This window comes from Python bivittatus, unplaced genomic scaffold, assembly GCF_059951505.1.
Source record: "Python bivittatus isolate LINGU-HERP-01145 unplaced genomic scaffold, Pbiv_v1 ctg000820_np1212, whole genome shotgun sequence".
Taxonomy (NCBI): Eukaryota; Metazoa; Chordata; class Lepidosauria; order Squamata; family Pythonidae; genus Python; species Python bivittatus.
The window spans coordinates 442,364-585,493 of record NW_028277107.1 but is presented as its reverse complement, the minus strand read 5'-3'; the positions used below and the strand labels follow the sequence as shown (position 1 = coordinate 585,493).

The 143,130-nt window shown below is 44.3% G+C and overlaps 5 protein-coding genes across 8 annotated transcripts; all 5 read right to left on the bottom strand.

Annotated features, from left to right (window-relative positions):
* Nucleotides 1-12,908: 12,908 nt before the first annotated feature.
* On the bottom strand, nucleotides 12,909-34,807 carry LOC103056588 (uncharacterized). Its single transcript, XM_088128897.1, has 7 exons — nucleotides 34,570-34,807; nucleotides 28,889-29,203; nucleotides 18,173-18,364; nucleotides 17,631-17,745; nucleotides 17,436-17,503; nucleotides 16,748-16,877; nucleotides 12,909-15,803 (listed from the first exon to the last, which is right to left on the bottom strand). The coding sequence occupies exons 2-7, from the start codon at nucleotides 28,907-28,909 to the stop codon at nucleotides 13,051-13,053; spliced, it is 3,279 nt and encodes a 1,092-aa protein (XP_087985023.1). The 5' UTR covers nucleotides 28,910-29,203; nucleotides 34,570-34,807; the 3' UTR covers nucleotides 12,909-13,050.
* Nucleotides 34,808-61,167: 26,360 nt separating this feature from the next.
* Nucleotides 61,168-102,856, bottom strand: LOC148214025 (zinc finger protein 287-like). Its single transcript, XM_088128866.1, is given in 6 exon segments — nucleotides 61,168-61,481; nucleotides 61,645-62,415; nucleotides 100,328-100,448; nucleotides 101,757-101,770; nucleotides 102,034-102,130; nucleotides 102,440-102,856. Coding segments are annotated over 6 exon segments (1,599 nt in total). The 3' UTR covers nucleotides 61,168-61,302.
* On the bottom strand, nucleotides 62,279-65,703 carry LOC112543240 (zinc finger and SCAN domain-containing protein 23-like). 4 transcript variants are annotated; one of them, XR_015793533.1, is made up of 5 exons: nucleotides 65,486-65,703; nucleotides 64,221-64,825; nucleotides 63,803-63,914; nucleotides 63,264-63,675; nucleotides 62,279-62,417 (listed from the first exon to the last, which is right to left on the bottom strand). XR_015793533.1 is itself a non-coding variant. In XM_088128925.1 (4 exons), the coding sequence occupies exons 2-4, from the start codon at nucleotides 64,710-64,712 to the stop codon at nucleotides 63,626-63,628; spliced, it is 654 nt and encodes a 217-aa protein (XP_087985051.1). In that variant the 5' UTR covers nucleotides 64,713-64,825; nucleotides 65,486-65,703; the 3' UTR covers nucleotides 62,412-63,625. The 4 variants fall into 4 exon arrangements, 3 of the variants coding, with proteins under 3 accessions (XP_087985051.1, XP_087985052.1, XP_087985053.1); XM_088128925.1 differs by having other exon boundaries at nucleotides 62,412-63,675; XM_088128926.1 differs by having other exon boundaries at nucleotides 62,412-63,675; nucleotides 63,821-63,914.
* On the bottom strand, nucleotides 73,344-81,583 carry LOC148214026 (vomeronasal type-2 receptor 26-like). Its single transcript, XM_088128851.1, has 4 exons — nucleotides 81,332-81,583; nucleotides 79,573-80,391; nucleotides 74,565-74,691; nucleotides 73,344-74,242 (listed from the first exon to the last, which is right to left on the bottom strand). Exons 1-4 carry the CDS (start codon nucleotides 81,491-81,493, stop codon nucleotides 73,344-73,346), a joined length of 2,007 nt encoding a protein of 668 aa, XP_087984977.1. The 5' UTR covers nucleotides 81,494-81,583.
* Nucleotides 102,857-111,278: 8,422 nt separating the features above from the next.
* Nucleotides 111,279-125,027, bottom strand: LOC148214024 (vomeronasal type-2 receptor 26-like). The gene is made up of 8 exons (XM_088128865.1): nucleotides 124,983-125,027; nucleotides 122,421-122,596; nucleotides 119,975-120,266; nucleotides 117,937-118,168; nucleotides 117,038-117,045; nucleotides 113,939-114,166; nucleotides 112,521-112,647; nucleotides 111,279-112,177 (listed from the first exon to the last, which is right to left on the bottom strand). The coding sequence occupies exons 1-8, from the start codon at nucleotides 125,025-125,027 to the stop codon at nucleotides 111,279-111,281; spliced, it is 2,007 nt and encodes a 668-aa protein (XP_087984991.1).
* Between the last annotated feature and the right edge of the window lie 18,103 nt (nucleotides 125,028-143,130).

Genomic DNA, 143,130 nt, shown 5'->3' with positions numbered 1-143,130 from the left:
GAGACCTTCATTTTGGGAGCCCAGAAGGGGTCTGAAAGGAATAAACAATGCTTTTGGATTCTTAACCCCTCCCGACGACAGTTTTCTGTCATTCCTAATATGTGGAGATGTTTCATTAATTCTTGAGGAACATTCTTCAGTAATCCATTCTAGAAGATAGATTTGGGACAGCCATTCCTTTCTCATTTTCCAGCCTCACTGATGGACACTGGAGGCTTTAAATGTGTGTTCAGAGAACTACAATACACTTCATGTTGTGGGATGTCTGTTAATTCTTCTTCTTTTCTCCTGCCTACTATTTCAAGTCCTTTGCTGTGGACATCAGAGATCCTGAGGGAAGGAGGAATCCATCCAGTCCCCCTCAGGAGCTGTTTTTCAGAAGCATCTCTCAGGAAGATCCAAGTGAGGACACTTCAGGAGGTAATTGAAGGCCCTCCCATTCCCCAGAGAGATCCCAGCTGTCTCATCTTCTCTATGTCTTCTCTTCTCTAAAATGCCTCCTCCTATTTTATTAATTCTGCACTTTAAAATTCTCTCTCCCTCACAGGGAAGATTTGAACAAAGTTGTATGCTCTTTTTGTCAGGCAGAGTGATAATCACAAACACTCCTGTTTGTGCAGAGCGCAGCAAAAACTCCAGGAAAATATTAGCCATGACAGCAAACACAATGCAATGTCCATTTCTTGTTTCCCAAAGAAATCCAGTCAGAAAATATATACTAACTGGTGTTTATTGATAAAAATGCAAAATTCCATAAAATGCACATATCATACAAAATATAAAGAAAAACACATCTTCTCATTTAATGTAGCATCCAAGACTTATTAGCAACACAAGCTTAACAAAATCTCTAGCTACAAACTCTTAGAGAAGAGGTACGCTACTTGGTAGTTTGTTACAACTACGTAGCCCATAAAACCTACATAGTGGCTAACACTAAAACAACTAATAACTACTCAGAGAAGCTGAACATTTTCCTCCCCTTGTATTATAGCTCTATGCCACCCCCACTGGGTAACTGGCATACACACGCCAATAGGTGGCAGTAAATAACACAATACACAACACACAATAACAGGTGTTTTTCACATGATCTCTGTAGTCAAAATATTATTTGTTATTGTTGTAAAGATAACGAGATGAATCCTTTCCCATGAGAAAGAAAATCCTGACACCCCTCTCAGCCCGTTTTCGACACAACAATTACATGTTACAAAAATAATACAGACAATTGATTACAACAATATAGAATCAATTACATTTGTTCAAACCCAAGTCTGGTTAACATTGTCTCATGTTGTACAATAGGCAATGATTTGGTAAATACATCTGCAAGATTTGCTTCAGATACACAATACACAAGATCAATGAAATTTTCTAACATAGCTTGTCTTACATTTTTGTACTTTACATCCACATACTTAGTACGAGCTTTTAAGTTTTCTGTTTTAGCTAACCCTATACAGGCCTGGGAATCTTCATGCACTGTATAAGGCAATGACACTTTGATGCCTAAATCAGTGAATAATTGATGAAACCATCTTAATTCACAAATTGTTTCTGACAAAGCTGCGAATTCTGCTTCTGCAGTAGACAAGGCAATTGATGTTTGTTTCTTTGCTTTCCACGCAATTGTGGATTCACCAAATTTACAAACAAACCCAGTTATTGACTTTCTGTCACCTTCTTCTGCAAATGAACTATCAACAAAAATTATAGGCTTTTCAGACCCTTTGGATGGCATTTTGAGACAAAAATCTACTGTACCTTTTAAATATCTCATTATTCTTTTTAATTCTTGCCAATCATGCTCAGTTGGTTTAGCTACTTTACGGCTCGAAGCTCCAACAGCATAGGATAAATCAGGACGTGTCCATTGGGCTAGGTGAAGGATTGAACCTATCACAGAATGGTACACTTCAGGTTTTTCACACAACTTTTCACATGTCTCATGTTTTAAGAAATCACATGTCATTGGGGTCTTTACAGGTTTTGCATCTGACATCCCCATCTGTGCTAACAACTGTTCTATCTTTTTCTTCTGACTCAGATAGATTTCTCCATTTTCAGTTCTATGCACTTCAATATCAAGGTAGTATCTTAACATACCCAAATCCTTCATTTTAAAATATTTCTCCATTTGCTTTGCAAATTCTTTTACCAAGTTTAAAGAACCAGTGACAAGACAAAAATCATCAACATAAGCGATAAGGACTGTATAATTTTCTCCAGTTCCTCTGGTGTACACACATGAATCAGCTAATGATTTCTTGAAACCAATTTCTAACAAAGCTTTATCTAAACATTGATGCCAACATCTCCCAGCTTGTTTCAATCCATACAGTGCTTTTTTTGTTGTACGCAACCTGTAAACTTTCTGGGAATCTCCACATGAATATCCTGGTGCTTGTTTCATGTAAACAACTTCAGGAAGATCAGCATTTAAATAAGCTGTATCCACATCAAAATGATGAGCAACCATGTTTCTCTGTGCAGCTAAGGCCAACATTACACGCAATGATTCAGGCCTAACTGTGGGTGCATATGTCAGGTTGTAATTCACAAACTGCTCTTGTGAATAACCTTGTGCCACCAACCTAGCTTTATACTGCACAGTATCATCAGGCAAAAGGTTCTTTCTAAACACCCATCTGGAACCTATGGCTTTTTGTGATGGAGGTAAATCAACAATTTCAAAAACATTTTGTTTTACCAATGAATTAAATTCTGTGTCCATAGCAATGTTCCATTTATCTTGCTCATCAACAGGTAAAGCTAACATTTCTTTGAAGTCTTTTGGTTCGCAAGTGATGTGACATACTCTCACTTGTTGAACAACAAACCTTTCAGGTGGAACCCCTTTTGTTATACGGGTTGACCTATGTGGAATCTCAAAAACGCTTTGTTCCTGTTTTTCACTTTTCTCCTGTGCCTGTGCCTTTAACTGCTCAGCTTCAGCTACAGCCGGCAACTCCTCCGCTGCCGCTTCTTGTTTTATCTGCGGAGAGGGGGGTGCATGAGCTGCTTGCTCTCTAGCTAAGTCTGTGTATGAAGGCAAAATGACTTCTGAATTTGCGTGCAGCCTTTGCCAATTAGAAGGCTCTTCAAAATTACAACTTCTGGAAATCACTACTCTTCCACCTCCCACTGAAAATCTATATCCTTTAGATTCTCCTGCATATCCAACAAATCTAAGATACTGTGTTTTTGGTTGGTTTTTCCTCCTTTGAGCCTGAGGAATCTGTACGTAGGCAAACGTTCCAAACGTACGCAAGTGCTTTAAGGAAGGATGTCTCCCATACAGCAAAAAATAAGGAACTTCATTTACAGCTGAATTCCAGTGTCTATTCGTGAGAAACACTGCTGTTAACATTGCTTCACCCCAAAAATGGGATGGCACATCAGTATCCTTCAGTAGGCTATCTTTTAAAACCTTCAGAATGCCAACCTTGCGCTCAGCTACACCATTTTCTGCAGACACACCAACATTTGTTAATCTGTGGAAAATGCCTTTTCTACGTAGCCAGTTTTGAAACTCATTGCTTACAAACTCACCCCCTCTGTCCGTTTGCAAACTTCCTACTTTGTGCCCATGTTTTCTCTCAACAAAAGCCACAAACTCTTTGAAACAAGAGAAAGCTTCAGATTTCTGTTTAAGCAAATAACAAAACGTGAAACGTGTTTTATCATCCACTAACACAAACATAAATCTTGCTCCACCTTCACTTAAAGGAAACGGACCAGCCAGATCTGCATGCACAAGATCAAATGGTTTTTTAACAATTCTGCTACTTTTCCTAGCAATAGGTACAGATTTTATCTTAGATTGCTTACATACAGTACAATCAAGGAATTTTTCACACTTCTTGAATCTCAAATCTGGATATACTTTTGCCATTTTTGACAAACATTTCCATCCTGGATGTCCAAGCACTCTGTGATAATAATGTATACAATTATCATGCAAAGACGCATTGCCAGTGCAACTTCCAATTAACACATCTTGTTTAGGAAGCATTTCATACAATTGATTAACCAATTCCCCTCTAGCACATTCAATTCCCTCTTTACTGACATAGCACTCAGAACCTTGGAATACAACAATATATCCAAGTTTCGTTAATACAGGGACACTGAGAAGAGAATAATCAAGTGTAGGCACACAAAATACATCAGAAACCACTTCCCCCAAACAAGGGATAAACACGTTACCTTGCATAGTGACCTTAGCTATAGAACCATCAGCCAAGTTAACTTGTTGAATTTTAGGCTTGCATTTGGTCAGTAACAACTGCTCATTGTTTACAATGATTTCACTACAAGCAGAGTCCAACAACCACTTATCAGTACAATGTTTGTTTCTGTTAGACATCAAGGCAGACACCATTCTAGTGCTTGCTTGCTTTTTAACAAATTGTCCTTTTCCACGACGAGGAGCCTTTCTGGAACTCTCAGTAGGCTGATTTTTCATAGGACAGTCTTTTAGAAGATGTTTGGTAGACTGACAATGAAAGCATTTCCTCACCATGCACGCAGTCTCTGTGCCAATAGAAGAGCGCTGCTTTACGTTATCAAGCCTCTTCTTTGATGGTAATTGTAAATCCCTTGAACTCTGAATTTGTTGCAATCTGTTTGTCAGGTAATCAACAGTAAGATCTGCGGGCGGTAAAACATTCACAGTTTCTACAAGCATATCAAACAAATCATCCAGACTCGAAAGTATTATACATGCTTTTTGATTCTCGGGAAGCTGCATATTCCGATCTGCCAATTCAGCAAACAAAGTTTTCATCTTGTTCAGATGCTCAATCACATTAGCACCTTGCTCCAATTTAAGGTTATACAACTGCTTTGACAAACTTACGATGGCAGTTGAAGTCTGTCTTGCATAGACTTCACGCAAAGCCACCCAGCATCCATTAGCAGTCTCCAAATTATGAACATGCACTAGTTCTGAAGACTCAAGTCCCAATATAAGATTACCATATGCACGGTCAAGCAAAACTCTCTCAGCATCTGTAGGAGCTGCTAGCGCAGGATGGTTTACAAATTGCCAGAGCCCTTCTTTCATGAAGAAAGATTTCATCTTTATACTCCATGTCTGGTAGTTCTTTGAATTCAATCTTTCAAACGGAAAACTCACCATTGTCGTTGCCATGTTTTATTCTTTATAACAGGCACTTGACACAGAAAGAATCCAAACTTCAAACGAAACGTTGACCAGATGCTCACAAGCAGGGTGATAAATCTATAAATCTCCCGGCACTTAGGAATTTCAGTCCTGGCTTCCAGCACCGGCATCCACGGCAAAACAAGCCTGGAATTTCACGCCTGGGCTAGCACACGCCTGGGACCACAGTCCTGGGACTAGCACTCCTGGAACCATAATGCTGGGACAACACTCCATACCTGGGCTGGCACAGCACCACTGGCCATAACCTGGGCCCATAACCTGTTGGGCAGAGTGATAATCACAAACACTCCTGTTTGTGCAGAGCGCAGCAAAAACTCCAGGAAAATATTAGCCATGACAGCAAACACAATGCAATGTCCATTTCTTGTTTCCCAAAGAAATCCAGTCAGAAAATATATACTAACTGGTGTTTATTGATAAAAATGCAAAATTCCATAAAATGCAAATATCATACAAAATATAAAGAAAAACACATCTTCTCATTTAATGTAGCATCCAAGACTTATTAGCAACACAAGCTTAACAAAATCTCTAGCTACAAACTCTTAGAGAAGAGGTACGCTACTTGGTAGTTTGTTACAACTACGTAGCCCATAAAACCTACATAGTGGCTAACACTAAAACAACTAATAACTACTCAGAGAAGCTGAACATTTTCCTCCCCTTGTATTATAGCTCTATGCCACCCCCACTGGGTAACTGGCATACACACGCCAATAGGTGGCAGTAAATAGCACAATACACAACACACAATAACAAGTGTTTTTCACATGATCTCTGTAGTCAAAATATTATTTGTTATTGTTGTAAAGATAACGGGATGAATCCTTTCCCATGAGAAAGAAAATCCTGACATATCCTGTACGGTCTGCCAGATGGTCATAGTTCAAGAAAAGAAGGTCCCGGGTGGGATGGGTCCTTAAAAATCTCTTGAGCTTTCTTAAGGCAGCGGGAGCTGTAAAGTTCTTCCAAAGAGGGGAGAGGGCAACCAATGATCCTCTGGGCAGTGGCGGTAATGCTCTGGAGCACTTTCCTATCTGCCACTGTGCAGTTAGCAAACCATACACAGGTGCAGTAGGTTAAAATGCTCTCAGTGGTACAGCGGTAGAAGGTCACCAGCAGTTTTTCATTCAGTTGTTGCTTCCTGAGAAGTCTCAGGTAGTATAATCTCTGCCGGGCCTTCTTAACCAAGGCGGCAATATGAGCGCCCCAGGTCAAGTCCTCCTTTATAGTAACACCCAGAAACTTAAAACTGGCCACCCGCTCCACTCGGTCTCCATTGATAACCAGGGGCTGGAAATCTAATCTATTCCTTCTATAGTCCACTATACTGTAAGCTCCTTGGTCTTATTGATATTAAGAGCCAAATTATTGTCTCCGCACCACGAAAGCAGCCGGTCCACTTCATCCTGGTAGGCAGACTCATGGACACCCTGAGGAGGCATTTTATTTGTCCAGGAGTTTATCAGGTTGCAGCCATGATTACTCGACACTGTGAAACTTGTGCAAGAAACAGTCCAAAAGGGGGACAACAACCCCCTCTCCCCCGGGAGTCCAGAGAGTGGGCACAAATCCAGGAAGTCATTGGGAGGTTGACTTTACTGAGTTGCCCCGACGAAATGGCTATCAATATATTTTGGTTTGCATGGATACATTTACTGTATGCGTAGAAGCCTTTCCCTGCTGGACCAAAAGAGATAATCCTCAGGTTTGGGGTTTCAGCACAGGGACTAGGGAGTGACAATGGGCCACATCTTGTTCAAAAATAGTGCAGGAAGTTGTGCGGCAATTAGGAATTAAACGCAAGTTTCATACAGCTTATCGCCTTGAGAGTAGCGCCAGAGTGGAGAGGGCAAATGGCCGTTTAAAACGGTCTATGGCCAAGATAGCACAAGAAGCCACCTTGCGATGGCCAGAAGCCTTGCCCCCAGCCCTGCTTCGGATGAGAATATCCCCACGAAGGGACACCAAGCTATCCCCATTTGAGATCCTGTATGGAAGACCTTATTTCCTGCTACGTTCGGAGACTGAGAGTGTGGTGGGAGATATAACAGTTCGCAGTTAGCTGCTGTAAATTCTTCCTTCTCTGATTTTCTGCAGCAGTGGCATCCATCTGGACTGGATCAAGCCGTGCATAGTTTTGCTCCTGGAGACTGTGTCTTGGTGAAATTGTGGCCAGGGAAGCCGCTGGCACCACAGTGGAAGGGTCCTTACCAGGTGTTGCTAACAACACACACAGCAGTAAAGGTGGACAAGCTAAAGCCGTGGATACATAATTCTCGCCTTAAAATCGCTCCACGGGCCCCTGAGGAAGAAGAACCCAACCGAACCTTGTCATGGGTGGCAGAGCCAGTGGAAGATTTAAAGTTTCTTTTCAGAAAGGCAGCAGAGGTGAATGGGAGGAGCACCAACAGGGAATCTACAGGCGAGGGCATGTCGGGAGGTCCCTGAGTAGTGTTACGTGGTTGAAAACACCAACTACATACACTTAGGACAGCGTTGGTGTTGGACTCAGGTTGTAACATTGCAGGTGGACAATCGTTGCCCTTCTGTACACCTCCTAGCAGTTGTAATTTCTCAAAATATACCCAACGTTTTTGGGCCCCCTTATTATCAAGCATGGGAGCATCCGCGGGAACCTTTGCCATTATCCTAGCAGAACTAAGCTTTGGATTAAGGTAAGACCTTTGGTAAGGTAAGATTAAGGAAATACTTACCTGGCCTATGTCTGGGCTTATAAGACGGTATATGATATATCTAACTGTTATGTATGTACCTATCTCCCCACCAGCGCTCAGGCGGGGATTCCTCTCTAACTACGGAAGGGGAAATTTTGCAAAAATTTAAACACACTTGGGGGGGGGGGTTGTAAGTCCCAGTAATTTTCTGTGGACCATGCCATCTCAAGGGTTGGGGATATGTAAAGAAGAAAAGGCCTGCACCTGGGACCCTAACCCAAAAGAATGCTTTGTGGCTGAGAAGGGAGACAAAGGAGATTTGGGAGTGTGGGACTTGAATTACCAGAGCAAGTCTGCCTACACCTGGAAGGCGAGTGAGAACACCAGACCTCCCCAGAGTGAAAAGCAGTGGAATGATTATATCTCCCTCTGGAGGAGTGGGGTGCAATTGGGGGAAATACAGAAAAATCTGTGGGCTAGACAAGGGGAATTCTGGATTTGCAGACCAGGGGGAAAAGACGGCCACTGAGCTTATCCAGTGTGGACAAAGGGCTTCCGAGGTCTTTGTTACTTAGGTGTGTTACATCCTGGCATGTGGCATTTGAAAGAAGAAGTTGTTTTTAAGGAAAGGCAAGATCCTTTTACAACCCATCATTATAGGGTAAAGAGAAACTGGTTTTCACTGTAAGGTTTGCCCTGTTCGTCCAGAGAAACTCTCGTGACACATGTGTGCAACAAAGAAGTTTACTCAAGCGTAACGCGCATAGATACAAACAAAGCCAGAACTGGCTTGGCACATCTTCCCACATAATTTATAGTTACCCCAATCCCCGCTAGTCCCGTTGCTAGGTTACAGATTGCATATTAGATATTGCAGATTGCCCACTGTAATCCCCCCTTTTGCTCTAATGGCAGGTTCAGTCCAGTCCTTACTGTTCTTGATTGCTGTTAGCCGATGGCGTGGTCGTTGCCTTCGTTGGGGCTTTCAGTTCCGCGCAAAGCCGGGAGTTCCCAATCGCGCTCTGATTGCTATTCCTCAAATCCGCGGTTCTCCCCTTTGTCTGTAGTGCCCGTGGCCCTCTGGCGTTAACCCAACGCATCCACTTCCAGATAAGCAAAGCGGCGCCAGGTGGCGCCAGGTGGTGCCAGGTGGCCCATTCATTAGTTTGCGGTACTGCATTTCCTCTTTCTTCGCTAGCGCTCGAGCGGTGAAACTGACTACAGTGCGGCTGGGCAAGTTCCTAGCCATGCCGCGCCAGCTGAACCTGACATTCACGAGGGTATGATGGAAGCGGGGCAGACATCTTCGGAGGAATATTTCCCTTCTTTGGGACTGCAGCAGCACATACAAAATGTTATTATTTGGGAAAGGCTCTGGAAGAGCTGGCAAACCAAACCGCTCTGGGATTCACAAAGCTCAATGAGGAGGTTACAAGGATGAGGCAGGTGGTAATTCAGAATCAAATGGCCTTGGATTTGCTCCTGGCCCAGCAAGGGGGGGTCTGTGGCATTTTGAATGACTCCCAATGTTGCACGTATGTCCCCGACAATGCAAAAGACATCCAGCAGGTGGTGGGAAAGATAAAGGGAATAATGCGATGACATGGGCCTGAAGACATGGCGGAGCTTGAATGGGGCTGGTCATGGGAATGGCTCACGTCCTGGCTGCCCAACTTTGGGTGGTTGAAGACTCTATTTGTAGGTATAGCATTTATATCTTGGCGAGTATCCTGGTATGCTGTTTTATGCAATGCTTCCCGCTGTGCCTTTCAGCCTTCCAAAGTTTGATACCGAAACCTGTACAGACCTTTTATCAAAATATTTGAATAGATTCTGGTTCTATCGAAAATAAATTTTCTCAGAACCAAAGGGGGGAATATGAGAGCAGCAATAAGACCTCGTGGTCAGAAGATGAGATTTGTAAGTGTGAATCATGTAAAAACTGCAGGTGGCTTGGAGTAAAAGAGGAATGTCAGAGATAAGGGAAGTGTTAGAGATGTAGGAAACTGGAGGCTTGACCAAGAGGCGACCGTCGCCTAATTAGAATAGCAAAACACACACACCCAAGGTGGGAATTTTAGAAAACATAGACCATGCTAAGCTTATTATGGGATGTTCATATGTAACATGGGATCAGGTGCATCTGTGCAACATTGCAACCAATTATACCTATTTTTTAATCTCAATGTAACCAATTATGTTTATTCACCCTTTTTTTTCAAAAGTATAAAAATAGATGTAAAAGTTTGCTTGGGGCTCCTCTCCCTTTAGCGAGACGGAGTCCTTTTTCTTGAAGTGCTTCAATAAAAAAAGGGACAGCCAATTCCCGTCTTTGGGGTCTTATTGGGCAGAACCTGGGGGAAAGGGGTCCCGCACTTTGCGGCAAACAAAAGGAAAGGGGGAAAGACAGTTTGAGGCCACAGGAGCAAAAGTGTGGGTGAAGGGAGGCACCAGGAGTTTGAAAGCAAGTAAAGTATTCTGCCCTCCAGAAAAGAATGCTTTGCATCTCGAAATAGAAGATTCCCCAACAAGAGTGGCGAAGGATTGTCTTTTTGTTCAGTGGACTTCAGTAGGAACTCACAAGGAAGATTGCGGTCACCTCAGGAGGAGTCTTCCAAGCTCCTGACTTGGGGCGTGAATCAGCTTAAAGCAAAGGTGCCTGTGCTGGCTGAAAACGCCTGCCTCTTACCCTGACCGCTGCATTCACTGACATTTCAACTGCCAAACTGCCATCGCTGAACAGCAGTATAAATATTGGGTCTCCACGTCTGTGCCTCATGACTGGCAAGGGACATTCCCTGTCGACACAGAGCTACTGAATGACTCAAAAATTGGTGACTATTTTGACTTTGTGAGAGAGCAGATGCGAACTCAGCACTCTCTAATAATCGACCAAAACTCTAAATAGGCTTTTATTGTTGTCTACAATACATATGATGGGCAGGTAAAGCCCCTCAAGTGAAACTCAGGGCATCTTGCGGAAGGCTGGGCGCGCTGATCGTAAGAGAGAGCTCACAGGGGTGGACTGATCAATAGAAGAGAATATATGCGGCTCATGGTTCAACTGTGGAGTCCTTGGGGTCCTCTGAGCTTGGTTGTCTTCTTGCAAATGTTTCATTACCTGGCTAGGTGACATGTTCAGTGCTAGCAAGAAATGTTTGCAAGAAAACAACCAAGCTCAGAGAGCCCCAAGGACTCCCCGGGGGTGAACTGCCCTGTATTCAACCGCCTGAGCCATTTTCCTTCTTCCTTCTGAAGGCATGTGCTGTTTTAATTTGGTTGATAATTCTAAATTTATAGAGGGAAGTACAGTGGAACCTCGAGTTATGAATTTAATCTGTTCCATGACTCTGGTTGCAACTCGAATTGGTTGCAACACGAGGCAAATTTTCCCATAAGGTTCAATGTAATTACCGTTAATCGGTTCCGGCGTCCGCGGACCACGCATCAGGGGCAGAAAAATGGCCGCGGACCACGCGGCAGGGTGGACAAATGGCCGTGGACCATGTGGAACGGGCGGAAAATGGCCACGGACTACGTGACACGGGTGGAAAAATGGCTGTGGACCACGTGGAATGCGCAGAAAATGGCCGCGGACGTGGCACAGGCAGAAAAATGGGCGTGGACCATGTAGAATGGGCGGAAAATGGCCGCGGATCCAGTTCGTAAGTCGAGGCGAGTTCGCAAGTCGAGGTAAATTTTTGGGGCCGGAGCTGGTTGTATCTCGAAAAATTCGTAAGGAGGGGCGTTCGTAACTAGAGGTACCACTGTATACAGGATTTAAAAACTTTGGTTCACAACATTGGCTACAGTCAGGGCTGCTTTGGTTTCTCATGGCTTACCTCCTGGTTACCAAACTTTGCCTGGCTGAAGACAACAATTCTGGGGATGATGGGCTTGGTGGTAATAGGAATATTTGTTTGCTGTTTTGCTCAGGGTTTACCCTCCTGCTTGGGGTGTTGTAGGGGATGCTCTTCTGTTCTCAGAGCAAGATCAGCACCTTTCCCCAAGGCAGGGATCCCTAATCTTGATGCAGAATGGCCAAAAATACGAATCTGAGTCACAGGATGATGCATAGCTACAAGATTCCCTAACTGATTGTGCATAAAATATTCTGTTTTTGCACAAAAATAAAAAGGCGGGATTGTGAGAAGGAAATCAAATTCTCCCCCACCCCCATCATGTCAGCAGGAAGTCAAACCTTCCCATTTGTCTCACCCTTCCTTTCTTTATCTGAACAGCAATCAAGGCATATGATCAAATTATAGTAAGAACGGGCTCACCTAAAAAGATTAAAAACACAGCAGGAAGAATCTGGAGTCCTCCACCCCAGCCCAAAATTAAATAACAAAGACCTGGCAGGAAGGGCCAACATTCCTTGAAGCCTTAATCAGATCATATGAAGATTTCTTCTCTGAAGTGATCTAGATGCGAATTAGACCATACCAGGTAAGGGAACCATAGGAAACCCCAGCACAGGAGGGCGCCTGACCTCAAAACGCTCCCTTCTAAAGATCCAACCAATTTCACTGGACAGCCTCTCCCTGGGACTCCCAGCTAATCACCTTTTCCAAGAATTCCTCGAGGGCCGGCATTCCTTCGCACATTTCCAAGAACAATAGGATCTGCCCGATAAAAGGAACTCCTGGGGAAACTGAGCATGGCTGCCCCACAGCTGATCCTGTGGGGATCTGGCTCTCAGAAAATCAATGCTTCTCTCTCTGCCTGCGTGTTTATTCCTGGATAGGAGATGAACCTTGTAAGGTATCCTTCTGGCACTGGGATAAACGTAAACTTAATAAAAAATACATTTCTCTTATTGGTATGCAATAGCATTGGCCACCTAAAATAACAGTACGTTCAAAAATCCAATTTATAATTAAAACGGCCTTTTTATTTTCATTGGTACATTAATTTCCCTTGGGCTGCCGGTTGTGAGGGTCAGACTCAAAGAAATCTTCCTTTCCCAGTTCAGTGTACACAAATAGAAAATGTATAGATTTATATATCTAAATCTAGAATTTACATGGATTCTCACCCAAACAGATCAGCATTTGGGAAATTAGATCATTCCTCCTCCTGAAGCTCTTTCCATGCTCAACACATTTATATGGTTTCTCCCGTGTGGATCCTTTTATGGGAAGTAAGTTCACTCCTAGCATGAAAGCTCTTTCCACACTACATGCAGTTATATGGCTTCTCCTCTGTGTGGATCTTTTTATGGTAAGTAAGATTACTGTTTTGAGTAAAAGTCTTTCCACACTCCATGCACTTATATGGCCTCTCCCCTGTGTGGATCATTTTATGGGAAGTAAGATGACTGCTTCTTCTGAAGCTCTTTCCACACTCCATGCATTCATGTGGTTTCTCCCCTGTGTGGATCCTGTTATGGGAAGTAAGACTACTGCTCATAGTAAAGCTCTTTCCACACTCCATGCACTTATATGGCTTCTCCATTGTGTGGATCCTGGTATGGGAATTTAGATCTTCCTTCTGAGCAAAGGTCCTTCCACACTCCACGCAGTTATATGGCTTCTCCCCTGTATGGATCCTGTTATGGGAATTCAGATTTCCCTTCCGAGCAAAGCTCTTTCCACACTCCGTGCAGTTATATGGCTTCTCCCCTGTGTGGATCCTTTTATGGGAAATAAGCTGACTGGTTGTTCTGAAGGTCTTTCCACACTCCATGCATCCATGTGGTTTCTCCCCTGTGTGGATCCTGTTATGTGTCATAAGGGATGTATTTTCACGGAAGCTCTTTCCACACTCCAAGCATTTATATGGCTTCTCCCCTGTGTGGATCCTGTTATGAGAAGTAAGTTCACTCCTAGCACGAAAGCTCTTTCCACACTCCATGCAGTTATATGGCTTCTCCCCTGTGTGGATCCTTTTATGGGAAGTAAGTGTACTGTCTTGAGTAAAAGTCTTTCCACACTCCATGCACTTATATGGCTTCTCCCCTGTGTGGATCCTTTTATGGGACGTAAGATGACTGCTTCTTCTGAAGCTCTTTCCACACTCCATGCATTCATGGGGTTTCTCCCTTGTGTGGATCCTGTTATGGGAAGTAAGTCCACTCCTAGCACGAAAGCTCTTTCCACACTCCATGCAGTTATATGGCTTCTCCCCTGTGTGGATCCTTTTATGGGAAATAAGACAACTGTTTTCAGTAAACGTCTTTCCACACTCCAAGCATTTATATGGCTTCTCCCCTGTGTGGATCTTTTTATGGGAAGTAAGATGACTGCTTCTTCTGAAGCTCTTTCCACACTCCATGCATTCATGTGGTTTCTCCCCTGTGTGGATCCTGTTATGAGAAATAAGATAACTGCTCATAGTAAAGCTCTTTCCACACTCCATGCACTTATATGGCTTCTTTACTGTGTGGACCCTGTTATGGGAATTCAGATTTTCCTTCCGAGCAAAGCTCTTTCCACACTCCATGCAGTTATATGGCTTCTCCCCTGTATGGATCCTGTTATGGGAATTCAGATTTTCCTTCCAAGCAAAGCTCTTTCCACACTCCATGCAGTTATATGGCTTCTCCCCTGTGTGGATCCTTTTATGGGAAATAAGATGACTGCTTCTTCTGAAGCTCTTTCCACACTCCATGCATTCATGTAGTTTCTCCCCTGTGTGGATCCTGTTATGGGAAATAAGATCACTGCTCATAGTAAAGCTCTTTCCACACTCCATGGACTTATATGGCTTCTCCACTGTGTGGATCCTATTATGGGAAGTAAGATTTTGCTTCCGAGCAAAGCTCTTTCCACACTCTGTGCAGTTATATGGCTTCTCCCCTGTGTGGATCCTTTTATGGGAAATAAGTTGACTGCTTCTTCTGAAGCTCTTTCCACACTCCATGCATTCATGTGGTTTCTCCCCTGTGTGTATCCTGTTATGGGAAGTAAGATCACTGCTCATAGTAAAGCTCTTTCCACACTCCATGCACGTATATGGCTTCTCCATTGTGTGGATCCTGTTATGGGAATTCAGATTTGCCTTCTGAGCAAAGCTCTTTCCACACTCCATGCACGTATATGGCTTCTCCCCTGTGTGGATCCTTTTATGGGAAATAAGATGACTGCTTCTTCTGAAGCTCTTTCCACACTCCATGCATCCATGTGGTTTCTCCCCTGTGTGGATCCTATTATGTGTCATAAGGGATGTATTTTTACAGAAGCTCTTTCCACACTCCAAGCATTTATATGGCTTCTCCCCTGTGTGGATTCTTTTATGGGAAGTAAGATTATTGTTTTGAGTAAAAGTCTTTCTACACTCCATGCATTTATATGGTTTCTCCCCTGTGTGGATCCTGTTATGGAAAGTAAGGGAATTACTATGACTGAAGCTCTCTCCACACTCCATGCATTTATATAGCTTCTCCCCTGTGTGGATTCTGTTATGAGAAATAAGTTGACTGCTCGTCCTGAAGTTCTTGCCACACTCCATGCATTCACGTGGTTCCTCCCCCGTCTGGATTCTTTCATGTGGGGTAACTTGTCGGCTTGTTCTGAAAATCTTTCTAGATTGCGAACATTTATATAGCTTTCCCCTTATATGGATCGTTTTATCAGATGTAAGGGACCCATTTTCACAGGAAAGAGTGAAAGTCCAATTGTGATTTTTTCCATTGTCTCTGGAGATATAATCTTCTCCTTTGGTTTGGGTTGGAGAGTGTTCATTTACAACTAATTGGTCTTTTAATAGTCTTACACTTTTTCCCATGTACCTTTCCTTTATTTTTCCTTGTTGGGCAAGAAAGCCTTGTGTCTCAGCATCCATGGAAGATGAGCTTTCCTGATTCCAATGTTTTGAGTTGTTTCTCTCATTTCTTCCTAGCTGTAACTCTAGTTCCTTGTCCGTTCCACCTCCATCCCCGATCATTTGGAATTTTTCACTGGAATCTTGATTCTCATAGCCATGATCACCTTCAAATGAAAAGAGAAATGAAAATGATAGCAAGGTTAGGGGAAAAGATCAAACTGTAGGAAGTCATACAATTTTCCTTCTGAATTAGGAAGTCATACAATTTTCCTTCTGAATTTTTGCCAAATTCCAAAATACTGCACCTTTCTATACTTACAATGACATGGTATAGAAATGATCATTTCTGTAATTATGAGCCATAAAAGCTTTGAAAATAACTTCAGCATCCAGTTTCTTTAGAATTATCATTCTACAGTCAAACCTTACCCAGAGTCAGTGTTGAGTTCAGGAAGAATCAGGGGAAACATCCAAGGAGGCATTAGGAGAAAACCTAACATTTATTGGAGGGGGGTCAATAACAGGAATGACCAGTGAGAACTAAATCAATTTTGAAATTTGTACTTTTCTTCCTACCCAAACAGCCTTCCATTTGCTATTCATTCTTCTCTTGCCAAAATAACATGGTTGCAGGGAAAAAGTTCTAGAGCTCTTCTATTAACCCTAAACAGCACGTTTGCAATAGAAAAACAGCACCATTTTGCCCTTAACCCGAAGGCTCAGGATAGAAATAAAAGGAAGAGAAGTCATTAACCCAACAGTCTGAATAAATGAGAATCCTTCATAGGACAGACAGGGAAGCATCTGGGCGCAAAAAGCTGAAATCAGTGTGATGGAGTTGAGCATCTCCTCAAGCCAAGGAACAAGTTTCCCATTGATACGTTTAAATAGAAATGGAAAAATCCACCAGATTAGAAATGGCAGGGGATGCATCTAAGCAGAGAGCCGTTGACCTTCCTTCTTTGGAACAGGAGAAGGCCCGAACTTTTCCTTCTCCCTCCCAAGAGTTGACATCTGGTTGGCAATTTTTTAAATAAGATATAGCTGATGGCATCTAACTATAAAATGTCTTTCAAAACTCTCTGATGGGAGAGAAGCAAACCCTTACCCAGAGAGACCACGTTGCGATAATTTTCCAGCATGACTTCCCAATGCAGCGCTTTTTGGCGAGGATCCAGCTGAGACCACTCCTCCTCGGAGAAATACACAGCCACCTCCTCGAAGGACACAAAACCCTCCTGAACAAGGAAAAAAAAGAAAAGAACAGGCCCAGGAGGATTTGCAAGATCTGTCCTGTTCCTCACAAATTCCCAAAGCAAAGATATGCACTAAGTTAAATGGCAAAGCTTGGTGGGATTCCAAGGTTTAGGTGAGAAAATGGAAAGACCGAAAAGCTTTTGACTGAAGAAATATTTAGCAGTTGCTATGGCTGAAATAATATTATTCCTATCTCTTCAGGAACTTTTTAAAAAATTAGTTATTGTAAACCAATAGTAGGAAGAGTAACTAGTAGAAGGAGAGTTAAGTGCTAGTGTTTAAAGAAAAGATTTCCTCATAAGAATCTCAGGGAGAAATTACAAACCAAGTTGTATCCCAACCAAAGATTTCAGGGGAGGCTAAGCTGACTGAGAGCAACTTTAATATGCTATTCCCCATTCCATGTTGCTCAAAGACAAGAAAACAACCAAGGCCAAAAAAGGGGGAAAAATGGAAGGAGAGAGTCCTCCGTACACCAGCTTGACTGCCTGAAGGAAAGGGAGAATAGAAATCTAATAGATAATTTTTTTTTCTCTTACTTGAGCTGGAGGTTCAGCCACTGTTTCAGCTGCACCAGAAAGAGCAGACAACTTCATTCGAGTCTTCCCTGTGAGGGAGAGAGAATTTTAAAGTGCAGAATTAATAAAATAGGAGGAGGAATTCTAGAGAAGCGAAGACACAGAGAAGATGAGACAGCTGGGATCTCTCTGGGGAATGGGAGGGCCTTCAATTACCTCCTGAAGTGACCTGACTTGGATCTTCCTGAGAGATCCTCCTGAAAAACAGCTCCTGATGGGGACTCGATGGATTCCTCCTTCCCTCAGGATCTCTGATATCCACAGTGAAGGACTTGAAATAGTAGGCAGAAGAAAAGAAGAAGAATTAACAGACATCACACATGAGGTGGATTCTTCTCTGAACACACATTTAAAGCCTCCAGTGTCCATCAGTGAGGCTGCAAAGTAAGAAAGGAACGGCTGGCCCAAATCTTTCTTCTAGAATGGATAACGGAACAATGTTCTACAAGAATTAATGAAATATCTCCACATATTATGAATGCCAGAGAACTCTGTTAAAGAGGGGTTAACAATTCAATCAGATTGTGGGGATGGCTGCTAAGTCCTCGGGGTCCTTCAGCCTCCTGGTATTGGACGCTCCTGAAGTTCTGGAGCTGGATGTCTGAACGGATGGTTTCCTACTCCAATTTCTGCCCAGTTCTTGCCCAGATCTCCCCGCAGTTCCCAGGCTGAACAGGAGGAGGGCCTTCTCCACTTACCTCACTTGCTAAGGGTTGTGTCTCCATTTTTTCTCTGTGCTGTAACACAACTCCACAGTGGTCCGAGGAATCCAAATGCCTTTTCGTTCTTAGGACTGTTCCTGTAGCTGCAGGAATGATCCCAGCAGGCCATTCAGCCCTCTTTGCCCAAGGGAGAATTCGTCTGTATGCAATGGTTTCCAGTTTGTGTGTCTGAGATGGAAAAGAAATTCCAAGAATTAGAAAGTGATGGATTTCACCATTGAACAACACTCATCCCCATGGAAGGCACATTTTTTTTTGAGCTGATATAGGATGGCAGTGGCACTGAGCAGATGAGTCCTGTGTTTATTTGTGTGTTTCTGTGTGTGAGAAACAATGCTGCACAAATAATCCTTCTTGGGTTTGAAAGGGCAAAGTTTATTTCCAAGCGTTTGCAAAGGCTTGTGAGAGATGGATAAGATATCTGTTATTATTGACAAAGAAATAGTAACTTAAGCATGCTAAGAGTGCAGCTGCAATACTAAATACCTAGCTGCCCATGCCTTTGTTTTTGAAAGGACCTCAAACTAGGAGACATCGCCATGGTTACCCAGGGGCCTCCAAGCAGCCCCCAGGGGCACAGGAAATAGGGAGGGGGAAATCTCTCGGGTGAGATAAGCTAAGACAGAGCCAGTTTGGGGTGGCTTGACCTGTCCAAAGTGATATTTAGCAGAGATCTTTTAGGAATGAGTGAACTCTTGCCATCCCAACCTTCATTACCATAACAAAAACCACACCCGGCATAGCTAATCACCTATTTACCATGAACATGTAATGCATGTAGTATGTAGTATGTAGGGGTCTGTAGAAGGGAGTTAATACAAAAGTAGGCGGTCATGTAGAGTGTAACTTGGAGTACTTCAGCCAATGAGGAAACAAGAAGGGATTTATGGCCGGAGGTAGAGATGTTTAAAAATTGCTGAGATCTGTGTTTCGGTGCGGACTCCAGCTTGCAGCTTGAGTTCCACCAGCCTTTGCAAATGCTTCAATAAACTTTACTTCTGACTAACCCAGAGAAAGACTAGTGAGTGCGTTTCTCAGAATTGGTGGCTCGTCGGGGATCCCAACGGTCTCCAGGTAGCCTGGGAGGCGACCCAGAAGAGGAAGGCGCGCCCCGCTGATTTCAGCGGTCCTCTGAAGGGCAACGCTCCCTGGTCCAGGACCCATGAAGAATCCCAAGATGCTAAATAGAGGTTGGTGAAGAAGTAAAGGGACCCCTGGAAAAGAGAGCCTCGGAGAAATCAACCGGGCAACTTTGTGCACAAACCCAGGTGAGAAATTGCCTATGGGGGTTAAAATTAGTAGTCAAACTGTTAAGGTCTCTGGAGTAAAAGGAGAGACCTTTACTGTGAGACAATTGGAAGAGACTGATATAGGGTTTGAAGAAGGAAATGGAATAAAGTTAAAACTGTTATATATTCCAGAGTCAGGAATCAACCTTCTAGGCAGAGATGCTTTAGGCGCTTTAAATTTAAGCCTGAAGTTTGATAATAAGAGCTCAGACCCTCAATTATATGCACTGAGGGGAGAGGATGAGAAACAAATTAACCCTGAGGTTTGGGTTTGAGAGGGCAACAGGGGAGGGTTGCAAATACCGCCCCCCCCCCTTTGAGTTCAGCTGAAACAACCAACCGAAATAGAGAAAAACAATATAACACATCTCTGGAGGGCAGGAAAGGGCTGCAGCCAATTATAGAGGGTCTCCTGAGGGATGGCCTGATTGAGCCCTCCATGTCTCCCTATAATACATCCATCTTGCCTGTTCAAAAGCCTGATGGAACTTACCGCATGGTGCAGGACCTCAGGTTGTTGAACTCAGTAGTGTTAATCAGACACCCTGTAGTACCAAGCCCCTATACATTGTTAGGGAAAATACCTCCTGAACATAGGTGGCTCAGTGTAGTTGACTTAAAGGATGCATTTTGGGCGGGTCCTCTGCATGGGAATTCACGCCCATTGTTTGCTTTCCAATGGGAGAATCCTTACACAGGGAGAGAGCAACAGAACCAATGGACAGTCCTACCCCAGGGGTTTACAGAATCCCCATATCTGTTCGGGCAAGTCCTTGAGCAAATATTGGAGGAGCTGCAGTTTCCAAAGACTGTAAGCCTGGTCCAGTATGTGGATGATCTATTGGTGTCAGGGAAAAAGCAAGAAGAGGTGAGACAAGCCACAAACCAGTTGCTAGATTTTCTGGGGAAGAAAGGACTAAGGATCTTTAAAAGTAAGCTGCACTATGTAGAAAGAGAAGTAAAGTACCTGGGACACCTGATCAGTGAAGGGAGGAGAAGAATTTCTCCAGACAGAGTTGAGGGAATTGTAACACAACCCCTTCCAAAAACTAAGAGAGAGCTAAGAAAATTTTGGGGGCTGGTAGGATACTGCAGGCTGGGGGTAGACGGCTATGCAGACCTAACTAAACCCCTTTATGCTAAATTATTAGAGGAAGAACCTGACTGCTTAGAGTGGCAGGAAAGCGAAAAATAAAATTTTGAAAATTTGAAGGAGGCCCTCCAGCGGTCACCAGTCTTAAGTCTGCCCAACTCAGACAAGCTGTTTCATCTGTATGTAAATACTGAGAATGGAATAGCAAAGGGGGTATTGACTCAGAAGTGGGCTGGATAGAGAAAGCCAGTGGTTTTCTTATCCAAAATTATGGACCCAGTAATTAGGGGATGGCCAGTTTGTGTTCAGGCAGTTGCAGCCACTGCTATTTTGATGCAGAAGAGCAGAAAGCCAACATTTGGGGGAGCTTTAATTGTAAGCACCCCTCACCAGGTCAGGGCTATTCTGCATCAGAAGGCAGGGAGATGGGTGACTGACTCGAGGGTCCTAAAGTATGAAGCCATTTTGATAGAAAAACCAGACTTGATTCTTGACTACAGATCCAAATGTGAACCCAGCCCAGTTCTTAGCCAATGAACATGAAAATGAAAGGGAACTAGAACACTGTATAGATGTAATTGAATTACAAACTAAAGTTCATTCGGATCTGTTGGAAGTCTCCTTAGAAGGTGGGAGGCACCTGTTCATAGATGGATCATCTAGGATGGTGAATGGGAAGAGACATAATGGTATGCTATAGTGGATGGCAAAGAAAAGGTGACTCTGGAAGCAGGAAGGTTACCAACTCACTGGTCTGCACAGATCTGTGAGTTATATGCCCTTAAGCAAGCCCTCCTGCTTCTAGAAGGACAACAGGGAACTGTATATACTGACTCTAAATATGCTTATGGTGTAGTGCACACTTTTGGGAAAATCTGGACAGAAAGAGGGTTAATGACAAGCAAAGGAAAAGGGTTAGCACATGATGAGCTGGTAAAAGAGGTGATCCAGATATTAATACTACTGGGGGAGGTGGCTGTTGTGCACATGGAAGGGCATCACAAAAGGGGAAGCTTCAAAGCACTGGGAAATAACCTAGTGGACATAGAAGCCAAAGAAGCCGGAATCGGGGAGATAGAAGAACTAAGGTATTTGGTACTGGTACTAGAAAAGCCTAAAGATCCTGTACCAGAATTTGAGGAGAAAGAGAAAGAAGATCTTAATAGAATAGGGGCAGTAGAAAATGAGCAAGGACAATGGGTGTTGCCGGATGGCAGGCAAATGCTTCATAGAGCTTTGACTAGGGAAATCTTAAACACCCTGCACGAAGGAAGCCACTGGGGGGCACAAGTTTTAGCAGAAGTATTCTTGGAACAGTATGGGTGTATGGGAATTTATACTGTAGCTAAACAGGTAACTGAGAAATGTTTGATATGTAAAAAGGTAAACAGACAAGCTTTGCGACAAAAGGAAAAAGGGGGAAGGCCTCCCTCTTTGAGACCATTCCAGTCCATTCAAGTAGATTATACCGAGCTGCCCTCTAGTGGCCACATTTATTTTTTATTGGTAATAGTGGATCATCTGACAGGTTGGATTGAAGCCTTCCCCACAACAGCAGCCACCGCAGGGGTGGTAATAAAAATCATTTTGGAACAAATAATACCTAGATATGGGATAATCTCTAGAGTGGATAGTGATTCCGGGAGCCATTTCATAGCAAAGGTGCTAAAGGGGGTAATGCAAGCTTTAAATATCCAGTGGGACCACCACACACCCTGGCACCCATCGTCATCAGGGAAGGTGGAGCGAGCCAACGGCCTGTTAAAGGAAGCTCTGAGAAAATTAACTTTGGAACTCCAGTTACCCTGGACTAAATGTTTGCCTTTAGCCTTGTTGAGGCTAAGAACCAAACCCAGAAGAGACATTGGGTTGTCTCCTTATGAAATGTTGTTTGGAGTTCCATATGTTGGAACTGAATTGGGAAAAGACACTGTGGAATTGAAGGATAAAATAATCAGGAAGTATGTGCTTAATCTGTCCAGATCCATTTCTGTCCTCAGGAAGAAAGGTCTGTTAGCCCAGACTCCTCCACTCGAGTTTGCAGTTCATCGGTTCCAGCCTGGAGACTGGGTCCTGACAAAAAGTTGGAAAGAAGAAAAACTCCAACCACAGTGGGAAGGACCGTACCAAGTTCTCCTCACTACCGAGGCTGCGGTAAGGACAAAAGAAAAAGGGTGGACCCACTACACCAGAGTAAAGGGGCCGGTGGATGAACCAAAGGAGTGGAGAGTGGAGCAAGGAACTGGACCTTTGAAAATAAAGATTTCGAAAAACTGAATGTACCACACTGGGAACTTGTGGGTATGGATCATAACTGGCATACTACTCTGCATTAGCGTTGCTAGCTCTTTTCTGTTTCAAGGAGGAGTGGATGCCTATGCTATCTCCCAAAGAGCAGGAGGACTTGGAACTTCAAACTCTACTAGTCACTCAACTTCCGGATGTGTTGGTTTTGTGACTGTTGTTGTTGTGCACATTGTGTAGATTGCTGCTGTATACATATAAGTTGTTCTGAAGGGTGGGACATAATAATTATAGAAGATGTATTGGGACATGCGAATTTACCTGACACTTTGAACTTGTTGATAGGGCAAGCTTGGGGTAAGGAAGAGAAGGGAAAGATCAAATTTACAGCATGATTACATGACACCAGTAATCCCCAGATTATCCAATTTGATGCTTATAAAATATTAGAGTGTGAGGATCTTGCTTTCCAAAGCCGTATTAGAACATATAAGATTCTATGTTTTGCAGATGAGATATTGGGTTGTCCATGGGAAACTAATTCCACATATGCCCCAGAAAGGGGAGACCTAACTGCCAAACTCTATAGAAAGCCAGCTAGCCCCGAGTGTGGGAAATATGAATGCAATCCTGTGATAATATCCATCATGCTGGACCAAGGGCAGATTAATAGGTCTAATGGTACGAGTTTTGGAATGGAAATCCAGGGAGTTCAAAGTTTCTTTCAAGTATGACGTAAGCCAACAAAAATTCCACAGGGCTGCTGTTTCCAAATAATCATAGAGCCAAAACAGGCAGCCAAAGAAACAAATACAAAGTCAAACACAAAGTAATATTGAGTAATGAGCCTGGAGAAGTAGAGATAACTAAGATAACTGATTTGCAGCAAACTACTGAAATAGAAACTGGATATAGAGAAACCAATGTGTGGCCAGAGTGGGTAAAATTTACTACTAAGAGCTTGAATAAAAGTAATTGTTATGCCTGTGCATAACAATTACTAGAATTGTAATGTCTAGAAAACCGGTGCCCCAAGTAGTCCCCTTTCCCTTGGGATGGAAAAAGAATTTGAAAGGAATGAAGTGTATCATAGCCCTGTATCAGGAAAGGACTGCCTGGGGAAATACAGACTGTATTTCTCTCTCTCTCGTTTGTTTCCACCATTAAAAGATCAAGACCTAAAAGTACCACCTACATTCTCTACAGCCTATAGGAACCACACTGCATGCCTTACCAGGCAAGGTGTAGGATTCATCACAGCTGTAGGAGACTTAACATGCACTGATGTGCTGAATGTAAGTCAAATAATTGGTGGACATGGGAATTACTCTAACCTGAAAGTTCCCAGGGCTGATTTATGGTGGTATTGTGGGGGGGGGGGAGGCCTTGAGATCCACACTTCCTCCCTTCTGGACAGGCACTTGTGCAATTGTACAATTGGCTATTCCATTTACCCTGGCATTTGAAAAGGAAACAGTATCTAGAAAGGAACTTAGAGTAAGAAGAGACACCCTAGCAACATCTTTTGATTACTGAATTTATAGTGACACTATAGAGGTACCCAGGGGAGTTCCTGATGAGTTCAAGGCTAGGAATCAAATAGCTGCAGGATTTGAATCATTCTTGTTTTGATGGGTAACCATAAATAAGAATGTGGACTGAATAAACTACATTTACTACAACCAGCAAAGATTTATAAATTATACCAGGGATGCCATAAGAGGAATAGCAGAACATGCCACTAGCCGGATAGCCTGGGAGAACAGGTTGGTTCTGGATATGATATGGCAGAAAAAGAGGGAGTTTGTGTAACGTTGGGAGGTAAGTGCTGTACATTTATACCCAATAACACCGCTCCTGATGGGACAATAACTAAAGCCTTGCAGGGGCTAACCACTTTGGCAGAGGAACTAGCTGAGAATTCAGGAATAGATCCTTCCCTGACAGGATGGCTAGAATCTTGGTTTGGGAAGTGGAAGGACATGGTGGTATCAATACTAGCTTCCCCGATAGTAGTGATAGGGATTTTAACTGCATTGGGACGCTGTATAATTGTTGTGTTGGGGGCCTAACCCAGAGGCTGATGGAAACAGCTGTATCCAAACAAATGCCTCTGAAACCACCGCCTTACAGTGAGAGTGTGTTCCTCTTAGAGGGTTTAGCAGAGAACTCCAGAGAAAGGGAATGTGAAAATACGCTTTCCCAATTGGAGGGGGGTTTGAAGTGGTAGCTCATCACCCACTCAGAGGTGTTAGGAGCCAAAGGCAACAAGGAGCTGTAATAATGCTACAAGAGCTTGACAGAAAGTAATAAGTGTCAATAATAAAAGAATGAAAAGAAAAAGGGTGGATTGTGAGAGATGGATAAGATATCTGTTATTATTGACAAAGAAATAGTAACTTGAGCATGCTAAGAGTGCAGCTGCAATACTAAATACCTAGCTGCCCATGCCTTTGTTTTTGAAAGGACCTCAAACTAGGAGACATCGCCATGGTTACCCAGGGGCCTCCAAGCAGCCCCCAGGGGCACAGGAAATAGGGAGGGGGAAATCTCTCGGGTGAGATAAGCTAAGACAGAGCCAGTTTGGGGTGGCTTGACCTGTCCAAAGTGATATTTAGCAGAGATCTTTTAGGAATGAGTGAACTCTTGCCATCCCAACCTTCATTACCATAACAAAAACCACACCCGGCATAGCTAATCACCTATTTACCATGAACATGTAATGCATGTAGTATGTAGTATGTAGGGGTCTGTAGAAGGGAGTTAATACAAAAGTAGGCGGTTGTGTAGAGTATAACTTGGAGTACTTGGACCAATGAGGAAACAAGAAGGGATTTACGGCCGGGGGTAGAGATGTTTAAAAATTGCTGAGATCTGTGTTTTGGTGCGGACTCCAGCTTGCAGCTTTTGAGTTCCACCAGCCTTTGCAAACGCTTCAATAAACTTTACTTCTGACTAACCCAGAGAAAGACTAGTGAGTGCGTTTCTCATAGGCTGACGCTCCTCAGCTCGCAGGCTGCAAGAAGTGCACCATTAGAGATTTCAACAAGGTTTTTATGCATCCCTTCACACGTCAAGCAGGTTCTGCCTCATTTTCATCCCTGGGGGGTTAAATCTGAGTTCACAATCTACCTGAGATGCCTAAGACAAAGACATTACACAATGATTCCCAAACCCCCTCCCCGTTTCTCTTTTTCTTAACTTCCTTCCCCGATTCGCACTTCCTTACCCACAAAAGGCAATACTTGTTTCCCATTTCTCACCTTGGTTTGTGTGACCTCTTTCTTCCTGTAAACACATCAAAATTCCAAGCCTAATCACTTTAACCATTTAGTTTCAAAGAAATCTTGTTACTAAGTAGTTAGTCACTAAGGAGTTTAGTTAGTTACTAAGGAGTTTGTTAAAAAGTAATTTCTATTCCCTACAACCCCCCTCTAAAACTTTATACCTTTTTACCTTTTAACAATTTTTTTGGAATCGCTGTAGCATTAGTCCTTCCATTTCTTTTTCCTTTTCTTTAAAGATTGTATCATTAGGTTAATTCTCTTACCTTTTGGCTTTTTCTTTCTTAATAGCATTCTTTTCTGAACTCCTTGCTGTTGCCCTTTAAGGGCTTTCTGGGTTGTTAATTGCATTCCCTCCACTACATTACCAATTAATCGTATAAAGCAAGGAGTCAAAGAGGGTAAAAATAACAATCCAGTTACTGCACATAAAAGAAAAAATCCGGCCTTTTTCCACCAGCCCCCCCTCCTTTTCTGAGAGCTTTCACATGCACAAACGCCATCTCCCCACCAGCATTAATGCCTGCATCACCTCTTTTACCAGCTCATCATGTGCTAACCCTTTTCCTTTGCTTGTCATTAACCCTCTTTCTGTCCAGATTTTCCCAAAAGTGTGCACTATACCATAGGCATATTCAGAGTCAATATACTGTAGACAGTTCCCTGTTGTCCTTCTAGAAGCAGGAGGACTTGCTTAAGGGCATATAACTCACAGGTCTGTGCGGACCAGTGAGTCAGTAACCTCCCTGCTTCCAGAATCACCTTTTCTCCCATCTTCTAAGAGGACCTCCAACAGGTCTGGACGAACTTTAGTTTGTAATTCAATTACATCTACACAGTAGTGTTCTAGTTCCCTTTCATTTTCATGTTCATTGGCTAAGAACTGGGCTGGGTTCACATTTGGATCTGTAGTCAAGATCTATTATTTCCTTATAAGGGGAAGAGGTCCAGCCTCGTAATAATTTCCCTAAAGGGCCCTCTGGATCAATCTTAAATTCAGGGTTTTTCCGGATCCTCTTAACACATTTTCTTTACTCCAGCCTCCTTCCACAGTGCTTTACCACAAACCACTAGGCACTTCCCTGGACCTGAAATCGCACCCTCTGTAGACCTTCCTTGTATTGCCCTCCCATTTGAGCACCTCCAACAGACGTTGGATTCACCATTAGTGAGTTTAAGGGGCCCACTTTTACGGTTGCCTTTCACTGTTAGTCTCCCAGCACACGCTGGCTACTTTTAAAGACCAACCATTCCACTTCTACAGATTGTTCCATCAGGAGCGGTTGCTGGTTGTAATAAATGTAGTTTATCCAGTCCACATTCTTATTTATGGTTACCCACCAAAACAAGAATGATTCAAATCCTGCAGCTATTTGATTCTTAGCCTCTAACTCATCAGGAACTCCCCTGGGTACCCCTATAGCATCAGTATAAATTCTGTCATCAAAAGATGTTGCTATAACATCCCTTTTTACTCTAAGTTCCTTTCTAGCTACTGTTTCCTTTTCAAATGCCAGGGTAAGTGGAATGCCCAATTGTACAATTGCACAGGTGCCTGTCCATAAGGGAGGAAGTGTGGATCTCAAATGTCTTCCCCCACAATACCATAGATCAGCCCTGGGAATTTTCAGGTTAGAGTAATTCCCATGTCCACCAATTATTTTACTTACATTCAGAATATCAGTGCATGTTGCTAATTCTCCTACAGCTGTGGTGAATCCTATACCCTGCCCAGTAAGGCATGCCGTGTGGTTTCCATACGCTGCAGAGAATGAGGGTGGCATTTTCCTCTTAAATTCTTTTTCCATCCCAAGGGAAAGGGGACCACTTGGGCTACAGGTTTACCAGAGACACATGCATAGCAATTGCTCTTCTTTAAGCTTTTTACTGTATATTTGATCCATTCTACCCAGACATTTGCATCTCCCTGCCCTGTCTCTCTTTCAGGTTTTTTGCAGATCAGTTACCTCAATTATTTTTACTCCTACTGGATCACTAGCTAATCTTACCTTAGATCTTGGGTCTGGTTGTCCGACTGTCTGCCTCTGTTCTATGATTAGCTGGAAACAACAACCTTGTACTAGTGTTCTCCTGTGTAACCTTGAGGGCATCCATACTTCCATCCCAAAAAGTGTGCCATTAGATTTAGTAGACCTTTCAGGATCTAACATGATAGATATTATCACAGGGTTACACTCATATTTCTCACACCGGGGACTGGCAGGTTTTCTATAAAGCTTTGCAGTTAGTCCCCCCTTTCCCGGGGCATATGTGGACTTGGTTTCCCATGGACAACCCAATTTATCTTCCACAACACATAGAATCTTATCTAAGGTTCTGAGCCCTCTGTGAGTAATAAGACCCCCTTCAAGACCAGTACACTCCAGTACTTTGCAAGCATCAAATTGAATTACCTGGGGGTTACTGGTTTCCTATATCCGCACCATAAACTTTATCCCTTCTTACCCTGAGTTTGACTCAACATCAGGCTCAGAGGAAGTATCAAATAATTCCACATTTTCCCAATTCTCATTTTTCTCCCCAATGATGGTTCTTAAATCTATATTATCACACTTCCCTTTGTACACTCAACATATACCACACAACAATCCACACAATGAGCACAACAATTCGTTATACACTTACAATCACAAAACATATACATTCTTACACATGGGTCATTTCCACATGATCTGTTTCCTCTTTCACTTCTTCCCCACAAAAGAACTGACGTTCCACACAGCAAGCCACGATCAACCCAATAATGACTAATAGTACAAACCCCCCATCCCCAGGACACCATACTCCAGCATGACTTTATTTTCTCTGGAACTTAAGGTCCATCAGGTCCTCTTAAGGTTTGGATCGTCCACTCAGGTTCTGGCTCTTCCACTGGGCCCTTGACTCTGGTGTAGTGAGTCCACCCTTTTTCTTTTGTCCTCACTGCAGCCTCAGTGGTTAGGAGCACTTGGAACGGGTCTTCCCACTCTGGTTGCAGCTTAGACTCTTTCCAGGACTTGATCAGGACCCACTCTCCTGGTTGGATATTTGGACTGCAAATTCTAAGGGTGGTGTTTGTGCTAGAAGTCCTTTATTTCTGAGAAAAGATAAAGAAGAGGACAACCCCAGTATATATTCCTCAGCATCACATCTTTTGTTTCAATTGAAGGGAACCCCGGTGTTCTTCCCAAATATGGGAGCCTGAACATCATTTCATACTTGAATACTTTGAAATGGGCGGAGAGCTAATGGTCACCCCCCCCCCGTTCTCTTTTTCTTAACACTTGTTTATTAATATTTTTTTGCAGATTAAATACCTGTCATACACTTCCTTGGCTATGGTATATAATCCTACACATCCATATTGGTTCAAAAATCCATCAGCCAGGGCTTGAGTTCCCCAATGACTACCTTGGTGTAAAATATCCAGCAAATTTCTGGTTAAGGCTGAATTCAGCATTTGTCTTCCATCTGGCAAAATCCACTTGCCATTAATTTCAACTGCTCCCAGCTTCAACAAATCAGCCTTTTCTTTTTCAGTGAAAATTGGATTCAGTTACTTTTCTAGAGTGGGTACCAATAATCTAACTTCCTCAATGCGTTCTCCTTCAGCTGCCCTTTTTGCTTCTTCATCAGCCAAAGCATTGCCTTTGGCTTCCTTACTATTGTTCCTCTGGTGGCCTCCTACATGTAAAATGGCCAGCTCACGAGGCAACTGGGCAGCCTCCAAAACTTCCTTAACCAACTCTTCATGCATCAGTTTCTTTCCCTTGCTATTTATCAACCCTCTTTCAAAACCAGATCTTCCCAAACGTGTGTAAAATCCCGTATGCGTACTTTGAATTGGTGTGGATATTTCCAGACCTATTCTGTAACAGCCACTCCTGCTTCTTAGAGCGTACAGTTCACATGTCTGGGCAGACCAGTCTAAAGGCAACCTCCCTGCTTCCAACAGCACATTCTCATCCCCATCTATCACAGCGTACCCATTCAACCTCTTTCCTTCCACCACTCTAGAAGACCCATCTATGAAAATATTCTTTGCTTTATCCATGGGTATATCCATGGGTGTATCCTTTAAATCAGGTCAGATTTTGGTTTGGAAATCTACTAATTCCAGGCAGTTTATGTTGTGATCTATGGTTAATACTAAATCAGGCTGTTCTATTAAAACAGCTTCATATTTCAAAATGTGGGAATCAGTGAGCCATCTGCCTGCCTTTTGATTTAAAATTGTTCTTACTTGATGAGGGATGCTTACTACCAAGGCCTCCCCCAAAGGTTAACTTTTTACTTTCCTGAACCAACAGGCTAGTGGCATTGAGTCCCACAGGAGCTTGATTCTGGGGACACTCCTTTCACCAATGGCCTTGCATGGAAGGAAACATACTTGCCTCATAGGATATAATTGAGTGTGAGATCTAGCCACAGGGTTGCTAATGGTGGAATCTGCTGGTCCAGGTGGGGAAAGGGGGCTGGAGCAGCTCTTTCCCCTACACTCACTTCAACAGCTGGTTGAGCAAATTGCCTCTCTTGCAAAGTTTCCCTTTGTTGATTAAGAGGAGGGGCCGTTAGCATGTTTTCCAGGAGAGGGTCTTCCCATTGTAGTAAAGTTAACTCTCTCTCCTCAATTAATTTTGACAATTGGGGGTAAAGTCATGCTAAAGATTGAAACCTTTCCATCTCTGTTGATGGTTTGCTAGCAGCTTCTTTGTTTTCCCTGTTAACTTTTTCCTCTCAATCTGCTTCTGTTTCTGACTGCAGCTTTTGAAAGTTCTTTTTCCAGCTGCTGGCTCTGCTTTCTGCTTCTCACCTTTATGCTTTAATTTCACCTTTAGGGGTGGAATGTTTAATCCCCCCCCCTTTTGATTGCCTTCTTTGACCGAGACTATGGGGTCTATGTCCTTTTCATCTTCCTCAATAGGGAAGAAAATAAATTGGGCATCAGGCGGGGCTTGAAGTGATTTTTCAAATTCTATTTTTATTCCAAGAAGGGCCATAGCATCCCTTCCCAAAGGGTTAGTCCCTGCTTCAGGAACATATAACATTTCTAATTCAATTTGGTCTTCTCCTAATTGCAATCTTGTGGGTTTAATTTGGGTTACATAAAACACTTCACCCTTTACCCCCGAGACTCTGCTGTTTTCTCTATAGAGAGTTCAGTTCCCGGAGGTAAAGAGGAAAGAGAGGTTTTCAACGCTTCTGTATCCACGAGGAATACCACCTCTTCTCCCAAGGATCCCACTTTTAAATTTATCAAGGGCTCCCGGTGGGAACCTTTTATCAGGTGCCCCTGACCTCCCTAATCTTCTAATTCGATCAAGGAGTATACTTGTGGTTCCTTATCTATTCCTTATCTTTTTGAGGGACAGTCTTTCCAGAAGTGCCCAGGGTGGCCATACCCGTAGCACTTCCTTTCAGGCCGGGGAGTTCCTGGGGTTCTAGTAAATCCCCATCCTCTGTCCCTCCCAAGTGATGTTCTTCTACCCCTGTGCCCTACCTTACCCCTGCCTGGTCTTTCATCTGATCGGTTCTCTGGTCTATCTGCAGGGGAAACTTTTCTGCTAACTACTTCATTTACAGTGCTTATCATCATTTTATTCTTTTGTTTCATCTTTTCAGTGTCTCTGTTGACATAGACTTTTTGGGCTTCTTTTAATAAATCATTTAATGGCTGCTCATCCCACCCATCAAGTTTTTGCAATTTTCTTTGTATATCGGGCCATGCCCTAGTTACAAAGTGCACTTTTAACAGCACCTGATGTCCTTAAGACGTTGTAAAAAGGCACTTGGTGCTTCCTCTTTTTCTTGTTCTACATTGAAGGTTCTAGTTAGATTTTGATTTTTAGGTCCTGCCTCTTTTATTCCTGCAACTATCTTTGTTGTTTGGTCCCACAGGGTTTTGTCTGTCCCAAACTCTGATGGCTGCGGCTCTGATCAACTGGTGTTCCTCACTAGTGAACAGAGTTGTTAAAGTATTGTCGAAGGCTTTCACGGCCAGCATACGATGGCTGGTGTGGGTCTTCCGGGCTGTGTGGCTTTGTTCTGGAAGTTTTGTTTCCTAATGTTTCGCCAGCATCTGTGACCGGCATCTGTCATCATCCTGGACACAGAGAGAACTGCTCCTGTCTGTGCTCCTGCACTCTGAAGATGCCAGTCACAGATGCTGGCGAAACGTTAGGAAACAAAACTTCCAGAACACGGCCACACAGCCCGGAAGACCCACACCAGCCACAGAGTTGTTAAAATTGCAATCATCTCTTCCCAGGAATAAATGTTAGGTCCTAGGAAGACATCAAATTGCTCAGCTACCCCCAAGGGGTCTTCTGCTAAACTTTTCAGTTGCGTTTTAAAAGCACAGACTTCTGAACTGCTCAATGGGTCTTGAACATAGCTTATTACTGGAGCTCCATTGGTGTCTACACCATTTGGCACCTCCTTTCAGGGGAACATTTTTTGTAATCAGTTAAACTCCTCCTCCTTTTTTGGTTATATTCTGGTAATTCATCATCTTTCAGATCATCTAATAAGGCTTTTAATTCCCAAGAGCAATAATCAGGAGGTCTCGGGGTTATGGGTGGTGATGTGGGCTGAGGAGGAGGAGGGAGGATTGGTGCCTGGGAAATGGCTGGAATTTGGTTCCCTTGATTTAAATGTGGATTATAAGGTGGAGGTAAATGGTCCAGAGGGTTCCATTTCTTTACTGGGACTTCTCCCTCTGCCTCTTCTTGATCCTCTGCCACTAGTTTAAAGCATTTCTCTTCCTCACTTATGGTTCAAACTTCAGCATAAAATTTCTCTAATTCAGGCGCCTTATCTTTGTTTAAAAATTCCTTTAATACTTAACATATAAAATAATCAGTTATACCAAAGTGTGGCAGATAAACCGAATCCCCTTGGATCGGTTTCTTGGGCCACACAAAATAACAATATTTCACTATTTTCTCTTTTTCTAATTCTAGGGTATACTTTCTCAGTGGTGGGACATCCCATCCACTTAACATCCTGCCTAATGGGCTTTCTGCAGGAATCTCTGGAACCTTACACTTAGTAGCTCCCTTCTGACCCTTTTTGCTAGCGTTACTTCCCATTCCTACTGGATATTTAAAGGCTTCACTGTGACTTTCCATCACATATGTTTAACCAAACCAACCGCTTCGTCCGTCTCTGGCCAGGCTCCTCATGGAGAACTGGAACCTCAAATCAGGACTCCGCTCTTGCTTCACACTTCCAGGGACCTGTGCCCCCTAATGCGTCTCACACCGCTCTGTCATTCAAGTCTCACACACACACCAGTCCTACCAGACCTCCCAGGTAATACTTTGCGAAAGCCTGCATTTCTTACCTGGTCTCGTGCATGATTTTCAGGTCTCAGCCGTTTTCTTTGATGGGAAAATGCCGGTCAGGAACACACCCTAGTCGGTTTGCCCTTCCAAACCACTATTTCCAATCCAGTCCTTTAACGGGCGATGGGATCCAAAGCCACAGCTCCCCCTAGGCTACTGAAATCAGTAGGGTGCCTCCCAGGAGAGGGCTTGAAGCCCCGGACTTACCGAACGCCATTTCAGGATCCCGGACGAGCCCCCAATTGTGAAAAACAATGCTGCACAAATAATCCTTCTTGGGTTTGAAAAGGCAAAGTTTATTTCCAAGCGTTTGCAAGAAGCGTGCCATTAGAGATTTCAACAAGGTTTTTATGCATCCCTACACACGTCAAGCAGGTTCTGCCTCATTTTCATCCCTGGGGGGTTAAATCTGAGTTCACAATCTACCTGAGATGCCTAAGACAAAGACATTACACAATGATTCCCAAACCCCCTCCCCGTTTCTCTTTTTCTTAACTTCCTTCCCCGATTCGTACTTCCTTACCCACAAAAGGCAATACTTGTTTCCCATTTCTCACCTTGGTTTGTGTGACCTCTTTCTTCCTGTAAACACATCAAAATTCCAAGCCTAATCACTTTAACCATTTAGTTTCAAAGAAATCTTGTTACTAAGTAGTTAGTCACTAAGGAGTTTAGTTAGTTACTAAGGAGTTTTGTTAAAAGGTAATTTCTATTCCCTGCATGTGTGTGTGTATTGTAAAATATGGGATTGACTTCCATCAAGCACTTGGAATACCCAATAAATGCTTATTGGAGCATTTTCTATTTCTTTTTCTCAGAAGGAAGGGCTGGCTTTTTAGAAACCCATATCTACGTTTCCCTAGAAGCAGGATTCACACAACATGCCAAACTCCAAACAGGTTAAGAAACCACCAAAGTTCAGTTCAGATAAAATGCAATGCCAGTGAAATGATGCTCTAGTTCCCTTTCTTCAGGGTTGGCTTTTAAGAGCCAAGTCACACCAGGACACCCAGGTGGGTTCAGACAACATGCCCTAAGCCCAAACACATCCCCCAATCAAGTTCACACAAAGCACAGGGATTGAAGGAAGCTTAAGAGGTTGTCCTGGTTTACTCACCCTCCTAAGGCATGTTGAAGTGTAGAGGATCCAACCCTATTTCAGCCTCATCAGCACATGGTGAGAATGCAGGCACAATCTCAGGCACCTCCTTCCTTGCAGGGCTTTTCTTCTTTCCTGCTTCAGATTTGCAATGCAAACTCTCCTTCCTCCCCCAAGGCCTCCTCTGGGTCTCTTCCCTGCAAGACTTTCCTGCAGCCTTTTTACCTCCTGGGAAGCTCAAAGGGCTAGAGGGAGAGAGTGCAGCTTCCTAGAGAGGCAAGAGGTAGTGATGTCACTCCTTTTTCCACCCTCCACTGTTAAGCCACCTGTGGCTGCCGCCCTCTAGTGGCCTAACGCTGAGGTGCATGCTGTTCCCCTCTCTGCAGAGTCTCCCCCCCCCTGGTGGATGCTGTGTGCAATGCAGGGCTTCATGCAAAGAGGGGAGAAAGGGGGTTATTTCCATGTGGTCAGGAGGAAGGGGGCTGTGCTGTTCCCCTGATCAGGAAGCCTGCTCCATCCAGCTGCTTTTGACAACTTTAGAACATCTCCACACTTCCATCTTTAAGAAAGGTTCTGGAGAAAGTTGTGTCCCCGTGTAGCAGGAGCAGATGGAGCAAAGGAATAGACAGGAAATGGAATTCAGTATTTTTCTTACTTAAAAGAATAAAAATAATCTTGTTTTGATTCTGTATCCCATAAAAGAGTTCAGTGGGACACTCTGACCGGCTTTCAAGCTTCTGTCCTTGTGCCCCACAACAACATTGCAGAGCTCCAATAGGCTTTGTGGTGTCCAATTCCTGACCTGGCTTGCCTGAATGGGCTGATGCTCAGTTCCCAGCCGGGATACAGGATGGAAATTGCATTAGTTGCAGTGATGGATGACTTATGGAGAGACTAGGATTGGGGGAGTGCAACCCTCCTTGATCTTTTAGAGATTTTCAGTACTCCTGACCGTGGTCTTCTGCAGTGTGTCTGAGGGAATGCCCTACTTTGCAGTGGTTCTCCTTCTTCCTGAGGTTGTGGTGATGGAAGAGAGTTCTGTCCAGAGATATCTATTCTGTGCATGCTCCAGGGATCTCTCTGCTTACCGCTGCTTTTCAGGATCTACATGGGAGTGCTGGGGGAGGTCATCTGATGGCCTAGAGTCTGGCATCCTTAATACGCTGGTAATACCCAGTTATTTTTCACATCCCCAGGCAAAACAGGTGATGTGGTGGAAGTGTTGACCTAGCGGCTGTTGGAGTTTGAATGGGAGGGGAACAGACTGAGTGAATCTCTGCAAGATGGAGTCGTTTTGGGTTTGTGGACCTTGCAGTTCCAGGGAAATTCAATTTTTGACTTTAAACAGAGATGTACCGATGACTGATCCACAATTTGAGATTTCTCCTAGACTCACTGAGAGGCCCTGCTCACAGTCACTCATTGTCTAATCACAACAACGCAGTTCTCGATATAAGACAGGTTGTAGGAAGAAGGAAGAGGAAATCCATCTGAAGTGTCTTTTCTGTCTTTGGAGAGATAGGCTAAAGAAAACTGGGAGACATATTGGTTGGAACTGGACTAAGCTTCACAACATGCGTGCAACCTTCAAGCTATTACTTTTGTCTGGTTATTGTTTAATTAAATTATAGCTCTCCCAGGGACCATCCTGTAATCTCCTTGATTCTCTCCATCCACTTTCACTCCTGCCTTCTCCTTCATCCCCTCCTTCATCCATGCTAGGCACAATTCTTTTTTTTCTGGTTGATCCTTTATTCCCCTCACTTTCCTCAGACTGACTATCGCTTCAGAACTGGAGACCCTTCTTGGGCTTTCAAGGTTTAAGCCAACTTAGGGTCTTTGTCCCCAGGGCGCACAGCCACCATGGAAGGCAACCACAGAATGCATTTCAGCAGCGATTGCATAGGCTGAGGGAGTCCAAGTTCCAAGGCAGTGGCCCTTTAGTGCACGTCTCAGCTCCAGCGTAAGCTACCTTTGTTTTCTGCTCTGACTCCTTCTGGGCCCTTAGGTGTTAATAATAATCATTGGCTGATTATTAATAAGGAGCCTCTGCATCGTTTCCTAAGGCCACTGAGTCTGTGTGTGCACCCATGCATTTTCTGAAACAAACAGCGAGGATCTGTGTCCTGTGGCGGCTGCTACAGAGGCATCTTGTTGCCCTCCTGGTTTAGGAAGGCTGTTTGCTGTCTGCTGTTCACTTTTCTTTGTTTGAACTGTGTGTGAGTGTTGTTTTCATCTCCCAGTCTCTTAATCATCACAATCCAATCTTTGAGTTTGCCCCAAGAATTCACTGAGTATCTGTACCTGTGCAAAGTGCAAACCTTGTGAGGTTGAGATTGACCTGAAAGCAGAGCTTCTGCTGCTTCCCTGGCTGTGCACCCAGGGGAAACTGACTGGGAATGACAAGGATTAAAGAGATAACTGGGCGAGGGGAGAAGGACTGGATGTTGAGGAAACCTGTACGTTGACAAGAACGACTGAAGCGTGCCTTCTTTTACCTCACAACTTTGAAAAATGAGAGGCACCATTGCATGCAAATAAGGAAAATATTCCAACAGGGGTAGAAGGAAAGGGCCCCTCTAAAGTACTGGCTGTCTAAGAAAGGGGGGGGGCATCTCCGGCACATCGCAGTTTGTAGATCTTCCTATTACTAATGTCTGGGAACCGCCTGTGATCTTGTGAAGATTGAGACACTCTCTGTGGAGGATCAAAACTCGCTTTCCTCAACAACAGCCGCTCTGAGGGATTGCTAGAGATTTGAGGAGGCCTCAAAAACGAGCAAAATCCTGTCAGAAATGGCAGGGTGGTGTGAGAAATGCTAAAAAGAAGTAATAGTTATTAGTGACAAAAAGGTAGCTTTTACTTGACCGACATTAACAAGGAAATTTCGATTGTTTTATAAAAAGGTCAGATAGAAAAATTTCTATCTGAGAAAAGGGGGGCTTTCTGGGAAGGAGGATAATGTAACCTAAACAGACAAAGAAATAATTTTCTTTTGTCCTGCTGTGTGAGCACATTTAAGATTGGTTGCAACAAAAGCAGGAGGTAGCTGGAACAGAAAGGTCTTCCTTCCGTAACAGAGAAGCCTCTTCTTTCTACGTGAGTTAACGTAGGTTGACGCTAGCTAGAGATAAGGGATGAATAGAACGCTGTATTAGAACTCACTAAAAGTATCTAAATGAAGTTTCTATCAACTAACCAAAGCCTTCAGCTGAAGAGTAGAACTGAGCATGAGCACTAAACTAATGAATATTAAATTACATGTCTTGCATGTGTAATACTGGACAAGAATGTAAGCCTGACCAATGACAAAACAGGATAGTGATTGAGTGACGGGATAGAAATGTGTAAATTATGCTGAGATCTGTAGGTGGGTGTGGCTTCCTACTTTGATGCTGAGGAGTCCACCAGCCTTTGCAAACGCTTGAAATAAAGTTTTACTGCTGATCAACCCAGAAAAAGTTTGGTACGCTTCGTTTCATACAATTGGGGGCTCATCCAGGATAACCAATCGGCATCTGGTGGCCTGGGGACTCACTCTAGTGGAGGAAAGCGCGTCCTTTGGTGGAGTTTGGCCTCAGACCCAGTACCCGTGAGGACCCGAGGCTGCAAAATAGAGGTTGGTGAAGCAGTAAAATAAAGAGGGGGACCTGCGTGAGGCGTCAGTTCGTCCTTCGGGTCAAGCATGGGCCCGTGAGGTGTCAGTCTGTGGCCCAGGAAAAAGTAGACCGAGCGATTTCGTGCACGAACCCAAGTAAGAAACGAGCCAAAGGGGGTTCAAAGTACTGCCTGGGCGGTCTGGTGGTTGGGTAGGCGTTGTGTGAGTCTAGAGACCTATGTGAAGCGCACGAGATGTACTTAGGAACTGATAGAGTTCCAAAGATAGTGCGAACTGAGTGTGTGTTCAAACTTGCGTTTCCGGATTCCCGCGAGGGGACCGGCCAGGTGCGAACGAAGCGAAGTGATGGATTGCTGATGGTCTCTGTAGTCTAGATACGAGGGTTTACATCTTTAAATTTTTTTGTGAGAAAAAGGCTAAGGTGGGTTAGGAGACGTAATTTGCAGAAGCTCTCTTGCCAGGTCAGTCTTTAAAAGGCCAGCGTGTGCTGGGAGACTGGCAGGGAAAGACAGTTTTGTTCTTGTGTCTAGATATTAAAGAGAGAGGGAAGACAGGACTCAAAAACACTGCCTCACGGAAGCAGTGCGACTAAAAAGGCTGTTAAACCAATCACTATGGGAGGAGGAAGCTCAAGTAAAGAGAAATGCATTAAAAAGATTCAGAAAAATCCTAGGTTAAAAATCAATCCTAACAGTCCACTAAGCAGACTACTTAGTGGATGGACCAGTCCTCCCTATAAATATATGATAAAAGAATTGGATTTGAACAAGGAGGATATGGTTAATTTGTGTTGTTTTGTATGGTGGGAAGATGAAAGGGCCGCTTGGCCAAGGGAAGGATCTAATGATTATTTTATGTGCCATGCCCTATATGATTATGTAAAATCTAAAGAATGTAGGGCAGTGGACAATGAATTGGATTATGCCCTGATTTGGACCCCTGATAAATGGCCTCCCTCTAGTAAAAATAAAGAGGGGGTAATTAAAAGATCATTAATGGTCTTAGAAGAAGAAGAGGCAGAGGAAACTAAGAAATTATTACCTCCCCCCTACAATCCCAAGTATATATAGGAGGAAACTAAATATGAGAAATTAAAGAAAGAATTGGAACAATGTAAGCAAGATTTGAAAAACCTGCCCTTTCATCTTCAAGACATAGAGACGGATAGAACCCGTCGGCAGAAAAAGAGAGAGGAAGAATCCGATATGTTTCCCCTGAGGGAAATGACTTCTGGCTTAAATGCTCAGGGACAGCCTGTTATTAGTTACATACAGGAGCCCCTGAGAAGTACAGAGGTCTGGGCATTCAAGAGAGAGTTAAAACCTCTCTTGGAAGATCCTGTGGAGGTAGATGAACAGTTTGACACCATGCTAGGACCAAATACCTATGTTTGGGAAGAAATGATGGCAATATTGACTACTCTCTTTTCTGGAGAAGAGAAGCAGCTGATCAGAACAGCAGCCATTAGAGCATGGGACACAGAACATCCAAATAATGCAATAGGGGACCAGAAATTTCTCCTGAATAAACCAGATTGGGACAACAATAATCCCCTCCACCGAAATTTTATGGAAGATTTGAGAAGTATGATAGTAAAAGGAATTAAGGAGGCAGTGCCAAAATCCCAAAATATGGCCAGAGCATTTGATCTAAGGCAGGAAGGGGATGAGGCCCCTTCGGCTTTCTTGCAAAGATTGAAAGATGCAATGAGGAAATATTCTGGTATGGACCCTGAGGAAGCTACTGCCCAGGCACTATTGAAAGTAAATTTTGTGACCAAGGCCTGGCCCGATATACAAAGGAAGCTTCAGAAGTTAGATGACTGGGCAGAAAAACCTCTTAATGATTTATTAAAGGAGGCCCAGAGGGTGTATGTGAGAAGAGAGGATGAAAGAGTAAAACAACAGGGAAGGGTCATGATAACTACTATAAAGGAAATAAGTAAACAAGAACCAGTAAAGAAGAAAGTAGAAGCCTGGCCCCGATCTGTAAACCAACCACGGGGACCGCCAATAACAAATAAAAGGGCTAGTAATTACAGAACACCCCCTTCACAACAGGGAGGGCGAAGGTCTCTAAACCCCCAACAGTGCTATGGTTGTGGGCAGAGGGGCCACTTTAAGAGAGATTGCCCCTATGAGACTTGGGAAAGGCAAATATATAACATGGCCGAGTATGAAGATTAGGGGGGTCAGGGGCACTTGATAATGGGATCCCACCAAGAGCCCTTGATAAATTTATTAGTGGGACCCAAAGAAGAAGAAATCACCTGTTTAGTAGACACAGGGGCAGCACGAACCTCGATAGTTTGTTTGTCCCCAGGTCTGCAATTAAATGGACAAACCATGAAGGTTTCCGGAGTTAAAGGCGAAACCTTCCTGGTCAATAAATTAAAAGAGACAGAAATTGGCATTGAAGGGAAAAATAAAGTAAAATTGGAAATGCTCTTTATCCCTGAAGCAGGTATCAATCTATTGGGAAGAGATGCTTTGAACCTGTTGAACTTAAGTATTAAATTTGAGAATGATTACAATAATGAAAAGATGTATGTTTTGAGAGAAGAAGATGAAAAGCAAATTAATCCAATAGTATGGGTTAAAGAGGGAAATAGGGGAGGGCTACAGATACCTCCTTTGTGTGTACAGTTAAAACAACCTACTGAAATAATTAGACAAAAACAATATAACATTTCATTGGAAGAGAGAAGAGGGTTGCAACCAGTTATAGAGAGTCTCCTAAGAGATGGGCTCCTAGAGCCTTCTATGTCCCCCTATAACACCCCCATTCTCCCTGTTAGGAAACCAGATGGAACCTATAGGATGGTTCAGGACCTGAGATTATTGAATTCGGTGGTACTAGCTAGACATCCAGAGGTTCCTAATCCGTATACATTATTGGGGAAAATCCCACCTGACCATACCTGGTTTAGTGTGGTAGATCTAAAAGATGCATTTTGGGCTTGCCCCTTGCATGAGGATTCCCGTCCCCTTTTTGCCTTTGAGTGGGAAAATCCTCATACAGGGAGGAAACAACAATATCAATGGACTGTTTTACCACAAGGATTTACAGAATCACTGAATTTATTTGGGCAAGTGCTTGAACAAGTACTAGAGGAATTAACTCTACCTAAACAAGTTACTTTAATCCAGTATGTGGATGACTTATTAGTATCAGGAAAAAAGCAAGATGAAGTGAGGCAGGCTACAAACCAATTGTTAGATTTTCTTGGTGAAAAAGGACTGAGAGTATCTAAAGGAAAATTGCAGTATGTGGAAAGGGAAGTTAAATACTTGGGACACTTGATCAGTGAGGGAAAAAGGAAAATCTCGCCCAGCAGAATTTGCAAGGGATCGTAACTCAGCCCATACCTAAGACAAAGAAAGAGCTGAGGAGGTTTCTGGGCTTGGTAGGATATTGTAGATTATGGATTGATAATTATGCTGTTCTGACTAAGGAATTGTATTCTAAGCTGTTAGAGGAGGAACCTTAGATTTTAGAGTGGCAGAAAAGCAAATTGGGAAACTTTGAAACTTTGAAAAGAACTCTCAGTCAAGCTCCAGTGTTGAACCTACCTAATCTGGAAAAGCCATTTCACTTGTATGTAAACACTGAGAATGGCATTGCTCAAGGGGTATTGACTCAGAAGTGGGCAGGGCAAAGAAAACCTGTAGTCTTTTTATCCAAAATAATGGACCCTGTAATTAGAGGTTGGCCTGTCTGTGTGCAAGCTGTAGCAGCAACTGCAATACTGGTGCAGGAAAGCAGGAAACTAGCCTTTGGGGGAGCATTGATAGTCAGCACCCCACACCAAGTGAGGGCTATCTTGCACCAAGAAGCAGGACAATGGCTCACGGATTCCAGGGTTCTTAAGTATGAGACCATTTTAATGGAAAAGCCTGATTTAATTTTAACAACAGATCCCAATTTAAACCTTGCACAGTTCTTAGCCAATGAAAGGGGAGAACAAGGAGATCTTGAGCATTACTGTATGGATGTAATAGACTTGCAAACTAAAATACGTCCTGATTTACTAGAAACAGTCTTAGAAGGAGAACATCTTTTTATAGATGGGTCCTCCAGGGTCTTAGAAGGAAGGAAACAGAATGGATATACAGTGATCGATGGTACGAAGAAAGTGGTGCTGGAGGCAGGGAGTTTACCAAAACATTGGTCAGCCCAGACTTGTGAACTGTATGCACTAAAACAAGCGTTTTGCTTGCTGGAAGGGAAAATAGGGACAGTGTACACCGACTCCAAGTACGCATTCGGAGTTGTGCATACGTTTGGAAAGATCTGGGTGGAGAGGAGGTTAATGACTAGCAAAGGAAAAGAATTGGTGCATGAGAACTTGGTAAAATAAGTTTTGCAAGCTCTTATGTTACCAGCGGAGATAGCAGTGGTTCATGTCACTGGACATCAGAAAGGAGGGAGCTTTGAAGCAGTGGGAAATAACTTGGCAGATGTAGAGGCGAAAGAAGCAGGAGCTGAAGGGGGAAAAGAAATTATGTATCTTGCCCCAACCCTACCAGAAATTGGGGAACAGATACCGGTGTTTGGGGAAAGAGAAAAAGAGGAATTGAAGAAGGTAGGAGCGGAGGAGGATGAGTTGGGGAAGTGGATGTTGCCAGACGGGAGACAGATGTTGAATAAAACCTTAACCAGGGAAATACTGAACACTTTACACGAGAGCAGTCATTGGGGACTTCAAACTTTAGTAGATCTTTTTCTGAAAAAGTATGGGTGTTTAGAGATTTATACAATAGCCAAGCAAGTAACTGAAAAATGCATGATTTGTAAGAAGGTAAATCGACAAGCCTTACGACAAAAAGCACAAGGGGGGCGATCCCTTGCCTTGAGACCATTTCAATGTATTCAAGTAGATTATACCGAGTTGCCACCTAGTGGCCGAATGAAGTATTTATTAGTTTTTGTAGATCATTTAACTGGATGGATTGAAGCATTTCTTACAACAACAGCTACTGCAGGGATGGTGATAAAAATTATTCTAGAACAGATAATACCTAGATATGGAATAGTCTCAAAGGTGGATAGCGATTCTGGGAGCCATTTTACTGCAAAGGTGTTACAGGGAGTAATGCGAGCCTTGAACATTCCGTGGGAACACCACACACCCTGGCACCCGCCTTCTTCTGGGAGGGTAGAGAGGGCTAATGGCATGCTAAAAGAGGCTCTGAGCAAACTGATGTTAGAATTGGAGTTACCATGGACAAAGTGCTTGCCTCTAGCCCTACTGAGACTTAGAACAAAACCCCGAAGGGACATTGGATTATCACCATACGAAATGATGTTTGGTATTCCATATATGGGGACAAACTGGGAAGAAAATGCTATGGAACTAAAAGATAAAGTCATAAGAAAGTATGTGCTTGATCTGTCCAGATCACTTTCTTTTCTTAGAAAAAAAGGTCTGTTGGCGCAAACTCCACCACTCGAATTTGCAGTTCACCGGTTCCAGCCTGGAGATTGGGTCCTGATAAAAAGTTGGAAAGAGGAAAAACTCGAACCGCAGTGGGAAGGACCTTATCAGGTTCTCCTAACCACAGAAACTGCAGTCCGAACAAAAGAAAAAGGGTGGACCCATTATACAAGAGTCAAGGTGTCAGAACCTGCATCACCCAACTGTTGTTGTTTTCCATTGTATTGCATTCGTTGGGAGTTGGATTGATTTGTTTCTGCCACTTGTAAAAAAGGAGGGGGGGTGGCTGGTAATGGTTGTAAGGGGAGTTGGGAAGCAGATTAACCATATATGGGCAATTTAGACTGGCTTGATTGCCGGCCAGGCAGCTGGGGCCCAAAGAACCAGGAAGAAGCTTGGGGAGGAAGGAGAGAGGTCAACAACAGGTGACGCCAGGCAATAAGGGGAGGGGGGATAAATAGAGGGAGGTTTACCCAAGGCGTTAGTTTTAGCAATGTTCTGTTTACAAGCTACATGTACCTCTTAATAAAGAAGTATTTATCTGACCCAAGCCTGGTTGTGTGAGAATGCTTCAGAACTGAGAGTTGGACATCGTGGACTTGACATTTTGCTAAAACTCCCTGATACTGGATTTCACCCGAGAGGAAACTCTACGAGGAATTTCCAGCAACTTAGCATTGCCTCTGAGGAACTGCAGAAAAGTTCACCAGAGGCACCAGCAGAAGAGGAGGAATGGCAAATCCACCTCACTGAAGCTCTAGCGGCCGCCAGACCAAAGACCCCAATGAGACGACTGGCCCACCGCTGGGACCCACCAAGAGACTGGAGCATCTGGGAAGAAGCTGGAGGGTTCACCCCTGAGGTGCCAGCCTGGACTGCGACCAAAGTGGCAACGCCATGGGATGAGGGACAAGGGGTGAGGGAGCTGGAAGACGAAGTGCGCACACTGAGGAAGGAATTGGACAAGCTGAGGATTCTGGCGCAACCTTCCGTGCAACCTCCCAACCCCCTACAGGGGCCAGCGCCACTCAACCAGCCCTCCCCAATGGCTCCGCTGGAACCACCGACCCTTCCCCCTCATCGGCCTCCGGTCCAAACCCCGCAGGACACGGCGGGGGAGCGGACCAGGAGCAAGCCGCCCAATGACCTCAACAGGCGGAAGGGGACCTGTTGTGAAGATGGGGGCTGGTAGAGAAGGACGACGGAGACGCTGCCCAACTGCCCGCCTTCCTGAACCAGGTGAGAATCTGCATGGGCACAAGCGGGCGCCTGTTTGCCAGCGATGCCTGGAGGGTGCTGTATGTGTCCCGCTTCCTGGTGGGCGTGGCAGCTGAGTGGGTGAACGACTTGAATGAAGCGGAGGCCCCAGAACTGGGGGACTTTGACCGCTTCATCACCGCCCTACGGGACCAATTTGAGGACCAATGTGCCCTCTCGCATGCAGCGGAGGCAATCCGGGAGCTGAAGCAGGGGCCGCGCTTGGTGACAGAGTACGCGCTGGAGTTCAAGCGCTTGGTGGCGAAGCTGCCTGACTGGCCAGAAGCGTTCCTCGTGCGGCTGTTCCAGGAGGGGCTGGAGCCACGGCTCTTCGAGAGGGCGGTGGTGCGAGGGTGCCCGGAGACCTTTGCGGGATGGATCACCCACATCTCCGTGTTGGAGGCGCAACTGGCCAGAGTCAAACTGCACGGCGCGGAGGCGAGATGGCAGCCCCCTAGCGCCGCAAAGCAAACGGGGAGGAACCCGGCAAGGAAGGAGTTAACTCCCTCGGCAAGGCTGTGGGGAAAGCCTGCTTCATGTGCGGTGAGAAGGGGCACTTCGTGGCGGCCTGCCCCCAGAACCCCAGGCTACAAACCGCGCCGAAAGGGAAAAAAGCCGAGAAACCTGCAAGAGCGATGAAAGCCCCACGAAAAGCACAGCGGCGAGAGGCGAAGAAGAGACGCTGAGAATGGCCTACCTCTCAGACAGCGAGGACGGACGGGAGAGCTCCGGCGGAAGGGAGGAGAGCCCAAGGCGCGACCAGCCGATCCAGAGCAAATCGATCGAGGACATCCGGGTGAGTCCCATGACGTATGAGGTAGTGATCCGTGCTCCGCGATCAACTTGTCGGGCCCGGCTCACTGCATTGCTTGATTCAGGTTGGTCCCGGAGTTTGATCAGCCCCGTGCTCGTCACCGGATTAAATTTGAAAGTGCACCGGCTGAAGACGCCCATAATCTTCAGGCAAGTGGATGGAACAGCGGTGGGGGGAGGTGCGGTCCGCTACTACACAGAGGCTTTTGAGTTAAGAGTCGGAACGCACCAGGAGGCTTTAAAGTGCCTGGTCGCGCCGCTGGCTAGTTACCCCCTCATTCTGGGAATGTCCTGGCTGGAACGGTGGGACCCCCGCATCAGCTGGTGGGAGAAGACTCTGGACTTTCCAGATGGCGGGCGTGGGACTGCGCAGGCGGAGCCCTATCCTCGAGGGGAGCTGGGGGCAGCAGCCCTGAAGGAGCAGTGCCAAGGGAGGAAGCCCCACGCGGGGGGAGGGGAGGAAATCCCCTGGCAATATAGGGACTTGGTGAAAGTCTTTAGCGAAGAGGAATCCAACCAGCTACCACCACATCACCCCACAGACTGCGAAATTGAGATGGTGCCAGGAGCAAAGTACCCAACACCAAAGATGTACTCAATGACCCAAAAGGAAATGGGGGCGTTGAGGGAATTCATTGACAAAAACTTGAGCAGAGGCTTCATAGTGCCCGCCAAATCCCCCCTGGCAGCGCCAATACTTTTCAGAGAAAAGAAAGATGGGACTTTATGCTTATGCACGGACTATAGGGGGTTAAATGCAATATGGACAGAGAACAAATACCCTCTCCCATTAATAAAAGATTTGTTAGCCCATTTGGCAAAAGGAAAAATTTTTACTAAACTAGATTTGAGAGAGGCATATTTCAGGGTGCGTATAAAAGCTGGGCACGAATGGAGGACCGCATTCCGCTGCGCATTGGGACACTACATGTATCGAGTCCTCCCATTCGGATTAAAAGGCGCACCCAGGGTATTCATGCAGCTGATTAATGAGGTCTTGCACGAGTTCCTCTACCAAGGAGTGTTGGTGTACTTGGATGACATTTTAATCTACACCGAAACAATGGAGGAACACATGAAATTGGTCAGGAAAGTGCTGGAGAAACTGCTAAATGCCCAGTTGTATGCAAAATTATCCAAGTGTGAGTTCCATAAGGATTGGATTGACTATCTGGGCTACAGAATATCTAATAAAGGAGTGGAAATGGATCCCAATAAGGTGCGGGATGTTCTAGCTTGGGAGGCCCCCAAAACCAGGAGACAACTGCAAAGTTTCCTTGGCTTTGCCAACTTTTACAGACAGTTTATTCCTAATTTTGCACAAGTAGCCCTCCCTCTGACTGATCTTTTAAAAATGAAGGACAAACCCTTGGCAGCTGCAAAAGCCCCCAGTGCCTCTTTAAAATGGACAGCAGAAAGTCAGGAGGCTTTTGAAAATCTCAAGAAATTGTTCACTGCTGAACCCATCCTAAAACACCCAGACCCAACAAAGCCTTTTGTTATTCAGGCAGATGCCTCAGACATAGCAACTGGAGCAGTCCTCCTACAAAGGGACGAGGAAGGTATGTTAAAACCATGTGCTTACTTATCTCGCAAGTTCACTGAACCTGAGCGGAGGTGGCTAGTGTGGGAAAAGGAGGCTTTCGCAGTGAAATGGGCTTTAACGAATTGGAGCCATTTGCTGGAACGAACGGAAGAAGATTTTGAGGTTTGGACGGATCATAAAAACTTGGACGCTTTGACATCACCCAGAAAGTTGTCTCCTAAACAGATAAGATGGGCACAATTCTTCAGCAGATTTAATTTCACTTTAAAATACTTTCCAGGAGGGAGGAATTTCTTGGCAGATGCTCTCTCCAGGCTGCCCCAGCACAATAGCCAAAGGGAGAAGGTGGTGTCAGCTGTAATCCCAAACCGGCAGGGGCCAGAACTGGCAGCTGCAGTCACTAGATCACAAAGTAATGCCACCAAAACCCTCCTCAAATCAGAGTTCTTAATGGACTTAAATCGATTCCTGGAACAGGATGAGTGGTTCCAGGAGAATAAGGAGGAACTAACCCAGAGGGAGGGGGCATGGTGGAAAGCAGATAGACTGTACGTGCCCAAGGAGGCTCGCAAAATGGTACTACACAGGTGCCATGATGATAAAACAGCAGGGCACTTTGGCTTTGTCAAAACTTTACATCTACTCCGCAGGCAATTTTGGTGGCCTTCGCTCAGGAGAGATGTGGCAGAATATGTAACTACCTGTCCTGTATGCGCTATGGCCAAAAGGCAAGGGGGGAAACCCCATGGGTTATTACAAACTGTGGCCTGCCCTGAAAAACCATGGAAAGAAATAAGCATGGATTTTATTGTAGGCCTGCCAGAGAGCAGGAAAATGACTGTGATTTGGACTGTTACTGATCTCTTCTCTAAACAAACTCACTTCATCCCATGCAAAGCCATCCCCTCAGCGCCTGAACTAGCTGCCTTGTTTATCCAACACATATACAGATTACACAGTTGTCCTGAAAGAGTGATCAGCGACTGGGGGGTCCAGTTCTCCTCTAAATTCTGGAAGGCATTTTTAACCCTTTTGGGGTCTAAGCAAGCAATGAGCTCTTCCTTTCATCCTCAGACGGACGGAGCGACAGAGAGGAGGCATGCGGGGTTGGAACAGTATTTGCGATGTTTCATAAACCATCAACAGGACAATTGGGTGGACTTATTACCTTATGCTCAAGTGGCTTACAATAATGCTGTACACGATAGTACTGGGCTGTCCCCTTTCCAAATTGTATCAGGACAAGAATTTGTACCTATACCTGAACTTCCTCACGCTCAAACAGGGGTTAAAACAGTAGATGAATGGGGTGACAGGATAAGGGGATTGTGGCCTATCGCAGAAAAAGCGATTGCAAAAGCTAGAGAAAGTTATAAAACACAAGCAGATAAGAAGAGAGCACCACATGAACTGTGGAAAGTGGGGGACAAAGTGTGGTTATCTACCAAGAATCTGAAATCCTCCAGGCCTTGTAGAAAGCTTGATAATAAATACATAGGACCTTTCACAGTGGATAGAGTAATTAACCTTGTGTCTGTACACTTGAAACTCCCCAAAACCCTCAGGAAGATTAATCCTGTCTTCCACAGTGAACTATTAAAACCCTACAAGGAATCTGATAAATGGAGGCCGGTAGTGGCCCCTCCTGAACCTATTATGATCGAGGGGGAACAACACTTTGAGATCAGGGAAATATTGGACTCTAGAAACTTCAAAAGAGACATTCAGTATTTAGTACATTGGAAACATTTCCCTAAATCTCTGGCTGAATGGGTCTCCAAAAGACATGTTAGAGCTCCTGACTTACTTTTGGACTTTTATAAGAATTATCCTAACAAACCCAGATGAATGTGTTGAACTCTATAGGATGTATGTTTTCATAATTCCAATTCCTCTTTTCTTATTTCTAGGGCTCCTGGCCAGTGTGGTGAAGAGGGGTTTTTGGGGGGGCAGTATGTCAGAACCTGCATCACCCAACTGTTGTTGTTTTCCATTGTATTGCATTCGTTGGGAGTTGGATTGATTTGTTTCTGCCACTTGTAAAAAAGGAGGGGGGGTGGCTGGTAATGGTTGTAAGGGGAGTTGGGAAGCAGATTAACCATATATGGGCAATTTAGACTGGCTTGATTGCCGGCCAGGCAGCTGGGGCCCAAAGAACCAGGAAGAAGCTCGGGGAGGAAGGAGAGAGGTCAACAACAGGTGAAGAGGAGTCACGACGCCAGGCAATAAGGGGAGGGGGGATAAATAGAGGGAGGTTTACCCAAGGCGTTAGTTTTAGCAATGTTCTGTTTACAAGCTACATGTACCTCTTAATAAAGAAGTATTTATCTGACCCAAGCCTGGTTGTGTGAGAATGCTTCAGAACTGAGAGCTGGACATCTTGGACTTGACACAAGGGACCAGTGGATGGACCAAAAGAGTGGATTTGTGAAGTTACCAGCGAACCCCTCAAACTCAAGTTGTGGAAACAATCAAACTTGAAAATACAGTGGGGCAAAAAAATATTTAGTCAGCCACCAATTGGGCAAGTTCTCCCACTTAAAAAGATGAGAGAGGCCTGTAATTTTCATCATAGGTATACCTCAACTGTGAGAGACAAAATGGGGAAAAAAATCCAGAAAATCACATTGTCTGATTTTTAAAGAATTTATTTGCAAATCATGGTGGAAAATAAGTATTTGGTCACCTACAAACAAGCAAGATGTCTGGCTCTCACAGACCTGTAACTACTTCTTTAAGAGGCTCCTCTGTCCTCCACTTGTTACCTGTAGTAATGGCACCTGTTTGACCTTGTTATCAGTATAAAAGACACCTGTGCACAACCTCAAACAGTCACACTCCAAACTCCACTATGGCCAAGACCAAAGAGCTGTTGAAGGACACCAGAAACAAAATTGTAGACCTGCACCAGGCTGGGAAGACTGAATCTGCAATAGGCAAGCAGCTTGGTGTGAAGAAATCAACTGTGGGAGCAATAATTAGAAAATGGAAGACATACAAGACCACTGATAATCTCCCTTGATCTGGGGCTCCATGCAAGATCTCACCCCATGGGGTCAAAATGATCACAAGAATGGTGAGCAAAAATCCCACACGGGGGACCTAGTGAATGACCTGCAGAGAGCTGGGACCAAAGTAACAAAGGCTAGCATCAGTAACACACTACGCTGCCAGGGACTCAAATCCTGCAGTGCCAGATGTGTCCCCCTGCTTAAGCCAGTACATGTCTGGGCCCGTCTGAAGTTTGCTAGAGAGCATTTGGATGATCCAGAAGAGGATTGGGAGAATGTCATATGGTCAGATGAAACCAAAGTAGAATGTTTTGGTCTAAACTCAACTCGTCGTGTTTGGAGGAGAGAGAATGCTGAGTTGCATCCAAAGAACACCATACCTACTGTGAAGCATGGGGGTGGAAACATCATGCTTTGGGGCTGTTTTTCTGCAAAGGGACCAGGACGACTGATCCGTGTAAAGGAAAGAATGAATGGGGCCATGTATCGTGAGATTTTGAGTGAACACCTCCTTCCATCAGCAAGGGCATTGAAGATGAAACGTGGCTGGGTCTTTCAGCATGACAATGATCCCAAACACACCACCCAGGCAATGAAGGAGTGGCTTCGTAAGAAGCATTTCAAGGTCCTGGAGTGGCCTAGCCAGTCTCCAGATCTCAACCCCATGGAAAACCTTTGGAGGGAGTTGAAAGTCCGTGTTGCCCAGCAACAGCCCCAAAACATCACTGCTCTAGAAGAGATCTGCGTGGAGGAATGGGCCAAAATACCAGCAACAGTGTGTGAAAACCTTGTGAAGACTTACAGAAAACGTTTGACCTCTGTCATTGCCAACAAAGGATATATAACAAAGTATTGAGATGAACTTTTGATATTGACCAAATACTTATTTTCCACCATGATTTGCAAATAAATTCTTTAAAAATCAGACAATTGGATTTTTTCCCCCATTTTGTCTTTCATAGCCGAGGTATACCTATGATGAAAATTACAGGCCTCTCTCATCTTTTTAAGTGGGAGAACTTGCACAATTGGTGGCTGACTAAATACTTTTTTGCCCCACTGTACACCCAGTGGACTCATAACTGGATTATATTTGGATTATTACTACTCATAACTGGATTATATTTGGATTATTACTATTCATAACTGGATTATATTTGGATTACTACTCATAACTGGATTATATTTGGATTACTACTACTCATAACTGGATTATATTTGGATTATATTTGGACTACTACTATTCATAATTGGATTACTAAACAGTGGATATAGTGGATTGGATTACATCTGGATTATTACAGAAAGGAGTGGATATTAATACTATTCCCTGAAAGAACTTCAACTATGGTGTCAGGTTCGGTCAGCACGAGGCTTCAGGGAAGCACGGGGCTGCAGGGAAGCTCGCAGCCAGACCACGTGGAATCCACCGGCGGTAGCTAGTGGGGAAAAGAGGAACTGAAAGCGCCGCTAATTAACGGGCCACCTGCGCCCAGCCAAACCGGAAAACCGCAGCGGAAGCTTTTAACTATAAACTGATAACGGCGCGAGCCAGCAATGAACGGGGCCGCAGGCAGCGAAACAAGATCGCAACGCAGCACAGAACCCGTGGGCTTGCACGTAACGGGGAGGAACCAACCCAGCCGGAGGGGGACTGGCAATCAAGGACAATGGACCCTGACCGATCCTGCCATCATGAACAATCAAGGGGGATTATTGGGGGGCCAATAATCCGCAGCTGCAACGTGATCGCGGGGCGGGAAAAAGCGCGGGCAGGGGGGAATATAACAAGTGATGCAATTGTACCAAGCCAGTCCTGGCTTTGCTTGTGACTACTACGTTACGCATGAGTAAACCTTCTTTGTGAACCACACGTGTCACGAGAGTTTCTCTGTCGAACGGGGCAAACCTCACATATGGAACTTACTAACTCAAGACTTCACACCCTTCCTGATGTGCTGGTTTTGTGAGTGCAAATGTTGGTGTGAATTTTGTTGTTGTTCCCACTGTCCTGATTGTGCCCCAGTACATGCCTACTGCACAGAAGAGTGTGATATAGTGATAATAGAAGATTGGGAGGGAGCTAGATATTACTCAAAGGAAGATGTTGATTTGGGTAATACTGTCTTGGATCCCAATCCTTCACGGTATAAGGATCTGTGTCCAGAATTGTAGTCAGTGGAACCTAAAAAATTCACACATTCAATTAACTGCAAACTGGGGATGGTACAAGGGGAAGTGTGATTTAGAATATAGTGGCTGTTTTAAAAGATATGAATATCTTTTTAAGAACTTCAATATATGTGGAAGCGGGGGAAAAATAGTACACCAATTTTATGGCTCCTGTGTCCTGCAAACTGGTAATGATCTGAGATGTTCGATGGTAGAATGGGCCTTAAGGGAAGGGAGTTGTGCAGAAGACAAGGGAAACAGCATGCATCCACATATCCAATATAAATGTGGAAACAAGATCTATTCTAGTTTGGGAAAAGGATGGTCTGGAAGGTGTGAAATACAGCTTAAAGCTGGATTCCTTAAAAGGAAAAAAGAGAGAGGCAAAAAATCAAGAATCAAAACCCTGTAATGAATGCCTAAAATTCACCAAGTTAGGAAATACGATTAGTCGAACTTTAATTTATAATACCCAATATGAGTGTACTGGGACTAAAAACACTTGTATATTTAACCAAACTCATTATAGCACTTGTGAAATGGAGGGTAAAACCACCTGTTATGATCCACAAGAGTCTAAACCTCTAAAAACCATCCAAATTTGGGCATACAGTGAAAATAACAAACAAGGACTTCTTCTGGGAACTAATAAAACAACCCGGGATGGAAGTCAAAGTGAAATCTGCTTTGATGCTTGTCAGGCAATACAAGCAGGAATTTGGACAAAATGTGGCAATTTGGGATGGATTAAAGGTTACATGCTACAGCCGAAGTATGTGTATGAGTTAGAGCAAGGACCAACATATTGGTACTCTAATCAGTTGGGGCCGCCCCAAGCTATTACTGAAAAAACGCCCTGGTTTAATCTAACGCTTGGGGCGAACCAACCTGATTGCGAACCAGATGAATGTAACCCAGTTTGTTTTAAATTTCAAGATCCCCGTCCATTTTCTAAACAATATGGCTTTGGCATAGATGGACGGGGAAGAGACCCCAACACCCGGATCTATATCCAAGTAACTCAATCATCGGCAACATCAAAAGAACATAGGTTATTTCATTCCTTCTATGAAGAAATAGAATCAAAAATAGAAATACCAGCAGTGACAAAGAATATGTTCGTAGACTTAGTTGAGAGAATAGCTATGTCATTAGATGTAAAGAATTGTTATGTATGTGGAGGAACTAATATGGGGGAACAGTGGCCATGGGAGGTTAAAGAAATTGAATTAACTGAGTTAAGTAAAATGAATCTAACATGGGATTCAAAAGGAAGACCCTCCCGATGGGTAACTCAAACCTCTATAATTGGGGAATTATGTATATCTAGAATCTCCTCAGAGAAATGTAATCAGGTTCTAGGAGAACTTAGTTGTGAAAACATGTTACAAGTTAATGGAACTAATACAATTTGGTGGAGTAACTCAAATAAAACCAAACCTGAAAATCCTTTTTCAAACATAAGTCCCCTAAAAAGTATATGGAACAGTCTAGAAGTTGAGACTATGAGATGGGAAGCTCCGGATGGGTTCTTCTGGATCTGTGGGAGATATGCATACCCGGTCCTCATTAGACGATGGTCTGGGTTGTGCGTGTTGGGCAAAATAAAGCCTAGTTTTTTCCTCCTCCCAATTCTAACTAGGCAGAAATTAGGAATAAAGGTTTATGAGGAATTGGGAAGAAAGAAAAGATCTCTAAAAATAGGAGAATGGAGGAATTGGAAGGATGAAGAATGGCCACCAGAAAGAATAATCCAATACTATGGGCCAGCCACTTGGGTTGAAGATGGATCTTGGGGATACAGAACTCCAATTTATATGATAAACCGAATAATCAGATTACAAGCAGCATTAGAGATAATAACCAATGAGACTGCCTTAGCATTAAATATATTGGCCAAACAAAATACACAATTGAGAACTGCAATATATCAAAATAGATTAGCCTTGGATTATTTACTAGCTGAAGAAGGGGGGGTCTGTGGAAAATTTAACCTTACCAATTGTTGCCTGCAAATAGATGATCAAGGAAAGGCTATAGAAGAAATCACTAATAGGATGAGGAAAATTGCGCATGTTCCTGTACAAACTTGGAAAAATATCATAGATACCTCATGGTGGAAGCAATTATTTGGGGGAGGTTGGAGTAAATGGGGAACTGTACTCATAGTGGGAATACTGGAAATAATATTAATACCCTGTTTTATACCACTACTTATGAAAATAATTACATACACTGTTGAAAGAATGCAATTAGCCATAGTCCCAAGAGAAACACCAGAAGGAAACAGAGTCATGATGGTAAGAGTAGTAAAAAGGGAAACAGAAAATCTTAACCTAAAAGAAATCCAATATGCTTTGAAAGAATGTAAGGGGTATCAAAGTGTCACTAATAATTATAAATAAAAGAAAAAGTGTGGATTGTGAGAAATGCTAAAAAGAAGTAATAGTTATTAGTGACAAAAAGGTAGCTTTTACTTGACCGACATTAACAAGGAAATTTCGATTGTTTTATAAAAAGGTCAGATAGAAAAATTTCTATCTGAGAAAAGGGGGGCTTTCTGGGAAAGAGCATAATGTAACCTAAACAGACAAAGAAATAATTTTCTTTTGTCCTGCTGTGTGAGCACATTTAAGATTGGTTGCAACAAAAGCAGGAGGTAGCTGGAACAGAAAGGTCTTCCTTCCGTAACAGAGAAGCCTCTTCTTTCTACGTGAGTTAACGTAGGTTGACGCTAGCTAGAGATAAGGGATGAATAGAACGCTGTATTAGAACTCACTAAAAGTATCTAAATGAAGTTTCTATCAACTAACCAAAGCCTTCAGCTGAAGAGTAGAACTGAGCATGAGCACTAAACTAATGAATATTAAATTACATGTCTTGCATGTGTAATACTGGACAAGAATGTAAGCCTGACCAATGACAAAACAGGATAGTGATTGAGTGACGGGATAGAAATGTGTAAATTATGCTGAGACGGGATAGAAATGTTTAAATTATGCTGAGATCTGTAGGTGGGTGTGGCTTCCTACTTTGATGCTGAGGAGTCCACCAGCCTTTGCAAATGCTTGAAATAAAGTTTTACTGCTGATCAACCCAGAAAAAGTTTGGTACGCTTCGTTTCGTACAGTGGTACGAAAAGAACAAGGATCGTCTCTTTGAAACACGGCTTGTGCCTTCCGGTTGTTTCCAGACTCAGGCCTGAAGCGTTGGAAGATGGAGGCCGGAAGGGACACAGGGAGGGAAGTGACAGGATAGGAAAATCAAGGTTTGGACTGATTTTCATTTAGTATTTATGCAGCATTTATTGCATTGTTATTTATTTATACAGTATTAATTTATACAGTATTTATTTATACTGTATTTATGCAATTTATAGAACGGGCCTTCTCAAATTCATGGCTCTGGGCGGCTAATAAACGTTTGAAACACCAAGTATCACCCCGTCACAACGAGACTAATCCTGAAGAAATGATGGTGAAGAAAAAGAAATATCAAAAGAAATCAAGTTCCAAATTGAAGAAAAAGCTCAAACTTATAGACTATCAAGAAATTTTACCTCAAAATAAAGTGCCGAGGTGGAGAAATTAGGGGTGGGAGAATGTTGTCTGACATGTGAGTTGATAAAAGATAGAATTACAAAATGAAGGCAAATAATGAAAAGTGAATATAATACTGAAATACCATGAGACGAAGAAGAGAAAAAGAGGAAGAGGAGGAGGAGGAGGAGGAGGAGGAGGAGGAGGAGGAGGAGGAATAATTTTGTTTTATTTAGGGGTTGAGTAGGGAATATGCCTCAGGAAATATGAGTAGGAAGCTTAAGACGTTTGGAGAATTTCAGGCAACCGGAATATTTTTAGATCATGAATAAACATGATTAAAAAATAAATAAAAATTGTTCTAGCCAAAGGAGCTGAAAACTCCACTGGTTTGAAGAGGTTCCTCTGTATTTGGAGGTGACAGTGCAAGAAAAAAGAGATTTAGCTTCAGTGAGAGAAACAAAGAATTTAAATGGGGGGGAAGCAGCAGTTAAAAAGCAGTTTAAAGAGAAGGCCATTCACTGCTCACTCGTGCAGAAAGCCTGTTCTTTTCAGCCTATTTCTTTCCCTATCAAGGTTCCTTCAATTGCTACCTTTCTAATTTTGTCAGTCTTCTGTAATGAAAAAATGGACGATAATGGACACAAAACCAAAATCTGTGCCCTTTCTCCAGTTTGACCCAGAACCACTGATCTGAACAAATAGCTTCAAAGCAGCCTGAGCCTCAGAAACCCTGAAGTGTGGCCCTCCCCAAATCCTTGCAATTTTTTTCATGTGTTAGTCACTTTTATTACAACCAAGGAGAAAGAGTATTTAATGCATGTCTGAAAAGTAAGCACACGATTGATGTTTAATTAATTTTATTTAAGTCAGATTTAGACTTTTTCCTAGCCCTTGTCACACCACAGGAAGGCAAAAATGGCCCTAATGCTTTAAAAAAAAGTCTTTTGCACACGCATTTCAGAGGCTTCTTGTTATTCTGGCTCCTTTGTGAGAGAGGAATTCTTCATCCTGAAGCTCTTTCCATACATCCTACATTGATATGTATGTGACGATTCTCTCACATAATGAGAGGCCTTGGATGGAAAAAAGTCCCATGCTTCTGCATTTATACTGGTTGACTCAGGTCTCAGTTCTACACCATAGAAGTAAGTCTGATTATTCTTTGGTTTCTTCAGACCACAGAGGTGGGTCCCCTTCTCATTTCTGTCTGTTTGGCCAGGAGGAACTCAACTCCTTTCCTGAAGTAGTTTTTCTTAATTTCATATAATTTTATTTTGGTCCCCACTGATTACCAAAGGTTTCCCTTCTGGCTTGATCCTCTGTAATGTCACTTTGTAATGTTATTTTGATTGTTATTCTCCTGAGTATCCTTAACTTGGGATGGATGGCTGGATGGATGGAAGGAAGGAAGGAAGGAAGGAAGGAAGGAAGGAAGGAAGGAAGGAAGGAAGGAAGGAAGGAAGGAAGGCGAAATGTAGAGCACAGATCCAATTAGATATCACTTTTAATTCAATATCACAATTAGTCAATGAGACAATTCAATATCACATTCCATCTTTCTCTGTATAGTTTGATGGAACTTGAGTTCCCTTTGGATTATAATATTGCTTCAGACCGCAGAATCTCTCTGCTGCACCATTTCCAACTTTTTGGGAGTGCAGAGAAGTGCAGGGTCCTCTGATAAACTGTGAGTCTATTGATAAATGAGAAGGTGAGGCGGAAACAATTGTAAGAAGACCAGGCAAAAGGAGGAAAGCTTAAATTATGGGAAGTGATTGTGGAGCAGTTGAATTTCTATCTGCGTGTCTGCTATAACAAAAGAAACACGAATAAAGCGTTGTCTTGAAGAGATGAAACAGGGAGATGCAGCACATTCTACAGCCTGAGGAAGCAGCCCCTGTTAAATGTCTGCCTGTTCACATCCCTCCCAGAACCAGGATCACCCGGAAGCTGGTGTGAGAAGGAAATCAAATCTTCCCCCCATGTCAGCAGGAAGTCCAAGCTTCCCATTTGTCTCACCCTTCCATTGTTTATCTGAACGGCAATCAAGGCATATGACTAAATTATAGTAAGAACGGGCTCACCTAAAGAGATTAAGAGGTAACAGGAGTCCTCCACCCCAGCCTAAAATTAAAGAACTAAAGACCTGGGAAGAAGGGCCAACATTCCTTGAAGCCTTAATCAAATCATAGAAAGATATTTTCCCAAAGGGATCTACCTGCCAATTAGACCATACCAGGTAAGGGAACCACAGGAAACCCCAGCGCAGAAGGCGCCTGGCCTCAGAAGGCTGCTTTCTAAAGATCCAACCAATTTCACCTCTCTGGGACTCCCGGCTAATCACCTTTTCCAAGAATTCCTCGAGGGCAGCCATTCCTTCACACCTCTCAAGGAACAACAGCATCTTCCCTATAAAGGAGCTCCTGGGGAAACCCTGAGACCAAATCAACTCTCCTCTCTCCTTCAAGCAACCGCCTGCATGTTTGTTCCTGGCTGGGAGATGAACCTTGTCAAGTTTCTTTCTAACACTGGGAGAAACATAAACTTAATAAAATGTTATTAAAATTTTATGCTTTTTGTATGTGTTGGCCATGTACATGCTTGTTGCGTGGAGGATGCCCTGGACTGGCACTCACCTGTTTGGAAGCTGCACTGCTTGGGTCTGTTTGGACCTATTTGGCTGGAGGAGTGTGAGTGATGGCAGTGCTCGGTGTTTGCAGCACCGGCCGTGCCTGCCGCCCCAGCTGCGTTTGCCACGTTTGCAAACTTGGCGGCTCCTTGAATTTGGGGGCGGCGTTTGTCGGGACTGGCTCAGCTGCTGCTGCCGCGGCTGCTGCCGGAGTTGCTACGTTTGCAGCCTTTCCCGCGTTTGTGACCTTTTTGAACTTGGGAGCAGCGTTCTTGGACTGGCTTGGCTGGCCTGGCTGGAGGAGTCTGCTGCTGCTGAGGGACTTCTTCACGCCGCTTTCGAGAACTGCCCAAGTTGTTTCTTTGGACAGTGGACTGAGGAGCTGCCCCAACTGTCTCTTGGAGCTCTGAGGTGGTGTAGCCTTTCACCATCTGGCTATCATTGGCCTGTCATCTGGACGCTGGGCTCTGGCAGTGTGGGTGGGGGCTAGGTGGGGTGGGAGGGTGGCAGCAGCTGTAGACCCCCCTCCCCTGCGGAGGCCCTTCTGCTTCCCTCTGGTAGCCAGAGAAGAAGAAGAAGGAAACACCACTGCTCCCATTTAATGGTGAAGTGCCTGGGAGTTGGACTGTGGGCTTCCCACTGGAAGTTGAACGCTATTCCCCCTTTGCCTTTCTCTGGGAGAGAGCCAGAGGTGGGCTTGGTGGGAGGGTGAATGGCTGGAGCCTCTGCCAGCTGGTGGGAGCAGCGGGGTAGGGATTCCTGTGTATGTTTGTGTGTGAGGTGTGGCAGTGAAGTGGGGGAGGTGGTTGCTGGGCTCTGATGGCTCTGAGAGCTAGTAAGCTAAAGACCCTTGGGGTGCCCAGCTCCCCTCCCAGGCATGGCTGGCAAGGAAAGCAGATGATCCCTGATTTTGGGAATTGAGGGGCTTCGATATAGGGATGGGGCTGCTGTTGGGGGGATGGGGCGGGCCAAAATATTGTGGTAGTGATGGGCACAGGGAGATGTGGTGGGAGACGGGGAGCAGGCCATTTCCGGGGACCGCATGACCCTTGTTTGCTCCTGGTTTCATCTTCCAGCTCCTCAGTCTCAGCCTTGGATGAAGCAGATCATCTGGGTCCCTTTCAGTCGGGATTCAGGCCTGGGCATGGGAGAGAAGCAGCGTTGGTCGCGCATTTGGATGATCTCTGGTGACGGAGGGATGGGGGTTGTGCATCCATCCTTGCCCCAGTTGACCTCTCAGTGGCTGTCGATACCATTGACCATGGTATCCTTCTGGATCGGCTCAGGGGATTGGGGGTGTGCAGCACTGTGTTGTGCCAGTTCACCTCCTTCCTCCAGGGCAGATTCCAGTAGGTGGTGGTTGGGGAAGAGAGATCCCACCCTCGGCCTGTTATGTGGGGTGCCACAGACTTCAGTGCTCTTCCCCCTCATATTAGACATCTACATGAGGCCCCTGGGTGAGCTCATCCATTGCCATGGGATGAGGTGTCATCAGTATGCTGATGATACCCAATTATAGATCTCTGCCCCTGGTGAATTAAGCGATGCCCCGAATGACTTATCCCGGTACCTGGAGGCTGTGAGTGTCTGGATGGGGAACAACAGGCTTCACCTGAACCCTGGCAAGACTGAGTGGCTGTGGGTTCTGGGGCCTTCTGGTGCTGGAGCTATGCCATCTTTGGCACTGAATGGGGTTGCGCTGCCCCAGGCAGACCCTATGCGCAATCTGGGGGTCCTCCTGGACTCACGACTCCTGCTAGAAGAGCAGGTGGCAGTCGTGGCCAGGAGGGCCTTTGCACAGCTTCACGTTGTGTGCCAGTTGCGCCCATTCCTAGATCAGAGGGACCTAATCGCTGTCACTCATGCCCTGGTCACCTCCTGTTTGGATTTCTGTAATGCGCTCTACACGGGGCTGCCCTTGAGGAGTATCCGGAAGCTTCAGCTGGTGCAAAGTGCAGCGGCATGGGCAGTTATGTGCCCCCCCCGGGCCGTACAGGTTACACCACTGCTTCGCGAGCTGCACTGGTTACCAGTTTGCTTCCAGGTCGAATTCAAGGTACTGGTTTTGACCTCTAAAGCCCTTCACAGCATGGGGGTGAGTTACCTGAAGCACCGCCTCCCCCGATTACACCTGCACATCCCATCAGATCTGGCACAGAAGGCATGCTGCGGATCCTGTCTGATAGAGAATTACACGTGGCGGTTCCCAGGAGGGCCTTCTCTGCCGTGGCGCCCGCCTTGTGGAATCTTTCCCCCCCGGAAGTGAGATTAGCTCGATACCTCTTAACATTCTCCAAGTCCCTTAAGACCTGGCTATGTGATCAGGCCTGGGGCTGCCAGGGGACCAGGGAGATTTTATGATGACTCCCTTATTAATTGTATCCCCTCCACTTTGTTTTTAGTTTTTTTAATGTGTCATTGTTTTAATGTCTGTATTTTTGAAATTGTTGTACGCTGCCCAGAGTCACCTTGTGTGAGATGGGCAGCTACATAAATATGAAATATAAATAAGATAAATAAATAAATCATCTTATGGATGTGCAATAGCATTGGCCACCTAAAATAACAGTATGTTCAAAAACTCAGTTCATAATTAAAACGGACCTTTTATTTTCATTGGTAATTAATTTTTCTTGGGCTGCCAGTTGTGAGGGTCAGACTCAAAGAAATCTTTTCTCAGTTCAGTGTACACAAATAGAAAATGCATAGATTTAAACAACTAAATCTAGAATTTACATGGATTTTCACCCAAAGAGAAATGTGTTTGGGAAATTAGGTCATTCCTCCTCCTGAAGCTCTTTCCATGCTCCACACATTTATATAGTTTCTCCGCTGTGTGGATCCTTTTATGGGAAGTAAGATCACTGCTAGTATGAAAGGTCTTTCCACAATCCATGCATTTATGTGGTTTGTCCCCTGTGGATCCTTTTATGTTTAATAAGGTATCTATTTTCACAGAAGTTCTTTCCACACTCCATGCACTTATATGGCTTCTCCCGTGTGGATCCTTTTATGTCTCATAAGGGACGTATTTTCACAGATGTTTTTCCACACTTCATGCACTTATATGGCTTCTCCTCTGTGTGGATCCTTTTATGTCTCATAAGGGATATATTTTTACAGAAGCTCTTTCCACACTCGATGCATTCATGTCATTTTTCCCCTGTGTGGATCGTTTTATGTGAAGTAACGTGATTGCTTGTTGTGAAACTCTTTCCACATTCCAAACACTTATATGGCTTTCCCCCTGTGGGGATACTTTTATGAGAAGTAAGGGACCCATTTTCACAGGAAAGAGTGAAAGTCCAATTGTGATTTTTTGTAAGAGAACTGTTTGTGCTGAAGCTCTTTCCACACTCCATGCACTTATATGGCTTCTCCCCTGTCTGGATCCTTTCATGTGAAGTAACTTTTCGGCTTATTCTGAAAATCTTTCCAGATTCCAAACATTTACATGGCTTCTCCCCTGTGTGGATCCTTTTATGAGAAGTAAGGGACCCATTTTCATAGGAAAGAGTGAAAGTCCAATTGTGATTTTTTCTACTGGCTCTGCAGATATAATCTTCTCCTTTGGTTTGGGTTGGAGAGTGTTCATTTACAACTAATTTATCTTTTAATAGTCTTAGGCTTTTTCCAATATACTTTTCCTTTATTTTTCCTTGTTGGGCAAGAAAGCCTTGCATCTCAGCATCCCTGGAAGATGAGCTTTCCTGATTCCAAATCTTTGACTGGCTTCTCTCATGACTTTCTAGTTGCATCTCTAGTTCCTTGTCCATTCCGCCTCCATGCCTGATCACTTCGAATTTTTCACTAGGATCTTTATTCTCATAGCCATGATCACTTTCAAAAGAAAAGAGAAATGAACATGATAGCAAGGGTGGGGGAAAAGATCAGACTGTACGATTTGCATGTTTGCATGCTTACAATGGCATGGTATACGAATGATAATTTCTATTTTCGTGAGCCATAAAAGCTTTGAAAACATCTACAGCATCCGGTTTGTTTAGAATCATCCTTATATAGTCAAACCTTACCCAGAGTCAGCGTTGAGTTCAGGAAGAATCTGGGGAAACAACAAGGGAGGCCTTAGGAGAAAACCTAACATTTATCGGAGGGTGGTCAATAACAGGAAAGACCAGTGAGAACTAAATCAATTTTGAAATTTGTCCTTTTTTCCTACCCAAACTGCCTTCCATTTGCTATTCATTTTTCTCTGGCCAAAATCAAATGGTTGCAGAGAAAAAATTCTAGAGCTCTTCTATTAACCCTAAACAGCATGTTTGCAATGGAAAAACAGCACCATTTTGCCCTTAACACCCAGGCTCAGGATAGAAATCAAAAGGAAGACAAGTCATTAACCCAATAGCTTGAAGAAATGAGAATCCTTCAGAGGACAGACAGGGAAGCATCTGGGCCCAAAAGAATGAAATCAGTGTGATGGAGCTGAGCATCTCCTCAAGCCAAGGAGTGAGTTTCTCATTGATACCTTTAAAAAGAAATGGAAATATTCACCACAGGAGAAATGGCAGGGGATGCATCTAAGCAGAGAGCCACTGACGTCCTTCCTTCCTTTGAGCAGGAGAAGGCCAGATCTTCTCCTTCCACCCCTCCAAAGAGATGAGCTGATGGCATCTAACTAGAAAATGTCTTTCCAAACTCTCTCATGGGAGAGAAGCAAACCCTTACCCAGAGAGGCCACGTTCCTATAATTTTCCAGCATGACTTCCCAATGCAGCGCTTTCTGGTGAGGATCCAGCTGAGACCGCTCCTCCTTGGAGAAATACACAGCCACCTCCTTGAAGGACATAAGACCCTCCTGAAAAAGGGAAAAAAGAAAAGAGCAGAGCAGAGCAGAGCAGAACAGAACAGAACAGGCCAGGCCAGGAGGATTTGCAAGATCTGTCCTATTTTTTCTCAAATTCCCAAATTCCCAAAGCAAAGATATGCACTAAGTTGAATGGCAATGCTTGGTGGGATTCCAAGGTTTAGGTGAGAAAATGGAAAGAGCCAAAAGCTTTTGACTGAAGAAGTATTTCTGGCAGGCTTGATCAACTTGATTGCTTCTGCAGGCCTTTCAGTGACTTCGTTCGAGTCTTCCCTGTGAGGGAGAGAGAATTTTAAAGTGCAGAATTAATAAAATAGGAGGAGGCATTTTAGAGAAGAGAAGACATACAGAAGATGAGAGAGAGGGGATCTCTCTGGGGAATGGGAGGGCCTTCGATTACCTCCTGAGGTGTCCTTACTTGGATCTTCCTGAGAGATCCTCCTGAAAAATGGGTCCTGAGGGGGACTGGATGGATTGCTCCTTCTCTCAGGATCTCTGATGCCCACAACGGACTTGAAATAGTAGGCAGGAGAAAAGAAGAATTAACAGACATCACACAACATGAAGTGTATTGTAGTTCTCTGAAGACAATTTCAAAGCCCCCAGTGTCCATAAGCAAGGCTGGAAAGTGAGAAAGGAACGGCTGTCCCAAATCTATCTTCTACAATGGATAACGCAAGAATGTCCCACAAGAATTAGTGAAACATCTCCACATATTAGGAATGCCAGAAAACTCTCATCAAGAGGGGTTAAGAATTCAAACACCTTGTTTATTCCATTTAGACACCTTCTGGGCTCCCAAAATGAAGGTCTCTCACCTGCAACTCAACCTGCTCCTTCTGCTCCTCCTCCTGGCTCAGGAGGAAGCCTTCCGCCAGGGCCACAGCCTGGGAGCTGGTCTCTGCTCCGCACTCCCGCACCCAGCTCTCCATCTGCAGGGGCAGAAGGGCCAGGAACTGCTCCAGAACAACCAGGTCCAGCATCTGTGCTTTTGTGTGCTTTTCTGGTCTCAACCATTGATGACAAAGGTAGTGGAGACAGCTGCAAAGTCCTCGGGGACCCTCAGCCTCCTGGTATTGGACGCTCCTGAAGTTCTGGTGCTGAACGTCTGGACGGGTGGTTTCCTCCTCCAGGACCTTCTGCCCAGTTCTTGCCCAGATCTCCCCACAGCTCCCAGGCTGAACAGCAGAAGGGCCTTCTCCACTTCCCTCACTTGCTAAGGGTTGTGTCTCCATTCTTTCTCTATCCTGTAACGCAACTCCAAAGGGGTCTGAGGAATCTTGTGGCTCTCCAAATGCCTTTTCATTCATAGGACTGTTCCTCTAGCTGCAGGAATGACCACAGCAGGCCATTCAGCCCTCTTTGCCCAAGGGAGAATTTTGTCTGTACGCAAAGACCTACAAAAGGCTTCCGGTTTGTGTGTCTGAGATGGAAAAGAAAAGAAAATCCAGGAATTAGAAAGTGATGGATTTCACCATTGATCAACACTCATCCCCATGGAGGGCACCATTTTTCTGAGCTGGTATAGGACTGGGGTGGCATTGAGCAGATAGGAACTGAGGGCCGGGCAGCTGATTAGCATACCTGAATCTTACCTCTTGAGGGTTGCATACTACTAAGCTGCAAGAGGATGATAAGAAGTGTTTATTTGTGTGTTTCTCTGTGTGTGTTGCAAAATAGGGGACTGACTTCCGTCAAGCACTTGGAACACCCAATAAATGCATCTTGGAGCATTTTCTGTTTCTTTTTCTCAGAAGGAAGGGCTGGCTTTTTAAAAACCCATATCTATGTTTCCCTACAAACGGGAGTCACACAATACGTGTGCCAAACCCGAAACAGGTTAAGAAACCCCCAAAGTCCAGTTCAGATACAATGCAATGCCAGTGAAATGAGCCTGGCTCGGGATGTTCTACTTCCCTTTCTTCAGGGTTTGCTTTTAAGAGCCAAGTCACACCAGGACACCCAGGCGGGTTCAGACAACATGCCCTAAACCCAAACAGATCCCCCAACCGCAGGGGCCGAGTTCACACAAAGCACAGGGCTTGAAGGAAGGAAGCTTAAGAGGATCTCCTGGTTCACTCACCCTCCTAAGACGTGTCGAACTGCAGAGGATCCAGCCCAATTTCAGCCTCATCAGCGCATGGTGAGAATGCAGGCACAGTCTTGGGCACCTCCTTCCTTGCAGGGCTTTTCTTCTTCCCTGCTGCAGATTTGCAAGGCAAACTCTCCTTCCTCCCCCAGGGCCTCCTCTGGGTCTCTTCCCTGCAAGACTTCCCTGCAGCCTTTTACCTCCTGCAAAGCTCAAAGGGTTACAGAGAGAGAGTGCAGCTTCCTAGAGAGGCAAGAAGTAGTGATGTCACTCCCTTCCCAACGTCCTCTGAAAAGCCACCTGTGGCCGTCGCCCTCCAGTGGCCCTCCGCTGAAGCGCATGGTGTCCCCTCTCTGCAGAGGGAGCCCCCTGGGGGATGCTGTATGCAATGCAGTACCTCATTCAAAGAGGGGATAAAGGGGATTATTTCCATGGGGTCAGGAGGAAGGGGGCTGTGGTGTCCCCCTGATAAGGAAGCCTTCTCCATCCAGCTGCTTTGGGCAACTTTAGAACATCTCCAAGCTTCCATTTTTAAGAAAGGTTCTGGAGAAAGTTGCGTCCTCATTTAGAGGGAGCAGATGGAGCAAAGGAGCAGACAGGAAATGGAATTCAGCATTTTTCTTACTTAAGAGAGCAAAAATAATCCTGTCTTGATTCTGTATCCCAGAAAAGAGGTCAGTTGGAAACTAAGACAGGGGCAGAGAGGAAGACAAAATTCCTGACCTGGCTTGCCTGAAAGGGCTGATGTTCTGCAACTGCAGAGAGCCTTAGAGGAAGAAGACGATTTGGCTCCTTGGCAATCGGTTTCTGGCTGGGATGCAGGATGGGAATTGCCTTGGTTGCACTTATGGATGACTTATGGAGAGACCAGGATTGGGGGAGTGCAGTCCTCCTAGGTCTCTCATTGGCTTTCGGTACCCCTGACCGTGGCCTTCTTCTGCAACGTGTCCGAGGAAATGCCCTGCTTTGCAGTAGTTCTCCTCCTTCCTGAGGTCCTGATGGTGGAAATCTTCCCTCTCCTTCAAGCAACCGCCTGCCTGTTTATTCCCGGCTCAGAGGTGAATCTCGTAAGCTTTCTTTCTAACAATTTGGCAAGCCACCCAGGAGCCTGAGACTAACTGGGTCAATGGACCGAGCGTGGGAAGTTCACCCAGCCGGCACCAGACCATTTGTCCGCAGGGTGCCGTCCCAGACTCTGCCCGCTTCGACATTCGTAGTAAAAGTAGTTTTGGTTTTGAGCCAAAGAGTGGCTTGAACCTGAGAACCTATCTTGTCTCTATGGGGACAGCTTCGGATCTCTCAAGGTTAGTGAAAAAGGCCTTCGGGCTGACAAAGTTCAGGAAGGAAACAGGATTCAGAAATCCTGTTTGCATTCTAAGACCCTTAATGTTTCAATACAGATATATGTGTGTGTATGTACGTGTAAATACTAAATATGAAATATATGTGTAGGTAATATATAAAATCTTCTGGCATAGCTAATACTCTAGCTGAATACGTAAGGCTGCTCTTTTCCTTAACTCTGCCCTTGTGATTTATGTCTTCCTCTCTGCGCCTTGTTGCTCCACAAATTTCTACTGAACCAAGCTGGGGGGGTGGGGGGGGGAGGAAAAAGCACCACCAAGTATATCAATGATCAATAAAATCTGAATGATGACTGGAATTCTATAATTGGTGGTGTGCATTCCTGACATGCCACATATTTAATTTTTTTTTACCAATTGTTGTTGTTTAGTCATTAAGTCGTGTCTGACTCTTCGTGACCCCATGAACCATGTTGCGCCAGGCCTTCCTGTCCTTCACTGCCTCCCTGAGTTTGCTCAGTTTCATGCTCATTGCTTCAGTGATGCTATCTAACCATCTCATCCTCTGCCGTCCTCTTCTCCTTTTGCCTTCAATCTTTCCCAGCATCAGGGTCTTCTCCAAAGAGTCCTCTCTTCACATTAGGTGACCAAAGTATCTGAGCTTGAACTTCATTATCGATCCTTCCAATGAGCAATCAGGGTTGATTTCCTTTAAGATTGACTGGTTTGACCTCCTAGCAGTCCAGGGGACTCTCAAGAGTCTTCTCCAGCACCACAGTTCAAAGGCATCAATTCTTCGGCGCTCGGCCTTTTTTATGGTCCAGCTCTCACAGCCATACATTACTACTGGAAAAACCATAGCTTTGACTATGCGGATCTTTGTCGGCAAGGTGACGTCTCTGCTTTTTAATATGCTATCTAGGCTTGCCATAGCTTTCCTCCCAAGGAGCAAGCGTCTTTTAATTTCATGGCTGCAGTCTCCGTCTGCGGTGATCTTGGAGCCCAAATAAATGAAGTCTGTTACTGCTTCCATTGAGAGCGGTCCTCAAAGATCTTTCAGTGGCTTTCGGTACCCCTGACCGTGGCCTTCTTCTGCAACGTGTCCGAGGGAATGCCCTGCTTTGCAGTGGTTCTCCTCCTTCCTGAGGTCCTGATGGCGGAAGTCCTCCCTCTCCTTCAAGCAACCGCCTGCGTGTTTATTCCTGGCTTGGAGACGAACCTCCTCAGCTTTCTTTATATAATTTGGTGAGGCAGCCAGGAGCCCGAGACTAACCGGGTCAGCGGACCGAGCCGGCACCAGACCATTTTTCGGTAGGGTGCTGCCCCGGACTCTGCCCGCTTCTACATTCATAGTAAAAGGAGTTTTGGTTTTGAGCCAAACAGTTGCTTGAACCTGAGACTTCATAGTTGGTAATTGCCCTTTTTTGCGTCTTGTGTCCAGTGAATGTGTGATTCCCTCTTTATGTTTCTATCCAGACTGTTGACCAGGGCTGTGGGTCTAAAAATTCAGTTCCAGCCGCCCGCAGACTTCCGCGAGTCCTTCTTGGGAAAGACTGGGAGGTCCTAGGAAGTAAGAGGGGCTGACAAGACTCATGTGCCTTCACAGATAGGGAAAGGACCTTGGGACCTTCCACCCTCCTCTCTGGCCACAAATTGTTGAAGGGGAGGAGACCACTATTGGATCAAGCCAACCTGAAGCTCCATCAACGCTTTGTTGACCCCCACCTACTCTTGCCCGATACCAAAACCTCCCCCAGGAGAGAAGCTTTGCACGCTCCATGTGTGGAAGTCAGACCCTGATGCTTCCTGCTGTTGGTTGCAACCGAGGAAGCTGCAGGAACAGACCCGAGAGTGCCCAGTGACATCAATGTAAATAATAATAATAATAATAATAATAATAATAATAATAATAATAATAATAATAAAAAACAGACTTGGTGCTACTGGGCATAGATGTACAGGGGGAGGATGCAATAGACCCTGGGCACCAAGGAATGCTTCTCCAGCTAGGCCCATAGAGGCCTGAAGGGAGCCTCACAGCAGGAGAGAGAGTGGCGCAACTGATCCTGCAGAAAATCCCCTCCCTTCCTGTGACAAAGGGAACCCCCTGCCCAGAGGAAGGGAAAGGGGGAAGGCAATTCGGGGCCACAGGAGCAAACATGTGGGTGAAGGGAGGCACTGGGCGTTTGAAAGCAGGTAAAGTATTCTGCCCTGCAGGAAAAAAAACCTGCTTCACATCTCCAAATAGAAGAAGACTCCCCTACAAGAGTGGCGAAGGATTGTCCTTTTCTTCAGTGGACTTCAATAGGAACTCACGAGGAGGATTGAGATCACCTCAGGAGGAGTCTTCCAAGCTCCTGAGTTGGGCGTGGATCTGTTTCAAGCAAAGGTCCCTTCGCTGGCTGAAAACACCTGTCTCTTCCTCCCACTGACCGCTGCATACACAGACATTGCAACTGCCAGACTGCCATTGCTGAACAGCAGAATAAGTATTGGGTCTCCACGTCTGTGCTCATCACTGGCCAGGGACATTCCCCGTCTACACAATGCCACTGAATGACTCTAAAGTTTGTGACTATTTTGACTTTGTAAGAGAGCGGGTGCAAACTCAGCAATCTCTAATGATCAAACACACCTCTCAATTCACTTTTATTGTAGATAGGCCATGCGTCTATGGTACATACGATGGGCAGGTAAAGCCCCTCAAGTAAAACTGCGGAAGGCTGGGTGTGCAGACGGCAAGAGAGAGATTGCAGGGTGGGGGGGGATGGTCCTGTATTCAGCCACCTGATCCACTTTCTTCCTCCCTCCTGAAGGCATTACGTGATCTTTCTACCACCTTTCGAGCTGAACGGTGCAAGCGAAGGACCAGCTCTTCCAAGCCTCTCCCCAGATGGAGAGACCTGTACTTCTTGTTTTACATCCTGACCTGACTCAGCTAACTGCTCATCCTGCCTCACCACTTCAGTATCTGGACCTCTGCCTCACGCATTTGACCTCGTGCTAAGAGGGACAGTGGTAGAAGTTTACAAGTGGACTTCAGGGGGGTTCAGGGTCCCTCTGTCTTGAAAGCAGGCACCCAACGATCATTGCAATGAACTTGGTTCTTCTCCTCAGCGTTGAGAACTTTCATTCATTATATTGATCAATAGTTTGGCTTCGGGTTTTCCTATTTAGACAAAGGGGAAATCAAGTTTATTAAAAAGTGGTTATCCATTTAGCCTTTGACCTGAATCAAACTAGGACTTCTTTTACGAAATGATCAAGTGGGATCTGGGAGAACTAAGCACAGATCAGACCACATTTCGCTGGTAGCAGATTTGACTGATCTGCAGAAAAACAGAAAAAGATCACACGCACACACACACCTGTGCTATCTTGTGATGTGGAATAAGTTCTTAATAAAGGTAACAGGCATTGTGATTTATATGAGCTTCACCATATGTGGATGGCCCAAAGGCTCTGTAAGATAGGTCTGGATTTCCTATGCAGCCCCCAAATTGAAGGTGAAGGTCAATGGTCTTTTTCACCTACTTCTTCTGTCTGTGAAGGCTTAACAGGGATGTCCACTTTCCACTTTGATTTTTAATACTTCTTTAGATCCAATAGCTAAGTTATTATTAGCCATGGTTTTTGACCTAACTGATTAGTCCATCAATCAGTATTATATCCTGACAATATTTCCATAGAGGCTCTGGTGCACTTGATGAACCCAGTTAGGCCAGTTGGAGGATTACTGGTCTAAGTCAGAAGGAATGCCAGTTGACAAAGATCTGGGTGTTCGTAGTGAAAGTGATGATGATTTTTCTACGTGTACTGAATGTATTAACTCTTTAGCTATTCTTTGATCTGTCTCTGATAATTCCATGAAACTTGGATATAAAGAGGTTTTATTGGAGATTGATTTGGGAGAGTTTCTGCCTCTCCCTTTTGGATAAATTAGACACTTTCAATGGGAAGATAAAAGACTTGATATGATGCATGCAATTCCTAGACACAGGTACGTTCAATATATATTTATTTATACATTATACATTAAATATTTATCAATGTATTGTCCATATGGTTGTCCATTCTGAAGATATTTTTGAAAAAGATGCACTTGTCAGTTAAGGATGGGGGCTTCAGTTTCCTAAATCTTGAATTCTACCATTCTGCATATCAACATATACACTTTATTTGATTTGATTTGATTTGATTTGATTTGTTACTAGCCCAGCATTTTAACCACTAGACCAAACTGCCTGTCATACCTAAATCTACATCTGTATTAAAGATTTGGTCTCTTCTTTCTTTTTTCTTTTATTATTGCTTCTTTCTCTCTCTCTCTCTCTCTCTCTCTCTCTCTCTCTCTCTCTCTCTGTCCCTTTTCTGGTAAATAAAGAAAGTTAAAATATTTGTTTCAGTGTTACTCCACTTTTATCAAGACATAGAATTCAAAGAACTTCATGGGATGTTTGTTTGTTTGTTTAGGAGTTTCAATTCTTAAATACTATTATTTGGTGTTACTGAGGAAACAGCTGGCTTAAGCAACTTTTCTGTTCTATTCTAGCATCAGATGTTTTTGGTATCCACATCAGCCCTGAGTGGGTGCAACGTGGGGAGGAAGATGCAGCCCAGCAGCCCAGCCCCGGAGGCCAAGATGCAGAAAAGCCGCACAGACACCAAGGGCTTCCCCTGTGATAGCCCTTTAAGGTAGTCCAGACAACAACCACTACCGGGAGTATCAGCACGATCTCTATTGTAAGAGTACCTGGCTGTGGGTTGGGGGCTCCTATGTATCCAGAGGTTTACCATCTTTGGTTCTGGATGGGGTGGCACTACCCCAGACAGACCCGGTGCGTAATCTGGGGGTCCTCCTGGACTCTCGACTCCTGCTTGAAGAGTAGGTGGCAGTCGTGGCCAGGAGGGCCTTTGCTCAACTACATGTTGTGCACCAGTTACGCCCTTTCCTGGATCAGGAGTCCCTCCAGTCACTCACACATGCCCTAGTCATCTCCCATATAGATTATTGCAATGCTCTGTACATGGGGCTACCCTTGAAAGGTATCCATAAGCTAAAGCTGGTTCAAAATGCAGCCATGTGGGCAATTTTGGGTGCCCCAAAGATGGCACACGTCACACCTTTGCTGTGCGAGCTGCATTGGGTCCCAGTTTGCTTCTGGTTCGAATTCAAGGTGTTGGTTATCACCTTTAAAGCCCTACATGGCACGGGACCAGGTGACCTGAGGGAGTGTCTCACCCCCATTATATCGACCTGTCCCACCAGGTCAAGCAGAGAGGATACGCTGCAGACCCCATTGATGAAGGAAAGTTGACTGGTGGGGCCCAGAAGGAGAGCCTTCACTGCTGTGGCTCCCACCCTATGGAATACCTTTCCCCTGCAGGTGAGGCAGGCCCCTACTCTCTTGACATTCCGGAAAGCGGTGAAGATGTGGCTCTGCCAACTTGCATGGGGCGAGAAAAGGGACAACCAACCCTGGGGGTGGCTAGCACCTTGAAGATGCTTCCATATGTTAATATCTTTTCGATCACAGTACCTTGGAAGATATTATTATTTATGTAAGTCTTTGGTTTTATTGTGTTTTTATACTATTTTTATTGTATTTTAACTAATATTTATTTGTTGTTTTTATTGTAAACCTCCCAGAGTCACTTCCTTGTGAGCTGGCTGGTGTCTAAATTTGAAATATAAATAAATAAATAAAAATAAGCATTTGGTGCATGGTACCATCAATATGCTGACGACTCTGGGTTCTAGGGTATGATGGGAAAATAATAAAATAAAGCTGGAAACTCTCCCCCCTCCCCCTTGCCTCTCCTGCAGCAAACGCTTTACTCCCTCCTTCCCCCTGCCTCTCTTTCTGCCTCCCCCTCCTTGCCTCTCCTGCAATCTCTTTTCTCCACTTCCTTCTGCCATTCTTTGCTCATGCAAAACAGGATCAGCTCCAAGCCATTGCATGACCCAAGAGTGACCATGTTCCACTGCCAAGAATAGCCCTCTTGACACTATCATGCTGAAACAACAGGAGGGCCATCTCCTGTCTGCTTAAGGGTCTGCTTAAAGGTTTACTTTACTGGATAAGAAGACAGACAAAATGAAATTTCCTAGTTGGAGCTCTACCAATTTGCAGAAGCAAAAATTCCTCTCCTTCATTTCCCAGGACTTCCTTCAGCTGTCCAAGGAGACCCCACTTTGGAGACTGAAGAGATGCTGAGAGGTGGACACCATCTAAGACCTCCTTTTCAAGTTGTGCAGCCTCGGAATTACTCCATGCTTGTAATACTGGCTTAACTCATTGAAACCACTTAGGGAGTGGCTGCAAGGGGCTGAGAGGAGGGGGCAGTATGGCCAGTTTGCTTTCAGCAGGATAAGTGGGAACAGTGGAACCATGTCAGAACCATGGCAAGGCCATCCAGAGGGTATTTAGGAGGTTGAACCTAAGAGGCCTAGTGCATTACAAATCTTTTTAGAGGTGGGTAACAGAAAGACTGTACACAAAATTATGACTTTGAGAAAAAGATTGGAGAAGTAATCAGATATTGATTTATGCTTTCACAACGAGCTGCTCCTTGGTATTTAGATCTGGTCTTAGTAAAATAATATAGCACTTAGGGAAAAAGATGAAGCCCAGCAGGCCAGCACTGGAGGCCAAAATGGAGAAGATCTGCACAGCCACCATGTACTTCCCTTTGGTGCTCAGGTAGGTGGGCACAAAGGACACCCAGACGCTGCAGAAGACCAGCATGCTGAAGGTGATCAGCTTGGCTTCATTGAAAGCTGCAGGCAGGTTCCTGGCCAGGAAAGCCACCATGAAGCAGATGGCAGCCAGGAAGCCCATGTAGCCAAGAGCAATATAAAACATGGCAAGAGACCCTTCGTTGCATTGCAGGATGATCTCTTCTGGTTGGGTGTGCATGTCAGAATCAGGAAATGGGGGAGAGATCACCAGCCAGATGCTGCAGAGGACCACCTGGATACTGGAAGAACAAACAATGATGGAATTGGCCAGACTCCTCCCCAGCCACCTCCTCACTCTGTTCCCTGGCTTTGTGGCAAGAAAGGCAAGGACCACCATGACTGTTTTGGCCAAGACAGAAGAGACGGCAATCGAGAAGACGATGCTGAAGGCTGTCTGTCGGAGAAGGCAAGTGGCTCTCCTTGGCCGGCCAATGAAGAGGAAGGTGGTCAAGAGGGAAAGCAGGAGAGAGACGAGGAGGATGTAAGAGAGGTCCCGGTTGTTGGCTTTAATGATGGGAGTGTCTCTGTGTTTCACAAAGATTGCTAGTACAAACACGGTAGGTAAAGACAAGAAAAGCGCAAGGGAAGCCAAGATGGTCCCCAGATATTCATTGTAGGTCAGAAAGCTTACTTCCTTAGGAACACATTTATTTTGCTTCTTATTTGGATGCTTATCATCTGGACATTTAGTGCAATAATCTGCATCTGAAGAGAAGAAAGTAACATTTACCAGGTTCAGCCACTAATCTAGTCTTTTCTACGCCACCACCAAAGATGCTCCATGGGGTGGCAAAAGAAGGTGCAATTTTAGGAACTCTGATGAACTTTACCAAGGACACTTTTCTGCTTTTTAACCCTGGTGATGGATGCATGTGAATGAGATAGCAGTTCCTCTTTCATACCTTGGCTTCCTGGTTTGTCTATTTTTAAATATGTTTCAGAAATAAATCAAGCAAGGTGGGATCTTCACCCAGGGAGAAGTGTTAGCCTTCTTACTGAAGGGCTGCTTCACTTTGGAGTCACCTACCTTCCTGAGAGGAGAAGGTCCCCTCCGCACAGAAAACACAGTCGTAGCAGCAGATGGGCTCCCCTTCCTGACCCACCTTGTAAAATCCAGACTGGCAACTTTCCACACACCTGGAGGGAAGCAGACCCTGAGCAGAAAAAGGGGAACATGAAGGACAGTAGATTAGGGTCGACATCAAAGGAAAGAAATAGTAGACTAGGTCCATTTAACAGAAGCAGCTCTTTATCCAGGAATCTCCCTTCTGGGAGATCAAGGGATCTGAATCTAGGAAATGTTTCTTCTTTTTCACCTCCAGACTGTGGAACAGTTTGCAATGAGAGGTAAGGTTTGCCTTGACTCTGTTGGCCTTTGAGAGAAAAGGTCAAATGGAGCTCTTCCAGGAGTCCTTTATAAGAGCCAACATAGCATTTTAGGAATTGGTTATTGTATTATCTGTGTTTCATTTCTGTAAACCACCATGAGGCACAGGATTATATCAGTCCAAAATTGCATAATAAACAAACAAACAAACAAACAAATATTTTTCCAGTGAATCTGCTGCCTCAGTTTTTTCCATGTTTGTCTACTGTTCATCATCAGTTTTAGTCCACATCTGTAAAGCATGACAAGTATGGAAAGCATTATAAAAATAAAAACAAAATGGCATTGTTTGAACTGGGAATCCAGACTCCCTTATTCAGGCGTAGCAGTGGGACATGTAAGCCACAAAGGTCAGGAGAGGTTCTCTGCAACTCTTCTGATCCCTTGAAGGGCTTCAGAGGCTTCAATGAAGCTCCACAGAGGATGTGTTAAATTAAGACAATGCTGAAGAGGAGAAATGGGAATGAAATGGTTTTCCCCACCTTGCTAAACCTTTGGGGCCAGATAGCAGCATCCTGGTTGATGACAAACTTGGGTTCCTGGGATTTCTGTCTTGCAAAACTCCCAAATTTCACCCTGACAACAGAGTTGTTGGGAAACCATAACCAGTTCACCATATCCAAGTCAGCTGCCAGCTCTCTGTTCGTGTCCAAATACACCCCATCCATGGAATGGTTGTAAAACTGGGGGGTTTGCAGGAAAGGGTGGAGCTAGAAAGGGAAGAACATTGACAACAAACATCTTGCAGCCTTTTACACAAGAAAGAACGAGTCACTCTTGTGCCATTCTCATGCTAAGGTCTTCTGATTCACTTGATAGCTAAAGCCTCCAGGTCAAGGAGGAACATGGGTATCATCTGCCTGGTTTTCTTCTACAGTTTTTTTTTTTAGATATCTCAGCCTAGCTTACAGCCCAAGGACTTTCTGGTGGGGTCCCATCCCCATCCTCCCCAGACCTGACCCTCCATAGCTTCTAAGCCCAGAGGTGAAGGGCCAGCTGCAGTCACCTCTTCAATCCTGATTCATTGTGGTTCCCTACCAGAACGGCTATGAAACTCATTCATGATTGAAGGCCCCAATTTTATTCATGGATACTTTTTTCCCTGTGTTAGGAGATTTGGCAGTTGAAGCCTTTAGATGGACATTATCACTATTAGATGACATTATTATTAGACATTAATATATCTTATTATCTTATTATATAATTATATTATATTAGTATATTAGATTGACATTATTATTTAGATGACATTATCACTGTCATATATTTATCTTATATCATATGTTTTATATTTATATTTTTTAAAAATATTCCCCTCTCACCCCTATGGGTGGTATGTGTCTTCCTCAATCTCGGGTCCTCTACTAGAGGCCTGGGAGTTTGAGGGTTCAACGCAATATCTTAGCTGTTCCTAGCCCTGCACTCCTCTGGACAGAGAGCTCTGATGCTGTTTCTGGGATCTGTTCGAGCCCCTCTCCCAGCTTAGGAGTCACGGCCCCGAGTGCTCCTACCACCGCTGGGACCACTTTGGCCTTGACTTCCCACATCCTCTCTATTTCCTCCTTCAGGCCCTGGTACTTCTCCAGCTTCTCATCCTCCTTCTTCCTAATGTTGCTGTCACTTAGCACTGCTACATCTATCACTACTGCTATCTTCTGGTCTTTGTCTACTACTACGGTGTCTGGTTGATTGGCCAGTACCTTCCAGTATCTGGAAGTCCCACAGGATCTTAGCCCTGTGATTCTCCACAACCTTCTGTGGAATCTCCCATCTGGGCTTGGGGGTGTTCTAGCCCATACACTGTGCAGATGTTCCTGTACACAATGCCAGCTACTTCCAGCCTGCCACTATGCGTTGGACTGAGGCTTCTTTGCACAATCAGCACCTTGGTCCTGTCTAGCGTGGTATATCCCTGCTTCTATGGACCTGGTGCTTAGTGCCTGTTCTTGTGCTGCTATGATCAGTGCCTCAGTGCTATCCTTTAGTCCAGCCCTTTCAAGCCACTGATAGGATTTCCCAATATCAGCCACCTCAGCTATCTGTCGATGGTACCTCCCATGCAGGGGCTTGTCTTGCCATGGTATTTCCTCCACTTGTTCCTCCCATGTCTCCTGCTGCCTCACGCATTCTTGTAGCAGCTCATCTTTGGGTGCCATCTTACTGATGTACTCCTGGATGCTCCGGGTTTCATCCAGGACAGTGGCTTTGACACTCATCAGACCCCGCCCAGCCTCTTTGTGGCTGGTGTACAATCTCTGGGTGTTGGACTTGGGGTGGAAACCTCCGTACATTGTGAGGAGCTTCTGGGTCTTCACATTGGCAGCCTCCATGTCTTCCTTTGGCCAGCTCACTATACCGGCAGGGTATCTGATGATTGGCAGGGCGTACATGTTGATGGCATGGTTCTTGTTCTTCCCATTGAGCTGGCTCTTCAGGATCTGTCTTATCCTTTGGTGGTACTTGGATGTTGCTGTCTTCCTTGCCTCCTCCTCATGGTTCCCATGTGACTGTGAGACACCAAGGTATTTATAGCTGGTCTCTATGTCTGGTATGTGGCCCACTGATAGTTCCACTCCATCGGTCTTAACTACCTTCCCTCTCTTTACTATAATCCGGCCACACTTCTCCAGTCCGAATGACATCCCACGGTCCTCACTGAAGATCTGTGTCAGGTGGATCAGTGAATCGATGTCTTGTTCACTCTTAGCATACAACTTGATGTCATCCATGTAGAGGAGGTGGCTGATGGAGATTCTACTCTTGAACTTGTACCCGCATCCAGTCCTTGTGATTATCTGGCTGAGGGGATTTAATCCTATGCAGAACAGCAGCGGGGACAGTGCATCACCTTGGTATATGCTGCACTTGATGGCCACTTGTGCGAGCTATCCTGAGTTGACTTCCAGTGTTGTCTTCCACAGTCCCATTGAGTTCTTGAGGAAGGTCCTTGTTGTCCTGTTGACCTTGTATAGCGCCAGGCATTCACAGATCCATGAGTGTGGCATTGAGTTGTAGGCTTTCCTGTAGTAGCATTCCATCAATTCCAAGTTCTCTTCTCTCGTCCATGTATATTTGAGGTGGGCAGGTGAAGCATTAGGGGGTCTTTGCCCAAGGACCCCTACTGGTAAGGTAGGTACCAGCCAGGATTTGAACCCCGGTCTCCTGCATCAAAGGCGGTGTTCTAACCACTACACTATCCAGCCACTTATATATATAAACATATATTTAAGTAAATAAATATATATTTATATACTGTATATTTATCATACATTATCACTGTCATATATATATTTAATCACCCACCCAGAGTCCCCCATTAGGGGGAGATGGGCGGAGATAATTTTAATAAATAAATCTCTAAATTGAATACTAATTTGAACTCTAAATCTAAATCTAGACCTACACCTATGTGTATCTGCATTTACATCTACGGTTCTCTTCCAGAAGAGGTGGACTGCATTTGTGCTTGCTACATTGGTAGAAGGAGTTCCCCAGAGTAAGAATACAGGAATGTCCATAATCAGCGGCCCCTTAAGAGGGAATGTGGGAAGCATAAAGTTGGCTTTCCATGGAAAAGTGGGAGGTGAAGTTCCTGGAAGTGAACCCAAACACATCTGCCTTAAAGGAAGAGGAAATGAGCTGCTGGGAACTGGTTCAGTTGTGAAGTGACAGTCAAGATGAGTTAGACATTCTGTGTTGAATTTCTGGGAATCTTTGGCCCAGTTTGGGATGGATAGGAGGAGCCTGACCACATTACTCTCAATTTAAGAAGCAGCTTGAGCCGCAAACTTTATCCTTTCTTCAAATGCCATGGAGGTATAAACTTCTCCTTAGGAAATCCTACTATGGCCACTTCGTTGGGCACATTTTGCTACTCATACCCAAGTATTCTTTGTTGTACCAATCCCAGTCTGAGTCTAAATCACTCAACACACTATTATTTAAAAGGTTAAAGAATTAAATAGTAGAAAGGACATATTGCTGGTAGCCCATAAAGAATGGAGACACTTTGGACATGGTCCCAGCACCATCCATTTTGGTAGAGACATTAGGGAGGGGGAGAATGAGAGAGGGAGGGAGGGAGGGCTCCCTGCAGACACAAGCAAATGCCCAATTAGAAACTGGGTTATGCATTTATTCAATTTACAGGGCTGCCTAATTGGCATGACTGGTTAGGAGGATGGAAGGCCCCAAGAGAGGCAGCCAGATTAATCCTGTGAAAAAGACCCTCCCGTATGGATGGAAGGATGGCAGCTTCCTGCAAAGAAGGAGCAGGGAAAACGCCGTTCCCCAGAGAAAAAGGAGTCTCACCAGATATGGCAGCTGCTACCACATCACCTGCAAGAAGGGAGGCAAGATGAGGGTGGAACAAATGGGGCCAACATGTAGCAGGATCCAGAGGATAGCATTTTCCAATTGACCTTTATTATCCTACTCTTTTCCTCCCTCCCTTTATCTATCGTGCAAACATGATAGTTAATGTTGGCAAGAGAGAGTCATCTGTTTGATGGATCATGCTTGGAGTACCTCATGAGAGGAAACTGGCTTCTTCCCTCCATTTGCTAAATTTCTTCTTACAGTCCTGTGTAAGTAATTTTAAAAGTAACGGTTGTGTTCAGCTGAGATTCTTTGATGGAAAAGGAAATACCTGCCAAGGTTGTAGCTCTTCCAGTTCCAAGGTCTGTCCACCTTCCTTCAGCATCCTCCTCTTGGATCTGGAGACACAGGCAGCATTCAGGGCTTGTGCCACAGCCCAGATGGTGTTGTAAACATGGTGGCTGTCGAGAGAAAGGGTGGTTTCAACCTCCTCCTGTCGTAGACTTTCCATTTCTTCATTCTCTTTGCATCTCATCCGGCCTTTAACCGAGAAGGGATGCTTTTGAAATGAACAAGGAAAAGCTTTGTCGCCAAACTCAATGATTGAAGGGAAAAATTGGTCAGCATCATCTTTTATCCAGTTCTTTGTATGAATGGAAAAAGTGAAAATGCTATGAACTTGATGGAAATTTTGATACCACAAATTCAAAGTGAGATCCCCCATGGCTGTTACAATCCAGATTTTTCCTACAGTAGGTTTTATCAAGAGCCGGAACATATGGTCAATGAATGCCATTCCATAGAAATACATAGCATGTAAAGTGGGCTCTGCGTAGTAAATAAATACGTTGACTTGTTTCCATCTGAGGTATAAATCAGGGTCCAAACTGTATAAATTCATATTGTACCCTGAAATGCTTTGGGAGAAAACAGCACAAATGCCATTTTGGGTGAGTAAAGGCGTTAAAGTTTTGAAGAACCTCCCTCCATTTTCATTTTCTGGAGCAATGAGAGCCACTGAGGTCCATCTGAAATACTGGATCATTTCAACCATCCCTGCATATTGGATTCCTTCTTTTGGGAGCATCCGGTAGAAAAAAGGGAACTGGGTTTTATCATTCAGGTCATCAGAAACAAAAGCATAAGAAATCTGGAGAAAATGGAAGGAATTGGTCATGAAATCCCATTCACATATTATTCATTCCAAATTGTAAGTAATTCTAAATTATCATATGATTGCAGCACCATCAAACACACTCAAAATGGGGACTTGCTCAGTTCTTTGGGGCAACACAAGAAAGCCAAAGAGTTTGCCATCATGCCAATCAGCCTTTGGATGACATTTCTGAGGGAAAGGATCTCAAATATTGACTACTTTGGCCAGAAATGCAGACTGTTAGCAGTGCCCTTCTCTGTCTGAGTGGGAAAAGCATCACTGAGATCAGCGTCTGGTGACTTCATGAACACACCACTACAGCTTTCTTGTCAACTGTATGGAAGTGGGTTTCCAGAGCTTTGCTGTGGGATTTATAATTTTCTACTAACTTTCCAGTCTATCCTACAGCCTGATGGTCTCCCCTCCAAGTCTCAACCAGGACCAAGATGCTTAGAAGGAAAGGTACTGAAATTATCATCTTGTTTTCTGCCACTGTTTTCCACAAAAGCCCAGCCAGCTATTTATCCTTTCTTGTATGTGTTTTAAATTATCTTACATTTAGATAAATAACTACCCTTATATAACATGTTTGATTTGCAGAAATTTCATAGGACTGCAGTACTCATGAACAGCTGGAGCAGATGGTATCCTTTCTCCCTGAACTGCAGGCAGTTCAAAGAAAAGATGGGTGCTTGTAATACATTCTTTCATTTACCCAAATAAATTTTTGGTATTCTTCTGGAATTTGGAATTTTATTTCAATGGAGAGGAACAATGAATGAGAGGTTTTGCTCTCAGAGAGGAAACCTTTATAAAATTGATCAACCAGTTTTACATCTCTACTACAACATTAAACATCTCTTGCATGTTTTTGGAATAGTCTTGGAGATTCCAGGGCAGAAACTGGCCACACTCTGCACCTTTCCCCACTAACCTGAGGGATTTTGTAGATGCTGAGCATGGTTGCAACATGTCGGGAGAGGTCAGAGTCGGTCCCTTCAAGGACAGCCAGCAGGTTTTTCTGTCTTCCGCATTTGTAGTTTGGAACATTTGCCTCCCCAGCAGAAAGCAGGTCCAGCAAGGCTTCTGCGTTCATCTCTGCATTGAAATGATTGTCGTGGACGTTGTAGCCCAGAGTGATGTTGGGTAAGATCAGGGGATTCTGGTTGATCTCACGGATGGCAATCAAGAAGGACAGGCGGTACCAGACAGGTATCTTTTTACTCCTGAAAAAACAGATGATGTGCCTTGTCTCAAATTCAATTATAGCATCCCATTCACTTCTTGTTTCCTTACAGATATCAAGAGGAAGAAGTAGCAATCTTAATTCAGGAAGGGAATATGATGAGACAGGCATGAGTGGAACTGGGTGGGATGATGCTCATAATTGGGGGAGGGGCTGCAGGCTTTGACCCAACATCTGAAGAAAAGGAAGCGCTCTGAAGTTTAATAAAAAGGAGGAAAATACTGATGCTGTTCTCTTCTAATAAATTTGGATGCTAACTGAATATAAAAATAGTACATTCAACGTCTACGCTTAAATTAAATCATTATATGGATGCACAATTTAGAGATAACAATTGATATGCAAGAATGGATTCTTCAATGTTACAGAAAAACTAAATTTACACTGAATGCTATAGAGAAAACTTAGATGTTTTAAAAAGTAACTTATAGATCTTCTATGAGCTGTTAAATCAGGAGAGATCTTTAATTCATGAGACTGAAATTACTGTAATCTTTCATATTATTCCACGACTGAATCTTGCTCATTGCTCTCATTGCTGTATTAATTTTATTTTAATAAGATCTGTACTTTTTACATGAGCTATTTAGATACATAGATTGAAATTGATGTATACGAAAAATCTTTATTAAAGATGCAGACCTAAGAGGAAATCTTGTAGGTCTCCTCATGAAAGAAAATTTCAAGCCATTTCAGCTGATGTTTAACCTTTTGGAAAATACTGTCAACATAGGCTGTTTTTTATATAACCCCCACCAGATCCCTGTAACATTATCTTCCCCTTCATAGTAACATTGCCCAGCATTTCTCCTTTTGCTGCTCACTTCTGAGATCTGGATTTCTTTTGCTTTGATTTCTTTCCATGATCCCCAGGATCCATATTTCCCTCTCCTCTCCCTTTCTGCTGATCGACCCCAAAATCAGACATTAAATGGCAATTGCAGATCCAGGTGGTCCTTTCTGCTCTGCCTGGCCTTGAAGGCTCTTCTGCCCAGCCAGCTGCAGGGAGAAGGGGGGAAATTTGGCTGTGGGACTTTGGGGACTAAGAAGATGTCCTGCATTTCGTCCATTGTGTCACTTACCAGGAATAAAGGCTCTCTGCGTTCTCTGTCTTCTCAAGCCCAGTTTTTAATATCAGGAGAGAAACTCTCTCAGCTTCCCAATTTTCCTGGGAAAGTGAGAGCCTCGGCCTCAACCTCCCTTCTCACTGTAACCACTTGCCAATTTCCCTCCACTTCATTTTTCCTGCAAGCCCCAGTTGCTGTGCTTTCTTGTGAAGAAACTAAAGGAAACATCTGCCTTCGTCTCAAAGTTAGGAAGCTTTGGAGAAGGTCAAACTTTGAAATACACAAACTCCTTATGGAGCTACTTGAAGAAAACATAGAGCTTTAGGGGCTGAAAAGGCAAGGAAGATGTATTTGGGACATGGAGCCCCTTGTCAGATGTTTTCCACAGCAGACATAATTCTTGCTTTGCATCTGAAGGTCAGGCAACCTTCGTCTGCCCTTTAGGTCAAAAGGGGTTTCCCCAGCTGAAAGAACAGGTCAGGCATTTGGCTTTGCCTCAGTGTTGAAGCATCTCCAAACCTTTCCTCACCTCCAACAGAAATTTAGGAGGGACGAGATCTTTGGAAGGGACTAAAATAAGTTAGCGACAATTAGCAACAAATGAACTAGTAGCACCTCCATCCAAACAGTGACTCACCAGCGGAAAGATTGGCTGGAGGGAACCTTGTTGAAAGTGTAAAGTGGATTTAGACCTTTCCTTGCAGTGATGACTCCCCCAAAGACATAATCGCCAGGTCTGAAGTGATTTACCCAGTCTAACCGACCTTGTTGTGAAGTCAAGGGGCATTTTGTCTTCAGCATCTCACAGGATATCTGGGGAAGGAGAAGCAGAAAGAAGAGGAGAACCATTCCTCACATCGCTGGCACAGCCACTTGCTCCTCACAAGCAGTCAGGAGAAGGATTAGAAGCAGCCTGAATCTGAAGCTTGGGTGACTCTCCTGATGCAAAGGGAGCCCAGGAAAAGCTTTATGTCTGAATGGGTCTTAGAGAACGTCTGAAAGGAATTTAGAGAAATAATCCTCCTTAAATGCCCTAGTCTTCAGCTCCAACTCTTAGTGGTCCAGGAGACTTCTATGCTGCTGTCCTTTCAGGCTTAGGGCAAGATGTCATCTTGTGTACCTCTCTGCTCTGCTGCTTCTTTCAAAGGCGATCTTGAGGGAAATCCCTGGAGATTTGTTCAGAAGACAAACAAGACCATCCTCAGTTGTAAATTGCAAAGAGGAGAAAATCAGCTCTGCCACATCCTGAATTCACTGGGGTGTGTTTGGGGGGGGGGGGGGAGAGATGGAGCCAGAGAAAACATGTTTTCCAGATGGACCAGATGTGGTTCCCTCATCTCAGATGTTTTATGAGGGGACAAATTTAGCAGTTTCAAACACAGATTCTATCTGAATAAATAAATCCATGTTCAGGGCATGTAAGGCTCCCAAATATTTTGAGAGTTTCTATTCACATAGTCAGAGGAGAACCACCTTTCATCAGGTCTAGCCATTACAAAAAAAAGGAAAGATGGATCAGAGCCTCCTGCCTGAAAAAGGGGGATAAGGAGACTTCTCTATGTATGTATGTATGTATGTATGTATGTATGTATTTTTCAGATTTGGTCACTGCCCATCTCACTAGGGAATGACTCTGTGCGGTTTACAGTAAAATCAAGAATAAATATTATTTAAAATACAATAAAAATTAAAAAAATAAATATTCATACATAAATAATAATACCTTCCAAGGTACTGCTGGTAGATAAAGCTATTAACATACAGGAGCATCTTCAAGGTGCTAGCCAACCTCCTTCTTGCCCCACACGAGTTGGCAGAGCCAGGTCTTCACCCCTTTCTGGAAGATCGATAGATTAGGGACCTGCCTCACCTCTGTGGGAGGGTATTCAATAGGGTGGGGGCAATGGCAGAGAAGGTTCATTTTCTGGGCCCCACCAATCAACATTCTTTCATCAGTGGGGTCCATAGCATACCACGATGGAATGTGTCTATGAAGAGGAGGGTGATGTGAGAGATGAAGGCTATCAGGGAGGAGGGGTTGCATTCCAGGAGGGGAAAGGAGACAAGAGACAATACAGTCTGCAGGGGCAGTGTGGGAAGTGAAAGAGGTTCAGGATAGCCACTCCCTAGACTTTCCCAGGGTAGATCCACTAGCTGCTGTAGTATAGTTGTAGTCTGGCAAGATTCTGTCTAGAAGGTGTAAGCAAATAAAGGAACTTGACTCAACTGGATTGTTTCACCATTGTTCTTGGGCTGGGCATGACACATACCCTTTCTGCCTGACTGGGTGCAACAGGTCGATGTAATGGCTGTGGAATGGTCCCTCAGGTAACCCAGTCCCATGCCATGGAGTGACAACCAACACCTTGAATTGAGCCCTGACATCTGGGGGAAAAGGCATATTTTAACAGCCTTCCAGAAGGTGAAGAAAGTTGGGGCACTCTGTATCTCCGGGGAGAGGCTGGTATGGAATATTATTAGGACTTAGAAGACCCTTTGAAGAAGGGTCTGGCTATTCTTGGGCAGTTCTTCATCAAGGAAGTTCATCTCCTGACTCTTGGTGCTATCATCCATCAGTCACGCTTTGATGGTTTCCTGACCTTTGACACGTTGTTATTTTACTCCAACCTAGAATGGTGTTCCATTTTGATGCATCTGTACATTCAGATAGATTGCATGAACTTCATTAGATTGTCACACTGTCTTATAATTTAAAAGAGGATTTCTATAAACTGATGTACCTTCGGAATTTGTCACCAGAGAGACCATCTAAGATGTATAAAGGTACTTCTAACTATGGCTGGAAATCTGAAGAGCATGAAAGGACATTTTACCACACATGTGGACTTGCAAAAAAGCAAATATACAGTGTATATATACATCATTATATGTGTGTATGTGTATACACATACACACATATATGTATGTATGTGTGTGTGTGTATGTGTGTGTCTTTGTGTCTGTGTGTATCTATATCTATCTATATATGATATGAATATATACAATGATGCAGAGAATTTTAAAGCTTAATTTTCAGTTGAAACCAGAGATTTTTTACTAGGACTTATGGACAACCAACTAGACTCATGGACAATTGGTGTTATATATGGTGGCTGCAGCAAGTCTACTCTACACACAGAGATGGAAAAATATACTGTAGAAATACCCACAATGGAGGAGTGGATTGGGAAGATGTCAGAACTTGCTGAAATGGCCAAGTTGACTTCTCTGATTAGGGAAAGAGTAATAATTACCTTTATAAAAGACTGGACACCCTTTATGGACTTTTTGCTGAAAATGGACAAAACCGAATTGATAATCTCGGGATTTACTGACCACTTCCGGGGAAGCAATGGCGGAGTGAACACAGCTCCTTGGAGAGTAGAGCCAACAGCTGCAGCAGAAAGAGGAGCTGGTGAATGGATCAGCTCCTCAGAAATCCTCTCCGGATCAAGGAGAGGACTAGGACCACCCGCAATTTACTCCATAAAGAGTTTCCCTGTGTATAGATTATAGGATAGTGGTCTCTGGTTGGTTTTAGAGTTCTGGGAGCTAGGGGGAAGATCATCTTCCCTCACCCATAGTTTGGCACCTTCAAACAGACACTGGGTTCACCCACTTCCTCTCTTAATCACCTTAGGAAATTGCTTGTTATTGACTTTCTGGATGTTAAGAACCTTCCGAGGGGCAAGTTTCAATAGGCCGGGAGAGTTTCCTTCTATCCTTGATGAAAGAAGTTTTATGTAAGTTTAAGGATTAAAAAGAAAAAAAATGTACTTTGAAAAACTGCAAAAGGGGGACTAGAACATTGATTTTGGAAAGTTAAGGGGCCAGATGGACTGAAAAAAATATTTCCCGTGGGTTGTTCAAGCTTTTATTTTATATACAGTGGTACCTCGGGTTACGATCTTAATTCGTTCCGCGACTCTGGTCGCAACCCGATTTGATCGCAGCCCGAAGCAAATTTTCCCATAAGGTTCAATGTAATTACCGTTAATCCATTCTGGCGTCCGCGGACCACATGGCACGGGCAGAAAAATGGCCGCGGACCACGTGGCAGGGGCCGAAAAATGGCCGCAGACCACGTGGCAGGGTGAAAAATGGCCGCGGACCACGTGGCACGGGCGGGAAAATGGCCGCGGACCATGTAACGGGTGGAAAAATGGCCGTGTATCCGGTTTGCAACCCAAGGTAATTTTTTTCAGCCGGCACTGGTCATAACCCAAAAAGTTTGTTAGTAGAGGCATTCGTATCCCGAGGTACCACTGTATGTATATATATGAAGATTTTGAAATTAACTCTAAGAAATCATCCCCTAGGAAAGTTTTGTTGATTGAGAAATAAACATATGATCAGAGGGGACTTTGAATATTGACTAGAGGGAACCAGAGAGAACTAAAGATTACAATTAAAGGAGAAAAGACCTATTAATACAATGGAGCAATATTATTTGACTTTGGAAGAAATGAAGGATATTTGGGAACAATGTACTCAGAAATTACTCTTAAGATTGTCTGCCACCATAAAAATGGATTTGACAGAGGCTACGGAGGAGGAACAGATTTTACTGGACAAAATAGAGACTGAGGCTGATCTGAAGGTGGATCTGAAAATGGACTTTAAAATGTCAGACTACAAGAGTGATATGGGAAAAGATGCCACATTGGATTTACAAATGAAACCGGCTGATGTCTTAACAGTTAAAGGGGACAAAAAAAATAATACATCAGAAGAGTGACTTGGATAGCTTTCTTATCTTGGATTTACAAGAGATGTGTTAAACCAGTAAAGGATTTTCTGAGAGGAGACAAAGGGAAAATGATAAGAAATCAGCTTGTGGGACATTGTTTGAACGGATTAAAGATCAAGCTTTTTAAAAGTAAACAAAAGGAATATAAAGTGGATTTATTTGATCAGGATTAAAATATATGTGTTGTGGCTTCTGGTAGCTCTTGTTTTGTTAGGACTGAATGACAAAGCTTTAAAGGCTTGTTTATAGACAACAGATCAGATTTATAGACAACAGATAAGAGAGATGTATTTTGCACTATTTTTCTAGAGAACACGATAAGTTGGAATGTACAATGGATTTATTTGATTAAGGTTAAAATGTATATCTCATTTTTTCTAGTAGCTCTTAATGGACTTTTGCTGATTAGGGCTGAATGATGAGTTTACAATTTATTTATTGAAAAGGGATGAGAGATGGTAAGAAGAGATTATTTTTATTGAAATAGTAGTGAAGGCGTTAAGTTACTGAAGTTGTTTATACTTCCCTGGAGTGAGGGGGGAGTCACTTCTTTATATGACTTTTTTTCTTTCTTTCCCCTTTTTTCTTATTTTTTTCTTTTTCTCTGTACCTTTTATTATTTATTTTTTACTTTTCCTACTCCTCTTAGTTTGTATAGGTTTTTCATCTTTTTATTTGTAAACTTTAAAAAAATTATATAAAAAGATAATCTTTGGATTTACTCATTAAAAAGGGTTGTTAATGGGAAGAAGGGAACCATGTTATGTAATTTGGGAGGGAAGAAACGGTGATTACTAAGTCTGTAACTGCTGCAAAGAAGATCAGAAGTTGCTTCTTTAGATATTTTTCTTTTTCTTTCTCCTTTCCCCCCCTCTTTTCTTGGCTTTTACTGTTTCTCACTTTTCCTTTATCTTTTCAAATCTTTTTCTTTCTTCTAATTTTTTCTTTATGTGTCTGTAGCTTCTTGTCAAATGGGCGGCCGTGTGTGTGTGTGTGTGTGTGTCTGTTCTGTTCTTCTGTATAAGAAGAGGCTGGGCTGCCATGGATTGAGGAGGCTTTTATTTACGTTCCTGAAGGGAGCAGGTGATTGGACTCATCGGCTGAATGGTCTCTTCAGGTCTGATTCTTCTGAAGGAGCATCTGTTTCTCTGGTGTCCTCAGCTACCTGCCTGCCATGTATAGACAGGGTGTGGTTGAAGCCAGTTTTAAAAGAATTCAGTTCCAGATTTGGTCCCAGAGATGCACTTTTTCTGCTCAGTCAATGGTTACCCTGACTGGTAGCTTCTCTCTCTTTTTTTTAATTAAACTTTTATTGAGATATAGAAATAGTACATTTAAAATACAAATCAGAAAGTATAGCAAAGAAAGAAGATAGAACCTAAAAAAACACAAAGACTAAAATAGTGAAAACAGATAGAAAAATGAGACAGAAAGTGACTTCCGACTGTCTAATACAGATGTAAATACAATTTTAAAAAAGGATTAATCTCTTACTACTAATTAATCCAAATTCACATTATTTTTATCAGCACAAACCATCTAATCATTAAATCCCACAATCAAAGCTTCATTTTTTCCCCACACAAGCATGTAATCTAATAAGGGCTGCCATGAGGAGACAAATTTAGAAACAGTATTATCTCTTATTAACACTGTTATCTTCGCCATTTGAGCCAAGTCCATTAATTTAATAATCCATTCTTCCACTGTAGGGATTTGTAGATCCTTCCATCTTTGCGCATATAACAGTCTTGCAGCTGTGATCATGTATAAAAGCAAGGTTCCAGGTTGTTTCTCCAGTCTTTTCTCCATCAAACCCAATAGGAACAGTTCTGGGGTGTTTTGTTTTGTTTTGAATGCTCACTTTAAGAATCTTCTGAACAGCAATCCATATCTGGTCCCAAAATTTTTTAGCCTTTTCACAAGTCCACCAAAGATGATAAAAGATTCCTTCACCCTGCGAACATTTCCAACAAACATTTGTTATACCAGTATACATTTCTGATAACTTATCAGGAGTTGAATCCACCAATGCCAAATTATCCATTAGATCAAAAAAGGACTCTGGTAATTTTCCTTGATTGATTTAAATTTGCTTTTCAGATATTCTGTCAATCAGCAGTGGATCAGCTCCATTCCAATTTCCTATCAAACATCAACTTTGGTATCAGAAAGCTGACAATTCATTCAAAAGCTGCATAAAAATTTTGCTCTTGTCATCATTCAGAGCATATATTCCCACGATAATTTTAAGTGCATATACTTCAACTGCTACATATCTACCATGATAATCTCTTAACAACAAACATGGTTTCAAGTGTTTTTTTACATATAATACGAGTCCATTTATTTTCTTCAAATTAGCTGAAACAAATTCTTGTCCCAAATTCTTATTTATCAAAGATTTTATATCTTTCTTCTTTACATGTGTTTCTTGTAAGCAAATCACATCATATTTCAATTTATTCAGAGAATGAAAAACTTTTTTTCTTTTCTGTGGAGCATTTACCCCATTTATATTCCATGTAAGACACTTCAAAGCCATCGTTATGCAGATGATTCACCACAGTCTTTAGGAAGGAATGACAGCCATCTCTTCCCCATATGTAGCAACCTCCATTTGTTTAATTCCAGATGTATCCTGTTCCAAGTTAGTTCCAAATCTACCTAAGTCGTCCTTAGCCTTAGGAATCAAAGTTAATTTGAATCAGGAAGCCTTCTCCATCCAGCTGCTTTGGACAACTTTAGAACATCTCCAAGCTTCCATTTTTAAGAGAGGTTCTCAAGAAAGTTGCATCCTCATTTAGAGGGAGCAGATGGAGCAAAGGAGGAGACAGGAAATGGAATTCAGCATTTTTCTTGCTTAAGAGAGTAAAAATAATCCTGTCTTGATTCTGTATCCCATAAAAGTGGTCAAGTGGGACACTCTGATTGGCTTTCAAGCTGCTGTCCTTGTGCCCCACAAGAACATTGCAGAGCTCCAACAGGCTCTGTGGTGTCCAATTCCTGACCTGGCTTGCCTGAAAGGGCTGATGCTCTGCAACTGCAGACAGCCTTAGAGGAAGGCGATTATTTGGCTTTTTGGCAATCAGTTTCCGGCCGGGATACAGGATGGGAATTGCATTGGTTGCACTTCTGGCTGATTTATGGAGAGACTAGGATTGGGGGAGTGCAGTCTTCCTAGGTCTCTCAGTCGCCTTCAGTACCCCTGACCGTGGCCTTCGTCTGCAACGTGTCTGAGGGGTCAACTTTGCAGGGGGTCTTCTCCTTCCTGAGGTCCTGATGGTGGAAGTCTTCCCTCTCCTTCAAGCAACCCCCTGCGTGTTAATTCCTGGCTCAGAGGCGAACCTCATCAGCTTGCTTTCTAACAATTTGGCGAGGCAGGTTCAACGGACCGAGCCTGGAGAACTTCACCCGGGTGGCACTGGATCATCTGTCCGGAGGGTGCTGCCCCAGACTCTGCCCGCTTTGACATTGGTAGTAAAAGGAGTTTTGGTTTTGAGACCAACAGTTGCTTGAACCTGAGACTTCATAGCTGGTAAGTCCCCTTTTTTGCCTCTTGTGCCCAGCGGATGTGTGAGTGTGAGATTATCTCTTTATGTTTCACTCCAGACTGGTGAGCAGGGCTGTGGGTCTAAAAATTCAGTTCCAGCCACCCCCAGACTTCCGCCAGTCCTTCCTGGCAAAGACTGGGAGGTCCTAGAAAGCAAGGGGGTGTGTGACAAGACTCATGTGCCTCAACAGGTAGCGCAAGGTCGTGCACTTGAGTCTATCTGGCAAATAGCGGCATGCTTGTCTTGTCCCTCTCTCAGTCCAGAACCAGGGAGTGAGGAGGAGGGCCAGGAGTTCACTGGGAAGCCTCCGGGTGTAAAGGATACGCCTAACACCTTGGGGGACACGCGTGTCATCGGTTAGGGAAGATGACGAATGAGCAGCCCATTATTACCCGTACAGGTGGGGACGAGGAAGAGTTGTGCCCCAGGTTTGTGTCTGGGATGGGCTCGGGTGACCGACACAGCTGGTAGACCAATTTGGCCTGCAATGGGGACCTTCGACTGCGCCATATTAAAATCTTTGCGATCGAAACTAAAACCTTCCCATCTGCCCTGTTGGTTCTGCTGGGCAGGACTTTCTAATCCTGAGAGTAACTTTTAATGCCTCCACTAATTGGGTAAGTTCTTGTGTGTGTCTCCTGCTCATTTCTACTCCCAACGTTGTGTGTGTGTGTGTGTGTGTGTGTTATCCTTTCCCTCAGCTCTCTGTGAGTAGGGAAATGGGATTTCTTTTCAAGGGATGTCCTTAGACTTTGGGACCTTCCACCCCTAACCCTGGATTTTCCTAAGTCTCAGCCCGTATAGCTGTCAGAATTATTTCTTCCCAGTTCATTTCTGAGTGGGATCAAAGAGACAACAGGCAGTTGAACGAAATTCAGCTCTTTATTCTTCACCCAGAAGCCAGAGCGGTGACGGCAGGCTGATAGGTGGGCGGCCGTGCCTGACCCCCCCCCCCTTGGCACAATGGAGGCTTTTTGTTCGGCCCCTGCTTCAGAATCCCACCCCTTCCTCAGCCCCCCGTGTCCCACCTCAGCACCATTCCGTACTAGGACCTTCCTTCCTTCCTTCCTTCCTTCCTTCCTTCCTTCCTTCCTTCCTTCCTTCCTTCCTTCCTTCCTTCCTTCCTTCCTTCCTTCCTTCCTTCCTTCCTTCCCCGGCTCCTCGACCCTTCACTAAGCACCTTTTCCCGAGGAAAACTGTCCTTGGAATGGAGACCTTACTTTGTCTCTATGGGGACAGATTCGGATGTCTCAAAGTTAGTGAAAAAGGCCTCCAAGCTTCAAAAATTGAACAAGGAAACAGGATTCAGAAATCCTTAATGAAAGCCTAAATGCGTCAATACTTAATATAAGTGTATATATATGTGTGTGTGTGTGTGTATGTGTAAATACTAAATATGAAATATATGTGTAGGTAATATATAAAATCTTCTGGCATAGCTAATACTCTAGCTGAAAACATAAGGCTGCTCTTTTCCTTAATTCTGCCCTTCTGATTTATGTCTTCCTCTCTGTCCCTGGTTGCTCCACAAACTCCTATTGAACCAAGGGGGGGGGGGAGGGGGGAGGAGAACACACCACCAAGTAAAGCAATGGGCAATAAAATCTGAATGATGACTGGAATTCTGTACTTGGTGGTGTGCATTCCTGACATGCCATATGTTTAATCTTTCTAAATTTCTGTGTACAGTATTTCTCTTTTGGAACTGACCTTTTCTCCTTTTCACTTCTCTTCTTGAGGCATGTGTGCTGGTGTACAGTTTGTAAAGCCAATTCACAACGTTACCGGATGAAGCAAAGCCATACATACCTGAGCCATTGGGGTTGTGTGGGGGTAGGAAAGCTAACCGTGTTCCCCCCTCCAACAGATCTGGGATTCTGGGGCCTTTTAACAGAGCTCTGGGTCAGAGGAGAGGAAATCTCCTCTCTGTGTAAAGGCCCAAGCGAGCTCCAGTGGTCAGGAAGTGGCAACCTTCAGTAGAGGAAGACAGAAGTCTGTGTGGACTGCTGTGAACTGCTGGGAGTGGGTCTCAGTGAAGGCGGGAGGGCTGGCGAGGCTGCAGAAGATGGAGCGTGAAGGGGCGAGGTGGTCTTTTGAAGGGCATCAGAAGATGCACCACGGATGGAAGCAAAGAAAACATATTGTATGTTGTAAGAGGGTTTGTGACGGGTTGGTGTGTTGGGAATGGGGAAGATGAAGGTGGACATCTGTTTACTGGCAACTCTGTCTGAGGGGCCGATCTCAAGGTGGGGAGGCAGTTGATCTAAATGCAGAGTTGCAAAAAGCAGCTATAAGCTCTTTGAACGGCCCACCGGAAACGCTACCACGAATTGGCCCAGGAAGAAGTGAAGGAGTGCATGTTCCTCTGTTTCCCTTTTTTTTCTTCCTGGTGCAGGAGAACATCTGGCCAGAAGTGAGGGTAGGAGTAAAAGTCTGAAGGCTCAAATACTATTCTAATGGCAAACATCTTTGCAACACGTTCCAGTATTTTGTAGTTTATACATGCTATTACAAAATAACTCCAGCTCCGTGGCATATGTTTTATTTGAGAAACATCAGGGGGAAACCCCAGCCCAATGTTTTTCAGGAGAATGTTATGAAAAGTCTCCTGCCCTTCTTAGGGCTTTGGAGCATTATTTCCCTGAAGACAGAAGCCCCGAAGCAATCTTTTCTTTGCAGTTTATCACAGGAGAAGCTGTGGGAGGGTGGGTGGGTGAGGCTTGCTTCCCCCTCTAATGGGCAATTTAATGTTTCTTTTTTGGGATAAAGATCCGCCTTTCAAATGTTTTATTTTGCAAATTTATTTTCTTCCAGCTGCCACTGTTAGGAAAAAGTGGTCACTTCTCTCAAGAAGACCTCCCCAACCTCAGAGAAGCAAAGCTCAGAGAAGGGGGAGGGAGCTACATTTTTGCCCTATTTCTGAATTGCTGGGCTGCCCCCAGGACTGCTTTGCATTTCCACTTTGATCAGCAATCTCCTTCCCTGCTTTGCACCAAGAATCCAGCCTTGGCCCTCAAGGGGGTCTTCCTGTGTTTTCCCTTTAAACTAAAGGGGTGATGAGGAGAGGTTTACTAGGTTTCATGTTTCTCCCTCAATATGGATATTATGAACAAAAGGGAAACAATGTTTAGGACAATATTTGGTAGAGCCTCCATGGACTGGTAAGGGCTGCTTGCATTCTAGAGGATACATTTCTACAATTATGTTAACCTCTCAAGAGTTGTCTTCCCTGTGGCAGTAAGAGTCAGCCTAGCAACTTCATCTTACACTGCATGATCAAGGATCCCAGGAAGATGATCCACTGGATCTGGGACTCGGCCACTCCCTGCACTGTGAGGCAAACCCAGTCTTTTGGAGATCTCTTGAGATATTGGCACTGGGTTTTCACAGGGAAGGCCTCCCAAAGCAGCCAGTCCACTTCCTCTCTGGCCACAAATGGTTGAAGGGGAGGAGACCACTTTTGGGCCAAGCCATCCTGAAGCTCCATCAATGCTTTGTTGACCCCCACCTAGTCTTGCCCAATATCAAAACCTCCCCCAGGAGAGAAGGTCCTCACGCTCCATGTGTGGACCTCAGACCCTGATGCTTCCTGCTGGTGGTTGCAATGAGGAAGGTGCAGAAGCACATGGAGAGTGCCCAGCGACATCAATGTCAATAAAAAGCAACAGACTTGGCACTACTGGGCATAGATGTGGGGGGGGGGGGATATGCGATAGACCCTGGGCACCAAGGAATGCTTCTCCAGCTAGCCCCAGAGAGACCTGAAGGGAGCCGCACAGTAGGAGAGAGAGCGGCGCAACTGATCCTGCACAAAATCCCCTCCCCTCCTGTGACAAAGAGAACCCCCTGCCTAGAGGAAAGGAAAGGGGGAAAGACAGTTTGAGGTGACAGAAGCAAAAGTGTGGGTGAAGGGAGGCACCGGGCGTTTGAAAGCCGGCAAAGTATTCTGCCCTGCAGGAAAAAAATGCTTCACATCTCCAAATAGAAGAAGATTCCCCTACAAGAGTGGCGAAGGATGGTCCTTTTCTTCAGTGGACCTCAATAGGAACTCACGAGGAGGATTGCGGTCAGCTCAGGAGTAGTCTTCCAAGCTCTTGAGTTGGGGCGTGGATCTGTTTCAAGCAAAGGTGGCTGTGCTGGCTGAAAACGCCTGCCTCTTACCCTGACTGCTGCATTCACTGACATTTCAAATGCCAGACTGCCATCGCTGAACAGCAGTACAATTGTTTGGTCTCCACGTCTGTGCCTCATGACTGGCAAAGGACATTCCCTATCGACACAGAGCTACTGAATGATCCTAAGATTGGTGACTATTTTGACTTTGTGAGAGAGCGGATACGAACTCAGCACTCTCTAATAATCAACCACAACTCTAAATAGGCTTTTATTGTTGATAGGCCATGTGTCTACTGTAGATACAACAGGCAGGTAAAGCCCCTCAAGTGAAACTCAGGGCATCCTGCGGAGGGCTGGGCGCGCTGATTGCAACAGAGAGCTTGCAGGGGTGGACTGACCTATAGAAGCGAATATGTGCGGTTCAGGGTTGAACTGTGGAGAACTTGGGGTCCTCTGAGCTTGATTGTTTTCTTGCAAATGTTTCAATACCTGGCTAGGTAACCTCTTCAGTGCTAGCAAGAAACGTTTGCAAGAAAACAACCAAGCTCAGAGAGCCCCAAGGACTCCCCAGGGGTGGACTGCCCTGTATTCACCCGCCTGAGCCATTTTCCTTCTCCCTCCTGGAGACATTTGCTCTTTTAATTTGGTTGATAATTCCAAATTGAGAGAGGGAAGCATAGAGGATTTCAAAACTTTGGTTGACAACATTGGCTACAGTCAGGGCTTCTCTGATTTCTCACGGCTTACCTCCTGGTTACCATACTTTGCCTGGCTGAAGACAACATTTCTGGGGATGATGGGCTTGGTGGTAATAGGAATATTTGTTTGCTGTTTTGCTCAGGGTTTGCCCTCCTGTTTTGGACATTGTAGGGAATGCTCTTGTGTTCTCAAAGCAAGATCAACACCTTCCCCCAAGGCAGGGATCCCTAATCTTGATGCAGAATGGCCAAAAATACGAATCTGAGTCACAAGATGATGTATAGCTACAAGATTCCCTAACTGATTGTGCATAAAATATTCTGTTTTTGCACAAAAAGAAAAAGGAGGGATTGTGAGAAGGAAATCCAATTCTTCATACACACACCCAGGTGAGTAGGAAGTCAAAGCTTCCCATTTGTCTCACCCTACCATTCTTTATCTGAACAGCAATCAAATTATAGTAAGAACAAGTTCACTTAAAAAGATTAAGAAGTAACAGAAAGAATCAAGAGTCCTTCACTCCAGCCCAAAATTATATAAGTAAAGACCTGGCAGGAAGGGCCAACATTCCTTGAAGCCTTAATCAGATCATATGAAGATTTCTTCTCAGAAGGGATCTAGATGCCAGTTAGACTATGCCAGGTAAGGGAACCACAGGAAACCCCAGTGCAGGAGGGCGCCTGGCCTCAAAACGCTCCCTTCTAAAGATCCTACTAATTTCACCTCTCTTGGAATCCGGGAATCACCTCCTCCAAGAATTCCTCGAGGGCCGGCATTCCTTCGCACCTTTCCAGGAACAAGAGGGTCTGCCCTATAAAGGAACTCCTGGGGAAACCGGAGCGTGGCTGCCCCACAGCTGATCCTCTTGTGTATCTGGCCCTGGAAAATCAGCTGTTATCTCTCCTTCAAGGAACCGCCTGCGGGTTTATTCCCAACTGGGAGACGAACCTTGTAAGCTTTCATTCTAACACTGGGATAAACATAAACTTGATAAAAAAATAAATTTCTCTTATTGGTGTGCATAGTATTGGCCACCTATAATAAGCGTACATTCGAAAATCCAGTTCATAATTGAAACGGCCTTTTTATTTTCAGTAGTAAATTAATTTCTCTTGGGCTGCCAATTGTGAGGGTCAGACTCAAAGAAACCTTCTTTTCCCAGTTCAGTGTACATAAATAGAAAATGTATAGATTTAAACAACTAAATCTAGAATTTACATGGATTCTCACTGAAACAGATCTGTGTATGGGAAATTAGGTCATTCCTCCTCCTGAAGCTCTTTCCACACTTCGTGCATTTATATGGCTTCTCCCCTGTGTGGATCCTTTTATGAGAAATAAAATGACTGCTACTAATAAAGCTATTTGCACACTCCATGCATTTTATTGGTTTCTCCCCGTATAGATCCTTTTATGTCTCATAAGGGATCCATTTCCACAGAAGCCCTTTGCACACTCCATGCACTTATATGGCTTCTCTCGTGTGGATCCTTTTGTGGGAAATAAGATTACTGAGTTGGCTGAAGTTCTTTCCACACTCTGTGGATTCATGTGGTTTCTCCCCTATGTGGATCCTTTAATGTGAAGTAACTTGCGGGCTTGTTCTGAACATCTTTCCAGATTCCAAAATTTATATGGCTTCTCCCCCGTGTGGATCCTGTTATGGGAAGTAAGTTCACTCCTAGTACGAAAGCTCTTTCCACACTCCATGCATTTATATGGCTTCTCCCCTGTGTGGATCCTATTATGGGAAGTAAGATCACTGCTAGTAGTAAAGTTCTTTCCACACTCCATGCATTCATGTGGTTTCTCCTCTCTCTGGATCCTTTCATGTGAAGTAACTTGCGGGCTTGTTCTGAACATCTTTCCGGATTCCAAAATTTATATGGCTTCTCCCCCGTGTGGATCCTTTTATGAAATGTAAGGGACCCATTTTCACAGGAAAGAATGAAAATCCAGTTGTGTTTTTTTCCATTGTCTCTGCTTATACCGTATTTATAAGCATATAACACACACCTTAATTTTAAGAAGGAAGCTTGAGTAAAAAACCTTAAATTTAAAATAAATGACTTGGAAGCAAAATAAAGGGAGCTCTGAACTTTTTGTTATTAGTATTTATACCACTTATAAGGTAAATACAAAATATGAAAGAAAAAGCACCTCTTTGAACAAAAAAACTGAGATGTTGTAAGTTTTTACAAAAATTTTAATCGTCCGGCATACGCTGGGCAACCCCGGTTCTCGCTCGCATCCGAAGCTCATGCCTCTTCATAAATCTTTGGAACCACGATGCTGTCCCTCTGAAATCATGCATTTGTAACTCTTGGCTGATTTTCACAGCTTGGATAATTATCATCTTTGTCGATAAAGCCATGCCAGCTTTTCTTTGATTAAGTACAAATTCTTTTAGCTGTTCTTCCAATTTTGGCCATCTAGCAATACTGCCGCGGAAATTGCATTTCGTTTTTGATAACGTCTTGAGTTTTTCTTCATTTCTTCGCCAGTCTCGTATGGTGCACTCTGTTGGTGGCTCTCCAAAGTGCCTTGCTGCAGCCCTGTTCCCATGTTGCTTGGCATATTCCACAACCTTTAACTTGAAACCAGCTGTATAGGCTAAACGCCTTTGTTTAACTGAGGGCACTCCGCACGTCTGAGGGCGATGAGACAGACTAAAAAAACCATTGGCAACGTCGGGATGCGTCGCACTCTGGAGCGGTTTTCTTTTTACCTAGGTTTAAATAAAGAAAAGTAAGGTACTATCCGGGATATGGGAATTTACTCTGTACGTTGTACGACCTGTACATTGTAGGCCAGCTGTGTGTAGTGTGTGTGTACCATTAGTGTTTGTTAGCTGTGTGTAGTGTGTGGCAATGGTAATCTGTTGATTCCCATATTGGTACTTCTTCCCTCCCTTCCTGCTTACCTGTCTGCAGCAGGCAGGCAGGTAAGATCTCTGGTGGGCCAGTAGGGGTTCAAAAGCCCCGGGGGGCCGAGTGGATTGGGGGGGTACACTAATTTATTATTGGGGTATGCACCCTCTCTTTGCAGTCTTTAGTAACATCACCCGCGTGGTACAGCATGTAGTAATCAGTCTCCAAGTGCCAGACTGCGCAGGTGATGTTACTAAAGAGTTTAAGCGCCATGAATCGGAGGAGGAGGTGGGAAGCGTGCGGTTGCAGCCCCGGTTGCAGCCCTGGCTCAAATGAAGGCTCCCCTCTCCCAGCCCTGCCGCTTGAGGTGAGAAGTCACAGGGCTTATACAGGGGCTTACACATTGGCACGTAACACACATATCAGCTATAACACGCAGCTAGGATTCCAGCCCCAAATTTTAGGGGAAAAAGTGCATGCTTTAATACAGTACGATCTTCTCCTTTGGTTTGGGTTGGATAGCGTTCATTTACAACGAGTTTGTCTTTTAATAGTCTTACACTTTTTCCAATATACTTTTCCTTTATTTTTCCTTGTTGGGCAAGAAAGCCTTGCGTCTCGGCATCCATGGAAGATGAACTTTCCTGATTCCAATTCTTTGACTGGCTTCTCTCATGACTTTCTAGTTGCATCTCTAGTTCCTTGTCCCTTCCGCCTCCACGCCTGATCATTTGGAATTTTTCACTGGGATCTTTATTCTCACAACAATGACCACCTGCAAAGGAAAAGAGAAATGAAAATGATAGCAAGGTTGGTGGAAAAGATCAGATTGTAGGATTTGCATTTTTCCATGCTTACAATGGCATGGTATAGAAATGATAATTTCCATGTTCATGAGCCATATAAGCTTTGAAAGCATCTACAGCATCTGGTTTGCTTATAATTATCCTTCTATAGTCAAACCTTACTGGAGTCAGTGTTGAGTTCAGAAAGAATCAGGGGAAACATCCAAGGAGGAATTAGGAGAAAACCTAACATTTATTTGGAGCGGGGGGGGGGTCAATAACAAGAAAGACCAGTGAGAACTAAATCAATTTTTAAATTCGTACTTTTCTTCCTACCCAAACAGCTTTCCATTTGCTCTTCATTTTTCTCTGGCCAAAATCACATGGTTGCAGAAAAAAAATTCTAGAGCTCTTCTATTAACCCTAAACAGCATGTTTGCAATGGAAAAACAGCACCATTTTGCCCTTAACCCCAAGGCTCAGGATAGAAATCAAAAGGAAGAGAAGTCATTAACCCAACAGCCTGAAGAAATGAGAATCCTTCAGAGGACAGATAGGGAAGCATCTGCGCCCAAAAGGATGAAATCAATGTGATGGAGCTGAGCATCTCCTCAAGCCAAGGAGTGAGTTTCTCACTGATACCTTTAAAAAGAAATGGAAAAATCCACCAGATGAGAAATGGCAGGGGATGCATCTAAGCAGAGGCCCATTGACTTCCTTCCTTCCTTCCTTCAAGCAGGAGAAGGCCAGATCTTCTCCTTCCACCCCTCCAAAGAGATGAGCTGATGGCACCTAACTAGAAAATGTCTTTCCAAACTCTCTCATGGGAGAGAAGCAAACCCTTACCCAGAGAGGCCACGTTCCTATAATTTTCCAGCATGACTTCCCAATGCAGCGCTTTTTGGCGAGGATGCAGTTGAGACCACTCCTCCTCGGAGAAATACACAGCTACCTCCTCGAAGGACACAAGACCCTCCTGAAGAAGGGAAAAAAGAAAAGAACAGAGCAGAACAGAACAGAACAGAACAGGCCAGGAGGATTTGCAAGATCTGTCTTATTCTTCACAAATTCCCAAAGCAAAGATATGCACCAAGTTAAATGGCAACGCTTGGTGGGATTCCAAGGTTTAGGTGAGAAAATGGAAAGAGCCGAAAGCTTTTGACTGAAGAAATATTTCAGGGGGGTTTGATCAACTTGATTGCTTCTGCAGGACTTTGAGTGCCATTCAGTGAAAACAACCCCAATTTCCTTCTGGATTGATCCATCAATCAATCAATCCATGCAGCCAACTTCAAAAAACTCTCAGCATCTTGAGAGAACCAACTGGCAGATGGGCTTCAGAAATTCCATCTATCAGTGTCTCCAATCCTTCCTGTGTTTGAAGAATGAAATGGGGTAAGGGGGGGGGGGATTCTTTCAAGCATTTCAGCAAAGGGCTTATGGTGTGCCCAGAAGGACCAATCGTGCCCACCTCAACAACTTCATGAAAGTGGTGGGGGAGCACAGCCAGGGATTTGGGTGGGGGGCCATCAATATCCAGAGGCAGACAAGCCAGGTTCTTCTCTTCCTCAGATTGCAAGAAAGCTGCTAGTAGTCTGAGCTGTTGGCTGAATGGAGATAAGAAAGCGGAGGCAATTTTCTGGGAAGGACATTTCTCAGCCTTTGCCAAGCTGGATTCTTTGGCCTCCAAATCCAGGCAGAAAACAGAGGATTAGAAATTACTTTGCAAGGCAAAAGGGCCAGAACGATTTCTACTTAAAAGCTTTTCTATCTGGCCACTTTCATTGGATGTTAATAGCCTGGCTCATGTCTTAATCTGATGTGCTTGTATTTCTTATCACTGGTTGGAAAAAAGGCTTTTTAAAAATGGCACTGTGCCAATCTGAGTATTTGGTTATTTTTGAGCAGGCTTGCACCATTCCAAGTCAAAGAATTAAAAAAAGAATGGGTCTCTGTTTTGCGGTTGCTATGGCTGTAATAATATTATTCCTATAGCTTGAGGAACCTTTTTAAAAAATCGGTTATTGTAAACAAATAGTAGGAAGAGTAACTGGCAGAAGGAGAGTTAAGTACTGGTCTTTAAAAAAAAAAAAAGATTTCCTAATAAGAATCTCAATGGAGAAATTACACACCATGGTATCCCAACTTCAGAGGAGGCTAAGCTGACTGACAGCAGCTTCAATCTTCCATTCCCAGTCCCAAGTTGCCAAAGGACAAGAAAATACACAAGCCCAAAAAACAGGGAAAAATGGAAGGAGAGAGTCCTATATACACCAGCTTGACTGCCTGAAGGAAACGGAGAATACAAATTCAATAGACAAATTCCCTCCTCTTACTTCAGCTGGAGGTTCAGCCACTGTTTCAGCTCCACCAGAAAGAGCAGACAACTTCATTCGAGTCTTCCCTGTGAGGGAGAGAGAATTTTAAAGTGCAGAATTAACAAAATAGGAAGAGGCATTCTAGAGAAGAGAAGACATAGAGAAGATGAGACAGCTGGGATGTCTCTGGGGAATGGGAGGGCCTTCAATTACCTCCTGAGGTGTCCTCACTTGGATCTTCCTGAGAGATCCTCCTGAAAGACAGCTTTTGAGGGGGACTGGATGGATTCCTCCTTCCCTCAGGATCTCTGATGTCCACAGCGAAGGACTTGAAATAGTAGGCAGGAGAAAAGAAGAAGAATTAACAGACATCACATAACATGAAGTGGATTCTAGTTCTCTGAACATAACTTCAAAGCCCCCAGGGTCCACTAGCGAGGCTGGAAAGTAAGAAAGGAATGGCTGTCCCAAATCTATCTTCTAGAATGGATAATGGAACAATGTCCCACAAATATTAGTGATATATCTCCAGATATTACAAATGCCAGAAAACTCTCATCGGGAGCAGTTAAGAATTCAAATGCATTGTTTATTCCGTTCAGAACCCTTCTGGGCTCCCAAAATGCAGGTCTCCCACCTGCAACTCGACCTGCTCGTTCTGCTCCTCTGCCTTGCTCAGGAGGAAGCCTTCTGCCAGGGCCAATGCCTGGGAGCTGGTCTCTGCTCCGCACTCCCGCACCCAGTTAGCCATCTGCAGGGGCAGAAGGGCCAGGAACTGCTCCAGAACAACCAGGTCCAGCATCTGCGCCTTTGTGTGCTTTTCTGGTCTCAACCATTGATGACAAAAGTAGTGGAGATGGCTGCAAAGTCCTCGGGGACCCTCATCCTCCTGGTATTGGACGCTCCTGAAGTTCTGGGGCTGAACTTCTGAACGGATGGCTTCTTCCTCCAGGATCTTTGGCCCAGTTCTTGCCCAGATCTCCCCACAGCTGCTAGGCTGAACAGCAGAAGGGCCTTCTCCAGTTCCCTCACTTGCTAAGGGTTGTTTCTCCATGCTTTCTCTGTGCTCTAACGCAACTCCAAAGGGGTCCGAGGAATCTTGTGGCCTTTTCATTCATAGGACTGTTCCTCTAGCTGCAGGAATGACCACAGCAGGCCATTCAGCCCTCTTTGCCCAAGAGAGAATTTTGTCTGTACGCAAGGACCTACAAAAGGCTTTGGGTTTGTGTGTCTGAATTGGAAAAGAAAAGAAATTCCAAGAATTAGAATGTGATGGATTTCACCATTGAACTACACTCATCCCCATGGAAGGCACCATTTTTCTGAGCTGGTATAGGACTGGGGTGGCATTGAGCAGATAGGAACTGAGGGCCGGGCAGCTGATTGGTGTACCTGAATCTTACCTCTTTAGGGTTGCATACTACTAAGCTGCAAGAGGATGATACAAGTGAAAGGTTTGGCTGTTCTGGGTACTTGGCAGGGAGGGTGCTCTGGGGAGGGGAAGATAAGGTTTTGAGATGTTCAAAAACCACAATTGTGAGACCACCGGCTGACCTAGTTGTCACCTAAAAGATAATTAGTATAGTGAAACACCCCCCCCAGGTGGAGATTTTAGAAAACATAGAACATCCTAAGCTCATTATGGGATGGTAGTATGTAACATGGAACCAAGTACTCTTGCCCGACAATGTGACAAAATGCAAGCGATTCAATTTTTCCTATAGCTACTTCCTCATCCGTGAAATGCAGAACATTTAACAGAAAGCTTCGCTCAAGGCTCCTCTCCTTGGAGAGACGGGACCTCTTTGCCGAAGCGCTTCAACAGAGTTACCAGGAGACTTCCCCTGACTGGCTGCTGTTGCCTGCCGGTAAACGAATCTGCCAGCCTTTGTGGCCAACAGTCTTGTGTTTATTTGCTTGTGTGTGTGTAGTGTATGTGTGTGTGGTGCAAAATAGGGGATTGGCTTCCATCAAGTACTTGGAATGCCCAATAAATGCATTTTGGAGCATTTTCCTTTTCTTTTTCTCAGAAGGATGGGCTGGCTTTTTAAAAACCCGTATCTACATTTCCCTACAAGCAGGATTCACACAACATGCCAAACCCCAAACAGGTTAATAAACCACCAAAGTCCAGTTCAGATAAAATGCAATGCCAGTGAAATGAGCCTGGCTTGGGATGTTCCATTTCCCTTTCTTCAGGGTTTGCTTTTAAGAGCCACGTCACACCACAACATGCAGGCGGGTTCAGACAACATGCCCTAAGCCCAAACACATCCCCCAACTGCAGGGGCCGCGTTCACACAAAGCACAGGGCTTGAGGGAATGAAGCTTAAGAGGATGTCCTGGTTCACTCACCTCCAAGATGTGTTGAACTGCAGGGGATCCAACCCTATTTCAGCCTCATCAGTGCCTGGTGAGAATGGAGGCACAATCTCGGGCACCTCCTTCCTTGCAAAGCTTTTCTTCTTTCCTGCTGGAGATTTGCAATGCAAACTCTCCCCCTCCCCCGTGGAGCACATGGTGTTGCCCTCTCTTTGCAGAGGGAGCCCCCTGGAGGATGCTTTGTGTAATGCAGCACCTCATGCAAAGAGGGGAGAAAGGGGATTATTTCCATGGGGTCAGGAGGAAGGGGACTATGGTGTCCCCCCCATCAGGAAGCCTTCTCCATCCAGCTGCTTTCGACAACTTTAGAACATCTCCAAGCTTCCATTTTTAAGAAAGGTTCTGGAGAAAGTTGCGTCCTCATTCCGAGGGAGCAGATGGAGCAAAGGAGCAGACAGGAAATGGTATTCAGCATTTTTCTTACTTAAGAGAGTAAAAATAATCCTGTCTTGATTCTGTATCCCGTAAAAGAGGTCAGTGGGAAACTCTGACAGGCTTTCAAGATTCTGTTCTTGAGCCCCACAACAACATCGCAGAGCTCCCAGAGGCTTTGTGGTGTCCAGTTCCTGACCTTGCTTGCCTGAAAGGGCTGACGCTCAGTTTCCGGCTGGGATACAGGATGGGAATTGCATTGGTTGCACTTATGGATGACTTACGGAGAGACCAGGATTGGGGGAGTGCAGTCCTCCTAAGTGTCTCAGTGGCCTTCAGTACCCCTGACTGTGGCCTTCGTCTGCAACGTGTCTGAGGGAATGCCCTGCTTTGCTGTGGTTCTCCTCCTTCCTGAAGTCCTGATGGTGGAAGTCTTCCCTCTCCTTCAAGCAACCGCCTCCGTGTTTATTGTTGGTTGGAGGCGAACCTCATCAGCTTTCTTCTAACAATATGGTGAGCCAGCCTGGAGCCCGAGACTAACTGTCTTGATGGAACAAGCCCGGGCAACTTCACCCGGCCAGCACCGTACCATTTGTCTGGAGGGTGCTGTCCCGGACTCTGCCCGCTTTGACATTCGTAGTAAAAGGAGTTTTGGTTTTGAGCCAAACAGCTGCTTGAACCTGAGACTTCATAGTTGGTAATTGCCCTTTTTTGCGTCTTGTGCCCAGTGAATGTGTGTGTGTGAGATTCTCTCTTTATATTTCAATCCATGCTGGTGACCAGGGCTGTGGGTCTAACAATTCAGTTCCAGCCGCCCCCAGACTTCCACAAGTCCTTCTTGGACAAGGACTGGGAGGTCCTAGAAAGCAAGGGGGGCTGACAAGACTCCACATGCCTCAAGAGGTCATGCAAGGTCGTGCGCTTGGGTCTATCTGGGCAAATACCGGCCTGCTTGTCTTGTTCCTCTCTTAGTCCAGAACCAGGGAGTGAGGAGGAGGGCCAGGAGTTCAGTGGGACGTCTCCGGGTGTAAAGGATACGCCTAAGACCTTGGGGGACATGCGTGTCATCGGTTAGGGAAGATGGGGAATGAGCAGCCCAAGGTCTCCCGACCTCCCCCCTGGAAAGATGCCCCTCGCCGAGGACGGGGGTTATCACCTGTACAGGCGGGGACGAGAAAGAGTTGTGCACCAGGTTTGTGCCTGGGCTGGGCGCGGGTGACCGACACAGCTGGTAGACCAATTTGGCCTGCAATGGGGACCTTTGACGGTGCCATATTAAAATCTCTGCAATCGAAACTAAGAGCTTCCCATCTGCCCTGTTGGTTCTGCTGGGCAGGACTTCCTAATCCCAAAAAGTGTAACTTTTAATTCCTCCACTAATTAGGTAAGTTCTTGTGTGTGCCTCCTGCTCATTTCTACTCCCAACTTTGTGTGTGTGTGTGTTCCCCTTTCCCTCACCTCTCTGTAAGTAGGGAAATGGGATTTCTTTTCAAGGGATGTCCTTAGACCTTGGGACCTTCCACCCCTAACCCTGGATTTCCCCATAGTTTCAGCCCGTATAGCGGTTAGAATTATTTCTTCGTTTCTGAGCTGGGATCAAAGAGACAACAGGCAGTTGCACGAAATTCAGCTCTTTATTCTTCACCCAAAAGCCCAAGCGGCGACGGCAGGCTGATAGGTCGGCAGCCGCGTCTGACCCCCCCCCCCGGCACAATGGAGGCTTTTTGTTCGGCCGCTGCTTCAGAATCCCACCCCTTCCTCAGCCCCCCGTGTCCCACCTCACCACCATTCCATACTAGGACCTTCCTTCCTTCCTTCCTTCCTTCCTTCCTTCCTTCCTTCCTTCCTTCCTTCCTTCCTTCCTTCCTTCCTTCCTTCCTTCCTTCCTTCTTTCCAGGCCCGTCGACCGTTAACTAAGCACTTTTATTTATTAACCCCTTATTCTGCCCCTCGTGTTTGGATGTCTTTTGGCTTCGACACCAAGCTCAGGCCCGTTTTGTGGCGTAACGTTTTCCCCAGGAAAACTGTCCTTGGATTGGAGACCTTACCTGGTGTCTCTGGGGAGATCTTCGGATCTCTCAAGGCCTCCGAGCTTACAAAATTAAGGGAGGAAACAGGACTCAGAAATCCTTAATGAAAGCCTAAATGCATCAATACTAAGTATAAGTGTATATATATGTGTGTGTGTGTGTGTAAATACTAAATATGAAATATATGTGTAGGTAATATATAAAATCTTCTGACATAGCTAATACTCTAGCTGAAAACGTAAGGCTGCTCTTTTCCTTAACTCTGCCCTTCTGATTTATCTCTTCCTCTCTGCCCCTGGTTGCTCCACAAACTCCTATTGAACCAAGGGGGGGGGGGAGGGGGGAGGAGAACACGCCACCAAGTAAAGCAATGGGCAATAAAATCTGAATGATGACTGGAATTCTATACTTGGTGGTGTGCATTCCTGACATGCCATATGTTTAATCTTTTTTTAAGTACTTTCATACAGACTCCTCTTCTACTTTGATTTCTGTGTATTTGTCTTGTGGAACTGACCTTTTCTTCTTTTCATGTCTCTTCTTGAGGCATGTGTGCTGGTGTATGTAAAGCCAATTCACAACATGAAGCAAAGCCATAAATATATGAGCCATTGGGGTGATGTGGGGGTAGGAAAACTAACCGTGTTCCCGCCCTCCAACAGATCTGGGATTCTGGGCCTTTTCATAGAGCTCTGGGTCAGAGGAGAGGAAATCTCCTCTCCGTGGAAAGGCCCAGGACAGCTCCCGTGGTCAGGAAGTGGCAACCTTGAGTAGAGGAAGACTGAAATCTGTGTGGACTGCTTTGAACTGCTGGAAGGGGGTCTCCGTGAAGGCAGAAGGGCTGGGCGAGGTTGCAGAAGAGGGAGCACGAAGGGGCGAGGTGGTCTTTTGAAAGGCAGCAGACAATGAACACAGATGAAAGCAAAGGAAAGCACATTGTATGTCGTAAGAGGGTTTGTGAGGGGTTAGTGTGTTGGGAATGGGGAAGATAAAGATGGGCGTCTGTTTACTTTTGGAATTCGGTCTGAGGGGCTGATCTCAAGGTGGGAAGGCAGTTGATCTAAATGCAGAGTTGCAAAAAGCAGCTATAAGCTATTTGAACAGCCCACCAGAAAAGCTACCAGGAATTGGCCCAGGAAGAAGTGAAGGAGTGCATGTTCTTCTGTTTCCCTTTCTTTGGAGAATGAGTTCCCGGAAGACAGAAGCCCTGAAGCAATCTTTTCTTTCCGGTCTATCAGGCTTGAAGCTGGGGGGAGGGGGGGGGAGCTTGCTTCTCCTCTAAGGTAAAAAAGGTGATTGCAGGAAATGGACAATGTCAGTCTTTCTTTTTAGAATAAAGATCTGCATTTCAAATGTTTTCTCTTGCAAATTTATTTTCTTCCAGCAGCTACAGCTAGGAAAAAGTGGTCACTTCTCTCAAGAAGACCTCCCCAACCTCAGAGGAGCAATAGCTCAGAGAAGGGGGAGGGAGCTACATTTTTGCCCTATTTCTGAATTGCTGGGCTGCCCCCAGGACTGCTTTGCATTTCCACTTTGATCCTTCCCTGCTTTGCACCAAGAATCCAGCCTTGGCCCTCAAGGGGGTCTTCATGTGTTTTCCCTTTAAACTAAAGGGGTGATGAGGAAATGTTTACTAGGTTTCATCTTTGTCCCTCAATATGGATATTACGGACAAAAGGGAAACAATGTTTAGAACAATATTTGGTAGAGCCTCCATGAACTGGTATGGTCTGTGTGAAAACAAAAACAAAAATATTTTTTAACAACCTTTGGCTCTGGAGGCCATCCAGATACTCTATCAATTCTTGTGTCAATGTCTGGAGGTTGAGTCACAGCAACTGGACTTCTTTAGTTTTTGTTGAGAGAAAAAGAAAAGAAGTCCAGTTGCTGTGACTCAACCTCCAGACAATTCCACCTGGATGCCTGAGAATCCTATGTCAATGTAGATTCCTTCTCTCCAGCTTCTCAAGATCTCATTCTAGGAAATTATTAGGAATGAGAAGGTATTAAAGTCTTTAGCAGTTGAAGTATATAATGATCTTTTCATCGAAGTAGAAATGTGATGAGCAGGCCATGTTCTGCCTCAGGGCTGCTGGCATTCACCCACACCCATTCCCAGCAGGAGGGCCTGTAATCTGGGGGTGCATTTCTAGAGTTATGCTGACCTCCCATGATTTGTCTTTCCTGTGGCAGTAAGAGTCAGCCTAGCAGCTTCATCTTACACTGCATGATCTGGGAGTTCATACTAACAAGGCTCAAGGATCCCTACAAAGGTGATCAACTGGATCTGGGACTCGGCCACTCTCTGCCCTGTGAGGCAAAGCCAATCTTTGGAGATCTCTTGGGATATTGGCACTGGGTTTTCACAGGGAAGGCCTTCCAAAGCAGCCAGTCCACCTCCTCTCTGGACACAAATCATTGAAGGGGAGGAGACCACTATTGTCCAGGGGTAGCATGATCTGGAGCATGTTGTTCTGGCCAGATCACACCCTGACCCAGTTGCAAGTGAGCACTCTGCAAGTACAGAGCACCCTGTTCATTCTGGGTTTAGGTCTGGCTTTGGACTAAGTAGCTTTGATGTCTCTCACTGTCCCTTTTAGTCCTCCTTGTAGCTTTTTCATCCATCAACCATGGTACCTTAGTGGACCTCCCACAGTGGCTGGGGACAGGAGGGATTGTCTCACAGGGGTGGCTTCTCCTCCTCCTCCTCCTCCTCTTCTTTGATAGGGGATAAGAGGTCACCCCAGTGGAGCCCAATTTTCACATTGCTCGTGGGTTGGTCCTGGCTCACCTGCTTTTTAAGATCTACAGAATCCATGGGAAAGCTTTCCAAGTGAGTACCCTTTTGCGGTGCCTGGAGGCTGTGGGGGTCTGGATGGGGAACAACAGGCTTCAGCTGAACCCTGGTAAGGCGGAGTGGCTGTGGGTTGGGGGCTCCTCTGTATCCAGAAGTTTACCATCTTTGGTTCTGGGTGGGGTGGCACTACCCCAGACAGACCCGGTTCATAATCTGGGGGTCCTCCTGGAGTCTCGACTCCTGCTCGAAGAAGTTGGCAGGTGGCAGTCATTGCCAGGAGGGCCTTTGCTCAACTATGTGTTGTGCGCCAGTTATGCCCTTTCCTGGATCGGGAGTCTCTCCAGTCAGTCACTCATGCCCTAGACATCTCTTGTATAGACTATTGCAATGCACTTTACGTGGGGTTACCCTTGAAAAGTATCCAGAAGCTACAGCTGGTTCAAAATACAGCCATGTGGGCAATTTTGGGTACCCCGAAGATGATACCTTTCCTGCTCGAGCTGCATTGGGTCGCAGTTTGCTTCCAGTTCAAATTCAAGGTGTTGGTTATCACCTTTAATGCCCTACATGGCATGGGACCAGGTTGCCTGAGGGACCGTCTCACCCCACTTGTATCGACCTGTCCCACCCGGTCAAGCAGAGAGGATATGCTGCAGACCCCATCGATGAAGGAAAGTTGACTGGTGGGGCCCAGAAAGAGAAACTTCTCTGCTGTGGCTTCCACCCTATGGAATACCCTTCCCCTTCAGGTGAGGCAGGCCTCTACTCTCTTGCACTTCTGGAAATCAGTCAAGACCTGCTCTGCCAACTGGCATGGGGCGAGAAAAGGGGCAACCAACCCTGGGGATGGCTAGTACCTTGAAGTTGCTCCCGTATGTTAATATCTTTTTCATCACCAGGATCTTGGAAGATATTATTTATGTGTGTATTTGGTTTTATTGTGTTTTTATACTATTTTAATTGTATTTTAACTAATATTTATTTGTTGTTTTTATTGTAAACCGCCCAGAGTAACTTCCTTGTGAGATGGGTGGTGTCTAAATTTAAAATAAATAGATATAAAAATAAGCATTTGGTGTGTGTACAATCAATATGCTGATGATACCTAATTATACCTGGCTACTCTGGGTTGTAGGGTGTGAAGGAAAAATAATAAAATAAAGCTGGAAACTCTCCCTCCTCCCACTTGCCTCTCCTGCAGCAAACTCTTTACTCCCCCATTCCCCCTGCCTCTCTTTCTGCCTCCCCTGCCGCTCCTGCAAACACTTTTCTTCACTTCCTTCTGCCATTCTTTGCTCCTGCAAAACAAGATCAGCTCCAAGCCATTGCATGACCCAAGAGCAATCATGTTCCGCTGCCGAAAATATCCCTCTTGACACTATCCCACTGAAACAGTGGGAGGTCCATCTCCTCTCTGCTTAAGGGTTTCCTTAAAGGTTTACTTTACTGGATAAGAAGACAGACAAAATGAAATTTCCTAGTTGGACCTCTACAGATTTGCCCAAGGAAAATTTCCACTCCTTCATTTCCCAGGTGTCAGGGGAGTTCCCACTTTGGAGAGGGTGAAGAGATGGAGAGAGGTGGACACCTAAGAGCACCTTTTCAAATTGTGCAGCCTGGGAATTACTCCATGCTTGTAATATTGGCTTAACTCATTGAAACCACTTAGGGAGTGGCTGCAAGGGGCTGGGAGGAAGGGGCAATATGGCCAATTTGCTTTCAGCAGGATAGGTGGTAGCAGTGGGACCATGCCAGAACCATGGCAAGACCATCCAGAGGTATTTAGAGGTTGAACCTAGGAAGCCTAGTGTATTACAAATCTTTTTAGAGATGGGAAACACATACACAAAATTATGACTCTGAGAAAAAGATTGCAGAAGTAATCAGATATTGATTTATGCTTTCACAACTAGCTGCTCCTTGGTATTTAGATCTGGTCTTAGTAAAATAATGTAGCACTTAGGGAAAAAGATGAAGCCCAGCAGGCCAGCACTGGAGGCCAAAATGGAGAAGATCTGCACAGCCACCATGTACTTCCCTTTGGTGCTCAGGTAGGAGGGCACGAAGGACACCCAGACACTGCAGAAGACCAGCATGCTGAAGGTGATCAGCTTGGCTTCATTGAAGGCCCCAGGGAGGTTCCTGGCCAGGAAAGCCACCATGAAGCAGATGGCAGCCAGGAAGCCCATGTAGCCAAGAGCAATATAAAACATGGCAAAAGACCCTTCATTGCATTGCAGGATGATCTCTCCTGGTTGGGTGTGCATGTCAGAATCAGGAAATGGGGGACAGACCACCAGCCAGATGCTGCAGATGACCACCTGGATACTGGAAGAACAAAGGATGATGGAGTTGGCCAGACTCCTCCCCAGCCACCTCCTCACTCTGTTCCCTGGCTTTGTGGCCAGAAAGGCAAGGACTACCGTGACTGTTTTGGCCAAGACAGAAGAGACAGCAATTGAGAAGACGATGCTGAAGGCTGTCTGTCGGAGAAGGCAAGTGGCTCTCCTTGGCCGGCCAATGAAGAGGAAGGTGGTCAAGATGGAAAGCAGGAGAGAGACGAGGAGGATGTAAGAGAGGTCCCGGTTGTTGGCTTTGACGATGGGAGTTTCTCTGTATTTCACAAAGTTTGCTAGTACAAACACAGTAGGTAAGGACAAGGAAAGTGCAAGAGCAACCAAGATGGTCCCCAGATATTCATTGTAGGCCAGAAAGCTTAATTCCTTAGCGACACATTTATCTCGCTTCTTATTTGGATGCTGGTCTTCTGGACATTTGGTGCAATGATCTGCATCTGAAGAGAAGAAAAGTAACATTTACCAGGTTCAGCCCCTAATCTAGTCTATTCTATGCCACCAGCAAAGACGCTGCATGGGGTAAGAAACAGAAAAATTGAAAGAAGATGCAATTTTAGGGACTGTGACCAACTTTATGAAACTGTGAGGGCACTTTTCTGCTTTTTAACCCTGGTGGAGGATGCATGCGAATGAGTTAGCAGTTCATCTTTCATATCTTGGCTTCCTAGTCTGTCTATTTTTAAATATGTTTCAGAAATAAACCAATCAAGGTGAGATCTTCACAGAGGGAGAAGTGTCAGCCTTTTTATTGAAAGGCTGCTTCACGTTGGAGTCACGCACCTTCCTGAGAGGTGAAGGTCCCCTCCGCACAGAAAACACAGTCATAGCAGCAAATGGGCTCCCCTTCCTGACCCACCTTGAAAAATCCAGACTGACACCTTTCTACACACCTGGAGGGAAGCAGACTCTGAGCAGAAAAAGGGGAACATAAAGGAGAGTACATTAGGGTTGTCATCAAAGGAAAGAAAAAGTAGACTAGGTCCATGTTGTAAGAGTTACCACATTCAGCACCGAATGAAACTCTCGCGAAACACAGGTTCATCCAAAGAAGTTTACTTGGGTGTAATGCACGTAATACAAACAAAGCCAGGGTTGATTTGGCACGGTTACATAGAGTGGTTTTATAAGGTTCCCTCCTTGACCCAGATTTACCCCCTCTTTCCCGCCCTTCTCCATTTGCCTCAGTTACTGAGTTGCCCGGGGTATTTCCCCCTCGCCCAAGTGGCAGATTCAGCCGTGTTTCTTTGTCTCTCTGATTGCTGTCCTTTGTCTGTGGGGTTGTTGAGTTCATTGGGCTTTTCTTCTGCAGGCTAAGCCGGGAATTCTTGATTGATCAACGATCGCTGGGCTTCCAAGCCGCTGCGGTTTGCACTGCCTGGGCTGCTCAAGGGAAGCCGGCTTTGTTACAAAGTATCCGCTTCTGCCCTGAGTTAATCACCGCCACCTGCTGGCAATTAACTTGTGGTTCGCCGGACTTCCTCTTTTCTGCTGCCTGCACCTGAGGTGGTGAAACTGACTAGGGGCGGTGCAACTGAGCAGCGGTGTTTGCTGGTGAGTCTGACACATGTAACGGAAGCAGCTGTTTATCCTGGAATCTCCCTTCTGGGAGATCAAAGCATCTGAGTCTAGGAAGAGATCTTCCTTCTTTTTCACCTCCAGACTGTGGAATAGTCTGCAATGAGAGATTAGGTTTGCCTGGATTCTGTTGGCCTTCGAGAGAAATGGTCAAATGGAGCTCTTCCAGGAGTCCTTTGTAAGAGCCAGCCTAGCATTTTAAGAATTGGTTATTGTATTGTGTGTGTTTCATTTCTGTAAACCACCGTGAGGCACATGATTATGGCAGCTGAAAATTGCATATATAAAAAAGAAACAAATAAGTAAACTCTGTCTTCCAGTGAGTCTGCTGCCTCAATCTTTTACATATTTGTCTACTGTTCATCATGAGTTTTAGTCCACATCTATAAAACATGGAAAGCATTATAAAAATAAAAGCAAAATGTCATTGTTCGAATTGGGAATCCAGACTCCCTTAATCAGGCGTAGCAGTGGACATGTAAGCTACAAAGGTCAGGAGAGGTTCTCTGCAACTCTCCTGAACCCTTGAAGGGCTTCAGAGACTTCACAGAAGCTCCACAGAGAACCTGTTGATCAATGCCAATGCTGAAGAGGACAAATAGCAATGAAATGGTTTTCCCCACCTTGTTAGACCTTTGGGGCCAGATAGCAGCATCCTGGTCGATGGCAAACTTCGGTTCCTGGGATTTCTGTCTTGCAAAACTCCCAAACTTCACCCTGACCACAGACTTGTTGGGAAACCATATCCAGTTCACAATCTCCAAGTCAGCTGCCAGCTCTCCGTTCTTGTCCAAATATACCCCATCCACGGAATCGTTGTAAAACTGGGGGGTTTCCAGGAAAGGATGGAGCTAGAAAGGGAAGAACATCAACAACAAACATCTTGCAGCCTTTCACATAATTAAGAATGAGTCTCCCTTGTGCCATTCTTGAGCCAGGATCTTCTGATTCACTGAATAGCTAAAGCCTCCCCATCAAGGACGAACATGGGTATCATCTGCCCTGGTTCTCTTATACAGTGTTTTTTTAATTTCTCAGCCTATGTTGCAGCCCTAGGACTTTCTGGTGGTGTCCCATCCCCGTCCTCCCTAGGCCTCACCCTCCAAAGCTTCTAAGCCCAGACGTGAAGGGCCAGCTGCAGTCACCTTTTCAGTCCTGATTCATTGTGGTTCCCTACCTGAACGGCTATGAAACTCATTCATGATTGAAGGCCCCAATTTTATTCATGGATACTTTTTTTCCCTGTGTTAGGAGATTTGGCAGTTGAAGCCTTTAGATGGATACATTATCACTGTCATATATTTATCTCTGAATTGAATACTAATTTGAACTCTAAATCTAAATCTAGACCTAGATCCATGTATATCTGGATTTACATCTATGGCTCTCTTCCAGAAGAGAGGGACTTCACTTGTGCTTGCTACATTGGTAGAAGGAGTTCCCCAGAGTAAGAATACAGGAATGTCCGTAATCAACTGCCCCTTAAGAGGGAATGTTGGAAACGTACACTTGGTTTTCCGTGGAAAAAGTGAGAGGTGAAGTCCCTGGAACTGAACCCAAAGCCTTGAAGGAATGGAAATGAGCTGCTGGGCAGGTTCAGTTGTGAAATGTCCATAAAGATGAGTTGATCAGATGTTCTGGGTTGAATTTCTGGGAATCTTTGGCCCACTTTGAGATGGATGGGAGGAGCCTGACCACATTACTCTCAATGTAAGAAGCAGCTTGAGCCACAAGCTTCATTCTTTCTTCAAATGTCACTGTGAATACAGAGGTATCAACTTCTCTTTAGGAAACCCTACTATGGCCACTTCATTGGGCCCAGTTTGCTCGTCACACCCAAGTATTCTTTGTTGTACCAACCCCAGTCTGAGTCTAAATCACTCAACTTACTATTAGTTTAAAAGTTAAAAAAATAAGCAATAGAAAGGACATATTGCTGGTTGCCCTTAACGAATGGTGATTCTTTGGACAGGGTCCCAGCACCATCCATTTTGGTAGCGAGGATGGAGGGAGAATGACAGAGGGAGGGAGGGGTCACTGCAGACACAAGCAAATGCCCAGTTAGAAACTGGTTATGCATTTATTCAATTTACAAGACTGCCTAATTGCAATGACTGGTTAGGAGGGTGGAAGGATGGTATCTTCCTGCAGAGAAGGAGCAGAGAAAACACTATTCTCCAGAGACAGAGGGGTCTCACCAGATGTGGCAGCTGTTACCACATTGCCTGCTACAAGGGAGGCAATATGAGGGTGCAATAAACGGGACCAAGATATAGTTCCAAGTCCCTGGAACTCAACCTGGAGATGTCTGCCTTGAGGGAAGAGGAAATGAGCTGCTGGGAATGGGTTCAGTTGTGAAATGACATTAAATATGAGTTGATAGACATTCTGTGTTGAGTTTCTGGGAATCTTTGGCCCAGTTTGAGATGGATGGCAGGAGCCGGACCATATTATTCTCAATTTAAGAAGCAGATTGAGCCACAAGCTTCATCCTCTCTTCAAATGTCTCTGTGAACACAGAGGTATAAACTTCTGTATTGTCGAAGGCTTTCACGGCCGGCATACAATCGCTGTGTGGCCGTGTTCTGGAGGTTTTGTTTCCTAACGTTAGGAAACAAAACCTCCAGAACACGGCCACACAGCCCGGAAGACCCACACCAGCCATCATATAAACTTCTGTTTAGGAAACCCTAATATTGCCACTTCATTGAGGCCATTTTGCTCCTCACACCCAAGTATTCTTTGTTGTACCAATCCTATTCTAAATCTAAATCACTAAACTTACTATTAGTTTATACGTTACAGAAATAAGTAGTAGAAAGGACATATTGCTGGTGTCAGGTTCGGTCAGCATGGGGCTTCAGGGAAGCTCGCAGCCAGACCACGCGGAATCCACCGGCGGTAGCTAGCGGGGAAAAGAGGAACTGAAAGCGCCGCTAATTAACGGGCCACCTGCGCCCAGCCAACCGGAAAACCGCAGCGGAAGCTTTTAACTATAAACTGATAACGGCGCGAGCCAGCAATGAACGGGGCCGCAGGCAGCGAAACAAGATCGCAACGCAGCACAGAACCCGCGGGCTTGCACGTAACGGGGAGGAACCAACCCAGCCGGAGGGGGACTGGCAATCAAGGACAATAGACCCTGACCGATCCTGCCATCATGAACAATCAAGGGGGATTATTGGGGGCCCATAATCCGCAGCTGCAACGTGATCGCGGGGCGGGAAAAAAGCGCGGGAAGGGGGGAATATAACAAGTGATGCAATTGTACCAAGCCAGTCCTGGCTTTGCTTGTGACTACTACGTTACGCATGAGTAAACCTTCTTTGTGAACCACACGTGTCATGAGAGTTTCTCTGTCGAACGGGGCAAACCTTACAGCTGGTTGCCCCTAAAGAATGGAGATGCTTTGGACAGGGTCCCAGCACCATCCATTTTGGTAGTGAGGATGGGGGGAGAATGATAAAGCGAGGGAAACGTCACAGCAGAAACAACCAAATGCACAGTTAGAAACTGGTTATGCATTTATTCAATTTACAAGACTGCCTAACTGGCAATGACTGATTAGGAGGATAGAAGGCTCCAGGAGAGGCAGCCAGACTAATTCTGTGGAAAAGACCCTCCCATCTGGATGGAAGGATGGCAGCTTCCTGCAGAGAAGGAGCAGGGAAAATGCAGTTCTCCAGAGACAGAGGAGTCTCAACAGATGTGGCAGCTGTTACCACATCACCTGCAAGAAGGGAGGCAAGATGTGGGTGGAATAAATGGGACCAACATGAAGCAGGATCCAGAGGATAAATTTTCCAATTGCCCTTTCTTATCCTAGCCTTCTCCTCCCTCTCTTTATCTACCATACAAACATGATAGTTAATGTCAGCATGACAGCGTCATTTGTTTGAAGGAGTGTGTTTGGGATTACCTTCTCAGAATAATCTGGCTTCCCCTCTCCATTTGCTAACTTCCTCCTGCTTAAGTAATTTTAAAAGTAATGGTTGTGTTCAGCTGAGATTCTTCGATGGAAAAGGAAATACCTGCCAAGGCTGTAGCCTTTCCAGTCCCAAGATCTTTCCAGCTTCCTTCAGCATCCTCCTCTTGGATCTGGAGACATAGGCAGCATTTAGGGTTCGTGCCACAGCCCAGACGGCGTTGTAAACATGGTGGCTGTCAAGAGAAAGGGTGGCTTCAACCTCCTCCTGTCGTAGACTTTCCATTTCTTCATCCTCTTCGCATCTCAACCAGCCCTTAACAGAAAAGGGATGCTTTTGAAATGAACACGGAAAAACTTTGCTGCCAAACTCAAAGATTGAAGGGGAGAAGAGGTAAACAACATCACGTTCTATCCATTTCTTTGTCTGAATGGAGAAGGTGAAAATGCTGTGAACACGCTGGAAATCTTGATACTGCAAGTTCAAAGTAAGATCCCCCATGGCTGTTACGATCCAGATTTTTCCTACAGTAGGTTTTATCAAGAGCTGCAACATATGGTCAATGAATGCCATTCCATAGAAATAGAAAGTATGCAAAGTGGGCTCTGCATAGTAAATAAATACATTGACTTGTTTCCATCTGAGGTATAAATCAGCATCCAAACTGTATAAATTCATATTGTGCCCAGATATACTTTGTGAGAAAACAGCACAAATGCCATTTTGGGTGAGTAAAGGTGTTAAAGTTTTGAAGAACCTTTCTCCGTTATCAGTTTCTGGAGCAACAAGAGCCACTGAGGTCCATCTGAAATACTGGATCATTTTAACCATTGCTGCATATTGGATTCCTTCTTTTGGGAGCATCCGGTAGAAAAAGGGGAACTGGGTTTTATCATTCAGATCATCAGAAACAAAAGCATAAGCAATCTGGAGAAAATAGAAGGAACTTGTCATGACCCGTGAAATCCAATTCATGTATTATTCATTCCGAATTGTAAGTAATTCCAAATTGTAATATGATTGCAGCACCAACAAACACACTCAAAATGGAGACTTGCTCAGTTCTTCAGGGCAACACAAGAAAGCCAAAGAATTTGCCATCATGCCAGTCAGCCTTTGTTTGACATTTCTGAGGGAAAGGATCTCAGATATTGAGTACATGAGCCAGACATGCAGACTGGCAGCAGTGCCCTTCCCTACCTCGGTAGCAAAAGCATCACTCAGATCAGCGTCTGGTGACTTCATGGACACACCCCTACAGCTTTCTCATCAGATGTATGGAAGTGGGTTGCCAATGCCTTACTGTGGGATTTACTTATTTATTTTTTTAACTTCCCAGTCTATCCTACAGCCTGATGGTCTCCCCTCCAAGTCTCAACCAGGACCAAGATGCTTAGAAGGAAAGGTACAGAAATCCTCATCCTCTTTTCTCCTCCGCTGTTTTCCACAAAAGCCCAGTCAAGACTGGTCCAGGAATTTATTTATTTATTTATTTATTTATTTATTTATTTATTTATTTGATTAAATTTCTCACCCACCCATCTCCCCCCAATGGGGGAGCTCTGGGCGACTCACAACAAACATTAAAAACATAAATATATATAACCACAGAAAGCATAAGTTAAAAGCATTCCTAAAAAGGAGAAGAAGAGTCCAAGAAGATGAAAAATCTGAGGCTGAAGACAGGAGGCCTCTATGGGGCTAGCCATCCCCATGCTTGAGGTATTCCCTCCCCACTCCAGGCCAAGTGGCAGAACCCGGTCTTAAAAGCCTTACAGAAAGCCAGGAATGAGGGGGCCAATTGCACCTCCAGGGGCTACCAAAGAGCCTGGGCTACTGCAGAGAAGGCCCACCTTCTGGACCCCGCTAATGGAAGTTCTTTTATTTATTTATTTATTTATTTATTTATTTATTTATTCGGCTTGTATGCCGCCCATCTCCCCCACGGGTGACTCTGGGTGGCTCACAATAAAAATGAAGGGGGTCTGAAACATGCCCTCTCTGTGTGATCGGGTGGGACAGGTTGAAGTCATAGGGGAGAGGGGGTCCCTTACATAACCTGGTTCCATGCCATGTAGGGCTCAAAAGGTGATAACCAACACCTTGAATTGGACCCAGAAGCAAACTCACACCCAATGCAGCTCGCGGAGCAGAGGTGTTACATGGGCCCTCCTTGGGGCTCCAACAATATCCCGCACAGCTGCATTCTGGACCAGCTGTGGCTTCTGGATACTCTTCAAGGGTAGCCCCATGTACAGCACATTGCAGTAGTCTATCTGGGAGATAACAAGGGCATGAGTGACTGTTCAAAGGGCATCCAATTAATCCCTTCTTGTATGTATTTTAAATTATCTTACCGTTAGATAAATAACTATCTTTATATAACATGTTTGATTTGCAGAAATGTCATAGGACTGCAATACTCATCAACAGCTGGAGCAGATGGTAGCCATTCTCACAGAACTGAGATGGGGGCTTTTAATACATTCTTTCGTTTACCCAAATCAATTTTTGATTTTGTTTTGGAATTTGGAATTTTATTTCAATGGAGAGGAACAGTGAAAGAGAGGTTTTCCTCTTAGAGAAGAAACCGCTATAAAATTAGCGATTGCACTCTTGATCAACCAGTTTTATGTCTCTACTACAGCATTAAACATCTCTTGTGTATTTTTGGAATAATCGTGGAGATTCCAGGGAAGAAACTGACCATAATCCACACCTTTACCTGCTTACCTGAGGGATTTTGTAGATGCTGAGCATGGTTGCAACATGTCGGGAGAGGTCAGATTCGGTCCCTTCAAGAACAGCCAGCAGATTTTTCTGTCTTCCGCATTTGTAGTTTGGAACATTTGCCTCCCCAGCAGAAAGCAGGTCCAGCAAGGCTTCAGCATTCATCTCTGCATTGAAATTGCTGTCATGGACATTGTAGCCCAAAGTGATGTTGGGTAAGATGAGGGGATTCTGGTTTATCTCACGGATGGCAATCAAGAAGGACAGGAGGTACCAGACATGCATGGTTTTATACCTGAAAAAACAGAAGATGTACCATTATCACAAATTCAATTGTAGTACCCCATTCACTTCTTGTTTCCTTATTGATATGAAGAGGAAGAAGTAGCAATCTTAATTCAGGAAAGGAAATATGGTGGGGCAGGCATGAGTGGAACTGGGTGGGATGATACTCATGATTGGGGGATGGGCTGCAGACTTTGACCCAACATCTGAAGAAAAGGAAGCGCTCTGAAGCTTAATAAAAAGGAGAAAAGGACTGATGCTGGTCTCTTCTAAAAAATTTGGATGTGAACTGAATATAAAAATAGTACATTCAACCTCTAAGCTTAAGAGTAAATGATGTAGAAACTTAAGAAGTAAAAAGGATGCATCATTAAATATCTTCACCGTTACAGAAAAGTTAAATTTACAATGAATGCTATAGAGAAAACTTAGATGGTTTACAGATGTAACTGCAGGAATGATTTCTAAAAAAACAGTGGAAATATAAAAATCAGATTGGTTCATTCTTCCACGTTTGGTTGCATTGTAAAGCTCAGCATGTTCAGAAAATGAATAAAACTCTTTCCTTTCCAGCCTGCATTTTTTCTATTACAGATCACAAACTCTAAATTTCTACAAAGTGCATTCAATGAGCTTTCCATACGGTAAGAAATTCAAGAATACTTTACGCTTCATACTGGAAAGCATGTATAATTCATTCTGCAAAATAAAATCTGTGGGACTGTGCCTCAAGATCTAAAATAACCTTGTGTTTGCAGTTGAGGCAACCTGGAAACCATTTTTGGACCAGCTTCTACCACATCTGAAATTGAGGTTTTTCTCAGCTTGAACTTCTAACATATAAACCTTCTGTAAGTTGTTAAATCAGGAGAGATTTTGAATTCATGAGACTGGAATTACTATAATCTTTCGTATTATTCCACAATTGAATCTGGCTCATTACTGTTATTGCTGTATTAATTTTATTTTAATAGGATCTGTACTTTTTACATTCACTATTAAATATATAGATTGAAATTGATGTATACCAAAAAATCTTTATTAAAGATGCAGACCCAAGAAGAAATCTTGTAGGTCTCCTCATGAAAGACAATTTCAAATCCTTTCTGCTGATGTTTAATCTTTTGGAAAGTTCTGTCATCACAGGCTGTTGTTTTTTATATTATCCCCACCAAATCCCAATATCATTATTGTCTCCTTCATAGGAAAATTGCCCAGCATTTCAAAACCTTTTCTTTTATTCAGGTTTTAAGTGAACCAGCAGTATTTTTCCTTTTGTTGCTCATTTCTGAGATCATTTCTGAGAATCATTTTGGTGATTAATAAAAGAGGCCCACTCACTGCTCATTTCCAGCTCTCATTTCTGAAGGACAAAAGTCCATGACCTCACAGATTCATTTTTGGTCTGTGCTGTTATATGTAACTTACTTCTATTGTTAAAGGTTTCAAGCAACCAGCCAGTATGAGCTGCAAGAGACTGAAAGCAAGCTGGCCTCAGGGAGGTTACCTTCTTGCCATGATCCCCAGGATCCATATTTCCCTCTCCTCCCCCTTTCTGCTGATCGACCCCAAAATCAGGTGTTAAGTGGGAAGTGCAGATGCAGTTGGTCCTTGTCTGCCCTGCCTGGCCTTGAAGGCTCTCCTGCCCAGCCAGCTGCAGGGAGAAGGGGGGAAATTTGGCCATGGGGCTTTGGGGACGAAGAAGATGTCCTGAGTTTTGTCCATTGTGTCACTTACGAGGAATAATGGCTCTGAGTTCTGTCTCTTGTCAAACCCAGTTTTTAATATCAGGAGAGAAACTCTCTCAGCTCCCCAATTTTTCTGAGAAAGTGAGAGCCTCAGCCTCCACCTCCCTTCTCACTGTAACCACTTGCCAATTTCCCTCCACTTCATTTCTCTTCAGAGGTTTTGCACAGCAGACATGATTCTTGCTGGGCATCTGAAGGTCAGGCCACCTTGGTTTGCTCTTTAGGTCAAAAGGAGCTTCTCCAGCTGAAACAGCAGCTCAGGCATTTGGCTTTGCCTCAGTGTTGATGCGTCTCCAACCTTTCCTCACCTCCAACAGAAATTTAGGAGGGACAAGATCATGGGAAGAGACTAAAATAAGGTAGAGATAATTAGCAGCAAATCAACTAGCAGCACCTCCATCCAAACACTGACTCACCAGCGGAAAGGTTGGTTGGAGGGAATCTCGGTGAAAGTGTAAAGTGGATTTAGACCTTTCTCTGCAGTGATGACTCCCCCAAAGATATAATCGCCTGGCCTGAAGTGATTTACCCATTCTAACAGACCTCGTTGTGAAGTCAAGAGGCATTTTGCCTTCAGCATCTCACAGGATATCTGGGGAAGGAGAAGCAGAAAGAAGAGGAGAACCATTCCTCGCCTAGCTGGCACAGCCACTTGTTCCTGACAAGCAGTCAGCAGAAGGATTAGAAGCAGCCCAAATGTGAGAGTTTGGGGGCTTCCTTGTGCAAAAGCTTTGTGTCTGAAAGAATCTGAGGGAACGAATCCTCCTCAAGTGCCCTGGTCTTCAGCTCCAAGTCTCAGTGGTACAGGAGACTTTTATGCTGCTGTCCTTTCGGGCTCAGGGCAAGACATCATCCTGTCTCCCTCTCTGCTCTGCTGTTTGTTTCAAAGGCGATCTTGAGGGAAATCCCAGGAGATCTGTTCAGAAGACAAACAAAACCATCCTCAATTGTAAATTACAAAGAGGATAAAATCAACTCTGCCACATCCTGAATTCATTGAGGTGTGTTGGGGAGGGGGGAGATGGAGCCAGAGAAAACATGTTTTCCAGATGGACCAGATGTGGTCCCCTCATCTCAGATGTTTTATGAGGAGACAAATTTAGCAGTTTGAAACGTACTTTCTATTTGAATAAATAAATCCATATTCAGGGCACATAAGGATCCCAAATATTTTGAGAGTTTCTTTTCACGTAGTCAGAAGAGAACAACCTGGTATTAGGTCTAGCTATTTTCAAAAAAATTAAAGATGGATCAGGGCCTCCTGCCTGAAAAAGGGGGATAACGAGCCTTTTCTCTATGTGTGTGTGTGTGTATGTATGTGTGTATATATGTATATATATATGTATGTGTGTGTGTGTGTATATATATATTTCAGATTTGGTCATTGCCCATCTCACTATGGAGTGATACCTGGTGGTTTACAGTAAAATCAAGAAAAAATATTATTTAAAATACAATAAAAAATACAATAAAAACCATATTCATTCATAAATAATAATACCTTGCAAGGTACGGCTGGTAGATAAGGCTATTAACCTACAGGAGCATCTTCAAGGTGCTAGCCACCCCTCTTCTTGCCCCACATGAGTTGGCAGAGCCAGGTCTTCACCCCTTTCTGGAAGGTTGAGAGAGTCGGGGCCTGCCTCACCTCTGGGGGAGGGCATTCTATAGGGTGGGGCAATGGCAGAGAAGGCTCACTTTCTGGGCCCCACCAGTCAACATTCTTTCATCAACGGGGTCCATAGCATACCATGATGGAATGTGTCTATGAAGAGGAGGGTGGTGTGAGAGATCAAGGCTATCAGGGAGGAGGGGTGCATTCCAGGAGGGGAAAGGAGACAAGAGACAATACAGTCTGCAGGGGGAGTGTGGGAAGTGAAAGAGGTTCAGGACAGCCACTCCCTAGAATCTCCCAGGGTAGATGCAGTAGTTGCTGTAGTATAGATTTAGTTTGGCAAGATTCTGTCTAGAAGGTGTAAGCAAATAAAGGAACTTGACTCAACTGGACTGTTTCACCGTTGTTCTTGGGCTGGGCCTGTCACATACTTCCTCTGCTTGATTTGGTGCAACAGGTCGATATAATGGGTGTGGGATGGTCCCTCAGGTAACCCAATCCCATGCCATGGAGTGACTACCAACACCTTGAATTGAGCCCTGACATCTGGGGGAAAAGGCATATTTTAACAGCCTTCTAGAAGGTGAAGAAAGTTGGGGCACTATGTATCTCTGGGGAGATGCTGGTATGGAATATTATTAGAAGTGACTTAGAAGACACTTTGAAGAAGGGTCTGGCTATCCTTGGGCAGTTCTTCATCAAGGAAGTTCATGTCCTGACTCTTGGCACTTTCATCCATCAGTCATGCTTTGACGGTTTCCTGATCTTTGGCACATTGTTATTCTACTCCAACCTAGAATGCTGTTCCATTTCCATGCATCTGTACATTCAGATGGATTCCATGAACTTCATTAGACTGTCACACTGTCTTATAATTTAAAAGAGAATTTCTATAAAATGATGTACCTTCAGTATTTGTCACCAGAAAGACCATCTAAGATGTATAAAGGTCCTTCTAACTGTTGATAGAAATGTGAAAAGCATGTAGGGACATTTTGCCATGCATGGTGGACTTGCAAAAAAGCAAAAAAATATTGGATACAAACATATACGATGATGAAGAGAATTTTAAAACTTAAAACCAGAGCTTTTTTTACTAGGATTTATGGACTTAAAAATGTCAGAATACAAGAGTGATATGGGAAAAAATGCATGCCACATTGGATTTACAAATGAAACCGGCTGTCTTAACAATGAAAAGGGACAAAAAAATAATACATCAGAAGAGTGTATTATTCTTGCCCCACACGAGTTGCCAGAGCCAGGTCTTCACCCCTTTCTGGAAGATCGAGAGAGTAGGGGCCTGCCTCACCTCTGGGGGTGGGCATTCTATAGGGTGGGGGCAATGGAAGAGAAGACTCACTTTCTGGGCCCCACCAGTCAACATTCTTTCATCAACAGGATCCATATCATGCCCTGATGGACAGTGCCTATGAAGAGGAGGGTGGTGTGAGAGATGAAGGCTATCAGGGAGGAGGGGGTGCATTCCAGGCAGGGAAAGGAGACAAGAGACAATACAGTCCATAGGGGGAGTGTGGGAAGCAAAAGAGGTTCAGGATACTGACTCCCTAGAATGTCCCAGGGTGGATCCACTAGTTGCTGTAGTATAGTTTTAGTCTGGCAAGATTCTGTTTAGAAGGTGTAAGCAAATAAAGGAACTTGACTCAATTGGATTGTTTCACCATTGTTCTTAGACTGGGCCTGACACCTAACCTCTCTGCTTGATTGGGTGCAACAGGTCGATATAATGGGTGTGGGACAATCCCTCAGGTATCCCAGTCCCATGCCATGTAGTGACAACCAACACCTTGAATTGGACCTGGAAGCAAACTGGCACCCAATGCAGTAATATGGAGGGCATGAGAAAAGTGCAAAAGGATTCAAATGTGGATTCCAGAAATAGGGTGGTCATAGAAAATCTGCCCTGACTGGAATTCTGGTGAATAGAATATATTTGAAAGTTTTTGGGTTCTTCTGAGCTTGCCAGATTGATTTCAGACCTGCTTGCAAGTTGAACCGTGGGACCAGGGAACCACATGTGAGAACTTGTCCCCTCAGCTGGTGGGACTGTCCCATCAGTGCCTCCTGGTCTTCTGAGAGCTTGAAATAAATAATTGCACACCAAGAACCAAAAGGAACTCCAGAAGCTTCTTCACCGAGTATGATGGTCAGAGGCTGTTCTCACTCCAAAGGAGCAGATTTTACCTGCAAGGAAGCCCTTTCTTCAAAGTATTTATTTATTTATTTATTTATTTTAAAAATGTATGTCCCTGCCTGTCTTAAACACATAACTCAGGCGATTAACAACCTATACCAAAAATAATAGTAATAATAATAATAATAATAATAATAATAGTAAACCCATATAATCAAATAATTCAATATGCAAAAGAAAACCAATATACTATAGAGCAATTCCACAAAAGCAGATCCACATACTGTATATTTGTTGTTGTTGTTTAGTCGTTAAGTCGTGTCCGACTCTTCGTGACCCCATGAACCATATTGCGCCAGGCCTTCCTGTCCTTCACTGCCTCCCTGAGTTTGCTCAGTTTCATGGTCATTGCTTCAGTGATGCTATCTAACCATCTCATCCTCTGCCGTCCTCTTCTCCTTTTGCCTTCAATCTTTCCCAGCATCAGGGTCTTCTCCAAAGAGATCTCTCTTCGCATTAGGTGACCAAAATATCTGAGCTTGAGCTTCATTATCGATCCTTCCAATGAGCAATCAGGGTTGATTTCCTTTAAGATTGACTGGTTTGACCTCCTAGCAGTCCAGGGGACTCTCAAGAGTCTTCTCCAGCACCACAGTTCAAAGGCATCAATTCTTCGGCGCTCGGCCTTTTTTATGGTCCAGCTCTCACAGCCATACATTACTACTGGAAAAACCATAGCTTTGACTATGCGGATCTTTGTCGGCAAGGTGACGTCTCTGCTTTTTAATATGCTATCTAGGCTTGCCATAGCTTTCCTCCCAAGGAGCAAGCGTCTTTTAATTTCATGGCTGCAGTCTCCGTCTGCGGTGATCTTGGAGCCCAAATAAATGAAGTCTGTTACTGCTTCCATTTCTACCCCTTCTATTTGCCAGGAATTGATGGGTCCAGATGCCATGATCTTAGTTTTTTTAATGTTGAGTTTCAAGCCAGCTTTTGCACTCTCCTCTTTCACCCTCATCAAGAGGCTCTTTAGTTCTTCTTCACTTTCTGCCATTAGGGTGGTATCGTCCGCATATCTGAGGTTGTTGATGATTCTCCCTGCAATCTTAATTCCGGCTTGTGATTCTTCCAGCCTAGCATTTCTCATGATGTACTCTGCATATAGATTAAATAAGCAGGGTGACAGTATACAGCCTTGTCGTACACCTTTCCCTATTTTGAACCAATCGGTTGTTCCATGACCGGTTCTAACTGTTGCTTCTTGGCCCGCGTACAGATTTCTCAGGAGACAGGTAAGGTGGTCTGGTATTCCCATCTCTTTAAGAATTTGCCACAGTTTGTTGTGATCCACACAATCAAAGGCTTTTGCATAGTCAATGAAGCAGAAGTAAATATTTTTCTGGAACTCTCGTGCTTTCTCCATGATCCAGCGAATGTTGGCGATTTGATCTCTAGTTCCTCTGCCTCTTCGAAACCCAGCTTGTACATCCGGTAGTTCTCGGTTCATGTATTGCTGAAGCCTAGCTTGTAGGATTTTGAGCATAACCTTGCTAGCATCTGAAATGAGTGCAATTGTGCGATAGTTTGAGCATTCTTTGGCGTTGCCCTTCTTTGGAATTGGAACGTAAACTGACCTTTTCCAATCCCGTGGCCACTGTTGCGTTTTCCAAACTTGCTGGCATATTGAGTGCAGCACTTTAACACCATCATCTTTTAGTATTTTAAATAACTCAGCTGGAATACTGTCATCTCCACTAGCTTTGTTGTTAGCAATGCTTCCTAAGGCCCACTTGACTTCACTCTCTAGGATGTCTGGCTCAAGGTCAGTGATCACACCAGCGTGGACATCAGGGACATTAAGATCTTTCTTGTATAGTTCTTCTGTGTATTCTTGCCACCTCTTCTTAATCTCTTCTGCTTCTGTTAGGTCCCTGCCTTTTTTGTCCTTTATCATGCCCATCTTTGCACTAAACGTTCCTTTCATATCTCCAATTTTCTTGTAGAGATCTCTAGTCTTCCCCATTCTATTGTTTTCCTCGATTTCTTTGCATTGTTCATTTAAGAAGGCCTTCTTATCTCTCCTGGCTATTCTCTGGAAATCTGCATTCAGTTGCTTATATCTTTCCCTTTCACCCTTGCTTTTCGCATTCCTTCTTTCCACAGCTATTTGTAAACCCTCATCAGACAGCCATTTTGCTTTCTTGCATTTCTTCTTCTTTGGGATGGTTTTAGTTGCTGCCTCCTGTACAATGTTACGGACCTCCGTCCATAGTTCTTCAGGCACTCTGTCTACCAAATCTAATCCTCTAAATCTATTCATCACCTTCACTGTGTACTCACAAGGAATATGATCTAAGTCATACCTGAGTGGTCTAGTGGTTTTCCCTACATTCTTCAATTTAAGCCTAAATTTTGCAGTAAGAAGCTCATGATCTGAGCCACAGTCAGCTCCTGGTCTTGTTTTTGCTGTCTGTATAGAGCTTCTCCATCTTTGGCTGCAAAGTATGTAATCAATCTGGTTTCGGTATTGACCATCTGGTGATGTCCATGTGTAGAGTCGTCTCTTGTGTTGTTGGAAAAGAGTGTTTGCTATGACTAGCTTGTTCTCTTGACAGAACTCTATTAGCCTTTGCCCTGCTTCATTTTGTACTCCAAGGCCAAACTTGCCTGTTATTCCGATTACTCCTTGACTTCCTACTTTAGCATTCCAATCCCCTATGATGAAAAGGACATCTTTTTTTGGTGCTAGTTCTAGAAGATGTTGTAGGTCTTCATAGAAGCGGTCAACTTCAGCTTCTTCAGCATCAGTGGTTGGGGCATAGACTTGGATGACTGTGATATTGAATGGTTTGCCTTGGATACGCACTGAGATCATTCTGTCGTTTTTGAGGTTGTACCCCATTACTGCCTTTCCCACTCTCTTATTCACTATGAGTGCAACTCCATTTCTTCTAAGGGTTTCTTGCCCACAGTAGTAGATATAATGGTCACCCGAATTAAATTCACCCATTCCCGTCCATTTCAGTTCGCTGATTCCCAAGATGTCGACGTTCAATCTTGTCATCTCATGTTTGACCACATCCAGCTTGCCTTGGTTCATAGATCTTACATTCCAGGTACCTATACAATATTGTTCTTTACAGCATCGGACCTTCTTTTCGCTTCCAGATACATCCACAGCTGAACGTCCTTTCGGCTTTGGCCCAGCCGCTTCACTCTTTCTGGAGCTACTTGGAAATGCCCTCCGCTCTTCCCCAGTAGCATATTGGACACCTTCCGACCTGAGGGGCTCATCTTCTGGCATCATATCTTTTAGCCTTTTAACATTGTCCATGGGGTTTTCTTGGCAAGGATACTGGAGTGGGTTGCCATTTCCTTCTCCAGTGGACCACATTTTGTCAGAACTCTCTGTCATGACCTGTCCGTCTTGGGTGGCCCTGCACGGTATAGCTCATGGCTTCACTGAGTTACGCAAGCCCCTTCGCCACGACAAGGCAGTGATCCATGAATTGGATACTGTATATGGGGCTCCCCTAATGTCCTAGCCCTAATATCTGGGGTGAAAGGCATATTTTAACAGCCTTCCAGAAGCTGAAGAAAGTTGAGGCACTCTGTATCTCAGGGGAGAGGCTGGTAGGGAATATTATTAGGAGTTAGAAGACACTTTGAAGAAGGGTCTGGCTATACCTGGGCAGTTTTTCATCAAGGAAGTTCATGTCCTGACTCTTGGCACTTTCATCCATCAATCACGCTTTGATGGTTTCCTGATCTTTGGCACATTGTTATTTTACTCCAACCTAGAATGCTGTTCCATTTCCATGCATCTGTACCTTCAGATGGATTGCATGAATTTCATTAGACTGTCACACTGTCTTATAATTTAAAAGAAAATTCTATAAAATGATGTACCTTCAGTATTTGTCACCAGAGACACCATCTAAGATGTATAAAGGTCCTTCTGACTGTTGATAGAAATGTGAAAAGCATGAAGGGACATTTTGGCATGCATGGTGGACTTGCAAAAAAGCAAAAAAATATTGGATACAAACATAGATGATGATGAAGAGAATTTTAAAACTTAATTTTCAGTTGAAACCAGAGCTTTTTTTACCAGGACTTATGGACTTAAGAATGTCAGAACACATGACTGATGTGGGAAGAAATGGATGCCACATTGGATTTACAAATGAAACCAGCTGAGGTCTTAACAATCAAAAGGGACAAAAAAATAATACATCAGAAGAGTGACTTGGATAGCTTTGATATCTTGGTTTAAGGAAAGAGATGTGTTAAACTAGTCAAGGAATTTCTGAGAGGAGATAAAGAGAAAATGATAAGAAATCAGCTTGTGGGACATTGGCTGGTGTGGGTCTTCCGGGCTGTTTGGCCGTGTTCTGGAAGTTTTGTTTCCTAACGTTTCGCCAGCACCTGTGACCGGCATCTTCAGAGTGCAGGAGCACAGACAGGAGCAGTTCTCTCTGTGCTCGGAAGACCCACACCAGCCATCGTATGCCAGCCGTGAAAGCCTTGGACAATACATTGTGGGGCATTGTTTGAAGGGATTAAAATCAAGCTTTTTAAAAGTAAACAGAAGGAATATAAAATGGATTTATTTGATCAGAGTTAAAATATATGTGTTGTGGCTTCCGGTAGCTCTTAATGGAATGTTTTGTTTTGCTAGGACTGAATGACAAGGCTTTAAAGACTTGTTTATAGACAACAGATCAGGTAACGGGAGAGATTTATTTTGCATTATTTTTTAGAGATAGTGATAAGTTGGAATGAAAATGGATTTATTTGATTAAGGTTAAAATAGATATGTTATTATTTCTGGTAGCTCTTGATGGACTTTTGCTGATTAGGACTGCGTGATGAATTTTTACAATTCGTTTACTGATGAGGGATGAGAGATGGTAAGAAGACATTTTTTTAAAATTGAAATATTAGTGAAGGTGTTAAGTTACTGAAGTTGTTTGTACTTCCCTGGAATGAGGGGGGAGTCACTTCTTCATATGTCTTTTTTTATTTTTCCCCCTTTTTTCCTTTTTTTTTTCTTTTTCTCTGAACCTTTTATTTTTTATTTTTACTTTTTCTACTGTTCTTAGTTTGCATTAGGTCTTTACCTTTGTATTTGTAACCTTTAATAAAATATTTATATAAAAAGATAATCTTGTGATTTACTAATCAAAAAAGGGTTGTTTATGGGAAGAAGGGAACCATGTTATGTAATTTGGGAGGGAAGAAACAGTGATAACTATGTCTGTAAGTGCTGCAAAGAAGATCAGAAGTCGCTTCTTTACATATTCTCCTGTTTCTTTCTCCTTCTTTTCTTCTCTCTTTCCTTGGCTTTTACTGTTTCTCACTTTTCCTTTATCTTTTCGTATCTTTTCTTTCTTCTAATTTTTCCTTTATGTGTCTGTAGCTTCTTGTGAGATGGGCGGCCATGTTTGTTTGTGTGTGTGTATGTGTGTGTGTGTGTGTGTGTGTGCACGCGCCACTCTTCTGCTTAAGAACAGGCTGGGCTGCCATGGATCGAGGAGGCTTTTATTTACGTTCCTGAAGCAAGCAGGTGATTGGACTCTTTGGCTGAATGTTCTCTTCAGGTCTGATTCTTCTGAAAGAGCATCTGTTTCTCTGGTGTCCTCGGCTACCTGCCTGCCATGTATAGATAGGGTATGGTTGAAGCCAGTTTTAAAAGAATGCAGTTCCAGATTTGGTCCCGGAGATGCAATTTTTCTGCCCACTAAATGGTTACCCTGACTGGTACCTTCTCCTGATTACTTGCCCTTCCCACCTAAGCCTGGACAGCCAGGCCCATTCACTTCCCGTTCTTTGGGCCTATATTTTGTAGACTAATGAGAAAAACCCTCCAGAGCGTTCTGCATCTTCCCTCCACTCCATCTAGAAGGGAACACTGCCTGAACTGTCCTATCTTTGACTCTGTTGGTTTTTCTTTCTTTCTCTAATGTCATTGTTTGATCAGACAAAGCAAGCAAGCAAGATTCTATGTTTGATACTTCCATTCAAGGATTGGTACCAAAGAAAAGAAAAAAAAAGAGTTCAGCCCTTCACGTGTGTATCAGTGGACCAAGGGGACAAAGAGGAATGTAAAACAGCCAGATGTTCCCCATTCCATGGGTGGAGCAAGCAAAAAAGAGTGGAGGTTCACCAGCACACCTAGGAGGCAGCGCAGCAACCCAGGAAGGAAGGGCCATGCAGGTCAGCTGCCAGGGCTGGAGGGAAGGGGTGGATCCTGAGACACTGAAATAAATCAGCCGGAGGGGAAACATTGCTTACAATGGGACAAAGGGCAGCAAAAAAGATCACAGCTTCTTTCAGCAGATGTTGAAAAACAGACATGGAGCAAGGAAAATTAGGTGGAGGTGATCTTCAGGGAGGGATTAGGGGAGGAGTTGAGGGCATCTTCAGGCATTTCTGTCGGTGGACCATCTTCCCACCTGGGCAGGAAGTAAGTGTGGTGCAGCCCCCACATGATGTCTCTCTTCTCACCCACCACCCCATATAAAGAGAATGCAGGAGTTGGAAAAGCCATTTAGTTATTGAGTCCACCATCCTTGACCAATGTAGGGGCTCAGTTTTGAGAATCCTAACTGTGGATAATAACCTGGATGTTGTGAACATAGCAAAGACAAGCAAAAAATGGAAGAGGGTCATTGGGCTCTGGAAGGATCTTAGACAGTTCCCTGCCTCTTAGTTTCTCAGGAAATCTGGTACCATGAAATGCAGATGGCAATAGAAATGGTTCTATCCAGACATGGACCATTGCAAGACCCAATAAATGCCTTTATGCTCTGGCAATTATCACTGTTGAAAGAAAATAGGATTAATATCCTCAGATCCTTTATATTTTATTTTAACATCCAATATGCTGAAGGTGATCAGCTTGACTTCATTGAAGGCATCAGGGAGGTTCCTGGCCAGGAAAGCCACCATAAAGCAAACAGTTCTACAAGTGCAACTCAGTTGCTCCTCTTTAAAAAGTATTAATCATTTAAAAAAATGATTCAACTTCTCTGTTCAAGGGAAGGGCTTTGACTTGTAAGGTGGAAGTAATCAGTGTAGTATATATTTATTCTCTCGATATGACATTTATCATCCACCATTTTGGAATATGAATGAACTCGGAAAACACTGACAAAATTTCTTGGATTTGCTCCAAGGTGGACTTCAGATTTGGAGAAGCTCCTATGGAGGTGACTGGGGCTCAGTCTTGATCAGTTATCTGGGAGGACTTTGGTCCTGTTAGTTCTGATGAATTGGACAAGGTTCTGGGCCCAGCCAGCTGTGTATTAGATCCATGTTCCTCCTGGTTGGCTAAGGCCCCTTGGGTGGTGACAGGTGGTCAGGTTCTAGCAATTTGCCCTCTCCTCAAGAAGCCATCACTAGGTGCAAATGTATTAGACAATTTTTGTCCAGTTTCCAACTTGCCCTTTTAAGGAAGGCTGTAGAGAAGGTGCTTGTACACCAGCTTCAGAGAATCCTAGCAGAAGTGGATTATCTGGACCCCTTTCAGTCAGGTTTCAAGCCTGTGTATGGAACTGAAACAGCATCGATTACATCTGTCAATGAGCTCTGTGAATGGGGGTGGGGAATCAATCTTTGCTCTTCTTGACCTCTTGGAGGTTTACAATACAATCTGTCATGGTACCTTTCCTGCTATGGCTGTCTTCCTTCCTCCAGGGCAGTTCCAATCAGTGTTGATCAGGGGCAGACTTGCAGCTCTCAGCTTCTCTTGTGCAGGGTACCACAGGGTTCAGTTCTCTCTCTGATCCTGTTTAACATCTACATGAAACCATTGCGTGAGGATATCCGGTGGCATGGAATGAGGTACCATCAGTACACTGATGATACCCAGCTTTCATTTCCACCCCTGGCTGTCCAAGTGATGCCATGGAGGTCCTGTGTTGGTGTCGGGAAGTTATGGGTGGTTGGATGGGAAACATAGCCCACTGCTTGACCCTAACTAGTCAAGCAGTGGCTTTGGATATTAGGGCCTCCTGGTTCTGAGGAGTTTCCATTTCTTGTTCTAGATGTGGTTGTTCTACTCCAAATATAACTTGGGTGCAATATGGAGGTCCTCCTGGGCTCACTCCTGTTTCAGGAACAGGTGGCAGTGTTGCCAGGAAGGCCTTTGTGCAACTTTATGTCATGGGCCAACTCTCATGTGGCAAAAGCCCTGCTCACAGTAAATCATGCTTTGGCCACCTCTCAAATGGACTACTGCAATGTGCTTTACATGGGGCTACCCTTGAAAAGCATCCAGAAACTACAGCTGGTGCAGAACGCAATGGTGCAGGCAGTTATGTGCCTTCCTCCATCAGCATACATTGCACATCTGATCATGTGCACTGGTTGTCAGCCTGCTTCCAGATGCAGTTCAAGATGCTTGTAATGACTCATCAGGTCCTTCATGACATGGGGCCAGGTTATTCGAGGGACCACCTCTCCCTGAATATTTCCCATTAAGTCTGGCAAGGAAGGGCTGATTTGGGTCCCATCTATTAGGGAATGTCATCTGGAGGGCCCAGAAAGAGAGGTTTTTCTCTTGTGGCACCACCCTTTGGAACATCATCCCCAGAGATTAGATTGGCCCTGAGCCCACCGGCTTTTCTCAAGGCCTTCAAGACCTGGTTTTATCATTGGGCTTGGGTATCCAGATGTGTAACAGAGGCATGCAGTGGCTATATCAATTTGTTGGTGTTGGTTCTGATTTGTTTTCCTTGGCTGTTAATTATGTGTGTGTTGTTTTTGCAGTCATGCGTTTTATGATGTATTTACTGTTATTCTCCACCCAGTGTCTAAAATGGAAACAAGAAATAAAGAAATAAATATGTGTCTGCATTCAACAAATGAGCAACCACCCATCTCTGCAGATCCTTGGCCAACTTGACAAACAGAGCCCAAGTCCATCACAAATCAAGACCCACTTCATTCATACTTAGGTGGGACGGTTCACACCCTTACAAAAATCTTTCCTGATGCTGGATTGTATAAGGATATTCTCTTGCAGAGGTTTGGGGCCAAATTCTCCCATCCCATCATTGGCTCATCTTCAAAGTTGGGAGACCATCTGTGATTTCTCCCTTTGCGTATCTGCCTGTTGACTCATTCAAACTTCAGAGAGGTGATCTCTTTCCTCTTTGCCATTATCCAAATCACAGTGATTTACTTGTTGTCTTGGGGGTCAATCTCTAGAGACTTTTCCACAAACTGAGACAATTTGAAAGTAGTGTCAATAACATGTTTTCACCCAAATACCAGACTAAAGCCTTCTTGGCTGATGTCATGGCATTGGAAAGTTGTGGGTGCATAAATGCTTCTGGAGAAAGAAAGCACAAGGGAGCCTTTTATGGCAGTTGGGGGCTCTGTTTACTCCTCTCCCCTCCAGAAGTGCAGCCTTGGCTGGACCCAGGCTGGATTAGGGTGAAGCTTCTCTCTTGGAAGGATCTTCTGCATCTTCTTGATCTTTATTCACAGCAAGAACAGGGCTGGAGGCTCAGTCAGGAACACAAGTCATGTTGCTGCTTGTGCTGCTTCTGTGGCCCCAGGGAGTCTGTATGAAGCTCAAGGCCAAATGCCTCCTGACTCCGAAGAGGGATGGGGTGGACCCACACAATCTCTACAGACCAGGACAGCTTTTCATTGGTGGCATAATCTCTGCAACCAGGGCTAAGTTTCAACCATTAAGCTTTAACACAACTCCTTCAAATGAATTATTGTGGTAAGTGAATCTGCCTGCATTGCATGACAGCCCCCCTCCAGCCGTAGGAGCCTTTGTTGCCTTGAGCTCCTGCTTTTGGTATCTCTCATCTCACTTTCCTTGACATCCTCTGAGCAGAGCCAGACTGTGGATGGAGGGAGGGGGGGTTGCCCCTTCTACCCCTCCCTTGTCCCATAAAGGGGTCAACATGGACACAGAAACGCAGGAAAGCTGTATTTTTTCCCTGCATTGAAAATGAGATAACCTCCACATTCTTTTTTCTGGACCCAAATTCACTGATAATAAAAAATAAATTGATCATATATTAACAGTCACAGCTGCTCCTTTTATGGGTTTGTACATTTATGTCTGAGTGTGGAGAGGGTGGTCCAAGTGGCCTTTCCAACTTTAGGATTTAATGATTCTGTTCTATATAGATGGATAAGTCAAACTTCAAGGTATTAAATTTGGCAGAAGGTAAGTACTTTTCCAGTCACAAACTGAGAATCATATCTTTGAATTTAATCTAATAATATCTCTTCATATGGTATAATGTTTTAATTATTTTTATGTTAATATTTTTAGGAATATTGTAATCCATTCAAAGAGACTCTTGGACTTGGGTAGATTAGAAATATCATCATAGAAAAAGGTTAAATGAAATGCTCTTTTTATTGATTCTAAAATATTGATACTTGCAGGATAGCAACAACAGAATATTGGACAATGCTCTCCTTCCTTTTTGCCATCCAGGACATCAACCAAGATTCCCACCTCTTGCCCAATGTCACTCTGAGTTACAATGTCTATGAAAATGTTTTCAGTGCACAAATGACTTCAGATGCTTTGCTGGACCTGCTTTCAGACGGGGAGGCCAATGTCCCCAACTACAGCTGTGGAAGGCATAGAAACACAGTGGCTGTTCTTGAAGGGGCCGAAACTGACACCTCCATCCTCATTTCGACCATGTTGGGCACCTACAAAGTGCCTCAGGTGTGTCTTTCCTGGGAAGATACTTTTTAGTCATGCAACTTTCAATCTGAGCTCCTCTCTTGTAAAGGAAAACAAGAGTTTTATTTTGGGAGTGATAGGCATTAAGGAAGAAGGTTCAGGTTATCCAAAGGAAGGGGAGATTTAGAGCAGACATATTCCCTCTACAATGGTCCCAGTCCAGACTGGGGAACCTCCTATTTCCTGGAGTTCAGAAAATCCTCCACTGAAGAAGCAAATGAGAGGGGACACAATGCTTGAATCATTGCAGGGAGTGGAATGAATCCCTTCATTCAGGACTGACTTATTTTAATTTTTGGATATTATGTGTATCAAATAAAATACTATCTCTCATTCCTTTTCAGTTCGGTTACAGCAGGGGTCGGGAACCTATGGCTCGCGAGCCAGATGTGGCTCTTTTCATGGCTGCATCTGGCTCGCTGCCAAATCTTTAATAAAAAAATAACGGGGTAAGGCTTAGAACACATCTTCTATCCGCCGAGCGCAGGCCACGCCCTCCTCCGCATCGCATCCGCATCCGGCATCCTTGGGACTCACCCTACCTTGCCCCGCAGCATCCGCGGCCGAACGGGCCTGGAGCCGCATTGTCCTCCGCAGGCAGCCGCAAATCGAGGCCCTGGCTTCGGCCTAGCTCCCGGCGGCGGCCCACGCGAATGCAATCCGGGTGCACCACTTTGCATCCTGCTTCTGCTGCCCCTGCTCTGTTGGGTGAATCCTCATCTTGGGCTGGCCCCCTGTTTGTGGCCCCAACGAGGTACGAGACATATTTCAGGCATGGTGCCACTTTCCACCAGTGGCCGAAAATTGAGCCCCCGGCTTGGGCCTGTTAGGCACTAGCCTTTGTTTATTCGTTTACCCAAGTTTAGAGAACCAAATTAACTTGACACGAGGCATTTTATCTAACAAATGTTTTATTGGGCCAGGAAACATCTGGATGGGTCATTCAACACCGTGGCAAAGTGTTGAAAAGAACCACACCTTGAAAAGCAAACAACAAAGATTTTATAGGTACATACACAAATGTAATCAAATTGTACATCCCCTCATCCCCATATAAGGAAATGCAGGGATGTTCTAAGGGGGGAAAAGGTGGGTCCCAGAAGAAGAAAGTGAGCTCAACTCTCTTCTCCTGTTACCAAGGGAATAGCACATGTTAGCACGCCCTTATCTCTTGTAGAATTCAGGGCCTCTCTCTTTGCAACTTTTACCAAGCTAATTGTTTATTCATTCGAGGACAATCAGGCATTCAACAAGGAGATAAGGTGGGGGGGAGAAAACACTGTTCTCTTTAGAAGGCAAAAGCAAGTTGATCCTTTATAAATAAGATAGAGTGCACTGTTACATGCATGTTAAATATATATACAAAATATAAAATCATATATTAAAATAATGCCCTTCAGGCCTAACCTCCTTGATGGCCTGTAAGGGTCCATCCCACCAGCTACACCCGCAATTGGCTACCCTGCCTTCATTACCTCTGCCCTGCCCCACGGACCATTACCTGGGGTGGTATCCTCCTCACCTCAGTCAGCTAGCTAATTGCAGAAACCCTTTTATTGAAGAAGATGCCTAAAAGAAAAAAAGATGAGGAGTATCGTACTTTTCAGCAGGAATGGACAGAGGAATTCGCCTTTGTGGAGAGAGCAGGTTCTGCAGTGTGTCTAATATGCAATGATAAAATTGCATCGATGAAACGGTCAAATATAAAGCGGCACTTCGACACACGCCATACTACATTTGCCTCGAAATATCCTGCGGGGGACAGCAGGAAGAAAGCATGTCAAGAGCTACTGTGCAGAGTGCAAGCTAGTCAGCAGCAACTCCATGTTTGGACCCAACAAGGTGACTGGAATTCGGCTAGCTTTGCTGGCGCTTTAGCAATTGTAAGAAACGAAAAGCCATTCACAGATGGGGAGTATGCCAAAACATTCATGCTTGATGTTGCCAATGAACTTTTTGATGACTTTTTGGATAAAGACAAGATGATCAAACGAATAAAAGACATGCCTCTGTCGGCAAGAACTGTTCACGATCGTACCATCATGATGGCAAATCAAACTGAGGCAACACAAGTGAAGGACATAAATGCAGCACCATTCTTTTCTCTCGCTTTGGATGAGTCACAGACATAAGCCATTTATCCCAGTTCAGAGTGGTTGCAAGGAATGCTGTCGGTGACACACTATGTGAGGAAAGTCTTGCTGTTTTCCCTATGAAAGGGACAACAAGAGGGGAGGATTTATTCAAGTCTTTCACTGAGTTCGCTAAAGAACAAAATCTACCGATGGATAAACTTATTTCGGTGTGTACTGATGGTGCTCCATGCATGGTGGGGAAAAACAGAGGATTCGTAGTGCTTCTTCATGAACATGAAAAGAGACCCATCCTAAGTTTTCACTGCATCCTACATCAGGAGGCACTTTGTGCTCAGATGTGTGGCGAGCAGCTTGGTGAGGTGATGTCGCTGGTCATTCAGGTGGTCAACTTTATTGTTGCCCAAGCTTTAAATGATCGCAAGTTTAAAACACTGCTGGATGAAGTTGGGAATAATTATCCTGGTCTGCTTCTGCACAGCAATGTGCATTGGTTGTCAAGAGGGAAGGTGCTCAGCCATTTTGCGGCTTGTCTGAGCGAAATCTGGACTTTTCTTGAAATGAAAAACGTCGAGCATCCTGAGTTAGCTAACACGGAGTGGCTCCTGAAGTTCTACTATCTCGTGGACATGACTGAACATCTGAACCAGCTCAATGTGAAAATGCAAGGCGTTGGAAATACAGTCTTATCCCTTCAACAAGCAGTGTTTGCATTTGAAAACAAGCTAGAAGTCTTCATCGCCGACATTGAAACAGGTCGTTTACTACACTTTGAAAAACTGGGAGAGTTTAAAGATGCATGCACAGCAAGTGACCCTGCTCAACATCTTGATCTTCAGCAGCTAGCGGGCTTCACATCTAATCTCCTGCAGTCATTCAAAGCGCGCTTTGGAGAATTTCATGAGCGCACTCGTCTTTTTAAGTTCATCACCCATCCACACGAGTGTGCAGTGGACAGCGCCAACCTGAGTTACATCCCCGGTGTCTCCGTCAGAGATTTTGAGCTACAAGCTGCTGACCTGAAGGCCTCAGACATGTGGGTGAATAAGTTCAAGTCACTGAATGAAGATTTGGAAAGACTTGCACGACAGCAAGCAGAGTTGGCGAGCAAACACAAGTGGGGAGAAATGAAAAAACTTCAACCCGTGGACCAGCTGATTGTCAAAACTTGGAACGCACTTCCCGTCACATACCACACACTGCATCGTGTGAGTATTGCTATACTGACAATGTTTGGCTCTACGTATGCATGTGAACAGTCTTTCTCACATCTAAAGAACATTAAGACCAACCTACGATCATGTTTAACGGATGGAAGTCTCAACGCCTGCATGAAGCTTAACCTCACCACGTATCAACCAGACTACAAAGCCATCAGCAAAACCATGCAGCACCAGAAGTCGCATTAATGGTAAGAAGTACTTTATTCATCATTGGTTAGCAACAGCATAACAACGTTATTAAAAAGAATTCAGAGACTTATTGTACTTTAAAAGTGTTGGTCTTACATAAAATGCACACATTTACTTGTATTTAGTTTTAAACATATTGTATGGCTCTCACGGAATTACATTTTAAAATATGTGGCGTTCATGGCTCTCTCAGACAAAAAGATTCCCGACCCCTGAGTTACAGTTTTGTTTCCCAGATTCTGAGAGATAAAACTCAGTCTCCTTTCTTCTACCCAATGCTTCCTGCTGAAGGGTTCCAGTACCTGGGGATGGTCAAGCTGCTCCTTCATTTCAGGTGGACCTTGGTGGGTCTGATGTCTCCAGACACTGACAATGGACAATTCTTCTTGAGGATGATGACCTCCATGTTGATAAGGAACTGCATTTGTCTGGTTTTCTCACAAACCTTTTCCAAAACAATCTATCATGTTGTCATAAGTAATCGTCCATACCGCAAGTGGAAACAAGCGAATGTCTTTCTTTATGGCGCTGAAGCATATTCATTCAATATAGGGCTAATCATTTTACAAGAAGTTTTTGAAACTTTTAAGGAGCCTGTTACAGGAAAAGTCCTGATCACGACAATCCGATGGGACTTCACCATTTTTTTGAAAAATAGTATCATTCCCATTCAATTCATCCATAGTGTTTTTTCCTTTCTGATGAAGAGAAACCACATGGGTAAGTATGGAGACTTGATCCATTTCATGCCTCTCATGCATTACCTTGCACAGACATCTTTCAGATGCTCCTACATTAAGGATGCCTTTTCAGTGAAAGTCTGGAGACAGTGCAGAGAGAGAGAAGAGCTGGAGGCTGTGCCTCAGGAGGTAATTGATCGGGTCCTGTCTCTGGACAACTATTTCATTTACAACACCGTCCGGGCTGTGGCCTGAGCCTTACACGAAGCCTATTTTCTGAGATCTCAGAGGACAGTGATCAAAGGTGGGAAGAACTTGAAGACACCAAGGTTGAAGGCTTGGCAGGTATTTATTTTCTGCTGCACATCTCTTCTGCAACTAAGAATCAGTTTTACAAATGTAAAAATTAAGCTCATATTTTCAAACTAAAAATAAAATAAAATTCAAAGACAATTGTTAGAATGCAAGCTTACGAGGTTCGTCTCCAAGCTGGAAATAAACAGTTTGAAGGAGAGAGAAAACTTGATTTCAGAAAGCCAGATACACAAGACGATCAGCTGTTGGGGCAGCCACATCAGGACTTCCCAGGAATCCTCTTTTATAGGGAAGATCCTTAAAAGTTCCAAAGGGAAACATGCACTCTAGGATGTCTTAGGAAATGTAATTAGCCCGAATTCCAGGAGAGGGTGCTCGCCTGCGCTGGGTCTTCCTGTGTTTGCCTTACCCGGTATTGCCTAATCAGAATGTCAATCTCTCAGGAAGAAATCTTTTATGATTCAATTTTTGGGTTTAAGGAATGCTGGCCCTTCCTGCCTGCCATGTCTTTAGTTATTTAATTTTGGGCCGGGGTGGAGGACTCTTGATTCTTCCTGCTACATTCCTAATCTTTTTAGCTGAGCCCGTTCTTACTATAATTTAGTCATATGCCTTGATTGCTGTTCAGATAAACTACGGTAGGGTGAGACAAATAGGAAGTATTTGACTTCCTTCTCAAACAATCGTTAAATTGGATTCCAACTTTCCATTCCCTTCTATTTTGAATTCCCTTTACTTTTTTACTTTTTGTCAATAGATTCTCCTTTTAAACTTCATTCTACCTGCCCTCTAGGATGTCTTAGGCAAGGTAATTAGCCGGGACTCCAGGAGAGGTTGCTCCCCTGTTCTGGGGTTTCCTACATTTGCCTTACCCGGTATCGCCTAATCGGAATGTCAGTCTCTCAGGAAGAAATCTTTTATGACTCGATTTTTGAGTTTAAGGAATGTTGGCCCTTCCCGCTAGGTCTTTAGTTATTTAATTTTAATTTAATGGGAAGTTTTTGACTTCCTTCTCACACAATTGTTAAATTGGATTCCAACTTTCCATTCCCCTCTATATTGAATTCCCTTTACTATTTTCCTTTCTTTGTCAATAGATACTCCTTTTAAACTTCATTCTTCCAGGGTGGTTATGCGCAACATCATTTTTCTTTGGGTTCCTACATTTTGACTTTATGCAGGTACCCTTTGCCATAACTACATGGGTTTACCAAATGCAGCAAGAAGCATAGTGATTGAAGAGAGTTGAAGGAGATTTCTGCCCATCTTTGCTTAGAAAGACCATCTTTGGGACAGTTTAACATGATCTCTACTTCCTGTTGTCACTTGACCAGGCATTCTGTAAAGGAATTCAGAACTACTAAGCAGGGAAGGAAAGGAACATGCCATAAAGGAGGAAGTGGGGAGGTGATTATATACTGCAGAGGCAGAAGGAGGTTTGGGAAAGAAACTCAGAATAACCCTTGCCGGACTTTGTTGCATGTAAATTGGGACAGAGAGAAACTTAGGCAGCCTTTCAGGATTGATGTCAGCCCCTCCAGATAGGACAGGTCAAGAAACAGACCCTTAAGGGATTCCAGAAATGCTACTTTATAGTTACTGGGTATAATTACCGAATCTTGAAAGCCTGTCTAAGTTTCTCTCTGTCCCATCTCAGTGCTGGTCCAGTTCATATATAATTAAAGTGTAAGTTAATAGGTTTTAAAATTAAATTGCTTATAAATTGTCTCATTGAGAATTGGGAAAATGAATCTGATATGTTAATTTTGTATAGACAGAGAAAAATCTTCATTCACCTCCAGAAAAAATGAAGGGGCCTTACCATGGATCGTTGGATGACTTGTCTAAAAATACCCATTTTCTCTTCCATTGCAGCTTCATTCCTTCCTTCAAAATTCACAGTTTCACAATAATTCCATAGAAGAGGTCTATTTGGATGAGAAAGGAGAGCTGGCCTCAGACCTGGACCTTGTGAACTGGGTGATTTTCTCCAATATGTCTGTCAGCAAAGTGAGGTTTGGGAGTCTGGAAAGACAAGGATCCCAAGGTGTCACGTTCATGATTGACCTGAATGGGACTGCAGAGATGGAAGGGCTGAACAATGTGGGAAAATGTTTATTTCAC

Excerpts from the sequence above, each read along its gene's own strand:
- LOC103056588 (XM_088128897.1), bottom strand. The coding sequence starts at position 28,909 with ATGGTGTCCTGGGGATGGGGG. Across the intron at positions 17,504-17,630 it reads AAGTCAGGTCACTTCAGGAG|GGAAGACTCGAATGAAGTTG; the intron begins GTAATTGAAGGC and ends TCTCCCTCACAG. Across the intron at positions 16,878-17,435 it reads TGGCTGAACCTCCAGCTCAA|GAGGGTTTTGTGTCCTTCGA; the intron begins GTAAGAGAAAAA and ends TTCCTTGTTCAG.
- LOC112543240 (XM_088128925.1), bottom strand. The coding sequence starts at position 64,712 with ATGAATGAAAAGGCATTTGGAGAGCCACAAGATTCCTCAGACCCCTTT. Across the intron at positions 63,915-64,220 it reads AGGAGCAGGTTGAGTTGCAG|TCCGTTGTGGGCATCAGAGA; the intron begins GTGAGAGACCTT and ends TACTATTTCAAG. Across the intron at positions 63,676-63,802 it reads AAGTAAGGACACCTCAGGAG|GGAAGACTCGAACGAAGTCA; the intron begins GTAATCGAAGGC and ends TCTCCCTCACAG.
- LOC148214026 (XM_088128851.1), bottom strand. The coding sequence starts at position 81,493 with ATGAACGCAGAAGCCTTGCTGGACCTGCTTTCTGCTGGGGAGGCAAAT. Across the intron at positions 80,392-81,331 it reads GCATCTACAAAATCCCTCAG|ATTTCTTATGCTTTTGTTTC; the intron begins GTTAGTGGGGAA and ends CATTTTCTCCAG. Across the intron at positions 74,243-74,564 it reads GACCTTCTCCTCTCAGGAAG|ATGCAGATTATTGCACTAAA; the intron begins GTAGGTGACTCC and ends TCTTCTCTTCAG.
- LOC148214024 (XM_088128865.1), bottom strand. The coding sequence starts at position 125,027 with ATGGATCCTGTTGATGAAAGAATGTTGACTGGTGGGGCCCAGAAA. Across the intron at positions 112,648-113,938 it reads GGCCCCAAAGGTCTAACAAG|AGTCTGCTTCCCTCCAGGTG; the intron begins GTGGGGAAAACC and ends TTTTCTGCTCAG. Across the intron at positions 112,178-112,520 it reads GACCTTCACCTCTCAGGAAG|ATGCAGATCATTGCACCAAA; the intron begins GTGCGTGACTCC and ends TCTTCTCTTCAG.